The sequence below is a fragment of the Pleurodeles waltl genome, chromosome 1_1 (assembly GCF_031143425.1).
Source record: "Pleurodeles waltl isolate 20211129_DDA chromosome 1_1, aPleWal1.hap1.20221129, whole genome shotgun sequence".
NCBI classification, from domain to species: domain Eukaryota; kingdom Metazoa; phylum Chordata; class Amphibia; order Caudata; family Salamandridae; genus Pleurodeles; species Pleurodeles waltl.
Window position 1 is genome coordinate 30,857,576 of NC_090436.1, and position 144,179 is coordinate 31,001,754.

Consider the following 144,179-nt stretch of genomic DNA (forward strand, 5'->3'; position numbering starts at 1 on the left):
TGAAGACAGACTGCAGGACTTACAAGTAGATGGCAGCAAAGTTGGTAGGGCCAAGCTGCACCTTCACTAATGGACGCAGATCCAGTTTTATGAATGGTTCCTCAATCAAAAGAGGCCCAGGTTCAAGAATGGTTCCTCCATCAAAGGAGGTCCAGGTTCATGAATGGTACCACCATCAAAGGAGGTCCAGGCTCATGAATGGTGCCTTCATCAAAGGAGGTCCGTGTTCAAGAATGGTACCTCCATCAAAAGAGGGTTCCAGGTTCAAGAATGGTACCACGATCAAAGGAGGTTCAGGCTCATGAAAGGTGCCTCCATCAAAGGAGGTCCAGGTTCTTAAATGGTGCCTCCGTCAAAGGAGGTCCAGGTTCATGAATGGTACCACCATCAAAGGAGGTCCAGGTTCATGAATGGTGCCTCCATCAAATGAGGTCCAGGTTCAAGAATGGTACCTCCATCAAGGTAGAGGGTCAGACCGCACCCACACCTCAATCCTCATATTTTCTGACTTGAGCTTCATGCGCAGTAGAGCAGCGGGCACTTGGGTTCCATGAGCTTTGTGGGTATAGTGATGGGACTCTGCTGATGCACCCACATCATCCATGGGGAGTTTTAAAAAGCTGTGCTTGCCACTGCACTGCTTTACACTTCTGGGGTAGAAATGAAGTTAGGTACTCCACTGCTCACAGCTTATTTAGGACAGGGTACCAGCAGTGCCAGCATGAGACATTTTTGTGGTGTCTGAGACTTTCACATTCCCCTGTACCAGTAGGGGAAAGGGATGTGAGACACTCACATATGCTGTCAATTCCCGTGATGTGCCTGGTTTCCACAAATCAAATTTGGCACCAGGGACATTTGCTGGACAAAATGTAAATTGTGTTACCCACTGCACATTTTGTGTAAGTTCAGATTTGTTTATTTATTCTGTGCATGCAGAAAGGGAAACAGTCTCTGTGAGTCCCAAAACTTTGCAGACTTGAACATTTCATTACCTAGTTTGACAAACCTGAATAGTTCATAATCAAATACCTGATATCCAGCCTTTAATCACTCACCTCATTAACTGTCCTACCCACATAGCTAGACATACGTAATATTTGCCCCTCATATCCGTACCACAGTGACTGAAAAATATGACATTACCTTATCTAATTCACCTATAATATTATTCAACTTCACCAATACAGCTCCTCCACTGGTGTATCACCCCATTCCCTAAATTAACTGCTGGAGCATGGACAAAATCAATCTTCCCACCATCTATGCTCAACCCACCAACTCTTTGCCTAACAACTCAACAACTGGCATCCGTTCTTGTAAACTTCATGCTAATGAAACAACTGCAGCTTCCATCAGCCTTAAATTCAGAAAGATGATTGTGAGACAGATCACATTTTATTTAAAAATTAGTGGCATAGAAGTTAGCATATGGTGATGAACAACCTACATTTAAAGGCCTAACAGAGAGAATAACATGAGTTGTAAATTGTGCACATTTGAATTGTGGTGAACCATGTGGCCACCACTTGTATTTAACATGTTTTAACAGGAGAGTTTTGTATTCATATTAAATGAGGTACTAATGTGAATTAATATTAAAAAGTGTTACTGAAAAATGAAGCAAATGTGAATTAAATCATACTTATATTTGAATAAATGGATTCTATTAATACTAGTTACATGTGTGCAGAAAAATAAACGCACGTTTCAATTAGTTCTACCATGTTATAAATAATGATTGCAATTAAATAATTTTCTTTGCATATTTGAATTTAATTGTAAGGTGCGCAATAGGTTTATTAATGTATTAATATGTATGAAGGCTTCTTGGATTGACTAGGCCTTAAAGGTCCATTTTGCAGTAATGGAAAATCCTTTGTTTATTCTGCCCCCTCTGACCTGAATTCTTTTCCTAGGCTTTTAATGTGAATGTTGAATGCTCTATTGTATTGTAGGCAAGAGACATGTTTTATAATAACAATGTTGCTTTATTTGTTCTAGCTGTCGAACAGGGCAGGAAATTTGTAGTTCTCATGTGAAAAATATTGGTTTAGTTTATTGTGTATAGTGGGAAAGTATCTCAAGTAACAGATAACAAAAAAGTGTAGTACTTTGTGAGAAATGTGTGAAATCATCCGTTGACAATGCACTCTTCCTGAGAAGATTCTTAGAAGTTGCCAATTCGATGGTGCCATCTGAGGCAATTGGATGCTGAAATTGACGTCCGAAGTGCACCCACTTGAAGGACCAATTAATGGATTGTGCATCATTTTAATTAGTGAAGAACTTTGGAACTGAAGTCGGTCTTGAGCTAGTTCTTGTCAAAGTCAGTCTGTCCTGAGAGAGTCATCAGTCCGTCTTCTTCCCTGCCTCAATGCTGCACTGCAATGGGTTACAATCCAATAAATATGCCTGATTTTTTGTAGTATATCTCTACAATAGTAATAACAAGTATGAGGTTCTGAGGGGCACAAAGGAAACTTCAGAGCACTTCCAGGACATCTACATTGGCACAACAAGAGTGTCGAAACGTGGAAGGGGATCCATTGTGTACTGTTCAAGGCCAAATTTCAAGCCAGGAGACAAGCGTGAGGATTCATGACATATCTACCAAGCTGTGTGCAATTGTGTCTCTGATGGTGCCAGCCTGCCTGATCTCACCTTAAGTGAGGCGTGTGCTAATCGGATGTACATTTTGTGTGTCACCATGATGTGGAGGTGCACCACTGTATCTCAGCAATCCTATATGTGGCCTGGAGAGCTGTTTATTGCACCCTACTGGCAGGAGCTTGAAAGAAGACACATGAAGGCAATTTGGAAAGCCTCTGCACCAAAGACCAGAGAATGTTTAGTCTCTTCCTTGTATTTTACTGAGTTTTATGTCAAGTTCACAGAAAGCTACACTGGATAGGTTGAACCTCTTAGCATGTCATACACATGCCCATAACTGTAACATCATGCAGACTGAGAAGGGATGTAATCTCTACAAGCTTCTTGTCGGCATGTTGCTGCATGCCATGCCTTGCCTGATGTGGGGCCCCCTTACCTCTGGGGCTGCTCCAGCATTGCTGTGCCTACAGGGACCTGAAGGGGTTTCTCCCAGGTTGAAAGTAGCATGGAGTGATTATCACAATAGGCGAGTTCCAGAACACCACAAGAGACGCAGAATGTCAAAATTGGGCTTCTTCAAGTTAGACCAGGCGCCAAGAGTTCCCAAATGGGTGATCTTGAAATGCTCTGTTAAAGACGGTGGTTAGTTCTTTGGGGATTGTTGCTATATATCAACCCTAGATGTAACAGACGTCCTACCTATGAGGTCAGTTTCTGTTTCAAGCATAGAGAAGGTAATGTTTGGAAAGGCATAATGTGTCATCCCACATCTCATTCTCTGATTTTATTTCATACTCAACACCCGCTTGTTATTCAGGTTTGTCCGTGCCTTTTTTTCTTTGAAAGTTTGTGGTTCTCTTTTGTTAATTATTCTCCTTCAACCTCTCATTGCTCGGTGATTCATTAATCTTGTTACCATTTTTGTCTGAAGCAGTCAGAATTCATCATAGATCTTGGTTCCCTGTTTCTGTGGTTTCTGTTTGGCTGTTTTATCATTCCTGATATTCAAGAGCATTCTGTGTGTGTGTTCTTGGTTATTTCCTCTGCAGCCTATTCATTTGGTATTTTATATGTATTTCTATATAAATTGTAATAGACAAACTTTTTTGTGTCTTAGTCACTGACCTCTTTTTAAATTGTTTTGTTTTGTATATTTGTTTTGTATTTGGATGTATATTCTCTTGCTTTGCTTTGTTAACTATGGGAAGCTTGCATATTGTTTCCTGGAATGTGAAAGGGCTCCGTAACCCTGTAAAAAACATTAATTGCAGGAAACTCACCTTGTAGAAAAAGATATGGATTCTTTAAAAAAGCAATAGGTGGGAAATAAGTTCTGTTCTCCTGCCACTAATCATAAAAACGGACATATAATCCTATTTCACAGACTCTTAGCCCTGGGTGTTAAAGAGAGTATGGCAGATGGCTTCTTTTGACCCTTAAAATAAGTAATGTTTCTATCCCTTTGAGCACCATTTACGGTCCCTCTGGGGTGGATTTGCAGGTTTGGGACCGATTTTCCACTTTGTTACAAACATGTTCACCAGATAACCTAATAGTGCATAGGAATAGTAATCAACTAATCGACCCTTTCCTAAACCGTCGATCCACATGGAGGTATGTCCCCAACAAAATGCAAAAATCATGTTTTTTTGGCTGGAAATTCTTAATTACATTTGTCTACTTTGCTCATACCCTCCCAATTCTATTTTTCTTAATGGCTGTCAATTCTCCTACCTTCATCTACATTGAGGCACTCAAGAGGGATACCCTCTTTCCGCATTACAGTTCATCCTTTATCTAGAACCGTTTTTGGAAAAGATACCCTGATCAAGGAATTTCTTAGGTTTTAAACATAGTCAGTGAGGTGAATTTCATGGCTTTTGCTGATTATGTCCTTTGTTGTGTTTCAGATCCCATGCAATCTATTCCAGAACCGTTCACCTTTTTAAAAGAATATTCGCTGGTATCCAGTTAAACATTGAATATTGATGAATCAGAGGTACTACCCGTGAATGCATACTGTCTCAAAGAAATGTTTACAGATTCATGTTTCGCTTGAAGGTCTACCTCTAGCAAGTGCCTTGGTTTAGATACTCTTCTTTATGTGATAATGTTCAGATCAATCTGTTGAGATCCAAAAAATACTTATACTTTTGAAGCAATGGTCACCACTATTTTTATCCGGGTGAGGTCAATTAGAGACCATTAAGATGATGATGCTACCTATAATTAATTTCTACTTATCCATGCTACCCATGAAGCTCCCTCTGACTTTTTTTTAGTTACCGGTGAAGCTCCCTCAGACTTTTAAAAAAATCTTTTAATAGCCTCTTGAGGAAATTTTTGTTGGAAAAATAAGAAAGCACACATTTTCGTGATTAAACTTTAAGAACCCAAAGCATTTGGAGGAGTAAAAGTTCCCAATTTTAAGAAGTACCAATGCACCTATTCTCTTAAGCAAATATGGACCTCTTTATTAGAAATCTTAGTTCTATCCCCAGTATCTGCCAGCGGCTATATAGTTGTATCAACACTCTATTTCCCTTTCTTCATTTGGTATGAATTTCACAGCTTCCCTATTATTTCTCTTCACCCCTTATTACTTTCTCTGTATCTTTAGCAAAACCCCCATCACACATTCTTGCAGGGTGTTGTTGAGGGGAACCAAGGGTCATATGTATGAACACATTTTCCCATTGACACAGAATGGGAAAAATCCTTTGCTACATCTGGCCCCAAGTCCTTTCTGACTCCAGTGTTCTCCCTTTTTCCACCCTTCAAATTAAATTCGGGTAGAACACACTCTCAGCTCTAAACTATAATTGGCTTAAGGCCTACTTCCTACAATCACCTTCATTCACTCCAACCACAGCACAAGTAATGGATAATAGGGCCAGATGTATCAAACATTTTTGCGATCGCAAATGGCCCACCAGGCTGTTTGCGTTGCCAAAAATACATTTTGGTACATATCAAGTCCACTTTGCGATTCAGTAACTTCTTACCAAATCGCAAATTGGATTTGCGACTACATACCGATTCGGTATTAGGAAGGGGCGTGCCAAGGGCATCCCTTTCTAATACTGAATCGCAGAGGTATGTATAATTGCTTTGTGACCGTGACTGTGGTCGCAAAACAATTGCAGTTACCACCAATTTCAAATTGGTGGTAACCCATTCGCAATGGGAAGGGACCCCCTCCCCTTTGTGAATGCATGCAAAAACATTTTTTAAGAGCAGGCACTGGTCCCACGGACCACTGCCTACCCTTAAAAAATTAAAAGAAAACTTTTCATTTTTCTTTCTTAAACATACCCTATTTTCCTTTAAGGAAAACAGGCCGCATTTAAAATAAAATATTGCTTTATCTAAAAGCAATCACAGACATGGTGGTCTGTTGAGCCCCGCAAGCCACCATCCCTGTGATTGTAGCCATTCGCAATGGGTCACAAATTGTGACCTACCTCATGAATTTTAGGGCCAGATGTAAGTAGTTTCTGAAGTGCGACTTGCAAATTGCGAGTCAGAGAGACTTGCCATTTGCGAGTCGGAATTCAGAATGTAGGATGGTGTCCCTGACACCATCTGTGACTCGCAAGGGGGTCGCAAAGGCCCACCTCATTAATATTAATGAGATGGGTCGCAATTTGCGACCCCCTTGCGAGTTGCAGCACTCACAGGGATGGTGGCCTGCTGGAGACAGCATACCACCATGTCTGTGACTGCTTTTAAATAAAGCCGTTTTTTTTTTTGTAAGGCAGCCCGTTTTCCTTAAAGGAAAACAAGATGCATTACAAAACTACCCCTTCCTAATTGCGACTCGCAGTCCCGTTTTGCGAATCGGTAACCAGGTTACCGAATTGCAAAATGGGAATTGGGCATCGCGATGTGCTTCTTGCACGTCGCAAACAGCAAAATTTGCTGTTTGCGATGTGCAAAAAGTTTTGAACATCTGGCCCTTAATGAGGTAGGTCCATTTGCGAGCCCTTGTGAATCGCTATATGAAACTCCTGGGTTTTCATACATTCCAATAGCGATTACTTAATTACGATTCACAAAAAATCACAATTTGGTAATCGCTATTGGAATTAATGATACATCTGGCCCAAAGTTCTCTCAAATTCAATTTCCCAATTCCTAACAAGCTCTCACATATCCATATAAATATCGACAATGACTTTACTAACTGCTCTGCAAGGCCAACAACGAATATTGAAGCTCAATAGAAAGCCGATCTCCAAATATCAATCACTGCAAGATTTTTGCACAAAATTTGGGCTAAATCCACAGCACCTCTCGTTCTGCAAACACCACAGGCTTCATTTTTCTTTTATAACAGATTATCTTACCCTCCTCTTCCTTATATAAGTACAAATTATCTATGGATAATAAATACTGGTCATGCACAAAAGAGAACAGTGATCTTGTTCATAAGTTTTTTGACTGTCCTCCCATTAGTCGAATTTGGTCACAAGTCTGGGCCACACATGATATTTGTCGACTTCCTCTCCATTCGATAACATGTACATTTTTCTGGGTGGTTTCTGTTATGATGGGCATGTTTGTTGATATGTCAATAGCATTGCTTTACAGGTTGTCTCGTACAGTGGGAAGAACACCCAGGAAGTTGTGCTCATTAAATGGTGGAATATGCTGTGTGAGCACCATAGATCAGACTGTGCTTAAGTTACTTCTTCATAACTACTGATCTAGCAAGATCTGCAATGGATTCTTGCTTTCTTTCTAGACACAAGACCACCTCCTGTGCTGTGGTTCAGAGGTTTGACCCTCCACAACAGACCTTTTTTGGTTTAGCTCGTCAATATGATAGAATTACATCCTCTATTTCCTTTTCCTATAAAAAGGCTACTTCTCCCCTCCCCTCCCTTTCCCTTCCCCCTTTCTCCAAATCATTATAAAATTGTAAAATGCCATGTAATATTACCTTACTGCTCACTAGAATATCCACCTGCATGTTTTATATATTTTGCTATATGCTCTCTTTGTTATTACTTACAAAAGTTTTTAGCTTCCAATGATATTTTACATTTACTATTTTCTAGTGAGCTTTATTTCATTATTTTATTGCGGTTCTAGGTGGCACACTTTTCCTGACGGTTTGCTGATTCAGGAACTTGCATAGAGAAAACAATGGCCAGATCTAAGTAGCACATCGGTCCTTATGCGCCACTTTTCTTGCGCTGCCCCACCTAACGACACCATGGTAGCACCGTACTTATAATACGCTGCAGCGTGGCGGTTGTTTCCACATTTGTGTCAGAATTTATTGCACTATTGTAGTTCTTTGCTGGATTAGCACCATAAATTATGGCGCTTGTGCAACAAAGCACTAGGGAGGCCCATTGGTTATTATGGGCCCATCACTTCAACACCTGCCCTGTGCAGGCGTTAAAAATGATGTAAAAATGATGCAGTAAAATCTTGTAGCTTTCACTGCACCATATTTTGTGACCTCCCAGCACGGGACGCCCCCTTTGCATACATTATACCTGGCCCAGGCATAATGTGTCACAAGGGGTTACAAAGTGGCGCAATGCATGCATTGCGCCTATTTGTAAAAATGGCGAATGGGAATTGCATCCTTTATGCAACATTAGCCCCCAAAAAATGGCGCTAATGTGTCATAAGGGGGCACAAGGGCCTTGCAAATCTGGCCCAATGTATCAGGCACTGAAAATGAACAAACATAGAACATTTTATGTGAAAATCTATATAGTTCTCATATTGTAAACCTACATCACCTCTGCACATGCACCCAGACAGCTTTAGTCTGGGGTTATTCAAAGCCAACAGAGTTGGTTTTAATGTGCTAATTCATTCAGACACAAATATGCACAAATGCTGGTTGCATCTGTCGCTATAATGAATACAGACCTATTGAGTTTGCCAACATTTTATTTCAGATTGTGACTTGGTTTACATATTGAATGATTTATCCACCTTGAAACAAAGTCTCTCTCACTAAAAGCAGCAGTGTAAACATGTGAATCTAATGTTTACCTGAATTATGATGTAGGTAAGAATACAAATGAAGCATAGTACTTGATGGGCGTCATTTTAGGTCACAGCCTACCAGACAGTGAACCTGTCTGGTTTGCTAAAGACATCTTGGAGACATTCAGAAAGCTGACCTGGGAATGCATTCTGCCAGTTTCTTGTCATTGGCTTTATGGTTTGTAAGTCACATTTTATTGCTTTCCATTTGCATGCTTTATTTGTTTTAGGCTGTTCAGCTTCAGTTTGTATCTACCCTTGCCCAAACCTTATTTACAGTATCCTTCTGAGTGCTCCCTTTCTGTAACCAGGCCTGTAAATCTTGTTCTTATCTTGTTGCATTTGCTGAGCATTCAAAGACCCAGGTAAAATAACAGGTGCTATCTTCCGAGTGCGCTTGTTTAGTTTTCCTTCTCTGACTTCAAAGTGAGTGGATTTATGTGAAAATCTTGCTGCATATTTGGGAGAAGAAAGAGTTTTTTTCTAGCACATGATAAAATTTAAATGAACTCTGTAAGTATTTCAGAATATATCAGGGTTTGTAACACAAATGAAGCACATTTTTTGTTATTTCTGAAGTGTGTTGGAAACAAATACTTTAATATGATCAAAATGAATCATTAAACTAGGTGATGCAATATCCACACATTTTCCTTTGTGCACTGTATTAGTAAAACTGTATGTCTGTGCAAACGTAATGGTCATTTCAATTGAAACTGTGTTGTCCATAGTGGCAGTGTGCTACCACATCATGAATACTCCACTCTGTGCCACTCCACTCTACTCTGCACCACTCCACACCACTGCACTCTAATTTACATCACTCCACTTTACACCACTCCACACCACTTCACTCTGCACCACTCCACTTAACATCACTGCACTCTATGCCATTTCACACTACGCCTCTCTAATCTACTCTGTGCCATTCTACTCTATGCCAATGCACACTTTGCAACTCTACTCTACACTACTGCACTCTTCGCCACTGCACTCTACATCACTCCAGTCTAGGCCACACCAATCTACTCTGCACAGGTCCACTCCTCACCACTGTACTCTACATCATTCTGCAACATTGCACTCTACGCCACTGCACTCTATGCCAATACACTCTATGCCAGCCCATTTTACTCTGTAACACTCAACTCTGTACCCCTGCACTCCATGCCAACCTACTGTACGCCACTATTATCTACTTTGTGCCACATCACTCTATGCCACTGCACTCTACACCACTTTATGACATTACACTCTAAGCCACTCTATGCAACTGCACTCTACCATAAACCACTCCACTCAACACCACTTCATTCTATATGGAAACAATCTACTCCATGCCACTGCACTCTACACCACTCAACTGTTAACTACTGCACACACCAATGCACTGTACACAACTGCACTCTATGTCACCACATCTACATCCCTGCACTCTACTCTACGCCATTGCTATCTACGCCACTCTACTCCACTGCACTCTGACACTCTACTCTGCAACACTGCACTCTGCCACTGAACTCTATGCCACTATACTTAGCACTACTCACTCAATGATACTTCACTCTATGCCATTGCACTCTATGGCACTATACTCTAGTCTGCACCACTCTATGCTTCTCTACTCTGCACCACCCTATGCCACTGCACGCTATGCCATTTGACTCTAATCTGCACTCTATGCCACTGCACTCTATGCCACTTTACTCTACTCTGTGGCACTGCCCTTTGCATCCCTGAACTCTATGCCACTCCACTCTGCAGCACTCTACGCTGCTGCACTCTATGCCACTATACTCTATGCCACTATACTATACGCCACCATACTCTGTACCGCTCTACTCTGCACAACTCTACTCTACACCACTACACTATGTGGCACTCCACTCTGCAACACTGCATTATATGACGCTGCATTGTTCATAGCTGAATTCAAAGCCACTGCACTCAATACCACTCTACTATACTCTGCAACACTGTACGCCAATGCACTCTACACCAGTCCACTCTACTTTATGCTACTCCGGTGTATGCCACTCAACGCGACTCCACGCTATGTCATCACAATACACGAAACTCTCTGCCGCTCCACTCTACAACACTCTCCACTCTTCGCCATTCCACTCTACGACACTCCACAGCACTCTCCTCTACGCCCCTAACTTTTACCATGCTGAACAGCAGCCAAGCTGGTGTACAACATGGCTAAAACACATTGGCAAAGCCAATAACTCTTGCATAGGCGAGACCTTTTGGCTTTGCCAAAGCTTGTTTATTTTCAGGAAATGTAAGACCAGAGAGTAAAGCTTTGTGCAATGCACTTTCATTCCATTTGATTTTTTAAGAGGGATCTTCCCTTTTCATTCTTTCACTTCATGGGATAGCTAATGCAATTCACTTATTTTCGAGCCTCGAAACAGCGGGATACTTTCCTGGGTACATCTCCCGACCTAAACATCAGTTTGATCACGAAGAGCTGTTTGCCAAAACGTATCAAATAGCAATCTTTATAATGTGTTATGTTCTAAAAGGCCACTGGGTGGCATCATTGCCCTTTAAAAGATATATAATATTAAAAATCCGGTTTTGTTTGGTCTAGAAGCTCTCTGCATGGATGACAAACGTTAAGGCCCAGATTTACTAAAAATTGGCAGCACTGCACTGCGTCACTTTAGAAACGCTGGAATGCGCCATATTTATTAGAATACGGCGTCCTCTGGTTTCCCCCTACCCTGGCGCTAAATTAAGCTGCCTAACGCCAACGCAGGCATCCTTGCTCCATCGTGCAAGGATGTCTGTGTTGAGGGGTGTGATTGTTTATGTGCAGTAAGGTGTCCCTTCCGGCACGTAAACAATCACTAATGGCGCTTTGGCACTTCTATGTGTGCTGCACAATGCAGCACTCACAGAAGTGCCATTTAGAAATGATTGTTTATGTGCAGGAAGGGACACCTTACCGCATATAAAAAATCATGTCTGGCATTTTGCTTTTCTATGCGTGCCGCACAATGCAGCACACATAGAAGAAGGAAAAAACGAGAAGGAATAAAAGCATTCCTCCTCTATGCGCCTTGCTAATGCCACCCCTGGGTGCCTTAGGTTTACAAAAAGTTGTAAATCTGAGGCAGTGTCAAAATGCAATGGGTGTTGTTGTGGCATGCCCACTGCAACACCCATTGCATGCCCCTTCCACGCAAAGTGCTGTGTGTGAAGGGCCGTATTTACAAGGTGGCGTCAAGCTACAAAAAGTGGCTTAACGAACACCTTGCAAATACGGTGCAGGGCACAGCGCCACCGGAGTGTCACGAAAAGTGACGGTGGTGCTAGGGGCCCTTAAATATGCCCCTAAGTGCTTTTGGCACACGTGACTTTCGTACAGACAATCGGACATACATACATGTAAGTTAGCATCTATAATGCACAGAGATAAAAATAAAGATACTTCTTTTGCAATATTTTAGATCCACTACTTCCGGTTTAGAATATTTAGGGGATTTTACAGTCTTTGCTGTTTGTCTGCCTTTGTTTGAGGTTTAACCTCCAAACTAGCAAGCACTCAGGGGCATATTTATGACTCATGTGGTGCAACGTGGTGCATGTGGGACTCAAGCCCATCCATGGATTTTGATGCATTCCCATATTTACCAAAAGCGATAAACCTGGGAATGCACCAAAATGCTGCGCCTTCCCAGGTGAGGCGTAACAAGGAGAAATATCTTTATTTCACCTTGTTATCTCCTCTGGTGTGTGCTGCCTTCTGCAGCACTGTCTTCCTGCAGATTTCCCCCTACAAAAGAGAGTTCCTCAGGATATACGACAGGTCTTCCTTTTCGCCACATACACAGTTGTCAGTGCCAGCCATGGATGAGTATTGGACATAAAATCTAATCTCAAATTCTTCAAGCATTATCGTCTAGCACAACATCTAGTTTCACACAGTTTTCAACATATTCAAACTCTGGGGTGCAGACAACAGTCTTCCCAGGTAGACAGTACCCTAGGAAATGTGGGTGCCTGCCCAGTAGTAATGTGAGATGTGAACCTCTTTGAAGAGTCAGGGATATACCCTGTTAGTCCTCATAGAGCATCTTCATATGACACTATAGACCAGGGGTCTCCAAACTACGGCCCGCAGGCCACATCCGGCCCTCTACAAGATTTTTTCCAGCCCTGCGTTGTTTTCCAAAGCCTCGGATTCCGATGATCAAAGGGAAATATATATCCTTTGGCCGACTGTAGGTGGCAACAGGGCCTCTTAAATCTTCTCTATGTTAAATTTTGGACTAGCAATGTCGTGCACGGCAGATCTTTGAAAAACGCAAGTTCCTAGTGCAAATAGTCCATGCTGCAGAAAACTCCAATTGCCAGAATTGTGCGAAAGGTGCAGACTCAATTTATTTTTGTTCGACTCTTATTAATGGCTCAAGTTTATTTTGATATTTCTTTGCTTTATTTACTGAAGTTCTTTATTGGAGTGTTTTTTTTATTTATTATTGTGTGCTACAAAATTGGACAAATTCTCACTTCATGTAAATTTGTATATTTTCAGTATTTAAAATTAATTAAAAATGACTAGCCTGCTTTTCTTATTTACAGTTAAGTAACTGATTATTTTGTCAGAGCATCTGCTAATGTATGACATTTTTACTCTTGTACCATTTCTCAGTTTAGGTTCATCATAGTATATTTGTAATTCTCACATTTCTCTTTTGTTTCAAATCACATCATGCTGATTACAAAAAAGACCCAAGTAAACCTTATTAATTCACTTACATTTTATTCATTCATTTATAACACTGATTTTTTCGCCTGCGAATATTTGTACAATATACACCGTGGCCCTCGTATTGACGAGTTTCAAGAACCCTGCATAGATAGTAGTCTCACAATCCCCATGGAGTAGAATTCACACACTACCGGCAGCACTTTCACACCCCTCACAGAATCCTCAAACTTTCTGCAAGCACTCACACCGTTCACAGACTGCCAACCTGTGCCAACATGGCTCTCACAACCCTCACACAGCTGCCGTCCAGTAAAGGCAGCACTCACACCCATCACAGACAAGCATTCACACTACCAGCAGAACCTTCACACCCCTCACAGGCTAGAAGCCTCAAACATTCTGCAAGCACTCACACCGTTCACAGACTGACAATCTGTGCCAACATAGTTCTCACAACCCTCACACAGCTGCAGTCTCAGTAAAGACAGCACTCACACCCATCACAGACAAGCATTCACACTACCAGCAGAACTTTCACACCCCTTACAGAATCCTCAAACTTTCTGCAAGCACTCACACCTTTCACAGACTGCCAACCTGTGCCAACATGGTTCTCACAACCCTCACACAGCTGCAGTCCCAGTAAAGACAGCACTCACACCCATCACAGAGAAGCATTCACACTACCGGCAGCACTTTCACAACCCTCAGAGAATCCTCAAACTTTCTGCAAGCACTCACACCTTTCACAGACTGCCAACCTGTGCCAACATGGTTCTCACAACCCGCACACAGCTGCAGTCCCAGTAAAGACAGCACTCACACCCATCACAGACAAGCATTCACACTACCAGCAGCACTTTCACACCCCTCACAGGCTAGAAGCCTCAAACTTTCTGCAAGCACTCACACCTTTCACAGACTGCCAACCTGTGCCAACATGGTTCTCACAACCCTCACACAGCTGCAGTCTCAGTAAAGACAGCACTCACACCCATCACAGACAAGCATTCACTCTACCGGCAGCACTTTCACACCCCTCACAGGCTAGAAGCCTCAAACTTTCTGCAAGCAGTCACCTTTCACAGACTGCCAACCTGTGCCAACATGGTTCTCACAACCCTCACACAGCTGCAGTCTCAGTAAAGACAGCACTCACCCATCACAGACAAGCATTCACACTACCAGCAGCACTTTCACACCCCTCAGAGAATCCTCAAACTTTCTGCAAGCACCGCCACCTTTCACAGACTGCCAACCTGTGCCAACATGGTTCTCAGAACCCTCACACAGCTGAAGTCCCAGTTAAGACAGCACTCACACCCATCACAAACAAGCATTCAACTACCAGAAGAACTTTCCCACCCCTCACAGGCTAGACGCCTCAAACTTTCTGCAAGCACTCACACCGTTCACAGACTGCCAACCTGTGCCAACATGGTTCTCACAACCCTCACACAGCTGCAGTCCCAGTAAAGACAGCACTCACACCCATCACAGACAAGCATTCACACTACCAGCAGAATCTTCACACCCCTCACAGGCTAGAAGCCTCAAACGTTCTGCAAGCACTCACACCGTTCACAGACTGCCAACCTGTGCCAACATGGTTCTCAGAACCCTCACACGGCTACAGTCCCAGTAAAGACAGAACTCACACCCATCACAGAGAAGCATTCATACTACCAGCTGAACCTTCGGACCACTTACAGGCTAGATGCCTTAAGCTTTCTGCAAGCACTCACACCATTCACAGACTGCCAACCTGTGCCAACATGGTTCTCACAACCCTCACACAGCTGCTGTCCCAGTAAAGACAGCACTCACACCAATCACAGACAAGCATTCACACTACCAGCAGAACTTTCACACCCCTCACAGGCTAGAAGCCTCAAACTTTCTGCAAGCACTCACACCTTTCACAGACTGCCAATCTGTGCCAACATGGTTCTCACAACCCTCACACAACTGCTGTCCCAGTAAAGACAGCACTCACACCCACCACAGAGAAGCATTTGCTCTACTGGCAGAACCTTCACACCCCTCACAGGCTAGAAGCCTCAAACTTTCTGCAAGCACTCACACCGTTCACAGACTGCCAACCTGTGCCAACATGGTTCTCAGAACCCTCACACAGCTGCAGTCCCAGTAAAGACAGCACTCACACCCATCACAGACAAGCATTCACACTACCAGCAGAACTTTCACACCCCTCACAGGCTAGACGCCTCAAACTTTCTGCAAGCACTCACACCGTTCACAGCCTGCCAACCTGTGCCAACATGGTTCTCACAACCCTCACACAGCTGCAGTCCCAGTAAAGACAGCACTCACACCCATCACAGACAAGCATTCACACTACCAGCAGAACCTTCACACCCCTCACAGGCTAGAAGCCTTAAACGTTCTGCAAGCACTCACACCGTTCACAGACTGCCAACCTGTGCCAACATGGTTCTCAGAACCTTCACACGGCTACAGTCCCAGTAAAGACAGAACTCACACCCATCACAGAGAAGCATTCATACTACCAGCAGAACCTTCGCACCACTTACAGGCTAGATGCCGTAAGCTTTCTGCAAGCACTCACACCGTTCACAGACTGCCAACCTGTGCCAACATGGTTCTCACAACCCTCACACAGCTGCTGTCCCAGTAAAGACAGCACTCACACCAATCACAGACAAGCATTCACACTACCAGCAGAACTTTCACACCCCTCACAGGCTAGAAGCCTCAAACTTTCTGCAAGCACTCACACCTTTCACAGACTGCCAATCTGTGCCAACATGGTTCTCACAACCCTCACACAACTGCTGTCCCAGTAAAGACAGCACTCACACCCACCACAGAGAAGCATTTGCACTACCGGCAGAACCTTCACACCCCTCAGAGGCTAGAAGCCTCAAACTTTCTGCAAGCACTCACACCGTTCGCAGACTGCCAATCTGTGCCAACATAGTTCTCACAACCCTCACACAGCTGCAGTCTCAGTAAAGACAGCACTCACACCCATCACAGACAAGTATTCACACTACCGGCAGCACTTTCACACTCTTCACAGGCTAGAAGCCTCAAACTTTCTGCAAGCACTCACACCGTTCACAGACTGCCAACCTGTGCCATCATGGTTCTCACAACCCTCACACAGCTGCAGTCCCAGTAAAGACAGCACTCACACCCATCACAGACAAGCATTCACACTACCAGCAGAACCTTCACACCCCTCACAGGCTAGAAGCCTCAAACTTTCTGCAAGCACTCACACCGTTCACAGACTGCCAACCTGTGCCAACATGGTTCTCAGAACCCTCACACAACTGCCGTCCCAGTAAAGACAGCACTCCCACCCACCACAGAGAAGCATTTGCACTACCAGCAGAACCTTCACACCCCTCACAGGCTAGAAGCCTCAAACTTTCTGCAAGGACTCACACCTTTCACAGACTGCCAATCTGTGCCACCATGGTTCTCACAACCCGCACACAGCTGCAGTCCCAGTAAAGACAGCACTCACACCCATCACAGACAAACATTCACACTACAAGCAGAACTTTCCCACCCCTCACAGGCTAGAAGCCTCAAACTTTCTGCAAGCACTCACACCGTTCACAGGCTGCCAGTCTGTGCCACCATGGTTCTCATAACCCTCACACAGCTGCAGTACCAGTAAAGACAGCACTCACACCCATCACAGACAAACATTCACACTACCAGCAGAACTTTCACACCCCTCACAGGCTAGAAGCCTCAAACTTTCTGCAAGCACTCACACCGTTCACAGACTGCCACTCTGTGCCACCATGGTTCTCATAACCCTCACACAGCTGCAGTCCCAGTAAAGACAGCACTCACACCAATCACAGACAAGCATTCACACTACCGGCAGCACTTTCACACCCCTCACAGGCTAGAAGCCTCAAACTTTCTGCAAGCAGTCACACCTTTCACAGACTGCCAACCTGTGCCAACAGGGTTCTCACAAGCCTGACGCAGCTGCAGTCCCAGTAAAGACAGCACTCACACCCATCACAGACAAGCATTCACACTACCAGCAGAACCTTCACACCCTTCACAGGCTAGACGCCTCAAACTTTCTGCAAGCACTCACACCTTTCACAGACTGCCAATCTGTGCCAACATGGTTCTCAGAACTCTCACACAGCTGCAGTCCCAGTAAAGACAGCACTCACACCCATCACAGACAAGCATTTGCAGTACCAGCAGAACTTTTGCACCACTTACAGGCTAGATGCCATACAATACTGAGAGCACTTTCACATCCCTCACAGGTTAGCAGTCACATCCAATACTGAGAGCACTTTCACACCCCTAACAGGCTAGCAGTCACATACTACTGAGAGCATTCTTACATTTGTCACAGACTTGTAGTCACACTTTACACGAAGCACTCATATGCAATTTATTGACTACCAATCTCACGCTACAGACAGTACTCTCACACCATCACAGGCTAGCCGTCACACACTAGTGGCAGCACTCTAACACCAGTCACACAGTAACAGTCAAACACTGCCAACAGACCCCCCTCGTACTTACAGGGTAGCGATCTCACACTCCTCGAACCAGTCCCTTCGCCCCTAGACTAGGAGATATAACCTAATGACAACACTCTCACGCCTGTAAGAAACACAATCCCACATTACCAGTAGCAGACAAACCCATCACAAACTAGCAGTCACACTTCCATCAACACTCAAAGGCTAGCTGTCTCACCCTACAGACTGCACTCTCAAACCAGACTCTCACAGACTAGCAGTCTCAGACTACAAACAGCATTCTAACACCCATCAAAGGCTGCAGAAAAACAATCCATGGAGAAGTTTTCCTCTTTCTATGAGTGCTGCAGAATGCAGCACACACACGAAGAGTAAAAAACTAGGTGACATAAAGATATTTCTACTTGTTCCCCCTCCCTTGGGAGGCATACAGTTTTGATGCATTCCCAGGTTTACATGTCGTTGTAAATCTGGGAATGTGTCAAACCCTATGGGTGTTGCATGGGAAAACCCACTGCAATGCCCAGGGAATGCCTCCCTGACGCAGTGTAAGGCAATGCAGTGGCTTGGGCTGTGTTGTGTTACACCATATCTACGAGGCCATAAAAAGCCACATAAAGTGGCTTTGCGTGGCCTTATAGATATGGGCTTGCCCTCTGAGCTGCTGGTGAGGCCCCATCAGTGCCAGGGAGGCAAAGTGAGGCACCGGGAGCGCAAGGGGCTCGTAAGTATGTCCCACAGTTACAAGACATGCCTTCTCTGAAACTGCAGAGGCTGAAGGGAGGCCTCAGGACTTATATTGACACAGAAGATCATTTGAAGCATTTTTGATTTTTCCCAATGAAAGGTGATGGCAGATTGGAAGGAATACAGATGATATTACAAGAAGGTGATGGATGGAATGTTGGAATTAATCGCAACCATCTGTAGTTACTCGAGGCTGCATCCCAGTCCATCTTTTTTTGCCTACCGTGCCACTTCAAACAGAGACCAGCCAAATCAGCCCTGGTCTTGCTCCAATAAGAACAGTCAAGGTCAAACTGGGAGGCCAGTAGGGAGTGGACATCGCTCGTGTCTTGTGGCAGTGTGGGGCAAGTGCCACTCTCTCGTTGCTGAAGTTAGGGTGAATATTTTAGCCAAAAGTCCTAAAGTCCCCCCCAACCCCATAATTATGAGTACCGGCCACTGAGCGTAATGAAGTGTGTATTTACTATCATAACTCCACGAGCGCTTTGATAGTAGGGAAGGTTATAAAGTGTACTGAGGCAAACATAACTGCACTCTTATGGACAGATTTAAGGAAAGTGGTGCTGCATCCAGTGGAGCGCCGCTTTCCATGCGCCCCTTAGTGCCCCCCTCCCGCCACCATGTGTGTGCCGTATCTAAGATACGGTGCACCATGGTGCAGGGTAGAGGGCAATAGCATCAATATTTTTGCCGCTATTGATGGACTGTTCAGGGTCAGCGCCAAACGTTTGGTGCTTACCCTGAACAGTACATAGGGGCCCAGTGGTGTGCCCCCTTTTAACGCCCGCTCTGTGGAGGCGTTAAAAGTGCAGAAAAATATCTTGGCCCCATTTTTTCAGCCCCCCCTAACGGAGGAACGCCTCCTGAGCATACATTGAGTATGGCGCAGGCATAATGTGGCACAAAGGGTTACAAAGTGGCGCAATGCGTGCATTGCTCCACTTTGTAAATTTCGGGCAGAGGAAAGGCCGCCTTAGTGCCGCCTTAGCGTCAAAAAGATGACGCTAAGGCGGCACTAACGTGACGCTAGGCCCTCTTAAAGTTAGTTTTAATATACACTCGCTCGAAACTACCTTAATGCACTACGGGGACCAGTCCTCATAGCGCACCGGTCCTCACAAGGATAGTGATTGTATGGGCCCAGCAGTGTGGGTTTGGTAGTTAGGTGGCATGATGATTAATACATTTTACACCACAGATTTGGATAAACATGTTTGAGATATTAAATTAAAGAGAAGATTCTTTTTTACAAAATTTCCAGAATATATTCCTATTCAAATGCTGGTTTCACCTCAATACCAAGGAAATTTCTAAACAATCAAGACTCTCTGGACTGTGGGGTAAATTTGTTGTCACTCCGCCTCCGATTTTCATCATTTTGCCATACAGTGTTTTTTGCAAATCCATCTAGAGTGAATGCTGCAAAGGATGTCATTCCATGTGCCTCCTTTAGACATCTCAGCACAGTGTTCGGTTCTTCCATCTGGGGCCTTCCAGTTGTCAGGTTGATAAGGGGCCCAAAAACTGTGGGAAAAAAAACAAAATAACTGCAGATACTCAGATATTTTTTTTTTTAAAGAGTGCCCTGCTGCAGAGGGAGCACGAGTGGCAGCAAGAAGGAGAGATGAAAAGTGGATGGAAGAAAGGAGGAAACAGACGAAGGAACAGACATACTGAAACATACAGGGCCCGATTTCCCAGCTTGTTCTGCAGCGCAAGCTGCAAATGCTGCGCTGCGTCAGAAGGAGAGAGCAGGACAGCACATATTTACAGAAATACAGCACTCTCTTCCCTTCTCCCTAGCACCAGCGCAGAAAAGTGCGGTTGTGCGCCATGGACACACCTTAGCACGAAAGAGCAAAGGTGTCTGCATGAGTCTAGGAGAGGTTTTGTACTAGAAAGATAGCCTTCCAGTACAAAATACTGTGGGGCTCATTTACTACGTTTTAGTGAAGGGCACCGCCGTAAGGCTTTTTGCTGTGCCACCTTACGTTAAAACAAAAGGGTAGGAATGTGCTGTAGCTATAAGATACAGTGCATTACTGTCCTTGTCCCCTCTGCTGGTGCACAAATTGCTGTCTAGCGCAAACGCAGGCATCTTGCACCAGGGTGCAAGTGTGCCTGCGTTGCCGAGATGATTGTTTATGTGCAGGAAGGGACACTTTCCTGCACATAAACAATCATTCATGGCATTTTCCCCTTTCTTTATGTGCCACTTTAATGCCACCCCTGAGGTGGCGTAGGAAAATGACGGATTCAGAGACTTGTAAATCTGGGAATGCGTTAAATTCCTTCAGATTCCACAGTGTTATGCATGAAAGGGTGTTCATATCTACAAGGCCATGAAAAGCCACGCAAGGTGGCTTTGCATGGCCTTGAAAATAAGGTCCAGCGCACTGCACCACCAGAACGTCAAACAAATGACACTCCGATGGCACAGTGTGCCGCTAGGGCCTCGTAAATAAGGCACTATGCTTAGACTACCTTTAAACATTTTCTTGCTTGTTATGTGTGATGTACAGTGTGTGAGAAAGTAGCCTCTTTCTAGCATGGTTACCCCCACTTTTGGTCTGTTTGTGAGTGTGTGTCAGTGTGTTTTTACTGTGTCACTGGGATCCTGCTAGCCAGGACCACAGTGCTCATAGATAAAAACCTATATGTCAGTATGTTTTGCCTGTCTCACTGGGATCCTGCTAGCCAGGACCCCAGTGCTCATAGTTTATGGCCTAATGTGTATCCCTGTGTAGTGCCTAATTGTGTCACTGAGGCTCTGCTAATCAGAACCTCAGTGCTTATGCTCTCTCTGCTTTTAAATTTGTCACTGTAGGCCAGTGACTTTATTTACCAATTTCAATTGGCATACTGGACCCCCCTTATAAATCCCTAGTATATGGTACCTAGGTACGCAGGGCAGTGGGGTTCCAGGAGATCCATATGGGCTGTAGCATTCCTTTTGCCACCCATAGGGAGCTCAGACTAACCCTTACACAGGACTGCCATTGCAGCCTATATGTCTAACCTTCGATGGCTGAAGGTTAGGTGCAAAGTTACTAAGTGTGAGGGCACCCTTGCACTTGCAAAGGCGCCCCCACATAGTTCAGGGCCATTTTCCCGGGCTTTGTGAGTGCGGGGACGCCATTACACGTGTGCACTACATATAGGTCAATACCTATATGTAGCTTCACAATGGTAACTCTGAATATGGCCATGTAACATGTCTAAGGTCATGGAATTGTCCCCCTATTCCAAATCCGGTATTGGGGAGCCAATTCCATGCATCCTGGGGGCTCCACCATGGTCCCCCCAGTACTGCCAAACCAGCTCTCTGAGGTGTGCACTGCAGCTACAGCTGCTGCCACCTCACAGACAGGGTTCTGCCCTCCTGGGGTCTCGGCAGCCCAGTCCCAGGAAGGCAGAGCAAAGCATTTCCTCTGAAAGCAGGGTGTTACACCCTCTCCCTTTCGAAATAGGTGTTACATGCTGGGGAGGGGTAGCCTCCCCCAGCCTCTGGGAATGCTTTGAAGGGCACAGATGGTGCCCTCCTTGTATAAACCAGTCTACACCGGTTCAGGGACCCCTCCTCCCCTGACCTAGTGGGAAACTGGACAAAGGAAAGGGGAGTGACCACTCCCCTGTCCATCACCACCACAGGGGTGGTGCCCAGATCTCCTCCAGTGTGTCCCAGACTTCAGCCATCTTGCTTTGCACTCTGGAGGGCTCTGAGTGGCCAGTGCCAGCAGGTGACGTCAGAGACCCATCCTGATAGGTCCATACCTGATAAGGTAGCCAATCCCCCTCTCAGGGCTATTTAGGGTCTCTCCTCTGGGTCTCTTCAGATTCTGATTGCAAGTTTCCTTCAGGAATTCTCTGCAAAAACTTCAGACTCTTCTGACCTTGGATCAACCGCAGCCTGCTCCAAGAAACGCTGTAACTGCAACAAACACTTTTCTTAAGCAACCTCAGCTCCAAGTCAGAAACTGCAACAGTTTCCATGGTGTGCACGCTCTGGGGACTCCCTATCTTCATCCAGCACCAGAAGGACTGAATAAATCTCCTGTGGAGTGACAGAGTCACTCCCCAGCTCCATGCAGGCACCTTCAAAGATGACAGCCGGTACCCTGGGACTCCTCTCACAGCGACGAGCGTGCTCCTAAGGACACCAAGGGTATACACCATCGACATAGACTGTCCTAAGGTCCTGCTGAAGCAATTTGGAGGAGGTAAGACCTTGCCTTCCCCGAAAGTGACGGTAGCCCTGCGTACTGCGTCTTCTTCGCCTACTGAGTCCTCTGTGAACTCTTTCCAAAATTCCTTTGTGCACAGCATGGACCAGGTCCCCAGCACTCCATCCTACGATGCTCAACTCGCTGAGTTGTTCTCCGGCGGCGTGGGACCTTCTTTTGTTGTGCTACATCAACCGTGTTTTGCACCTCCTTTGAACCTGGGTCCTGCGGCTCCTGGGGGTGCTGGCTGGCATCCTGAGAGATCTCTAAAGTGCTGAGAGTCCCCTCTTCCTCCTCACAGAGAGTTGAGGCCCCCAGGTTCTTCCTGGGTCCATCCAGCTCCATTTTGATGCAAAACACACTTTTGTCGTGGCTAAGGCTTGTTGGAGCCTTCCAACACGAAATCTCATCTGCAACGATCTTCACGCCGTGAGACAACTTTTTCATCACACAGAAACCCGCTGGCATCTTCCTAGTGTGCATTTCTGCAGTATTCGACTAACCAGGGACTCTTCTTTTGCACCCTCTTCTGGGTTGGCAGGGGCTCATGTCCTTCCTGGAACTTCTTTCGACTTCTGGACTTGGTCCCCTTCCTTTGCAGGTCTTAGGGTCCAATAATCCAGCAGTTGTTCTTTGCAGACTTGGTTGGCTGCTGTAAAATCCCAAAAATGAGGTGTAGTGTGTCCTAAGGAAACTTGCAGTACTTTACTCCTGCTTTTCTGGGCTCTGGGGTGGGGTAATTTACTTACCTTTACTGTATTCTTACTCTCCCAGTGATTCTGCACACACTACACTTGCCTACGGGGGAATTCGTGATTCGCATTCCACTTTCTTAGTATATGGTTTGTGTTGCCCCTAGACTTATTTTCTCCCATTGCATTCTATAGGATTTCCTACTGTTTGCATTGTTCTATGACTATTTACTTGTATCATTTTGGTGTCTAGTGTATATATTGTGTATAATACTTAACTCCAGAAGGAGTATTGTCTCTAAGATATTTTTGGTACGGTGTCACCCAAATAAATACCTTTATTTTCGGTAACACTGAGTATTGTCTTTACTTGTGTATAAGTACTGTGTAACTATAAGTGGTATTGCATGAGATTTGAATGTCTCCTAGTTCAGTCTAAGCTGCTCTGCTATAGCTACCTCTATCAGCCTAAGCTGCTAGAACACTACTACTTCACTAATAAGGGATAACTGGACCTGGTATAAGGTGTAAGTACCCAAGGTACCCACTAGAAACCAGGCCAGCCTCCTACACAGTGCAGCACACATGCCAAGTCGGAAAATTAGGGAGAAAAAATGCATTTCCACTTCATGGCGGCTATCTGAAATGGGTGCTATTTTCTGACGCTCAACGTTGTCTACTTTTTTAAGTTAATATGGCTTAGCGTCAGAACCCTTTGGTTGTTGCATCGTAACTGGGCACTTTGAGCTACTTTTGAGTGAATTTCCAGAGCTAAACAAGTTTACCGCTGGAAAGTAAATTAGGAAAAAAAGATTTAGGCCCTCATTACGACCCTGGCGGATGGGGGAGAAGTGGCGGTAATACCGCCAACAGGCCGGCGGAAAAAAATGGAATTATGACCCATCCGCCACTTCTCCACTCTGACCGCCAGTGTGGTGACGATCGCTTGGCTGGAGACCTCGGTCTCCAGCCCGGCTTCCGTCACCAGACCGCCGGTGGTATCAGGACCCTGCATACCGCCATGGATTTCGGGTGGTTTGGAACCGCCACAAAATCCATGGCGGTAGGCACTATCAGTGGCACCCCCACCCCTGAGTCCTCACGCCACACCTCACCCCCCTTCCACACCCCAAAGGTGTCAGGACCCCCCTCCACACCCTCATCCCCAACATGCACATACACACACCCCTACACGCACACATACACTACAACAACACATACCCGCACACACACAGACATGCACACAGACCGACGCGCACACATTTCCCATACACACAACACACACCCTGCATGCATACACGCACTCACACACCTCCTCTACACACTCAGACGCACACCCCCATGCAAGCACACAACACACAACATCCCCCCTCCCGCCTACCCTAACGGACGATCAACTTACCTTGTCCGTTGATCCTCCGGGAGAGGACGGGATCCATGGGGGCTTCTCCGCCGTCAGCACCCCGTCACCAGAACACCGCCACACCGAATCATGGGACTTGATTCGGTGAGTAGTGTTCTGATGACAGGGTGGTGGATGTTGAGCAGCCTCCACTTTCCCGCCGACCGCCAGTATGGCTGCTGGCGGCCCTCCGTCTGAAAAAGGACAGATGGCTGGCAGCAGTCATAATACGCTGCGCAGAAAACCACCTGCACTGGCGGTCTTCATCACAGCGGTACCTCGGTGGTCTTTAAAACAGACCGCCGAGGTCGTAATGAGGCCCTTAGTGTCATTTTGCCTCACTTTTGTGATTTAAAAAACTGTTAAAACTTAGTGAATAGACCCCACAAACACCTGCCAATATGACATCAGTGCCGTTGCACCTGCGATACAGATACTTCAGGTGACCATTTGCAGTACAGATGGCACACATTGTGTGGTAGAGTGGTGCTGTTTCAGACTATGTTGAGAGAGTAATTTTGCTTCCCCACTTACACTTTGAAGGGCTTGCCTCCAGCACGCACAAAGGAACCTGACAACATAAATTTGTCACCCCATACTTCTTGGACCCTTAACAGGGGAAGGGAAGAACTTTCTAGAACCTGACTTGGGGTTAGTTTAGAAAATCACCCTAAATCAAAGGCTGGTACCAGGTATAAATATTGTCCCCCATAACACCTCTTCAGCTTGAAAGTTAAAAAAGGATTGCCTTGATTCCCCTCAGAGGACTGCCCTGCTGCTAGGGGTCCTGTCTTGTTCCCCAGAAGACTGTCCAGCTGCTTGAGGACTGCCTTGTTACTCGGAGGGCTTCCTTGCTGCTATCAGAGCACTGTCCTACTGCTTGATGACTGCCTTGCTCCCTGAGAAGGAGGACTGGACCTGCTCCCTTCATCACAGGCTAACCTGATTGATTCAAAGGGTCAGTTGGCTGACCCCCATGTTCTGTGCTCCAAGGAATCAAGAAGTTCTAGAGGCCTCCCTGCAACTGTCCAGCTGACCGGTTGCACAGGACCTTCAACTGGGCCTGCTGGCCTCTGCTCGGATGAGTTCCTAATTCCCAAGAGATGCCGCCCAAGGCCTTGGACCCTTGGCTAGAATCAGTGAAGCTCTTCCTGTGAAAAAAGGAGAAATCCTGAAGTTTTGGACTCTTTGTGCCAAGACTCTGCTGCCTGTGACCGCTAATGCAAAGACCTGGCATACCAAATCTTACCATGCTCATTCTGCACTTTGCACTACAGCGACAGCCCGCGGTGACTACATGCAAAGCTCCAACAATAATTATCTGCGGCGCTCAACTGCCTATTCCCGCTACAGGGAAGACAGCCTGCGACACACAGGCTACTTTTCATGCTGCACGATGGTCACAGCAATGCTCTCCCTGCTTTGTGCTTTTAGGCGCTGTACTTCCTTAAAAGCTCTGAAATTTCATATTTCTGGTTATACTGATTGGATTTTTGTTGTCTGGTATCATTTTATTGATTGAAATGTTTTCTATTTTTCAAAATTGGTTTGGGATTTTGCTTGTGTTGTGTTTTCACTTTATTACTGTGTGTGTGCTGCAAACATAGTTTACACAATGCCTCTAAGCTAAGTCTGACTGCTATTTTTTGCAAGCCACCGAGGGTTAAGCACAAGTCAGTTTAGTAACTTTTGTGGTTCACCCTAACAAGGAGGCCTGTATTTATACTTTTTTAGCGCCACATTTGCGTCTTTTTTTTTTAAGCAAAATCGGCGCAAACGTACAAACTACAATTGTATTTTGTATGTTTGCGCCGATTTTGTGTCAAAAATTGACGCAATTGCGGCGCTAAAAATGTATAAATACGGTCCGGAGTGTGTTTGTTGTTTCAGTAGGGCTCTCATTCCTCCCCAACCAATAACCCAATTTCTTACAGGACAAATGAAGGATGAGGAGGGAAAGTTAACAAATAAGAAGTAAGCAAATGAGATGGACAAGAAAATCCTCCAATGGTAAACAATGGGCTGACCCTAAGCCCCTTCACTTATTGGTATTGTACGCATGTCGCACCTCCTTGAAGCTGGATCTGTGCAATATCAACCACTTCAAATAAAGTACATAAAAAGTATATTAATTAAAGCATTAATTAATTGAAGATGAATATGCAAATACATACAGCGGGTCCTTATATTCTGATCCATCGGTGAAATACCAGATGCCCCCTGGCTTGTCATTTGTAAGTCCAATCCAGTAATTGTTGTTTCCTCTTGCGTAAGCCAGAAAAAACTACAAAAAAGGTTCAAGTTTAAATACTGTTTTTATTGGTAAATGTAATTCCTTAAAACAACGGAGTGTGTAATAAACAAAAATGGATTTTACACAAAATTTCTGAAACAGGATTTAAAACACTACATACCAGGAGCGGCTCGAGGGACAGAAAAGGGGTGGCGCGGCCAGTACCGAGGGGCATTTGGGCAGGAAGGAGGGATTGCGACAAACAAAAGTTAAATAATTAAATTAAAAATAACATACCTTTCTGTGCCACGCCACGCCACTCTCACCTGCTCTTCGACAGGACTGCAGGTACAGGCTCCCAGCCTGCCCTGCGTCCAATCCTAACGCTGCTTTCATGCTGCTGGATTGAACAGAGCGCTCAGCTAGGCACTCCGTGGCAGACTGAAAGCCCAATGCGCATTTGTGTTTGGCCAGCCCGAGACCGCCGGACAAACATCCATGCGTACTGACAGCACTCCCCCTCATCCCCGCACAGCCCCAAGGCCCCGCCCCTTTTACTATAAAACGAAAATAAACGTTATTTGTTGTAGTTTTATAGTAAAAGTTGTGCAGCTGCTGCTGCTGGCGGGGGGGGGGTGACACTCCCCAGCCCTAATGGAGGAGCCACCCCTGCTACATACCATTTAAAATCCATTACACATCAGAAGATATCGTTTATTTCTTGTAATACAATTGATAAACTGCAGTGTGCTACTATATACTTGACTTTCCTTGTCCTTTTAATTTTTTAGCATAACATCTAAAAATACTTAGGGCCAGATGGATCAAGACAATTTGCATTCGCAAATGGTACAAATCCTGAGATTCCACTGTTTGCGAATGCAAAACCGCCTTTTACAATGTATGAAAGGCATCACAGTGCAATTTTAGGGAATCGCAATTTTTAGCGATTCCCTAAAATCGCGACTCCGAATAGGGAATCGCAATTTGTGATTCCCTAAATAGGAAATCGCAAATAGGGAATACCTATTTGCGATTACCTATGCACATGTATCATGCATTTCCTAAATGCGAACTGGGCATTTAGGAAATGCAATTACCACAAACTCCAATTTGGTAGTAAACATGTGCAATTTTAAAAAATGCATTGAAAATGTATTTTTTAAAGTGCCATGAGGCGCACACATGCCTGTAGGGCATGTGTGCACTTTACATGTGCACATTTCTTTTGGAGGTGGGGTGCGTGAAAGGGGACCTTAGGCCCCCTGTACCCTGGGATTTGCATTACCTAAATTGCAAATTCCTAAAAGGAATTCACAAATTAGGAAATGCAAAACCATTCGCACCTACGGGCCTTCAGGCCCATAGGGATGCCTGAAGTCCTATTCCCTTATACCGATTCCCTAATAGCGATAGCGAATTTAAAGAAAACACTATTCGCTATTTTCTTTCATACCATTTTGCATTTCTCAAATAGCAATTTCTTAAAAATTCTTTATTTAGTAAATGCTAATCAGTACTTTGATACATCTGGCCCTTAGTCTTATTTATTCCCTAATACATATACAATTGTTTGAACCAACAATTTCTAAATTCAGTAAACAACCTTGTTCACACAGGCACACGTGAAAGGATTTCCAAGTACCCACACATAATAAACAAGCATTGGAAAACCCAATAGGTCTTACTTTATTGTATTAAAGCATAAAGACAACAGGAATTTAAAAATGATGTAGCACAAACAAAGGCTGTTTATCTCTTAAAAAATAAATAATTAAATGTGACAAATAGCGTTTGGATTGGGTGTACTTTTCCAATGTAAAATGGTCCAGCGTGCATTCCAATGTAAGTACCTCCTGGGAAGCAAAATTATACTCCAAGTAGCAAATAGATTGTGAGGAGACAGTTATCTTCCTCTGGATGTACATTTTAAAGAACTGGTCATTTGTGGAGGTTGATGTTCTACACAGATTTCCCCAAGTTTCTCCCAGTATATTACCCAAACATTTCACCAGCTTTGAGCAAGCAATGTGTCTGGGTGAAAAACATCAAACCGGCGGTGTTCCTGCAAGATTTTGGGCCAGATATAAGCTGGCCCTACCGCCACATTTGCGTAATTTGTTTGATGCAAATGTGGCTTTAAGGAGGCCCTTCGCCGCACCATATTTGCAAAGTAGCGCAATGCATGCATTGTGCCACTTAGTAACCCCTTGCAGCACATTATGCCTGCACCAGACATAGGCCCTGATTACGACCCTGGCTGACGGGGGAGAAGTGGTGGTAATACCACCAACAGGCCGACGGAAAAAAATTGAATTATGACCGTGGCGGTAACCGCCATGGTTATCCGCCACTTCTCCACTCTGACCGCCAGGGCGGTGACGACCGCTGGGCTGGAGACTTCGGTCTCCAGCCTGGCGGCTGTCACCAGACCGCCGGCAGTATCAGGACCCTGCATACCGCCATGGATTTCGGGTGGTTTGGAACCGCCACAAAATCCATGGCGGTAGGCATTATCACTGCCAGGGAAATACTTCCCTGGCACTGATAGGGGTCTCCACCACCCCCCTCCCACACCCGAGTCCTCCCCCACACCACTCACCCCCCTGCCACCCCCCAAAGGTGGCAGGACCCCCCCTCCCCACCCCCAACATGCACATATACACACACCCTCACCACCTCCAACATGCACATATACACACCCCCTCCCCATCCCCACCCCCAACATGCACATACACACACCCCTACAGGCACACATACACTACAACAAAACATACCCGCACACACACACAAACAGACATGCACACAGACCGACGCGCACACATTTCCCATACACACAACACACCCCTGCATGCTTACACGCACTCACACACCTCCTCTGCACACTCACACACACACCTGCATGCACGCACACAACACCCCCCCCTCGCTCCCCTAACGGACTATCAACTTACCTTGTCCGTTGATCCTCCGGGAGGGGACGGGATCCATGGGGGCTGCTCCGCCGCCAGCACCCCTTCACTAGAACACTGCCACACCGAATCATGGGACATGATTCGGTGGGCGGTGTTCTGATGACGGGGCGGTGGAGGTGGAGCAGCCTCCACTTTTCCGCCGACCGCCAGTATGGCTGCCAGCAGTCATAGTACGCTGCGCAGAATACAGCCTGCACTGGCGGTCTTCAGCACGGCGGTACCTCTGTGGTCTTTAAAAAAGACCGCCGAGGTCGTAATGAGGCCCATGATGTTTGCACGGGGGGCGTTTTGTCACTAGAAGGCCTGACAAAATATACAAGACTTCACAGCGCCTTTTTTTCTGTAATTTTTGGCACCTGCTCAGAGTAGGCATTAAAATGAGGCTCCCATTTAAATCAATGGGCCTCTTTGCACTTTGAGATACTAGCGTCAACATTTTTTATGCTAGTGTAGCAAAGCACCATAATAGCGCAGAATATTTTGACACTATTGTTCTAACTACCGCCATTGTGCACTGTATGTTAAATATGGCACACACATGGTCTTGTTAGGTGCTGGTATGGGAGCAAAGAAAAAGTGGCGCATCAGAGCTGATGCGCCAGTGTTTCATAAATGTGGGCCTTGGTGTCCTCATGGGGCTGGTAACCCATATTATGGTCTCCTTTGGAATCACCCCAATCTGGATTACCAGCCACACTTTAAATTTAACGATCAGAGAAGGCACATAACTTCTGCCCAAATATACTATTGAGCCAAAGTTGCAAGTGGACTCTGAAGAAAACTACAATGTGTCCTCAAATGACAGCATCTCTCTTCACCCTTGATGGATTTACTAACATTTGACGCAACGCAGGAAGATAAGATGCAGCACTGTGTCAAATGGAGAGAGCAGGAATGTGTCATATTTACTAAGATAAGGTGAATCCTTGCTCTCCCTGCGCCTGCACACTAAGTGGCACGATGGTGCCAGGGTCCATGTGTTACAGGCTGGATTTTGTTTCTGCAGGAAGGGACATTGTTCTGCCCAAAAACAATCCTCAGAGGCATTTTACTCTTTCTATGTGTGCTGCAGAATGCAGCATATGCAGAAAGAGGAAATAAACATATTTCCTCTTGCTACATCTCTGTTAGAATGGCATATAATTCTGACACAATCACAGGTATACTACCCTTAGTAAATCTGGGAATGTGCCAAAGTCCACTGGTGGATGCATGGGAAAGTCTGAACTCCACCCATAGAATGCCTCACTAGGGCAGAGTAATGCAAGGGAGTGCTGCCTTACATTACTGTGGATTTACTAAGGCACACAGAGCTACTCAAGGTGCCTTTGCGTAGCTTAGTAAATACACCCTTGCATTGCCTTTCATTCCCACAAGGGACAGGGAAGGTACCCCTCTAGACTTAATCAGGAGTTCTCAGGCCAGGGTACTATGCTGAAGGAGCCCTTCGGAGCTCCACACCCCACCCCCGCAATGCAGGGGTTGCAGGGCCTATGTTACACCACTGAAGAAACCCCAATCCTGAACTGCAGAAACCTTGTCACTACTGCACCAGTAAACTTCAAACATCTCCATGAATACACCTCCATACTGAACTGCGGCATCCCTACACCTGTAGTGCACCTCAGTACTGAACTGTACCATCCCTACAACTGTAGTGCACCTCAGTATTGAACTGCAGTATCCCAACAACTATAGTGCACCTCCATTCTGAACTGTAGCATCCCTAATACTGTAATGCACCTCAGTACTGAACTGTAGCATCCCTACAACTGTAGTGCACCTCCATACTGAACTGTGGCATCCCTAATACTGTAATGCACCTCAGTACTGAACTGTACCATCCCTACAACTGTAGTGCACCTCAGTATTGAACTGCAGCATCCCTACAACTGTAGCACACCTCAGTACTGAACTGTAGCATCCCTACAACTGTAGTGCACCTCAGTATTGAACTGGAAAATCCCTACACCTGTAGTGCGCCTCGGTATTGAACTGCGGCATCCCTACAACTGTAGTGCACCTCGGTACTGAACTGTGGCATCCCTAATACTGTAGTGCACCTCAGTAGTGAACTATAGCATCCCTACAACTGTAGTGCATCTCGGTACTGAACTGTGGCATCCCTAATACTGTAGTATACCTCAGTACTGAACTGTAGCATCACTAATACTGTAGTGCACCTCAGTACTGAACTGCAGCATCCCTACAAAGTTAGTGCACCTCAGTACTGAGCTGTAGCATCCCTACAAGGTTAGTGCACCTCCATAATAAACTGTAGCATCCCCACAATGGCACCTCACCTCAGTACTGAACTGTTGCATCCCCACAACTGTAGTGCACCTCCATACTGAACAGTAGCATCTCTAATACTGTAATGCACATCAGTACTGAACTGTAGCATCCCTACAACTGTATTGCACCTCGATACTGAACTGTAGCATCCCTAATACTGTAGTGCACCTCAGTAGTGAACTGTAGCATCCCTACAACTGTAGTGAACCTCCATACTGAACTGTAGCATCCCTAATACTGTAGTGCACCTCAGAAGTGAACTGTCACATCCCTACAACTGTAGTGCACCTCCATACTGAGCTGTAGCATCCCTAATACTGCAGTGCACCTCAGTACTGAACCGAAGCATCCCTACAACTGTAGTGCACCTCAGTACAGAACTGTAGAATCCCTATAACTGTAGTGCACCTCAGTACTGAACTGCAGGATACCTACAACTGTAGCACACCGCAGTACTGTACCGTAGCATCCAACCAACTGTAGTGCACCTCCATGCTGAACTGTAGCATCCCTACAACTGTAGTGCACCTCAGTACTGAACTGGAACATCCCTACACCTGTAGTGCACTTCGGTACTGAACTGCGGAATCCCTACAACTGTAGTGCACCTCAGTACTGAACTGTGGCATCCCTAATATTGTAGTGTACCTCAGTACTGAACTGTAGCATCCCTCTAACTGTAGTGCACCTCGGTACTGAACTATGGCATTCCAAATACTGTAGTGTACCTCAGTACTGAACCGTAGCATCCCTACAAAGGTAGTGCACCTCAGTACTGAGCTGTAGCATCCCTACAAGGGTAGTGCACCTCCATACTGATCTGTAGCATCCCCACAACTGCAGCACACCTCAGTACTGAACAGTTGCATCCCTACAACTGTAGTGCGCCTCCATACTAAACTGTACCATACCTAATACTGTAGTGCACCTCAGTACTGAACCATAGCACCCATACAACTGTAGAGCACCTCAGTACTGAACCATAGTGTCCCTACAACTGTAGTGCACCCTGGTACTGAACCATAGCATCACTACAACTGTAGTGCACCTAAGTACTGATCCATCGTGTCCCTACATTTGTAGTGCTCCTCAGTTCAGAACTGTTGCATCCCTACAACTGTAGTGCACCTCAGTACTGAGCTGTAGCATCCCTACAACTGTAGTGTACCTCAGTACGGAACCTTAGTATTCCTACAACTAAAGTGCACCTTGATACTTAACTGTAGCATCCCTACAACTGTAGTGCACCTCAGTATTGAACCATAGCATCCCTACAACTGTAGTGCACCTAAGTACTGAACTGTAGCATCCCTACAATTGTAGTGTACCTCAGTACTGAACTGTGGCATCCCTACAACTGCAGAGCACCTCAGTACTGAACAATAGCACTGCTACGACTGTAGAGTACCTCAGTACTGAACCATAGTGTCCCTACAACTGTAGTGCACCTTGGTACTGAACCATAGCATCACTACAACTGTAGGGCACCTACGTACTGAACCATAGTGTCCCTACAATTGTAGTGCACCTCAGTTCAGAACTGTCGCATCCCTACAACTGTAGTGCACCTCAGTACTGAACTGTAGCATTCCTACAACTGTAGTGCACCTCAGTACGGAACTGCAGCATCCCTACAACTATAGTGCACCTCAGTACTGAACTGCGGCATCCCTACAACTGTAGTGCACTTCAGTATGGAACTGCAGCATCCCTACAACTGTAATGCACCTCAGTACTGAACTGTAGCATCCCTACAACTGTAGCACACCTCAGTACTGAACTGTAGCATCCCTACAACTGTAGCACACCTCAGTTCTGAACTGTAGCATCCCTACAACTGTAGTGCATCTCAGTACGGAACTGCAGCATCCCTACAACTGTAGTGCACCTCAGTACTGAACTGCGGCATCCCTACTACTGTAGCACACCTCAGTTCTGAACTGTAGCATCCCTACATCTGTAGTGCACCTCAGTACTGAACAGTTGCATCCCTACAACTGTAGTGCACCTCAGTACTGAACTGCAGCATCCCTACAACTGTAGTGCGCCTCAGTACTGAACTGTAGCATCCCTACAACTGTAGTGCACCTTAGTACTGAACCGTAGAATCCATACAATTGTAGTGCACCTCAGTACTGAACTGTAGCATCCCTACAACTGTAGTGCACCTCAATACTGAACCGTAGCATCCCTACAATTGTAGTGCACCTCAGTACTGAACTGTAGCATCCCTACAACTGTAATGCACCTCAGTACTGAACTGTAGCATCCCTTAAGGTGTAGTGCACCTTGGTACTGAACTGTTGCATCCCTACAACTGTAGTGCACCTCAGTACTGAACTGTAGCATTCCTTCAGGTGTAGTGCAGCTCAGTACTGAACTGTAGGATCCCTACAACTGTAGTGCACCTCAGTTCAGAACTGCAGCATCTCTACACCTGTAGTCAATCTCAGTACTGAACTGCAGCATCCCTACAATTGTAGTGTATCTCAGTACTGAACTGTAGCATCCCTACAACTGTAGTGCACCTCAGTTCTGAACTGTAGCATCACTACAACTGTAGTGTACCTCAGTACTGAACCATAGCATCCCTACAATTTTAGTGCACCTCAGTATAAAACTGTAGCATCCCTACAATTGTAGTGCACCTCAGTATAGAACTGTAGCATCCCCAGTACTGTAGTGCACCTCAGTACAGAACTGTAGCATCCCTACAACTGTAGTGCACCTCAGTACTGAACTGTAGCATCCCTACAACTGTAGTGCACCTCAGTACTGAACCGTAGCATCCCTACAATTGTAGTGCACCTCAGTACTGAACTGTGGCATCCCTACAACTGTAGTGCACCTCAGTACTGAACTGTAGCATCCATTCAGGTGTAGTGCACCTTGGAACTGAACTGTAGGATCCCTACAACTGTAGTGCACCTCAGTTCACAACTGCAGCATCTCTACACCTGTAGTGAATCTCAGTACTGAACTGCAGCATCCCTACAATTGTATTGCACCTCAGAACGGAACAATAGCATCCCTACAACTGTAGTGTATCTCAGTACTGAACTGTAGCATCACTACAACTGTAGTGCACCTCAGTACAGAACTGGTGCATTCCTACAGCTGTAGTGCACCTCAGTACTGAACTGCAGCATCCCTACAACTGAAGTGTGTCTCAGTACTGAACTGCAGCATCAATACAACTGTATTGCACCTCAGTTCTGCACCATAGCATCCCTACAATTGTAGTGCACCTCAGTACAGAACTGTAGCATCCCTACAACTGTAGTGCACCTCAGTATAGAACTGTAGCATCCCTAATACTGTAGTGCACCTCAGTACTGAACTGTTTCATCCCTACAACTGGGAAGTGGTAGCAGCATCCATTTGCAGACCAGTACTTAATTTTATCTAAAATAAATTTACGGAAAGTCTGGAAAACTTGTTCCCGATCTTCATATTCTTTTTAACTTGTTTTGATACAAGCACTCTTTGGTCTAGGTTTAAGGATGTTCTTGGAAGGAGACCATATGCTCACTTCCTAACGCAATATGTGATTCAAGAGTTGTTTCTTTTAATCCTTGGCTACTGGTTACCCTAAATTTTTTCTTTTTTTTTTTTAGATCATACTTCAAGGGCTCCTAATTTATAGAACCCTCCCCAAACGTAAAATCTAGCCTCCCAGGTGAACCCTTTAAATGGGTCTGCCCAGTTTAATTAGTGTTGAACCTCTCACTGTAGTTGGATTGTTCTGTAGATCATGAAAGATGCCACTTTCTTGGAAGACTCTCGGAGCCTGATTTATACTTCGGAGGACGGGATATCCATCACCAATGTTAATCTAAATCTGTATCAGGCCCTCGGTTTCCTCATGTGTCAAAAATATGTAATGCACTCATACAGAACTTTCAAGGGTCCCAGGTCCATCCAGCATAAGCCCATCTAGCCCAAGTTATTAGCTCTTTGCATTCTGGGACTTGTAGTCATCATTATATGATGGAATAATCAGGGCTACAGGTCCTAGAATGCAAAACGAAACAAAAAAAAAAAACACAAGACTGGATGAGCTACACACGCATCGAATTGGGAAATTTAGGAGCTCCGTGCGCAACATTTTAAAAAAGTGTTTGAAACTTCTTTGCCTTTCATGCCGCCGAAGCCTGTCCTCCCCTAGTGGTCTGGTGAGGTGGTGCCTCAATCACCAGCGGTACGCAGCATCGGAACGCCTCCAAGTATGCCATTTCCCTGGCATGCACTAGGTGGCACTAATACTGGGCAATAAGCCACCTCTTGCGGACAGTCCCTCATGGACAGTAGGCTTTGTTAGTTTTAGAAAGTGATGTTTATTGAGCAGAAAAAGATAAATGGTAAAATCAGTTCACATTTTGATGAAGTAACGATATAAAAAATGCGTTAGGAGTAAATAAATAGCTTATCATAGTAGGTACATCCATATGTGAACATAGGGAGGAAGAGAGAAAAAGGTGGTTTGGGGGAGAGAAAAGCAAAAATGTTTCATGCAGTTAAAGGCAATTTAAACTTTGAACAATCAAAATTTGAACTTTGCAGATTAGAAACAACAAAATAACACATTACCATTGGTAGAGGACTGTCAAGTGGCTCAAGAATTTGAAGAGGTTTAGAGACTCCTTCATTGCAGGGTTGATGTAGGGTATTCATTAAAGCAGAGGACCCTAAGTCCAAGTTTGAGCTGCTCATTTTCAGATTGTTTCACACACAACCTACAGAGCCTTGCCTTCTCTGGTCACCTCCTTGGCTTCACATGAGAATGTCAGGACAAATATCTGCTTTTTGTTTGGAAAAACTCCTCTCCTTGGACATGTGTGATCTTAGTGAAAGTGGGATCCACTGTTCTAACAGGGCGTGCCCTCGGACCAGTCAACCAATCACTGCTTATCCCATTCGCAGATGAATGTGTTTTATTATAGACCGGTCAGGCTTTAGCGCTTGTGATGCCCGGTGCGGAAAATTGGTTTTTGGCACCCTTCTCCCCTCATCACCTCCTTCTCGGATTCCCTCACTACCACCCAGCAAAAGTGCCCCTCATCTCTCCATAGCCCCCCCCCACACACACATTTCATTTGTTTTATAGCACAGGTAAAAGCTGGTTTTACTAATCCACTCAGCTATCCACATAAAGTACACACTTGTTCTTTGCAGCAGGCACATTAACCCTCTGCGCTACTTTATGGCATCAAAACTGCCACCAGACAAAACTCCAGTTTCTCTCTCCGGCAGGAACAGGAATCACAAGAGTTATCTTAACATTTTTATTGCTACCTGAAAGCTGGATGCACAAAGAACTCTGCAGACAGTGCTTTCAAATCATTAGATATTGTTCAACACAGCGCCCCCTTGAGGTCAGTGCCCCACCCCCCAGGTCACCACTGAGTGCGTCCACACAGGTCACACTGCCCTAAAACTGGCCCTGCCTCTAAACGTTCCATGCAATATGCTAATCAATGCAAAAGACCGTGACAGTTGGCCCACTGATTGGAAGTTACACTCATTAATATTAATATCTCTCAGACCTTCACGTACATCTTGTGCACATCACATTGTGGCCTCACCTGTTCTTCCTTGCTTTTAATAGAGAGAAGGTTGGAATTGTTGTCACTGCAGTACTTCTTTGCATCGAACCAATTTTTTGTCTCAGTTGAAAAGTAATAGAGATAGGGTCCATTCAGCCTCCATCCATCTGTAGGTTTGTTGTTGCATCTTCCTAGTGTTCGGGAGCATCAGCAAAAAGAGAATGATAAAATTGTACCACGATTAGCAAAAGATGTCATCGTGCGGTATAAGGAGCACAGTCTGCTCCCACATAGGCGCCCACGCAGAGGCGGCCTTGTTTTTTGTGACTTTTGTGACTTCTGGGCCCCCCCTCCCCTTTCCTGACAGAATTAAATTATTCTGACATAAAAAAACACATGCCTCTCGCGTTGTCACCGATCAACCACATACGTTATCCAGCCAACTCCGTTACAAAGTCCAGGACAACGGTGACATCTAAAGTAACTATAACTTGTGCCCTTGCCGTGCACAGTTTTCTTGTCAATAACTTTATTGCAAATGTTGCAGTGATGATATCAAAGATGCCATAGAAGATCTCATCAGTGATATAATATGTGGGGCAACTAGCTGTGCATGGGGAAGCATAAGTTATAGCTACCTTAGGGTGCGATTTATAGTTACTTGAAATAACTCTGACTATAACTGCTGAATTTCTATGGTTTTATACGAGTAAATTCAGAACCTAACAATAACGTCCCTGAAACCTTTGTTTTTTTCAGTATATTTATATGGTTTTTTAACATAAAATAATTTGAATTACTATACGATAATCCAACCCTGCGCCATGCACGGCCTTTGGCAGTGCGCAGCGGGGGTTGACCAAACGGCCTGTCTCTGTCAGTGGATCTGTGAGTGGGTGCCTGAATGTCTGAGTGGGACTGAAAATGGGCGTGTGAGTCTATGAGAGGGTCTGAGTGGGTGCAAGAGTCTGAGTGGCTGTGTGAGTGGGCACACAAGTGTCTGAGTGCATGAATGGGTGAATGGAGTGATGGGGTGAATTAGTCTGTGAATGGTTTTTGTACATTTTTGTTTTGAATATCCTCAAATATCGAATACTCGAGAATATCCTCCAATATTCAAGAATATTGGAGGATATTACACATGACGAAGAAAAATCTTTTTAAACCCATAATTTGACTCTAAAAGTCCCCTCTGGCACACCTGTGTGTTCAGGGTACCTCCACTCTGACCCCTTTTACCACTTATCATTTCTATTTTCAGCCCCAGCGACCCTCTACGATAATATAAAATGGTGGCCGCAGCTTTCTAGTCAGGTTGAGGCCAGCCCATTACAGCGCTCCTTTTCCCGTGTGCATTCGCGTCAAATCTTAAATATTCGTAATTTTAAAAAAAGGGGAGGAGGTCCACCAAAGTCTCTTTAGGCCCTTATGTTTATTAAAGTGGAGGGGTAGGTTTGCTAGGCCCTGGGGACCTCATAGTGAAAGCTGTTTTTTTTTTTTTAATGGGGAGGGGGCCCCTCCCACAGCCTATCCCCCAGGACCTTATTTTTATTAACGGGCAGGGGGCACATGTCCCTCCATCCCGAGCCTTGCTAGGCCCTGGGACCCCATTGTGAGGGCTGCTTTAAAAGGGAGTGGGCTGGTTCCCTGCATGCAGCAGGGGCCGGCCTTGCTCCTGCATGCAGGAAGCAGCTACTTATGCTCCTCCGTGCGTGCGGGAGCAATATTTGGATCTGTTTACCTTCCTGCACCCGCTGGGAGCTGAATTGGCATGGCGGGAGATTTAAACCGGCTCCCTCCATTCGGGAGTAAGGGCCATATGTAGCAAAGGGTTTTTCCCATTCTGTGTCAATGGGAAAATGTGTTCGTACATATGGCCCTAAATACAGGTTTCCCTGCCCGCACTTGGAGAGGCAGGAAAACTGCTATATCCCAGGGGTGGACTCCCAGGAACATAGCTAGTGAGCTGGCCCCAGGGACGCTACCCCTAACCTAGAAGGCTCTGGGAAGGGGGTTTGCGCCACCTTGTAAACCCTTTGCGCCACATCATGCATAATATATGCGTGATGTATGCAAAAGGGGTGTTCCCTCATTAGAGGGTTGCTACAAGTGGCACAATGAAATCTACAAGATTAAATTGCGCTATTTCTAGCGTTATTTTTAACGCCTGCTTGAAGAAGCGTTAAAACAAGCCTCCCATTCATTTCAATGGGCCTCCTTATTACACTAATCCAGTATAGCATTACAATAGAATCAAAAAATTATGCTATTGTCCCTAACATGCGCCATGTTGCGCCGTATTGTTAATACAGCGCTACCATGGTGGTGTTAGGGGACGCAAGGGGGCCGCAAGAAAAGTGCCACATCACTAGTGATGCACCACTTTCTTGTAAATATGGCCCATGGTGTGGCCCCTCCCTTTTTATTGATGATGGGATGGGGTCCCCAAAGCCTTTTAAAGGCTCGGGAGTGGGGCAGTGTGGCCCATACCCTTAAAGTAGACCTTGGGCCCAAGGAGAGGGGTCCCGGTGACCAAATATGGCCTCAGGAGAGGGGAAAGGAGGATAGGGTACCCAGTACCGAAAGTGGCTGGGGTAGGGGAGCTGCACAACCCCTCCCCTTATAATATAACTTGGGCTCTGTGGGATGGGGTCTCCAGGGGCTGAAAATAGCCTAAGCAATACTCTGGGCCCCAGAGGATGGGGTACTCAAAGCTGTAAACGGCCTGGGGAGAAATAGACAGATAGACAGATAGACAGATAGATAGATAGATAGATAGATAGATAGATAGATAGATAGATAGATAGATAGACAGATAGATAGATAGATAGATAGATAGACAGACAGATAGATAGATAGATAGACAGATAGATAGATAGATAGATAGATAGATAGATAGATAGATAGATAGATAGATAGATAGATAGATAGATAGATAGATAGATAGATAGATAGATAGATAGATAGATAGATAGATAGATAGATAGATAGAGTCACTCTGGTCAGATTCAGACAGTCGATGTAGCATAAGTAGGGACTGTCAGCTATTTATGTTGCGATACTTACCAGCGTCGCCTGAGATTTCGTACGTTCTGCGTAAGCGCTCTTCTCTTGCTTGTAACATCTGAAAAGAAGATTTGATTGCCGCTAGACTTTGCATGATTTGGAAACCTAAAAGAACACAAATTAATAATTATTCATAATTATGTATCTTCAGCGAGTATTTTGCCAAGTTATAGTCTCACAAATATCATAAAACACAAATTTAACGTAAAAAATATTGTGGGACAGATTACACAAAGTAAGAATATAATTTGTTTTCAGTCCTTTGTTTATAGCATTTAAAACATAATCTAACATATATCATTGTTTTTATTTAGTTGAGATTTATTAAATTTTGTAAGTTGTTAGGATTATGTATATTTATTTTGTGGTTTTTCACATGTTGTGCTCATGAGGGAATAGAGTGAGATGTGTCTTTTAAACATTTAGCTTTTTTGTATAATTTAGTATTTGTTGTAGTTTGTTAATCAGATAATTTAAATGCATTTTAGCTGTTTAACACATAGGGGGTCATTACGACCTGACCGCTGGGCGGCCGCCAATGCGGCCACACTCCAGCCACGGCCATCAGGAGATCCCCGCTGTGCCTGCGGGCGGAAACCAGGTGGGGATCTCGGCTGCAACACAGGAGCTGACTCCAAATGGAGCCAGCGGTGTTGCGGCCGTGCGACGGGTGCAGTTGCACCCGTCATGCTTTTCACTGTCTGCATAGCAGACAGTGAAAAGCTGCACGGGGCCGTGGCGGGGCAGTGGCGTGGGCAGTGCAGGGGCCCCCAGGGGCCTTCGATTCCCCTTTCCGCCAGCCTTTTCATGGCGCTTTGCACCTGGCGGTCTGCAGGCTGGTGGGAGGGGGACTCGTAATCCCCTAGGCAGCGCTGCAAGCAGTGCTGCCCTGGAGGATTACTCCCGCCGGGACTAAAGTGGCGGGAAACTGCTGGTCCCGGGGGTGCTACCGCGGCACTTCCGCCACAGTCGTAATACCAGGGATTTCACCGCCAGCCTGCTGGTGGTGAAATCCACTAAAACAACCCTGGTGGTCCAAGACCGCCAGGGCAGTATTGAGGGCCATAATGTTTTATTAGTAAAATAATTAAATAATTGATTGTGTTAGTTATTTAATTTTGGAATAAATTGGATGCAAATTAATAGTGCTATATTTAAAGCTTTCTGTATAATAATTAATTTTATATTTTTTTATTATGTGTTTTGTTAATTTTTCTTTCATTAATGTAATATGTTTTTTGGGACTGTTGACATCTAGGGCACTTTAGTGGGAAGTAATTTTTTACATTTTAATTGATTTAATTTTATAATATTTTTGTTTACAAATTTATATGTGAATTCCTTGTCTCTTATTTTTGATGGTATATAAATTATATCATGTCCAACTACGTATATATTTATAGGAATGTATGTTGTATACTTTATGTTCATTTATTTTATTTATATATATTTAATTTCTTTTGTATTAATTTAAGATGGGGAATATGAAATGCCTCTTTTGTTTTGCTGTTTTGCTACCCATGTTATTGTTCTCTCTCTCTACTATGCTGCCTGTTTTGTTTTGCTGTTCCGCTGCCCATAATATTGCTTCTGGCTATTCTGCTGCCTGTTTTCTGCTGTCTATTTTACTGTTTTGCTGCCCATTTTTCTCTTGCTCTCAATTCCTCATTGCAGTGTTTTTCAGTAGAATTTTATCATTCATTGTTTTTCCCCCTTGATGCACCTTGCGATGGTCTTTTTCTGCTGTTTCCTCCCCGCTTCCTGTCTGTCTCGCCCACTACCACCCAGTGTCCCTCCCTCCTCCGTCCTCCCAGGATCTACTTAATAGTGGACACGTGCAAGGGGCGTGCTGCCGGCGGGCCAAAGGCAAACCCGTCTTCACCTGTCTGTGCTGGAATTGCACCCAGAACCAGGAATCCTGGTTCTCCCGCCACACACAGATACACAACTGCTGAGCTCGGAGCCCTGGATACCAGACTCCGCAACAACAACTGCTGCTCCCCTTCACGATGAACAGTAGGACCTTCTTGCCGGCGCTGTCTCTTCTCCTGCACTACCAAAGCACCTGCACACATGACAACCACCAACACACGAACCACACCTACCATGGTCGCTTCACTGTCACCTGCTCAACGCACGTTCACTATGCAAACACGACACTGAGATTTGGGACACCATCCTCACCCTCGATGTCGTCATCCTCACTGAAACCTGAATGAGGCCTGCAGCCACTCCCAACATCGCCTCAGCAACATCAACTGCCTAAAAAATAGTACACGATGACCGCATCAACAAACACGGAGGTGAAATCTCCATTATCCACAAAGAAACTATCCAATGCACTACCGCCACAGACAACATCATCCCGATCATGGAAAACCTCAACTTTCAGTTCCGAACTGAAGCCAAAACCACCATAAGAGGCACAGTCGCTGTAGGAGGCTGGCCTGGTTTGCAGTGGGTACCTATGATACTTACATTGTATACCAGATCCAGTTATCCCTTATTAGTGAAATGTAGGCAGTGTCTAGAAGCCAGGCTCTCTAGGGGTGGCTGAGCAGCCATGGCTTATCTACAAAACATGCAAACCTCATGAAATACCACTGTAGCCACACAGTACTCACACACATGAAAGAAAACACTCAGGGGGTCATTACGACCTCAGCGGTCTTTTCGCAAGACCGCTGAGGTGCCGCCGTGCTGAAGACCGCCAGTGGTGGCAGTCTTCCGCGCCACGTATTATGACCCCTGGCAGCCCGCCGTCCTTTTTCATACGGAAAGCCGCCAGCAGACATACTGGCAGACGGCGGGAAAGTGGAGGTTGCTCCACCGCCACATCAACAGAACACCGCCCACTGAATCACGTCCCATGATTCGGTGTGGCGGTGTTCTGGTGACGGTGTTCTGGTGACGGAGCTGCCCCCATGGATCCCGTCCCCTCCCGGAGGATCAACGGACAAGGTAAGTAGATCGTCCGTTAGGGAAGGGGGTGAGGGGGTGTTGTGTGTTGTGTGCGTGCATGGGGGTGTGCGTGTTAGAGTGTAGAGGGGGTGAGTGAGTGAGTGTATGCGTGCAGGGGGGTGTTGTGTGTATGGGAAATGTGTGCGGGTCAGACAGTGTGCATGTCTGTTTGTAGGTGTGTGGGTATGTGTTGTCGGGGTGTATGTGTGTGTGTAGGGGTGTGTATATGTGCATGTTGGGGGTGTGTGCATGTAGGGGTGTTTATATGTGCATGTTCAGGGTCGGGGTGGGGAGGGGGGTTGTACCACCTTTGGGGGGTGGCAGGGGCTTGGGGGGAGTGGGGGGAGGATTCGTGGGGGGTAGCGGGGTGGGGGAGACCCCTATCAGTGCCAGGATAGTGCCTACTGCCACGGATCCCATGGTGGTTCCCAACCACCCGAGATCCATGGCGGTATGCAGGGTCCTGATACCGTTGGCGGTCAAGTGACGACCGCCGGGCTGGAGACCGCAATCTCCAGCCCAGCGGTCTTCACCGCCATGGCGGTCGGAATGGTGAAGTGGAGGATGACTGCGGCGGTAACCGCCACGGTCATAATTCTATTTTTTTTGTCGCCGGCCTGTTTGCGGTCTTACCGCCGCTTTACCACCGACCGCCAGGGTCGTAATGACCCCCTCAGTGCCACAAAAATAAAGCTACTTTATTTTGGTGACACAAATACCAAAAATACATGGAGACTATACTCCCTTAGGAGGTAAGTAATAAACAAATTATATGCACTATGCAGAAATAAGCATACAAACAGTTAAAAACAGTGCAATTAGTGACAGTCACAATAGTTAGAATTGGGACTTGAGGGAACATAAACCATACACTAAGAAAGTGGAATGCAAATGTTGGTTTCCCACCTAGGCAAGTGTAGTGTGTAGAGGAGCGCTGGGAGTACTAGAAAACCCCAAAGGTAAGTAATAAAACCCACCCCAGAGCCCAGGAGAGCAGGAGTAAAACACTGTAACTTTCCTAGAACACATACAGAAACGGAAAATAAAATTATGCAAGAACCAGAAGAGACTGCAAGACACGAATAGTGGATTCCTAGACCTAAGGACCTGTGGAAGAAGGGGACCAAGTCAAGAAGCACAGAAGAGTCCAGGGAGAACAGGAGCCCCAGATGAAGGTGCAAAAGAGGAACCACTGGTGAAGACGAACAGTCAGTATTGCACCCAAGAAGACAGAGTCGGGTTCCTGGTTGGTGCAAGTGATGTCCCATGCTTGATGGAGGATTGTAGTCTGGTTTGCGCCACTGGTGTCCACCAACAAGCCTTGGCACACGCAAAGCTCGTGGTTAGCGGAAAATGGTGCTACCCGGGATCAGGAGGGACCTGGTGGACTCTACCCAGGAGAGGGAGTCAGAGGTGGCTCTCGGCAACTCAGAGAGCCCAGAGAAGACCAGCCAGCATGCACAGGAGCCCCACAGCTGTGGGACGCCGCCGGAGAACCACTCAGGAAGATGTCAATCGCATTATAGAGTGCTGTGGGCCGGAGCTGCACGATACACAAAGAACTTCATGAAAGGATGCCAACAATCCTTGGCAAGTGCAAAACACACAGTGCACAGGGGTACTGTCTAGCGTGGGGAGGCAAGCTCTTACCTCCACCAAAGTTGGACAGTAGGACATCAGGACCATTGGGACCACTTCAGTCCACCACCCGTGATGCAGGATCCATGCAGCTCAGCAGGAGAGGGGATCCACGCAGCCGTTCGTTGTTGTAGTAGGTGCTTGCTGAAGCAGGGGAGTGACTCCTTCACCCCAAGGGAGATTCCTTTGCTCTTCTGGTGCAGGCTGAAGACAAACTGTCCTCAGAGGATGCACGACCGGGAAACAGTTGCTGTTGCTGGCAGGAGCTGAAGATACAATGTTGCAGAAGGCATCTTGCTTCTTTGTTGCAGTTTGTAAAGTTTCTGGAGGGTCCAGATGCAGTTTATTAGATGAGAAGTTGAAGTGGAGGATGCAGAGTATTACTGGTGGAGTCTTGCAAATCCGAATCTGAAGAACCACTCAAAGGAGAAACCCTAAATAGCCCTGAAAGGGGGATTGGTCACCTAACCAGGTAAGCACCAATCAGGGGAGGGCTCTTACGTCACCTGCTGGCACTGGCCACTCAGATGCTCCCAGAGTTCCCTGTCAACTTAGAATCCAACATGGCAAAACCCAGGGACCCTATGGAGGAGCTCTGAGCACCACCCCTGGGGTGGTGATGGACAGGGGAGTGGTCACTTTCCTTTCCTTTGTCCAGTTTCATGCCAGAGCAGGGACTGGGGGTCCCTGAACTGATGTAGACAGGATTATGCAAGGAGGGCACTATCTGTGCCCATCAAAGCATTTTCAGTGGCTTGGAGAGGCTACCCCTCCCAAGCCTGTAACACCTATTTCCAAAGGGAGAGGGTGTAACACCCCTCTCCCAAAGGAAAACCTTTGTTATGCCTTCCTGGGCTCGAGCTCTTCAAGCAACAGGAGGGCAGAAACCTGTCAGTGATGTGGCAGCAGGTGGGGCTGCCTGGAAAACCTCTGAAGGGTGTAATGGCAATACTGGTGGTCCTCTAAGGAGCCCCCAGAGTGCACGGGATCACACAACCAATGCATGCAAAAGCGTTGGGGTATGATTCCAACATGTTTGATACCAAACATGCCTATGTTCGGAGTTACCCTTATGTAGCTGGATATAAGTAGTGACCTATCTCCATACATGTGTAAAATGGCATCCCCGCCCTCACGAAGTCCGGGCAAATGGTCCTGGAGGTCGTGGGGGTACCTCTCCTAGTACAGGGGTACCCTCACACAGAGGTACTCTGCACCCTGCCCTCTGGGCTGGAGGGCCTGCTATAGGAGTGACTTATAAGTGACCTGGTGCAGTGTAAATGGCAGTGAAAGGGTGCATGCACCTTTTCACACAGGCTGCAATGGCAGTCCTTCAGAAGCCTTTGCATGGGCTCTCTATGGGTGGCAAAATATATGCTTCAGCCAATAGGGATTCGAGCCGGCCAAACATACATGTGCAGTAGGATTTCTCCAGCCCAACAACACAGTTGGCGGGCTGGAGATGGTAGACACAGGCCTGTGCCTGCAGTGCAGGAGAGGAGCAGCGCAGCAGCAGCAGAGAAGCAGGTAAGTGATTGTTTTGATTTTTTTTGTATTAATTTGCCTCCCCCTCTGTGCCCACCGCAGCCCCCTGCATAACCCCACCCCAACAAAGCCTGAATTCATCACCCTACTCGCCTTCGACTCCAAACACTACTTCTTCCTTGGAAACCTCAACTTTCACCTTGAAGACCTCAATGACGTCAACAACACCAACCTCATCAAAAGCATTAACAACATCGGACTCACCCAACTAGTCACTGACCCCACACACTACGCAGAACACACCCTCGACCCCATCTTTGCGGCCAGCGACTGACTCAAGTACAGCCATTATCACTGAGCTCACCTGGACAGACCACGTCATCATCCACTTCTCCACTACAGGATGCCCGGATACAACCACCAAGCCCCCTCCAAGATTTAATGCTGCTACTGGAACAAAGTATCAGAAAGCCAGTTGCCCACACCCTCAATACATCCAACTCTGACACTTCAACCAGCCTAGATCAGGCCATCAAGAACTTCTCAGCCTTCATCAGTGATTGCTCCGACAGAGCCACCTCGATCACACACACCAAACTGATCCCCAAAGCAGGTCGGCTGGTACTCCACAGGACTGAGAGCCAAGAAAACACAAATGTAAGCGATTGGAAAACAAATGGAGCTCCAGCAAAGAACATACTTCTGAACCGCCTTCAGTGCATCCCTCAAGCAATACCACTGCTCCTGAAGGAGACATAAAAAGTGCTATAGCCAACCGCATCAAAGCCAGTGCTAACCACAGCAAAGAATTTTTCAACATCTTCCCCAACCCTGTGGCCTCTGACAAGATCATCACACCTCTCAAGAACTCACCATAAAGAACCAGATCAACACAGTCTCTTCCACCTGCTTCTTCACTCTTCACATGCTTCACAATATCTTCAAATGGATCCCCGTCAACATTAGACTAAAGACCTGGCTGTTCAACTGATCCCCCCGGAAGCCACATAACTCGCAGCACCTGCGTACCTTCACAGGTGATTAACTGCGCTTTACAAATCCAAATTGAATTGAAATTGAATTGAATTGAATCTCAGCCTTCTAAAATATCACATTTACCTTTCTCTTGCCTGTGCAGGAGTGGGAATAGTAGTTCTGATCAACCCAAAATCCAAGACTTCCCCTACTGTTTCTTATATTGAAGTGGAAAATTGTAAGTGTAGCCTCCTTCAAGTCCAATACTTTCCCTACTGTTGCTCAGGTCTGAGTGGGAATAGTAAGTCTGACCTCTCCAGAGTTGAACACTTTCCCTATTGTTGTTTAACCCCTTCACTGCCAGGCCTTTTCCCCCTCCTGGGCGAGCCTTTTTTTGGCTATTTGGGGCAGTTCGCACTTAGGACCTCATATCTTTTTGTTCACAAAAGCTACCCACGCCAAATTTGCGTCCTTTTTTTCCAGCATCCTAGGGATTCTAGAGGTACCCAGACTTTGTGGGTTCCCTGACGGAGACCAAGAAATTAGCCAAAATACAGTGAATTTTTTATTTTTTTTTAAATGGGGAAAAAGGGCGGTAGAAGGCAGCTCGTGTTATTTTTCCCTGAAAATGGCACCAACAAAGGGTTTGTGGTGGCAAGATCACCATCTTCCCAGCTTTCAGGAACAGGCAGACTTGAATTGGAAATCCCAACTTTTCAATAAAATTTTGACATTTTACTGGGACATACCCCATTTATACTATTTTTTGTGCTTTCAGCCTACTTCCAGTTAGTGACCAAAATTGGTGAGAAACCGATGCTGGATCCCAGAAGACTAAACATTTCTGAAATTCTGAATTCAGCAAGGGGTCATTTGTGTAGATCCTACAAGTGTTTCCTACAGAAAATAACAGCTGAAGTGAAAAAAATATTGAAATTGAGGTAAAAAAACAGCAATTTTTCTCCACGTTTTACTCTGTAACTTTTTCCTGCGATGCCAGATTGTTTAAAGCAATATACCGTTACGTCAGCTGGACTCTTCTGGTTGCGGGGATATATAGGGCTTGTAGGTTCAACAAGAACTCTAGGTACCCAGAGCCAATAAATGAGCTGCACCTTGCAAATGGGTTTTTATTCTATACCGAGTATACAGCAATTCATTTGCTGAAATATAAAAAGTGAAAAATAGGTATCAAGAAAACCTTTGTATTTCCAAAATGGCCACAAAATAAGGAGTTGAGAAGCAGTGGTTATTTGCACATCTCTGAATTCCGGGGTGCCCATACTAGCATGTGAATTACAGGGCATTTCTAACATAGATGTCTTTTTTTACACACTGCCTTACATTTGGAAGGAAAAAATGTAGAGAAAGACAAGGGGCAATAACACTTGTTTTGCTATTCTGTGTTCCCCCAAGTCTCCCGATAAAAATGGTACCTCACTTGTGTGGGGAGGCCTAGCGCCCACAAAAGGAAATGGCTCAAAACACAATGTGGACACATCACATTTTTCACAGAAAACAGAGGTATTTTTTGCAAAGTGCCTACCTGTGGATTTGTCCTCTAGCTCAGTCGGCACCTGGGGAAACCTAGCAAACCAGTGCATTTTTTAAAACTAGACACCTAGGGGAATCCAAGATGTGGTGACTTGTGAGGATGTGACCAGGTTCTGTTACCCAGAATCCTTTGCAAACCTCAAAATTTGACCAAAAAAACACTTTTTCCTCTCATTTCGGTGACAGAAAGTTCTGGAATCTGAGAGGAGCCACAAATTTCCTTCCACCCAGTGTTCCACCAAGTCTCCCGATAAAAATGGTACCTCACTTGTGTGGGTAGGCCTACCGCCTACGAAAGGAAATGGCCCAAAACACAACGTGGACACATCACATTTTTTCACAGAAAACAGAGATGTTTTTTACAAAGTGCCTACCTGTGGATTTTGACCTCTAGCTCAGCCGGCCCCAGGGGAGGGCAGAAATGACCTAAAATAAATGTGCCCCCCAACCCCCCCGGGGAGCGACCCTTGCCTATGGGGTCGCTCCCCCGTGTGACATTGGCGCAAAAAAAAAAGATCCCCGGTGCCTAGTGGTTTCTGCCCCCCATGGGGACAGATTGACCTAAAATCAGCCGATTTGAACCCAAGGGGGGCAGAAATGGTCTAAATACAATTTGCCCCCCAGGGGAGCGACCCATCTCTAAAAAAAAAAAAAAAAAAAACACACAAAAAAAATTGCCATGGCGCCTAGAGGTTTCTGCCCCCCCACGGGTAGATCGGCCTAATAACAATAGGCCGATCTGCCCCCAGGGGGGGCAGAAATGGCCTAAAATAAATTTGCCCCCTAACCCCCTGGGGAGTGACCCTTGCGTGACGGCGCAAAAAAAAGATCCCTGGTGCCTAGTGGTTTCTGCCCTCCTTGGGGGCAGATTGACCTAAAATCGTCTGATCTGCCCCCAAAGCGGGCAGAAATGGCCTAAATACAATTTGCCCCTACAGAGGAGCGACTCTTGCCTAAGGGGTCACTCGCCATCTGTAAAACTACAACAAAATATCACTGGTGCCTAGTGGTTTCTGGCCTAAAATAAATTTGCCCCCCAGGGGAACGACCCTTGCGTGAAATTCACGAGAAAAAAAACCTCCCTGGTGTCTAGTGGTTTCTGTCTCCCTTGGGGGCAGATTGGCCTCATAAAAATAGGCCGAAATGGCCTAAATATAATTTGCCGCCTATGGGAGCGACCCTTTCCTAAGGGGTCGCTCCCCACCTCTAAAATCAAAAAGAAAACAAAAACAAAACAAACAAAAAAAATGTATCCCTAGTGCCTAGAGGTTTCTGCCCCCCCGGGGGCAGAAAAGGCCTTAAAAAAAATGCCCCGTGGGAGCGACCCTTGCCCAAGGGGTCGCTCCCCTCATGCCAGTTTCATTTAAAAAAATAAATCCCTGGTGTCTAGTGGGCGTTTCAAATGCCAGATTGCTTTACAATCCGGCTTTTGAAACGCAGAGAGAGACTTCAAAGGGAAGGAAATTACTTTCCTTCCCTTTGAAGCCTCTCTGGCCTCCCCCACGTGATCGGAAGAGAAATGATCGGGCTGGAAGCTGAGCCTCCAGTGCGATGGGAGGAGGCCTCCTTCCATCCCTGCCTTGGGGGGGGGTGGAGGAGAAAACCCCACAGAGGGAGCGCTAGCGCTCCCTCTGGGCTCTGTGCACAGGATGTAATGGTTACGTCCTGGGCACACGAGCACTGTGCCTCAGGACGTTACCATTACATCCTGGGCACAGAAGGGGCTATGTTGCTGTGGAACTTATACATGTAACCCGTTCAAAGTCCAACATTTTCCCTACTGTTGCTTATGTTGGAGTGTGAATAGGAAATTTGACCCTTCCAATGTCCGATACTTTCCCTATTGTTCCTCAAGTTCAAGTGGAAATAGTACATTTGACCCCTCAAGAGGTAGGCATTTGCTTTACTGTTGCTTAAGTCTGTTTCTTTCCCTGATGTTGATCAGGTTGGAGTTGGAGTCAGAGTATTAAATTTGACCAATCCAAATCCCATTTATTAATTCGATTTTTTTGGGTTTTAATACATTATTTTCTTTAATTTTAAAAGGCAATTTAAGTTTTTAATTATTTTTGTGGCAATATTTTTTTATTAATGTATTATTTATTTTAATTTTACTATTGTTTTTTAAAAAAAAGAATGCATTGTGTTTGTAATTATAATTATTTTTATTCGTTTTTTTATGTATGATTAAATAATAATACATTTTTTTATATATTTAGCATTTTTTAAAAATTTTAAAGTACATTTATTTTATGTTTGTAAGTTATTCTTTATTTAAATTGTTTTTATGTTATGAGCACACATAGGCCCTCAATATGATCACTGCGGTTCAGACTGCCATGCCGGCAGCAGCGGTAAATAACGCCAACGGCATGGCGGTCTAACCGCCATAATATGAACACAGGGAGGGCCCTCCGCCACCACCAGGCTACCGCCGACAGGCAGCCTGACGATGGCAGATATCATTATCCGACAGGGCAGCGCTGCAAGGAGCGATACCCTCTGGATAATGAACCCTGTTTCCTACAAGCAGTGATCTGTGTGACGGGTGCTGCTGCACCCGTGGCACTGAGGCATTGACGACGGCTCCATGTGGAAACACTGTTTCCGCCCGCCGGCCCAGCAGAATGTTTGTAATTCGGCCGGTGGCGTCTCAAGGGGGCTGGCGGTCTATGAAAAGACCGCCAGCATGAACACAGTGGGGTTTCCCGCCGTGTTCATAATGAGCCCCATAATTATTGTAATATTATTTTTGAAGATAATAGATGCTTTAAAGTTGACATAGTATTTAATGGATAAAATTCAATACACTTACCTCTTTTTGACAATATAGTGGTCATCTATGTTTTTGTTGTCGATATTTTTGATTATGCATATCAAGTATGTATAGTCTCAATTTGTTTCCTCAATATTTTCTGATGATATTACATCTATTTTAGCAGGTGAGTTTTCATTATACAACTGGCACATCCAGGATTTTCTTTGCACCCAAAATGCAGGCTTGAGCTAAAAGCTCGGTCTGCTGTTCCATTGTTATGTACGTTGCTAGAATCTAGTTTTGAAAAACAGGAGTGCTCATGTATTTATTTATTTAGTTAGTTAATTAGTGATGGATCTGACATAATTGGCACGGTTTTCCCCCAACTTTTTGCCTTTCATCTGCTGACTTTGGGCCAGATGTATCATCATCCCGGTTTGCATTTCCTAAATAGCGATTTAAAAAAAAACGCTATTTAAGAAGTGCAAAATGGGATGAATGAATGAAATTGCAATTCGGTAATAGTGATTTCTTAAAAGTCACAATCGCTATTACTGAATCACAATTAGGGAATGGGACTCCATTCATCCCTAGGTGCGAATGGTTTTGCATTACCTAATTTGTGAATTCCTTTTAGGAATTCACAAATTAGGTAATGCAAACCCCAGGGTGCTGGGGGCCCAAGGCTCCCTTTGATGCACCCCAAAAAAATATTTGTGGACATGTAAAGTGCACATAAGCCCACGGGGCATGTGTGTGCTACATGTCGTTTTTAAAAATGCATTTCTAATGCATTTTTAAAAATTGCAGATGGTTACCACCAAATTGGATTTGGCGATAATTGCATTTCCCAAATGCCCAATTAGCATTTAGGAAATGCTTGATACATGTGTTTTGGAAATCACAAATAGGAATTCCCTATTTGCGATTTCCTATTTAGACAATCCCAATTTGCGATTCCCTAAATGGAGTCGCAATTTCAAGGAATCGCTATTTTAGCGATTCCTTGAAATTGCACTGAGAATGCCTTTCATAAATCTTGAAAGGCATTTTTGCATTCGCAAACAGTCGAATTTTGCAAATCGCACCGTTTGCGAATGCAAAAAGCTTTGATACTTCTGGCCCTTCGTTTTTTCTGGCTTTAGGGCTTTAGGACGCTAGGACTCTGCACACTGTACCACTGCTAGCCAGTGCTTGAGTGCTTGTGCTCTCTCCTTCAAACATGGGAACATTGGTTACGCCCAATTGGCACATTTAATTGACTTGTAAGTCCCTAGTACAGTGGTACTACATCTACCCAGCACCTGTCAATTAAAAGCTACTAGTGGGCCTGCAGCACTTATTGTGCCAACTATTTAGGTAGCCTTCTAAACATGTCTCAGGCCTGGCAGTGCAGCCTGTGTGTGCAGTTTAAACTGCCATTCACAATTCTGAAAATGCCATTTTTAGAAAGTTGGCATTCCCATGTCCTAGCCATGTGGTGCCTGCAGCCTGTATCCTGGGTCACATGACAAGGTGTAGCTTGCAGCTGGACTTTGTGTATTGCTCCTAATCAGTGAGACAAAGGGGGAATAGATACTGGCAGGATGGACCATTTCTAACTTGATTGGGAGGAGCTGGCACCTACCACACTTGCACATCACAAAGACCCTGCCTGAGCGCACTCACAAAAGGGTTTGACACTAGTCTTTTGTATCCCCAGACAAGCTGGGGCCAGGGCAGAGAGGCAGAAAAATGCAAACACCTACTAAGCTAGAAACCTCCAGAACCTTCTCCTACTTCATAGCTGACACCACATATAAATATCGGACCATCAGATCTAACTCCACAGTGCACCTCTGGACCTGTGGAAGACTCAGAAGGACTGCTGTGCTGCTCTGCTGAAAAAGGACTGCTATTCTGATGCCCGCTGCCAGCTGCCCGCTGCCTAAGTGGAAAGTACTAGACCTGCATCTTGAACCCAGGAGCACCAGAATGAATCCAACGGGTAGCTGGCTGGCCTCCTCATCAAAGCCTCAGGGACAGAAAAGGCTCCAACCACCTTGAACCTAGCACCTGGCCTGTGCCTGCTGTGACTTGCCCCCAAGTGGTGCCACACCTGTCCTAGACCCTTGGAAGTGAGCCTGAATATGCTCTGCCAGAGCAAATGCGGTTATCTGAGCAGAACTGATGCAGTGCGATGCATCGCAGCTGCATAGGAACTGACGTTGCGTTGCACATCCTCAAAGCAGGACCTTGCATCACAACCCGCAGCTTCCTCTGATATTTCCAGTTCTACTGACTGGATTTTTTTCATTTGTCTCAAATAATTTCCAATCATTTATTAAAATATGCTTTCTAAATTGGTGTGAGTTGTTCTTGTGTTGTGTTTTCACTTTATTACTGTTTGAGGTACTGTCTGGAGTACAACTATAAGCAATCAAGACTGCTTGTAGAAAGTAGCTATGGCATGGAAGGGTTGGGTAAGAAGAGTCATGGCAGTGGTGTGTAAGTCCAGAGAAAGGGATGGGCTCCCAAGAAGGTCTGGACAGAATGCTGGACGGTTTCTATTGAAGACTACCCCGTAAACAACTGGGACATCTCACATATTTGGGAAATGTTTGCTTTCTTAGAAATCTTGGTAAAGGGGAACATTGGCCATTCTTACGATAGTACCTCAAACAGTGATTCCCCCATGCCAACTCAGGTCCTAATATACTGTCACCTCAGGGTACCGTACTTCAACTGATGCCTTGCGATTCTGAAGTCTTGTCCATGGCTATGATGAGAGTGAGAATTACCATGATGGCAAAACTTTGATAACTGCAACCCAACTTCCATTCTTGGTATTGTTAAATGAGGCTTTGCAATAGCCAAAGCTGCAGTTCACGGGAACAGCATAACAGTTTAATAATGCTAGCACGCTCATAGTTCTAACTGTAGCATCCAGGTGCCACACTAATTAATGAGTATTATGCAGGTATGTTCTTTCATTCCTTCATATCTTTGCCCTTCAACTGACTAAATATCTGACCTCAGAATCCCTCAGACATAAAGAAACATTCTATTCCCAATGTCCGTGCTCTAATCATTAATGGGTATATATTACAATATCACATTGCCCCCCCTTTTTAAAATAAAAAAATAACAAAACAGAAAAAAACACCCCCCCAAAAAACATTACTTAAAGCTAAATATAACTAATAACTTACTCATTTTCCTATTAACAATGTTCAATCATGCTTTGAGATGTTCTCATTACTCTTGTTGTCTTTATGAGATAATTTCCAGTCAAATCAGGAAAACCTCCTTGATAACATTCAAGCCCTCATTACAACCCTGGCGGTCGGTGTAGAAGTGGTGGAAATACCGCCAACAGGCCAGCAGAAAAAAAATGGGATTACAAGCATGGCGGTTACCGCCATGCAAAACCACCACTTCTATACTGCGACGCCAGGGTGGGAACGACTGCTGGGCTGGAGACTTCAGTCATGATGGCAGCAGTCATGATACGATATGCGGGTGACCGGCACCACTGGCGGTCTTCAGCCCGGAGTAACCTCGGCGGTATTTTAAAAAGACCGCTGAGGTTAAAATGAGGGCCTCAGTGTCTTAAATGAACCTCCTTCTTCAACGTTATGGCCCTCATTACGACCCTGGGGGTCTTAAGACAGCCAGGGTCGTGGTAGCAGTCGGACCGCCGCCGATGTGACAGTTCAACAGCCACATTATGACCGCAGCGGTAGCGTCGCGGTCGGACCACCAGCACCGACACTTTACCGCCACAGGACGGACTGGTGGTGCTGGCAGTCCTAATCCACCAGGGCAGAGCTGCAAGCAGCTCTGCCTTGGGGATTATGACTCTTCTCTCCGCCCGCAGTTTCATGGCGGTAGCACCGCCATGAAAAGCCTGGTGGAGACAGGGTGTAGGGGGCCTCAGAGGGGCCCCTGCACAGCCCATGCATTTGGCAGGGCCCCCCCGGCCATCACGATGTTCACTGTCTGCTTTGCAGACACAGAACATCACGTTGGGTGCTGGTGCACCCTACGCACTACAGCATTGCTGCCGTCTCTATTATGAGCTGGCGACATTGCTGTAGGCCATTTCCCGCTGGGCCAGCAGGAAACTCATATTGGTGGCCCACGGGAAGGTGCCTGCACTGGCGGCAACCTGCCCACCAGGACTTCGGTGGACGGGCTTTTCTGTCCGCCAAAGTCATAATGACTCCCTCTGTCTCCTCCTTCTTTCATCTTTAGATTTGGCAAGATTAACAGTACTATCTTTAAACTCCAGGTGTTTGAAACTTTTAAAATGAAAAGGATTTATGGTCACAGACCTTGCTTCATTCCGTGTAGTAACCATAAAACCTTTTTCTGTGGTTATAATTGAAGGTTCTGAACCAAAAGAATTATTTGGCTTTCTTGTCTGTTGCTGTCTGACTAAAATTAAATCACCAAGTTCATACTCATGTGATCTAGCCTGTCTTTGTCTGTCAACATAAAGCTTCATCTTCTCCTTTGCAGCTTATCTTGCTTGACAACCTCATCATGACATCCTGGAGCTCTAGGTGCCAGTCCTGGAAAACAACTTTGTCTTGTTTTGATCAAACATAACTCCTGATGGATTTTTACTCTTGAACTGCAAGGAATAATTCTATAATTTCTCAAAACTTGACACAGTGCTTGATTCAACATTACTTGTATTAATTCATCTCTTTGCACTGGTTTTAGCATACTCATACATGTTTCTACAACCCCATTTGCTTTAGGCTAATATGGAGTTATCTTCTTGTGAGTAACTCATCAATTTTCTAATTAATTCTCCATTACATGAAGGGCCATTATCAATTTTTAAAATGTCTGGATTTCTCCAGGTAGAAAATACATCATCCAAAATCTGGAGTATGGCAGAGGCAGATGGTGACATTACTTGTGTAACTATGGCAACCATAAGGTACTAATCTCTACCAAGAAATACGTTTTGTCCTGAATCCAAAGGTCCAATAAAAGCTGCTGCCAGTGTTCAAACTGCCTCAGGCAATACAGACATTTTGAGTTCTTCTGAAAATGTTTTCTTTGCCCTGCAGTGCCATAAAGCACATGCTTGCACAACTTCCTCCCCTCAAATGTCCATATTTGGAAACCACTCTTTCTCATGCAGAAATTGTTTTGTTGCAGTTCCACTTCTACAACTCATGGGCAATGCCAAGCACAGGTCTCTGCAACACTTGAGAAATTACTATTTTTGTTCTTTGTAATGAAATGCCACATGGCGCTGCTTTAAATTCTTCATTTACAGTCTTAAAAGGAATCATGCCATTTTTAGTTACACCTAAAGGAAAAACATATTGCATCAGTCACATGTCTTCTATTCATTTGACATATTCTTTTTACTTCCTTTTTTGATGATTTTCTGAAGGTTCTATTATTTCCTTTTCTGAAATTCATTCTGGAACTGCCGTCTCGATTACAAAACATGTGTACTTCTCTGCAATAGACTTCTGATTATAACTTCCAGCAACTGGATGTCTGGATAAATAATCTGCAGGATTGACCTCCTTCCCCAGATTATGTATTACTTTGAATTTCCCACCTTTCTATACCTGGGGGCATCTTAGCCTTTGGATTGCCATATGTTTACAATGATGCTTTATGATCTGGAATCATGATAAATGGTTTGTCATACAGAAAATGACGGCAGTGTTCACGTGCCCAAACTACAGCCAAACTCTCCCTCTCTGTTTGAGAGCACTCCGTTTCAATGTCCGATAAGCTTTGAGTGCCTATGAAACAACATATCTTTCTGTTTCTTTTCCAGGCTTATGCTGCACAAATATCCCTCCCAATCCTACTGGCCCTTAATCTATTATTAATTCTGCACATAGAGTTGGGTCAAAATAAGCCAAATGCATGGCAGAAAATATATAAATTTTCATTTTTGTAAAAGATTCTTCACATTCTTTATCCCAAAGAAAAGTTCTTCCTTTCTTTGCAAATTCATGTAAAGTTGCACTTGTACTGAGGCTCTTTTCGATCTAAGCTGGTTCTCCATTATAGCTTTGTTTTATACTTTACATTTTACACATTTTAGCTAACATTGCTTTTAGCAGCGACATTTACACACTTAGGCTTCAATGCTTTTATACTAAGAATACATTGTACATGCTGCTTGTCTTTAGGTAGCCTTTCTCTGCATATATTCAGTACATTCCCTACAGGGCTAGGAACACAAGTACAAGATATTGCAGTTCTTGCACTGCCCATTCTGAGACATCTTCTAACACCTAGACATATCATTGCATCAGAGCTGTGCCTCTAACCCAGTGTTGCTTTGATTATATAAACGATGCACTGACCCAGAAGGGTAGCGTGGGAGGCTCCGACTGTGACCGTCCAAATGCTGTGTTTGACATGCAGCTCTGCTGAGGCTGATCTTCCAGTTTGCAGAAAGGATTGCCATTCACACTACAGGCTTATTCCTAATTAAGTTCTTCAGGTATGGGAGAAAGGCTTTCCTCTTAGAATGAGCAAAGGCAGAGGGTACACCCACTATGCTCTCAGTATAGGCTTGGGGTTATGTAGGAATGTCGAGAAATCATTTATAGAATTATTTATTCTCTTTACCATGCTCGTAATGCTGATAATCTTGCTTTGTTTCATCCGCCTAATTATCGCAGCTCCTTGTCTCTATGCAAGACTACGATTGTTTCAATAAATGTATTGAAAACTTATCTTGTATCGCTCTGGTGTTTTTGCCTGGGCATGCATGTGTAATACAACAAAAGGATAAGATCTGTTTCTACAATTCCCTTGGCGATCAGACTGTCATGTTTAAGTTGCCAGAATCACCTTCCACCCTGCCAAGGTCAGGGGTTTGGGTGAGGCACTGTGAGTTAGCAAGGAATTGGGCAGATAGCTTCTGATGGTGAGGAAGGGCTCAGTCCCCACGTTTTAAAGTTCTGTCGTCCTAATACGGAGTCCTATTATCTTAGTAGGAACCATATAATATGGCGCCACCAATATTCTTAGGTCAGGCACTTATTTAACAGGTCTCTTGAGTAGTTTCTCTTGTGTGCCCAAGGTCCCCTATTCACCTTGTATGGAGACGCCCATGATGTTAGGGCTAAATCCTCCTCAGAGACTCAAAAAGAAAAACTATAAAGTATAAAGTGCTTTGGAGAAAGGTGGAACAAAAAGATAGTCGGCCATAGGGTCATGTAATTTATACATTGAGTCACCAACATGTTTAAAATAAAATATAAATACACTTAGGGAATTCACTGGCTGATGAAGTAGTCAAAACTGCAGTTAAGGCTGCCACAGTAGCTGTAATTACTCATTCTCATAGGAGGGTAGATGAAGAAATAACGGCTGCTGCTAATGCTTCGGGCAATGGTACCCCTTTGCCAAATGCATATCTATCAAAATATTCCTTCCACTTAAGTGCCCAAAACATTCCTTTTGCAACAATTCCAGGGGTGGGTGATCGTTTGATACCCAATTAGGACTGCAGGCTATAATTAATTAAAACTGCCCATGAAGGTGTAGCATCTGCCCATGCTTTTGTGGCGGCCACAGCCTCCCTGTTATGAAAATGCTATTGGTGGCATGGTCTATGCAATCAGACAAAACAATATGCCCTTAGTTGTGGCAAATGCCAGCAAATTAAAACTCCACCAATGCACACCCTTCACAGACATCCCTCTTAGTCTCAAACAAACCACTCCAATGCGTGTATCTAGACCATTGTGGACTTTTACATTTGGATGGTGTATTCAAATATGTTCAATTTGCTGTAGGTTCATGCTCCAGATTCCTCTGGCTGTGGCCACAGTGATCAGCTGATGCTCCCAGTGTTATCAAAGATTTGCAAGTCTTTATCGCGACAGATGCAGTAGCTGCAGTCCACTCAGACCAGGGTCCTGCTTTTGCCTCTAATACTTAGAGGGACTCCATGGGAAACCTTGGTGTAGTTCTGCATTATTCCGGTCCACATCATCATGTGGAAAATTCGATTGTGGAGAGGAAAAACCAAGACTTAAAGCAATCCTTGACAGCTAGCGTATTAGGTTCAGGTCGTAGTTGGATACCTCACCTGTAAGGAGTCCAGAGGGCATTAAATAATCTGCCTAGATAATCTTTGGGCAGCCAGACCCCATATGAAGTACTGTTCAGCATTCTGATGTATGTCCCAGATCTTGATGGTCCTGGTGCAGTAGCAGCAGATACACCGGCTGACATAAGTGAACGTTTAGCTGTCTTACAGGAATTCCAAGACTTACAGGATGAGCACTCAAACAAATATTCTGCCACTGAAGTAGGGAAGGAGCAACCAGCACCTTCTGGCTGGATTCCAAAGGTTGAGAATTTGGTTCCAGATAAGATTGAGGTGAAGAAGGAATTTGGCCAATCATCCGTGTACTGGTGTTAGTCCTTGGCGTTCAAGGTACGAGAACTGTGATTTGGCCACCGCTTGCTGGTTGTAAAGACAAATGTTTTGTCTCCATTGATAAAGTAAAAATGCATCATGTGGCCGATCCTTTACATTAGGCCACAAGGACTCCTGGGTAGTTCCCTAACCCCTCTCACTACCCTACAGGAATTAACTCCTCAAGTATTGAATAACACTTTTGTAGACTCCTGTTATAGTAACAAGACTGCTCTATAAGGGGCGCCAGCACCACCGCTTCTGAGTGGCTGAGTCAGTCCGACACTATCTAGGCAGCTGTCGGCCAACCATTTTGGCTAGCTAGCAGAACCTCACCAAAACCTGGAAGAAAAGGTGATTTGTGGCAGCCTGAACATGACATTTGGCGACTTCTCTGGGAAAGTTGTGGTCGACAAGTCCTGCCCCTTTCTCTCATTAGCAAAAGGTCTCAGACACACACAGGCAAAGGAAGAGATGCAGGATGGTTTTCAATACATTTATTGAAAAGACTGCAATCTATGATAAAATATATCTGCTGCAATGTTTTGGGCAATAAAGCATAACAAAATTAGAATGGTGGTGACTAGCGAGAAGAAAATAAACAGTCCAACATGTTGGAATAATATGCATAAGTGAATCCTACCTCGTCTCTAACTCCTAAGCGAGAGCATAGCAGTGGTAGCCCAGTCTGCAAATATTTAGTGCATGAGAGGAGCACCCACCCCCATTACCTGAAGGAAAGGGATCTGCCCGCCGTCTCCAGGGTTGGCTATAGAGACAGGGTCAAGGTCAGCAATGAAATGGCAAACGGCATGGATGGTTTCCTGGCTGGAATGACCTCCTTGTTGTCCCTAGGCCTACTCAGTGTTTTTATAAGAAAACATATTTTTGTTCTGTGAAAAAAGGCCTGCCGTGGGTAGGTGCCTAAGTGTTGGGCTGATTACAAACTCTTGTGGCAACAGTTGCCACAGTTGCTGGCTGGATTGTCATGTACTTTGACACGTCAACCTTGGACAAGGGTACATGGTGAAATATTGTGCACAGAATAATAATAACGGTGCCTTTGTAGGATCACAGAGTTACAGATGATTAGAAAATAAAACATTCCTGCTAAAAATAGGCTAACTAAAAATGAATAAAACACAATAAACACAGGTGTAGGTAAAAGGGCATAGGCCACAGGCCTAGGCTAAGCTCAAATATGTGCGCCCAAGCAGAGCATAAAATAAACCCAACACCAACATTGTTGCCCAAGGGCAGGGAAGGGAGAATTAACTTTTGTTGATTCCAGTTACCACTTCAAATGTAAGAAACACATCAGACGTAAGCCTACAGTTTTCTACTACTACTCAAAGCAAGTTGGCTATGATGAACTATCTTTGGAGGTGTCTACCAGTTCTATTTCACCTGGTGTCGACATTGATGACTTCTATACTGATTCTTCTTATACTTCACTTCATGGTGTATGTGGTTTTCCTTATTGTTTGAGATACACTTATCTGATCCTTCCACAGCCCTACTTGTGGATTACACTTATTACTTTCTCTACTCTTGTGGATTGGGTTGGTGACAGTTTTCTTCTTGCTCATAAATAGCCATCATCTCCCAGGATGTGCTACTGTAGAAATGGTAGCTGAGGTTTTGAAGCACCATTCGTCTTCTCACAAAGTGCAAAGAGGCCTGTAGCTTGTGATCATTTCTGCCATTCCAGTTCCTGATTAAGTTGTTTAGGATATGCTCCCCTATGATATTTTTGGTCTTTCCAGGACTATACAAATTCAACATTTTTTAAGTTGCTATGGATGATGTGATAAACCTAGGTGTTATTTCTGATAAATGGGACATTACAGTAGTTTCTTCAATGTTGTCTGAGCTTGAATGTCATACTCTATTTGAAAGTGAGGATATATACATGAATTCAGTAAATAATGGTGAAATGTTTTGTTATCAACACTATGCACACCATTACCTACATATGGCTAGCACTCCATGTATAGTTTTCAATTATATGCAATGGGAAAACTGCCCGACTCCACCAGTAGGAAGTCCTGACACATATTCAGGCCAATTCACATATTTTTCTAGGCATAATACTTCAGTTCCTGCTTCTTATTCCTTTAAATTAACACCTTCAAAAGCAAGGAAAAATATGATGACCCACATAAAATTAATTTACTCAAATTCATTCATTTTCCAGCTAGCAATTGAAGGCTATGAATATTGGAAAGAAACATTTGAGTTTAAAATCAGTCTGGTGAACAAAATAATGGCGAGTGCAGGGAATAGATACCTTGTTTAAAGTGTGTCTAATTTCAAAACAGATGATTTTTCTGAATGACAGTACAGCAGACCACTTGCATGGGTATACACTTTCAGGCCCTTATAGGAGGTTATTGTGGCCAGTGGACACAAATGATTGTCAGGCTCTTTTTTTTAAACTCTTCACAGGGTTTTGAAGGAAGCAGACCTGACCCTCGTTATATGCAGTCCCAACACTAAGGGGTGGTCACCACTTATAGAGTGGGGAATTATGTCAGCGATGGTTGCAACATTCCACTTTACCTGCAGTAAACAAACACCTCTCTCTCCTCTCCGATGACATGGATTTGCAAGATTTCTTGTTAGGCCCTAGGTTACCACATTTTAAAAGGTTCCTTTATGACCTTTACAATAAAATTTGGAAGCTTTCTAAAATGTAAGCTGATGCTCCTTTTGGGCAAATAGATGCCTTAAACGAGCAGCAGCAATTGATACAAGGCTGTTGTTGTTTCTGTGTTTCAAATAGTGACTTCATGTAATGGTCTGCTATTTCCTCCCGCACATGACATTAGGGTAGCTAGTCTGTGGTCTTCAACTCTGACTTTTAATGTTAATTTCAAAAAGCGGAGCAGGCTAACAACAGTATTGTTTCAGAACAAACGTGGCACTTACATCCGCCCATGAAACATTAAAACTGCAAGTTGCAAGGTTGTCCTAGAATCGCTGTTAAACACCAGTTTTCCCTAAAATTTAAGTGAGTCACATCTTTAATGCTTCTAACACTATGGGCATGGTACACTTTTTTAAGGTGGTTGGGTCTAGCTTTGTCAGCACTTTCCAGACTGTTTTCGGACTGATAGAGGCCCTAATTAAGAGAATGGCGGTAAATGGCACCTACCACCGCAGTGACGGCTGCCAAAAGACTGTCACAGTGGCTAACATCCATCTGCCAAATTATGACCCCAGCCGGATTTCAGCCACAAGAAGGGTGGAAATCCGGCTGGCAGATGGTGTTAAGGTGGCACTACCACCAGCAGTACCAAGCCAGTAGACAGCCGCCAGACTATTATGACATATAATACGGCCTGGCGGTCCCCTGTCCCATTCCCTGCCGGAAGACCCCCTGGATGCAGGTAAGTTGGGGTCCGACAGGGAGGGGGGTGTTGTGTGTGTGTGTGGATGTGTGCATGAATATGTGTGTGTGAGTGAATGCAAGTGTGTGTGTGATGGTGTTTGCGTGGGTGTATGCATGTGTGAGAATGCATGTATGAATGGAAATGTGAATGCGTGTCTGAATGACAGTATGAATGTGTGTACGGATGTGTGTGTGTGTGAATGAATGGATGCATGCATGTATGAATGTGTGTATGTCTGTGTGAGTGAGTGTGTGAATGCGTTGTGTGTGCCTGCGAGTATGCATGTATGGGAGGATTAGAAGGGGGGAGCATGGAAGGAGGGTGGGTGTATGTTGTCTGGGGAGTGTTGGGGGGTGGGCCTGCTACCAGTGACAGAGAAGGAATTCCCTGTCACCGGTAGGGCCTACCGCCATGGTTTTCGTGGCATAATGAACACCACGAAATCCATGGCGGTAGGCAGGGTTAAAATGCTGCCGGAGGTACAGTAGCGGCTTTAGCCAACCCGCCAATGTCATAATGTGGCGGTATGTACCGCCATCCTGTTGCCGGTACTACTGCCACATTTACACCGACCGCTGGGGTCATAATGATCCCCATAATCTTTTATACATCTTTTATACACTCTTTATTTTCAAGTGTATTTGGAGTCATACCACTTTAGTTATTCCTGATTGGTGGTATTTCGGTTCTATTTTTGCTGCTCTTCAATTGAGATACCCGCGAGGCTAATTAGTGATTGAACACTCATTATGCTCTCAGTATAGGCTTGGGGCTATGTAGGAATATCTAGAAATCATTTCACATGGTTGAATTATTTATTCTCTTTACCATGTTCGTAATGCTGATAACATTGCTGTGTTTCATCAGCCTAATTATCGCAGCTAATTTTCTCTATGCAAGACTATGATTGTTTCAATAAATGTATTGAAATCCTATCTTGTATCTCTCTTGTGTTTTTGCCTGGGCATACATGAGTAATGCAACAAAAGGGTAAGATCTGTTTCCACAATCCCCTTGAGAATTGGGTGGTAATGGTATTTTTAGGGTTTATGGTAGATAAGAGTTTAGGGTGAATAAGGGTATTTGGGTGGTAAGGTTATTTTTAGGGCTTGGGGTGGGTAGGGTATTTGGGTTGTAAGAGTATTTTTAGGGTTTAGGGTGAGTAAGGGTATTTTTAGGGGTGCAAGAGAGTATTGGGTGGTAAAGGTATTTTGAAGGTTAAGGAGTAGGTAAGGTATTTTTGGTGGCAAAAGTACTTTTAGGGTTTAGGGTGGATGAGGGTATTTGGGTGGTAAGGTTTTTTTTAGGATGGGTAAGGGTATTTGGGTGGTAAGGGTATTTTTATGGTTTAGGGGAGGGTAAGGGTATTGGGTGGCTAAGGAACTTTTAGGTTTAGGGGTAGGTGAGTTAGAGTTTAGGGGTCGATACGAGAATTTCTATCTATCTATCTATCCATCCATCCATAGATATTCCCTTATTGACCCCTAACGAAAACTAGAGTTTTCACTTACCTGATGTATACTTACTATTTTGATGTAAAGGTTAGCCTGGTAAAGGCATATGAGTGGTAAAAGAATTTTGTGGTAAAGGCAAAGCATAGTATAGGGAGTGTGTGGTGAAGGATGTTTGGTAAAGGCATTTGTTGTATTGTCATACATCTGACCAAAACAGAGTCATAATTTCAGACCGACTGCAATGGAGCGCAGGCCAGATACATGGAACAGGTTAGGCCCACTGAGAAATGTGCCTTATGTCCTTGATGTGGGGTGTTGCACCATGCAGTGGTGGCCCAAGGTGTGATGCAAGGTCCTGTGTCAGGTTGCCTAATGTGGCATCGGTTCGGATGAGTGATTAGGAGTCCTGCGTCGTGTTGTATCATGGTTCGTAAATTCTGATGGAGAGCTACTAGGGCTGCAAGGTTATTCTTTGGGTTGCGTTGCAATTTGCTGGGTCTGATGGAGACTAAAGCTTGGCTGCCACAGAACCTTTAGTGTCACTTTCAAAGCTCCAGGGCTGGGGAGGCACCACTTGGAGGGTCAGAAGTCACAGCAGGCAGAGTCCAGGTGCAGGTATTAAGATGGTTGAAGTCTTTCATGCCCCCGAGGCTCTAATCAGGCAACCACCCAACTAGCACTTGGAGTCACTCTCTCGTGGTCCTGGGTTCAAGGTGCAGGTCCGGACCTTCCTACTCAGCAGCAGGGCAGTGGAGGAGAAGGGCAGTACAGCAGCAGGTCCAGATGTGATCGGAACAGTAGCTCTGAAAGTTCTCTTTTTATCCCTGGTGCCTTCTTTGAAGTGGGAAACATTTTTAGAAATGCCCCTTTCATGTTACCTGGAATTTTGTGCCTCCCTGCCCTGGCTCCTGACTGGATACAATGGACTAGTGTGAGGTTTGTTGTGTTAGAGCAGGTCTCAGCCTACTGATCTGTAAGTGGGGTTGTGCTCAGCTCCATGCCCCTACCCATCCTGACTGAGCTGGCCCATCCAGAAACACCTAATCTCTCTATTGTGTGGCGGTCTGGGAGGAATACTGCGAATCACACCTAGTCAAGTGGCAAAGGAATAAGCCGCAGGCACCAAATGGTTAGAACAAGAAAATGACAACTTTCTAATAGCTGTGTTTTCAGAATTTTGACTTAAATCCAACTTTACCATTAAAGAGAATTTTAAATTACAGTTCCCCAAATACCATACATGACTCTTCTACCTCTTCCCACTCAAACGTTAGCACTTATTAAAAGTAATACGTTAACCAATGTTACCTTTAGGGAATGGAAGAACTCACAGTAGTGAAAAACGAGATTGTGAGTTTTTCACTATCAGGACATGTAAAACCTAAAAGTACATGCCCAAATTTTAAACGCCATAGCACCCCATCCTATGGGCTCCCTAGGGCTTACCTCAGGGGTGACTTATATGTAAACATAAAGGGAGTTTTAGGGTTGCCAAGACGAATTGGCAGTTTAAAACTGCAAACAAGTTGCAATGTCAAACTTAGGACGTTTTAAGGGAGTAGTTAAGTGGATGGCACACAAGTTGTTTAATGCATATTGAAGGTTGAACAGCATGCGTATATTCTTATGCAAGGAAGGAAAGATCAGCTGTTGGCAGGGAAGTGAGAAGACCTTGGACATTATCATTGGAGCAGAGTAGGAGGAAAAGAAGAGGACTTCCATCTTGGAAGAACTGAGCATAAGGGACCGGAGGGCATCCAGAGCTGAACTGGAGTGAAACAGTCAGAGATAGGTGATTGGAGGAAGGTAATGAAGGTGGGGAAGAGAAGAAGATTGGCCTCCTGTTTGTAGAAAAATGGTAGGAGATAATGAAAGAGGAAATGATGTCACAAAGGTAAGTGCTCTAGGGAGAGAGAACAGGAGAGGATCAAGACCTCATCCTTGAGGGGCACCCACAGGAAGTGGTGTCATTGGGGAACTGATGGATTCCCAATATGAATGAGAGGTCAGGCAGGTAGGAGGGAAGTCCATGAAAAGCTGTATCATTGATACAGAGCAACTGAGTACCGTGGAGTGCTTTGAAAATTATTTATTTAGACATTCAAGTCCATTAAAGTGCCACAGCATAAAAAGGTAGAGTGTGCAAATATGAGGGAAAGTTAAAATAAATGGACAAATAAACGGTGTCATATTATACAACACAGTCAATTCATTAAAAAGTTAAAACAAATAAAACTCACAAGGTGCAATTCTAAGAGCATCCGTCTAGTGGCTGGACATTTAACAGTAAGTTTGCTTTGAGTGCTAGAATCAAATTAGGCCTTGCTGCACATACGCATGACAAATTCCGTTAGTTATGATCTGTGGCTTAAATATCGCGACATAAGCGATGTGATAACACTTCTGGCAGTGCAGCAGTTTCCGACTAAAATCTTCTGAGGCTGAACATAATACCATTTCATTACTATTGATTTATTTACAGATTAAAAAGCAAATTGTTCTGAAACCAGTAGTGCAGAATTATAAAGTGTTGGGCACTAGTGAGTTTGAAAGTGCTAGATATGCACTAAAAATACACTGAGGAATATACCACAAACAGAATCTAAACTATGAATTCCTGAATTAACAGTATACGTGACGTCCATCATTAGGTAATCAGGAACCAATGGTAGACTCAAATTGACCCATATAGGAATGACAAACTTTATCTAACAGTCTGCCCATTTTATTCACACAATAGTCAAAGTTTTACCAATGACTGAGCAAAAACAAAAAGTATGATCTATGTAGTTAATATTTCCGCAACACACAGCGTCGCTAAACTGCATCGTTATAGATGCTAGCCCACTCAGAGAACATAAAGGGCAAAGATCATACAATGAACACACTCCAACATTATATCCCTATGTCGCTGAGGGGTCTGGGAGTGTAGCTAAGTTCCTTAATGTTTTAGCCACTCTGCCCAAAAGTTTTATAAGGCTAGCTAATACTTGCGGGTGAGCTTCATTCAAAAGATTTAGAAGCCATCTGTATTGTCCATGTCCCTTGATTGATCATGAAATGTCAGATAAACCTTCTGCATTCATAAATTAACACAGGGCATATGCAAAGCAAGAGTATCTCCTGGAACATGCAACAAATAACAGCACATGTTGATGGTGGATCGACACCCCCAAGGAGGCAAAAGGTCTAGTGATGAGTAGGAGCCCATACGAAGATGACAGAACTTAACTTTGTAGTACATCGATTCAGTAATGTATGTTTGGACCCCTCTCCGGGCATAGCTCCCAATGATGAGGTCAGCATGCTTTCTTCTCATAAAGGTCCAACTATCAGTTACAATGGATCCTTTTCATGGCTGCTTTGCACTGCTGGTGAGGGAGGATTAGGTGTTCATGCTGCCAGTCGGGACATTGATGTGGAGCCGCCGTCAATGCCTCTGTGCGGCGGGTGCAGTTGCGAAAATCGGGCAGTGACCTGCGCGACAGGGCACTGCCCCGGCGCCCCTGCACTGCCCATGCAAATTGGCTGGAGGAAATGGAAACATTATCCGAAGCGTAGTGCAGCTACCGTGTCGGATAGTGTTTCAACTCACCGCCAGGCTGCTTGATGGCGGAAGCCTGGCGGTGAGTGAGGGCTGCCGATGGCGGCCTTCGACATGTTTTATATGTGGCGGGTTGGCCCGCCATGCCGTCTGGCGTATTCCGCCGGCAATGCCGGCATGGGGTCCAGCCCGCCAAGTTCAAAATGAGGTCCTTAGATTCCAGAGAGCTGCTGCTCCTTTTACCTCCAAGACTTTGGTGAGGACATTCGTCCAGAAGCTTCAGGGGACACAGCTGTTTGTGGGTAGGACTTCCAGCAGTATTAGCTTCTTCAGAGAACATTTTGTGGCGGCTTGTGCTAAGTGGATTTATCTCAAGGAGCTAGCTTTCTGGATAAAGTGTTGGCCGCTCATCTTAAATTCAGTGCCTAATATGTGCTGATGAGGTATTTTGTGGAAGCTTGAACAGTGACCTGGAGATAAGCGTTGTTCAAAAAAGAGGCCAGTTTCCCTGGAAATGCTTCTGTGCCGTAAGCTAATGTGCGGATAAGTTTAGCTGTTACTATCTTCAACAATGGTTCCAGAGTAGGCTGTTTTGTACTTTTTAATGTGGCTTAAAAGACAAATTGTAATGAGGCAGATTTAGGCTTTAATGAGTTTAGGATTGTGTTAGATGCCCCCTGTCATCCAGCCAATTTACTAGATAGCTATATTTGTTTGATGTAATTATGTGGAGTGGTTGACAGTGTCAAAGGCAGCAGTACTCACTTTATGGACGATCAAAGACTGAAAGGTCACACCCAGCTGTAGTCCTTAGTGGATGAGGTCAAGCAGAAATCATAGCGGTGGAAGTATCAGTGTACTGAGCAGGCTATTATGAATGCCATAGCACTCTATGACTGTCCATGCCAGGATACTGTGACCTGCACTATATGACAGTTCGGGTGTGCATTCCGGGATACTGTGACTTGCACTATATGACAGTTCGGGTGTGCATTCCAGGATACTGTGGCCTGCACTATATGACAGTACGGGTGTGCATTCCAGGATACTGTGACCTGCACTATATGACATTACGGGTGTGCATTCCAGGATACTGTGACCTGCACTATATGACAGTTCGGGTGTGCATTCCGGGATACTGTGACTTGCACTATATGACAGTTCGGGTGTGCATTCCAGGATACTGTGGCCTGCACTATATGACAGTACGGGTGTGCATTCCAGGATACTGTGACCTGCACTATATGACATTACGGGTGTGCATTCCAGGATACTGTGACCTGCACTATATGACAGTACGAGTGTGCCTTCCGGGATACTGTGACCTGCACTATATGACAGTACGGGGGTGCATTCCAGGATACTATGACCTGCACTATATGACAGTACGGGTGTGCCTTCCAGGATACTGTGACCTGCACTATATGACAGTTCGGTGTGCATTCCAGGATACTGTGACCTGCACTATATGACAGTTCGGTGTGCCTTCTGGGATACTGTGACATGCACTATATGACAGCACGGGTGTGCATTCCAGGATACTGTGACCTGCACTATATGACAGTACGGGTGTGCATTCCGGGGTACTATGACCTGCACTATATGACAGTTCGGGTGTGCATTCCGGGTTACTGTGACCTGCACTATATGACAGTTCGGTGTGCCTTCCGTGATACTGTGACCTGCACTATATGACAGTTAGGGTGTGCATTCCGGGACACTGTGACCTCCACTATATGACAGTTCGAGTGTGCATTCCGGGATACTGTGACTTGCACTACATGACAGTTCGGGTGTGCATTCCAGGATACTGTGACCTGCACTATATGACAGTTCGGGTGTGCCTTCCGGGATACTATGACCTGCACTATATGACAGTACGGGTGTGCCTTCCGGGATACTGTGATCTGCACTACATGACAGTTCGGGTGTGCATTCCTGGATACTGTGACCTGCACTATATGACAGTACGGGTGTGCCTTCCGGGATACTCTGACCTGCACTATATGACAGTACGGGTGTACATTCCAGGATACTGTGACCTGCACTATATGACAGTTTGGGTGTGTATTCCAGGATACTGTTACCTGCACTACATGACAGTTCGGGTGTGCATTCCGGGATACTGTGACCTGCACTATATGACAGTACGGGTGTGCCTTCTGGGATACTGGGACCTGGACTATATGACAGTTCCGGTGTGCCTTCGGGGATACTGTGACCTGCACTATATGACAGTTCCGGTGTGCATTCCAGGATACTGTGACCTGCACTATATGACAGTATGGGTGTGCCTTCCGGGATACTGTGACCTGAACTATATAACATGACAGGTATGCATTACAGGATACTGTGACCTGCACTATATGACAGTTCAGGTGTGCATTCCAGGATACTGTGACCTGATTTATATGACAGTTTGGGTGTGTATTCCAGGATACTGTTACCTGCACTATATGACAGTTTGGGTGTGCATTCCGGGATACTGTGACCTGCACTGTATGGCAGTACGGGTGTGCCTTCTGGGATACTGTGACCTGGACTATATGACAGTTCCAGTGTGCCTTCGGGATACTGTGACCTGCACTATATGACAGTTCGGGTGTGCATTCCAGGATACTGCGGCCTGCACTATAGGACAGTATGGGTGTGGCTTCCGGGATACTGTGACCTGGACTATATAACATGACAGGTATGCATTACAGGATACTGTGACCTGCACTATATGACAGTTCAGGTGTGCATTCCAGGATACTGTGACCTGCACTATATGACAGTTTGGGTGTGTATTCCAGGATACTGTGACCTGCACTATATGACAGTTTGGGTGTGTATTCCAGGATACTCTTACCTGCACTATATGACAGTACGGGTGTGCCTTCCGGGATACTGTGACCTGCACTATATGACAGTACGGGTGTGCATTCCAGTATATTGTGACCTGCACTATATAACATCACAGGTATGCATTACAGGATACTGTGACCTGCACCATATGACAGTTTGGGTGTACATTCCAGGGTGGTGTGGCCTGCACTATATGAATACATGAGTGTGCATTCTAAAGTGATGTGACCTATGTTATAGGATTGTATGAGGGTGCATTTAGAGTACTGTGACCTACATATAGTGACAGTAAAAGCATGCATTATAAGGTACCGTGACCTACATTAAATGCTTTTATGAATGTGCGGCTAGGGTAATGTGACCTGTAGTATATGATTTTAAAAGTGTACATTTTAGAGTACTGTGACGTACACTTTATGACAGTACAACTGTGCATTTTGGGGTACTGTTACCTCTATAATAAGTTTGTATGAATGTGCATTTTAGAGTAACGTGACTTACATTATATCACAGCATTCTAGGGTACTGTGATGTATAGGATATGGTTTTATGGGTGTGCATATTAGAGTACTGTGACAGTAAGTGTGCATTAAAGGGTACTGTAAGCTCAATTAAATGTTTGAGCTTGCATTCTAGATTTCTCTGACCTACATTACATGAGAGTATGATTGTGTTTTGTTGAGTACTGAGACCCACATTCCATGAGAGAATCATTGTGCATTCTAGAGTACTGAGACCTATATTCAATGAGAGTATGACTGCATTCTAGAGTGCTGAGACCCACTTTCCGTGAGACTATGACTGTGCATTCTAGAGTACTGAGACCAACATTCCATGAGAGTATGACTGCATTCCTCAGTACTAAGATCTACATTCCATGAGAGTATGATTGTGCATTATAGAGTACTGAGACCTACATTCCATGAGAGTATGACTGAATTTTGTAGTACTGAGACCCACATTCCATAAGAGTATGACTGCATTCTAGAGTAAGGCGCCCTACATTCCATGACAGCATGACTCTGCATTCTAGAGTACTGAGACCTACATTCCATAAGAGTGTGACTCTGCATTCTAGAGTACTGAGACCTACATTCCATGAGAGTATGACTGTGCATTCTAGGGTTTTGAGACCTACAATCCATGACAGCATGACTCTCCATTCTAGAGTAAGGTGCCCTACATTAGGTAACTGCATGACTGTGCATTCTAGAGCACCGAGACCCACATTCCATAAGAGTATGACTTGGCATTCTAGAGTACTGAGACCTACATTCCATGAGAGTATGACTGTGCATTCTAGAGTACTGAGACCTACATTCCATGAGAGTGTGACTCTGCATTCTAGAGTACTGAGACCTACATTCCATGAGAGTATGACTGTGCATTCTAGAGTATTGAGACCTACAATCCATGACAGCATGACTCTCCATTCTAGAGTAAGGTGCCCTACATTAGGTAACTGCATGACTGTGCATTCTAGAGCACTGAGACCCACATTCCATAAGAGTATGACTTGGCATTCTTGTGTACTGAGACCTACATTCCATGAGATTATGACTGTGCATTCTAGAGTGCTAAGACCTACATTCCATGAGAGTATGACTATACATTCTAGATTACTGAGACCTACATTCCATGTGAAAATATCTGTACATTGTAGAGTACTGAGATCTACATTCCATGAGAGTATGACTGCATTTTGTAGTACTGAGACACACATTCCATAGGAGTATGATTGTACATTCTAGAGTAAGGTGCCCTACATTCCATGACAGCATGACTCTGCATTCTAGAGTACTGAGACCTACATTCCATGACAGCATGACTCTGCATTCTAGAGTAATGTGCCCTACATTGGATAACTGCATGACTGTGCAGTCAGGGGTGTTGCTACATATAGTTTACACTCTTTAAGCTCTACTTCGAAGGTACTGTGGATCTTTGAGTCACCATTGCTCTGCCAGGTATGCATTAAGTGGCTTTCTCTTTTATCCTTCACCTTTCATTGGTCATGGCCAGGGCTGGTTCTGTCACAAGAGTGTGGAGATGGGCACATGGAATAAATGATAAGCAATAAGCAAACACCCAAGGCCTACATTCATGGCCCTAGGAAGATATCATTGTAAGACACTGTGAATGTAGCTGGCATATTTGCCATGGCAAAAGCTGCTTCCCCGCTCCTGTGCACACTAAGCTTCACCTACACATTTATCTTAGGTCATGGTCAAGAGCTCTAAGCAATGAGAGTTTAGTGAACTAAGAAGTGCTTAATCTGCAAAGTTGTTGCTGCAAATGTGACGCTAATGGGCCGCTACCATAGCACCATATTTAGAAGGTGGTGTAAACTAGGTTTGCGCCACCTTGTAAAACCTTTGTGCCACATCATGCATAATAGATGCATGATGTATTCAAAGGGGGAGTTCACTCGTTAGAGGGTCGCTAAAAATGGCGCAATAGAATATACACGATTCCATTGTGCCATTTCTAACCTCATATTTAACGCCGGCTTAGAGCAGGCATTAAAATGAGGCTCCCATTGATTTCAATGACTTCTTAACACTATACTGGATAAGCGTATTTTTTTTTACGCTAATCTAGTATAGCGTTACAATATCGTAGAAAAAATGACATTATTGCCCCTAGCATGCGCCATGGTGCTCCGCATTGTAAATATGGCGCTACCATTGTGGCGTTAAGGGACGCCAGGGGCCGCAAGAAATGTGGCGCATATGTAGTGATGCGCCACTTTCTTGTAAATATGGCCCTAAGTGCCAGGGCTCTTGTCAGGAGGCCTCTGCGTCTTGCACCACACATTGCCCCAGCCAGTCTGCCAGTGTGAGTAACAACACAACTCCTAACCATCACACTCCTCCAGGTGTGACAGTTCGCACTATTCCCGGCCCCCAAAGTTATATAAATGGCTTGGGCAGCGGGTAAGAGTCATGTTTAATGTATACTTCTTTAATAGCTAACTGTATTTATGGTGATATATAAATTAGCCAGACAGCGCCACCTTGTGGCAGACTGTCACAAGCGCCGGTGTTGGCAAGTAAGTGCCAGTGCCGAACACCGCAAACCACTGTCTCAAATTAAGCACTAGTTTCTTCGAGATTTTCAGACCAATTCATTACTTTTACAATTGATATGTGATTTTTTTATTGAATTCCAGGAGGTCAGTCTTGCCACAGAATGGAACGCCATGTCAAGTTTCATTCTGTAACATAATAATGATAAAACGATGTCATTTCCTGTCCCCTTTCACCCTGTCCTGCTGTTAACTCCCTCACCGGATGTAACCGCATTTATGTTTCATGGTTGTACCTCACAATTGTCAAGTTTACATTTCGCTCTGCGCGTTTCCTTCCCTCTCTTGCCTGGATCGCTTTATGTTGCTTTTCAGTAAGCATAATTTATACATTTGTAAGAACTCACTCTCACACTCGCAAATTCCATATATGAATTCTTTCATTTGACTGACACCATCAGAGTTACTATTACCAGACTCACCCATGCAACCAGCATGATAGGGTTAACATTACTTGACAACCTTGATGCAGGGTCTTAATTCTTCAGACATTCTGTGCTGTTTAGACACATCTGCCACTCTGTCTGGCGTATCTGCCCCCATGGTGACGTCACCGTGACGTCGGCAGGCACCCATGGAGGGAAGGGTGAGTACTGCTGCAGTGAATGCCAGCACTAATTTTCTATAGTGAGGATGAAGGTGAGATGAATGTCCTACATAGAACTAGCATTTCAAGGCCACATAAATCACTTATGCAGTGTCAAAGTCAATAGGTCTGAGCTCGAAGTGCTAAGACATGCAAACAACATTTGTGCATGACTGTATACAAGCATCAGCAAACAGAATGCAGATGTACTGGCTTTGCCAATGTTTTTTCCCCACACCTGCCACCTTTACAGTGTAGCTCAAGCATTCTGCTGTTGGCATAGCGCAAGCAAAAATTGTTAGCAACTTTTACTCACCGGAGTAGTCCAAATCTGATGCATTCACTGGGTTGTCTGCCTTGAAAGAGGCGGCCATCTTCTTGGCTTCATTGTCAATGTCTTTCAGATAAATCACCTTCAGAAAATCTAAGGGAGGATGGGTGACAGATAAGATTTTTTGAAATGCAAATGCCTCTGATAATTTAAAACACCCTTGAATATTCACTACCCATCTTTCCCTAATCACATCTCTCAAAGCAAAGGATGACTTTGACACAGAAAGGGCACTCCTTTGAAATATAAAAAAAGGTCCTAACTATTCAGTGACGACCGACATGCTAATATATATGCACATTTATTTTAGGTCATGGTCAATAAGATCTAGGCAACGAGAGATTTAGTGAAATAAGAGGTGCGTATTGCTGGGGACTGCAGGGGAGCTCCCCGGCCCCCAAGTCCCCCACTGCCCCAGCTGGCTTCCCCAATGCAACAGGAGCTGGCAATGTTCCTGCTCACAGGACGCAGCTACTAATGCTTCTCCCTCCGGGAGGGAGCAATATTTTTATCTGTTTTCCTGCCCACACCAGTGCAGGCAAGGAAACAGATCGAAAATCCACTCCCAGATTCAAAAGTGCTCCAGCCAGGTGGGAGCAAACAAAGGTTTCCCTGCCCGCACCAGTGCTGGCAGAGAAACCGCTATGTCCCAGGGGTGGGCTCCCTGGGACATACCTAGAGAGACAGTCATGGGGAATGGGGTCCCTGGGGCCAATTAAATCTTGGAAGGGGGGCTGTGGGGACTCCATCCCCCTGGGCCTACATTATTAAAGGTGGGTGCTCGGTGTCCCAGTCACCCAGGGCACCCACATACACTTGCTAGGGGCTGCAGAGGAGCACCCAGACCTCCGCAACAACAGCTGGCTCCACGCATGCAGTGGGAGCCGGTACTGCTTCCGCCTGCAGGGAGCAGCTACTAATGCTGCTACGTCCTGGCAAGAGCAATATTTTGATCTGTTTCCCTGCCCACATCACATGTGGGCAGGGAAACAGATCAAAAGTCTAATCCCAGCTGGCAGGAGCATTTTTAAAGGGCCTGCCCCCTGGGAGAAGACTTTGTGTTTGCTCTCCTTGGTGGGGGATTCAAAAGTGCTCCCGTCAAGTGGGAGCAAACACAGGAAACATCTATGTCCCATCGGTGGGCTCACCGGGACATGGGTAGTGAGCCGGCCCTGGGTAATGGGATACCAGGGCCATTATAATCTCAGGAAGGAGGGCTGCACGGCCTCCACCCTTTTAACTGTAAATAGCGGCCCTGACAGATGGGGTCTCCAGGGTCTTTTAAAGGCTCGGGGAGGATGACGCACAGCCCCCTCCCTTTTTTTGAGCATTTGGCCTCAGGTTTTGGCTCCCCTCCCATTTATTAGAGAAATCAGCCCTGGAGATGGGGTCCCCAGTGCCTCATCTACTATGCAAATTTAGGCCCCAGGGGCTTTTAATGGCTCAACAATGGGGGCCATACGGGCACTCCTCCCATTATTGAATACGGCCGGGGGGGGGGGGTCGTCTCCTCAGAGACTATTAATAATGAAGAGGTCCCTGGCCGCCATTTTTTTAGTTTAGTGGGATTGCTGCAATTTTTTCCATTTGTTTTTGTTTTTTTGCCACAGGAGGGTCTCTCTTGATACTAGATGAGCGGGGCATGCCTACCCTGTCCCCTTATATCTTTTATTTTTTTTACAACCTCAGGACAGGGGACTAATGGCCTGATTTAGAGTTTGGCGGAGGGGGTACCCCGTAACAAACGTGATGGATATCCCATCTGCTGTATCACAATTTCATTATAACCTATGGAGTTACCAATCTGCCAAACTCTTAATCAGCCTCTAAGTCCCCGAGCCCTGTAATTACTGCCAGCAACATTTTTCTGATGTTGCAGACAGCCAATCAGAGCATTTGGTCTTGCAGGAGTCTGACTCCCACAGGAGCGACCTGGCCTAACAGAGAAAAGGTTCCCTGGGCCAATCAGAACGCTCCATTTTAAAAATGGCGCACCCACAAGAGTTTCTCAAGCTTCTCACAGACCCAACCATCCAGATATCTATATTTTTTTTAACATTAATTTCTCAAAAACTACTGAACGGATTTACACCAAATCACAAAAAGCACAATCTGTAGACCAAGAACGAACGTCCTGGCAAATGTGGTGTTATATCGTTCAGCAGTTGTTGCTGTAGCCTTGTCTAAAGAAGTCTATAGAAAATACATGGGGATTTTGCATTGTGGGAGCCCCCCTTTTTTTCTTGGTCCCCACTTGATCGATCACCCGGAAACTTTCCATGCACAAACTAGTCACCAAGTAGCTCCTTTTTGGAAAGTTTCAAAGAGATTTGTCAAATGGTGCCAAATTATTAGCAAAAGAAAAAATGCTTTTCCTAAGGAACAACTGATATATAGCTATACCTGTATATTTATTAATGTTAAAATATGTAATTTTTTAAAATAATATATTTATTAACATTTTCACAACACTGCACAAGTACATAATAAAACAATATTTTATTATTTTCCATCATGTCTCCACAGGGAGTGGCATCACAAGTCATTTAATGCATGTTTACAAGATACAGCATCATTACCCATAGGGCCCCCTTTCATCCCAACAGTCTCAACAAGTAACAGTCCAGAGGAAGCTACAAGGATGACCATTCAAATGTGCAGTGAATAAAAGGTAGTGCAGAGGCAGTAGGGTCATTAACACAACTAACAATGCAAACAGTGGGTTCTGAGTGAGGTAGCCTCCAACATCCCAATCAGGAGGGCTCATAGGAGGGACAGAGGCAGTTGAGGGGCCCCTCTACATCCAAGCAACCCATCCTGAAAAGCAGGGAACAGCAATACACAGCATGCCAATGCATCACACCTTAGATTTGAATCTCCAGAACCAACAATCAATGACCCGGACACTATCACCCTCCCATGGATCTAACCACTTCCACATGCGCACTTCCAGCCAGCCTCTCCACTCTCATTCCTGGATCCAGATCCTTCTGATGATGAAGAATTATCTTTCCCAGGGTTTTAGAATGCATCCAACACTTCTGGCCATTGGGGTTATTGGTTGTCTTTGCATTCCGTGCACCTCCTCACTGCGGAGGGCCTAATCCTCCACCCAAGCCCACCCCTGCCATTTGCCTCCCATCTTGCTATCACCGGTCCAGCCACAGACCTCCATGTCATGGAAGTCTGCCTCTTGGCTAACATAAAGGCAAAATCAAGGAAGTGGTTCCCCATTTTCTTGGGGGCTGAGTGGGAGAATAAACAGACAATCTTCCAAAGTACACAGCACAGCCCAATTTAACATAGCGTTCAACCTCCATACTACTGTACTGCAAAACCCCTGTACATGAGCACAGGACCAGGTCATGTGGCAGAAATCTGCCTTCACCAGTGCAGATGAAGCACAGCGTTTGGGCTCTCCACCATATATTGGCATCAGTTTCCTAGGGTGAGATAGGTCTGGTTGAAATAGTTAAATTTGATGATTTAAAACTGGGTATTCCGGGACACTTTCCGTGGAGAGGCCAATATCACCACACATTCCAGGCCTACAACTACTCTGCCCAACACACCCTCCCATCTTTGCCTGAGGGCTCTCAGATTTGTCCGCACTATCCCATTGAGGGCACCATAGAACCATTTAACCAGATGTCTACTCTCCCCAGGGGCAGCAGGAAGCGCCTGGGGTTCATCTATCCCAGGTTCTCAGAGAGCCATGAAAGACCGGGTGAGTGCCCCATAAGTGAGGAACTGTCCAGGGAGCAAGCCCTGTGTTTCTACAAGGACATCCAGGGGCATCAGAGAGGAGGGCTTGCAACAGTCACCGACTGACACCAACCCCACCTCCGTCCACGCTGACAGTTGTGCCACCGAGAAGGTGGGAGGGTTCCCAAGGGAGGCCCACCAGATGGAGTGAGGGGGCATACAAAGAGAATCTTCCAAAGCACACCAACGTCTCCTCGCCCAGGCACTCGCCTCAGCACTCGAGTCAAAAGTGCTCCCTGATTCCCAGGTGTCCCAGAACTGTCATATTCATGCCATTCGTCCCACACAGCCCCAGGCAGTAAGACTGGTGCATAATAGACGGAACCGTGCCACCCATGAGGTGCCCATCTGCATTCCGGTCATGACTGCATCCATACAGGCCCAGATGAGTGTGATGAATGCCTTTTCCAGGTCTGTAGCCATCAGGCATGCCCTGGTATCTCCATTGTGCCGGGGTGCAAATAATAAAGACTACAAGCGGCATAGGTTAAGGGAGATGTTGTGGTATGGGATAAACCCACACTGGTCGGAATGAACCAACGTTTGCATATGTGGAAGGAGGAGCATGACCAATATTTTGACTAAGATCTTAAAGTCCATGTTCAGCATGGACAACAGGTGATACGCTGAGGGGGGCACCCCTTGTGTGGTTGTCTTTTGGAGAGGAATAACTATTGCATCCCAGGTGGTGGCCGGCAGCTCTTTCTTTTCCAGTCCCCTATTACACATGGCAGCCTAGCACTGGACCAGCAACCCAACAAACAGGGAATACAATTCTGCCAGCAGGCCATCGGAGCCTGGAGTGGTTCCCTGTGCTATGTCCCAGATGGCCCGTTGATTTCTTGAGGTGTAATGGGACCTACCAGGCCTTCCCCGGCAATCAGGTTTAGGGTCCTTAGTGCCAGGGGAGCCAAAAAGGCTTCCACATGTTCTCTTGGTTCTTCAGGTGGTCTCCCTTTCATCTCCATCTGGGAATACACCCATCGCCCATCCAGCTAGTTCATGCAAGTTATCACCCCCCCTCTCAGTGTGTACCAACCGGGAAAGAATTGTACCTGCCCCGCCCTCCCCGTGTCATCTTTATAGTTATGGCATCCAAGCTTCTCTAGAATGACATTGTACTGTTCCCTGCCTTCTGCCAGTCGCATTCTCGACTTTTTATAGACCCCAGTTCAGAGTCAAGTTCCCTCTGGATGCCCACTGACAGACCCACGCAGTGCCCATGAACCACCACCTTAAAGGCCTCCCATTTGACGAGGCAATCGGAGTTCTTACCCAGATTCTGTGTAAAATGGTCTGAGATGGCCTCCTGGAAGCTCGCTTGGTGTTGTCTTCCAAGGCGCTGGGGCAAAGGAGCCATACCGGGACCACTGGCCTAGTTCTGCTCAACCAGGTTCCAGTGAGTAGTGGGTTGTGACCTGAGATAGTACAGCCAAGTATTCGGGGTGATGAACAAATTGACAACGGAGTGCAGAGCACAGGACCTTATCCAGGCGGACATGGAAAGCATACAGGCTAGAGTAGAGGTTTTCACACTGGGGGGTGGGCCCCCCAGGGGGGCCTCAAGTGATCCTAGGGGGCACCACGCTCTGAGCAGAAGCAGCAATATTCTGATAAGAGTGATTTGATTTATAAGTAAAATTAAGTGGCAGAAAACCGCCCTGTAATGGGCCATCACTAACAACTTTTGTAATTTATGTCCTAGTTGGGAGTACGCGTGGAAGAGACTCCAAATATTCTTCAAAACCCCCACCCCCATTTCAAATAATGAGATTGTAGATACTTTTACAAAGCATTAAGGCCTGCCTGACCAAATGGTAACAGAACTTAACTGCAATGTTTAAATACGTCTCTACATATATTGAAACACTGCCAATTTAATAGAATAATTGTGAAAAATTCTGAGGAGGGGCCCAATTACATTTTTTCCCGGGGGGCTGACATTAAAAGGTTTGAAGACCACTGGTATAGAGTAATAGTAATAACTTTTCTCCACACCATGTTGTTTCCTCCAGATACCTACGCCCAGTGTCAAGACCCCTTTGCAATCCTATAAACCGGGGCCCCTGGGCTCCGGGGTAGAGCAATCAAGGTTGGTGTCCACCACACAATTAGGGGCATATTTATACTCTATTTGCGCCGAATGTGCGTCAAAAATGTTGACGCACATTCAGTGCAAACTGTGCACCATATTTAAACTTTGACGCCCGAGCACGCGGACGTCAAAATTCCTCCGTGTGCGTCATTTTTTGGATGCTGGAAACTGACTTGCGTTAATGACATGCAACGTACGCGTTCCCACCCAGAAAATGACTTTAAGGCCTGTGCACCTTATTTTGAAGCACAGGAGGGGGCGGGCCTTAAAAAACAGCGCACAGCCTAATGTGAACTGTTTTTTAACGCCTCACTGAGGGCAGGCATTAAGGGAGCTGTGGGCTCACTTCCATGGTCTCTGACCATGGAAGGAGTCCAGAGGTGCCCTTCCCTGCCCCCAGGGACACCCTCGCCACTCTCGCCCACCCCTGGAGGACACCCATGGATGGGTGGACCCATCCCAGGTAAGTTCAGTTAAGCTGAGGTAAGTATTTTTTTATTGTTTAAAAGTGGCATGGGGACCTTATTTAGGCCCCCCTACATGCCACTGTGCCCAATGACAGAAGTCCCCTGGGCATGGCCATTGGGCAAGGGGGCATGACTCCTGTCTTTGCTAAGACAGGAGTCATTTCATTGGGGGTTGTGTGTCAAAGAATGGCGCAAGTCCGGTTTGAGGCATGATTTTTGCCTCAAACCTGACTTGCACCATATTTTGATGCACAACCCCCATTTTCCCCTACGCCGGCGCTGCCTGGTTTGAGTCATTTTATTTACTCTGACCAGTCCGCAGCACCGGCTAACATCATTCCTTAAATAAGGCGCCCGCATGGCGCGTAGGAATGGCGTTAGCCGGCGGTAAAAACATTTACGCAAACCAGCGCCGGCACTGGTGTGCATCAAAAAGTATAAATATGCGCCTTAATGTCCCCTTCAATGGCCATGTCTCTTCCAGGGAGACCCCAACTGTGCCGATAGGTGGGTTTGAAACACCAGTTGGTCCTGATTAGGAGCATACAGACATCAGAGCATCAGGGGTTTATCATCCATCCACCAATCCACTAAAACATATCTATCTTCTTTATCTACTCTGACTCGTGTGACCTCTAAAGGGATGCCTGCCGGGACCCAGATCAAGGCACCCTGAGAATACACGGAATACCCCGGAGCATACACCTAACCTCCCCAACGCCTCTGGAGGTGCTGCACTTCCACAGCAGTAAGAACTGTCTCCTGTATAAAGGCTATATGGACTGACCTGTGCTTGAGGAACATGTATATTCCAAGCCTTCGGAATCAGTGTTATCACCGTCCTGCCTATTCATCTTACCAATTTGCCAGTTCATATTCAAAGCAGGTTCTGATGTCTGCAGAGCCACAAGTGGCATAGTCTGTTTGTCCACCGACATGTCGTCTGAGATAAGGTCTACATAGTGTTATCAGAGTGAGTCCCTGCATCTGAGTCCAAACTGTGCTTGTGCGCGAGGCCCGCTGCTGTCGGCAGGGCCGCCGCCCTGTCCCTTCCCATCTGGGCCCTCGTCAGACCCTGTACACAGCTTGCGTTAGACTGATCCCGACATCTCCTATGCATGTGCGGGACAGGTTGTCGCTCCTGTGCATTGCTGGTCATGCCCTCCACCCAGTACTGGTCCATTCAGTCCTAGGCATCAGCGAGATTCAGGAAAATGTGTGTTGTGCTGTCCACCAATAACTACAACTTAGCAGGAAACAGGAGGGAATATTGGAGGCCGACTTCCTGCAGTTCTCGCTTAACCTCCAGAAAGGACGCTCTTTTTGCCTGCACTGCTGCAGTGAAATCAGGGAGCAAGGGCACTGCTGCAGTGTCCACTCAAAACAGTCCACTCGTGTGGGCTTTCTGAACCCGGATTTCCCAGTAATGCAGCAGCCTAGCCACCACCGGTCATGGTGGGTGACCCAGAGCCAGATGCCCCGCAGGTATTCGGTGTGCACAGTTGAGGGTGAAGAAGGGAATAAGTACTACAGGCACCACCTAAGTTTTCATCCAGTTTTCCAGGTACACAATCATGTTGCTACCCTCCGCTCTCTCGGGCAGCCCCATTATCCGCACGTAGATTGTGACCTTCAGCGTCCTCTGCCCTACTTACCAGAATTTTCATACGTTTGGTGAGGTCTGTCATCCACTGCTGCAAGATCATTTGTGGTGCCCGCCTGAGCTCCTCAACTGCAACTTCTGTCTCCTTGACCTTAGTTGCAAGTTCACAATGGTTGGCCTTCAGAAGGTTCAGTTAGTTTCATTTGTAGTGTTTGTCACTTGCATTCCCGTAATAGTGCCAGTATCTCTCACCCTGGGTATGCCCATTGTGGCACTTTTCATGTGAAGTCTGGGATGTCAGTCACATCACATGGTCCCTCTCAAGCAGTCAAGAGCTTAATTCCAGGGTCAACGAATGTCACTCACCACAGGCCCCCTTCATCCACACCTCTGCAGCAACATTACCCCAAAAATTTACAGCCACAGTCCGATCAGTGTAGTCACCCGGGGGCACACTCCTCTCTTGAACAGCATTGTGCCCTATGCTATGCTCAAGGGGAAGTCTGATGACACATCAGTGGGTCTCCAGTTCTCAGGAAGGTAGGGCCAAGCCAGGACACCCAAGTCCATCAAGGGGTGACAGGTCCCAGTCGCCTGCCCAGGCTACAGTCCACTCAGTCACAGGTCCAGGTACCCCAGAGCCAAGCCAGATGCACTAGGGGCTAAGGACCCTTACCAGGCCTACCCCATCACATGTGGTTAGGTGAGATCCTGGAAGACCTCAGGCCAAACCATATCCAGGGTAAAACTTCAAGGCCTCCCCAGGGACCCCTCCAGCCTCTGATTAATCAGTCCAGCTCCTAATCTTAAGAGTTTCAAGGCCTCACCATCCATCCCCGGGTGCCAAGCAGCACCCAAGTGCCCAGTAGCAAGAGGAGTGGTAGCCCCCCCAGCTCAAAGGTTTGGGCCCAGTTAGTAAGAATGTCCCTACCTGTCTGGCCCCTTACTCGTCAATCACCCTCTCCGCTGCAGGGTGGCCCCACCACTGGTCCACAGGGAAGGGGCCCTCCGTCACCACCAGCCCCATACACCTAGGCCTGCAATGATCACATTGGAGGGGCAGGAAGGAGGGCCTAGAGCACACCTCCACACAGGGCAGGTATATTCAATGGGGGACCCCTCCATAAATCACTGAGGTGCCGCCCAGTGCACACGGGCCCCTGCTAAGGTTCAGCTTCCTCTGCCCGAAAAGGGGGGGGGGGTCCTGCCTATAGGTGCCTCCAGCCCAGGGCTTTCCCTCTACTTTGCCATAAAGACATCTATGTTATGATGACGGAGATCTCCAACTACCTGATTGAGATCTTGATGGTATTACCTCCAATCCATGCCAGAGGAAGACCCAAGTACTCCATCAAGTAAACAGTGTTCTGACTGCTGTAGTGAGATGTACTGCGGCTGAGCTGAAGACCGCCATGACAGAGCGTTCTTCTTAGCCATTAGGTTGGCGGGTTCCTGCTGACCATTTTTAGATGTTACAGCTCTGCAGGCGGTGTACAGTCGGTGGATTGCTTATGGAGGAAGCCTGTCGCTGGACACAATGGACATCATACAATGGCAGTGGCTATGGAATTGAAGTAAGTCTCTCACACACACACACACACACACATGCACACACAAACACACACTGTACCTTAGCCACACGTGTCCACCTGCACAATACACAACACAGCATTGTATATACACACCATTATCCATTGCCATTCCAACACCACACAACACGTGCTTACCTAAAACACACATTGCTATTCATCCATGAAACAACACACACACAGCAGGACACTGCACCCACACATGACACAACCACAACAACGAACACAACTACACACTCATCTACACAAACACACTCAGACCAAAACACAACCATACACATCACAACAACATACACCACACAACAACACTCACCTGAATGTTAAATACAGCAACACAACACACAACCAAGCATACACAAAAACTTCAGACCCATAAGCAAGCGGCATGCATTCTGACACATCCACATCACCCACTCCAGCTCCCTCCACCTCAGCGAGCCAATTGCATTGCTCACACCCATACACGATTGTGTCACACGTGGATGGGGACGCACTGGTACAAGACACATATTGCACACATACACAAATGTCATTTTTGTGTCAGTATTGATTGCCAAGTGAATGCTGCCACCCCAATGATGTTACAATCACACTTGTTGACTGTGTCCATGTGTGCATACTGCAAGGTGACCCGTACCTGTCATGTTGTGCTTCCAGTTGTGTATGCACAGCGCCTGGATACCCTCACGGGTGATAAGTAGCGCTCCACAAATACTGACTGATTGGTGTATGTGATATTGATACTTTAAACAACTACCAGAAGGTTGGTTGATAGTTTAGAGAGGTAATTATTTGAGCGGTTGAATTAGAGGTTGTTACAACAGACTAAGCAGGGCTGGATCAAATTAAGTTGACCGGGATTTCCTGAGGTAGGTTGTGTAAACGATGGCATTTGATAGAAGGCTAGTTTACCATCAGCATCAATTTCAGAGTTGAAACAGTTAAAGAAGAGGTCACTGCCAAATAAGACACCCATGTGCACATTTCTGAACAGTGGCCGGTCAGTGCCAGGTAACCAGGCGACGTATATGGGGACTAGGGTTGACTGTTCCCATGAGCAGAATTTATTTTTTTCACATAGAGAGCCTCGTTTTCTGCAAGCATACATGCACCATGGCAGAGGCAAGGTAGGTTCCAGACCTCTTATCAAGCTTTAGGCAGAATTGGACATCTTCTAAATGCATGGGGTAACTGATCATAAGTGGTGCTGCATAGCTATTAGTAAGCACTGTTGATAAGGGTGAGTCATATGATGCTCCATAAGTTGTACAAGAAGTTCTTCAGAGGAAGGAGGCATACAAGGCTCTACACAACCAGGCACCTGCGTACATCAACCAATGCCTCACCTTCCACGATCCCTCAAGGCAGCTACGCTCTGCATCTCTCTCGCTCACCTACACACCCCGCATCCACCGCAGCAAAAGTGGAGGACACTCCTTCTTCTGCCTGGAGACCAAGACCTGGAACAACCTTCCCCTGCAACTACAGACCTCCTCCTCTCTACTGGAGTTCCAAAGGGCACTCAAAACCAGGCTATTCGACAGGAGTGTCCAGACCCAGTGCCCGGATACCCCACCGGGTGATTAGCCGCACTTCACAAAGCCACTGATTGATCGACTGAAATTAACTCAATGGGTACGATAATGGACCTGAGAATGGAGAGGGGTTCAAAGATTGTTACATATGCCCACCTTCTAGTTATGTTACAGAGCATTTTCATTTTGTATTCGGTATTAATAATAGCTTGCATTCAAAATGTTTTTAAGATGCTTTGGGGACAGTCAATAGTGCAATAGTATACATTATCTTTAAGTAAGACAGGATTTTTTATAGTTATTATTGGCTCTTGAATCTCACTTCTGTAATTCTCAATGTGATAAATTCCCTCATGATGCTTCTTCTTTACATGACCAGCTTCACTGTGGTTTGTGGTCAAGTCAAAGTACTGGGTTTCAAAATAAAGGGCTGCACAATCTCGATGAGGCACAGGGCCACAAAGGTGGATTGGCATTTCTTTTGTGCAATGGTCGCGACTCACAAATTGGACCTCCAGCGACAAGGGCAGCAAATTCAATGCATTCGTGAGCCATTGTGGGTATTGTGACGGGGGTAGGATGATGCAACTACATCACCTATAAGAGCGGTCTTAACCATGTGGGCATGTCAATACACTGAACTACATTTGTACCCCATGGATGCTACAAATGCATTGATGTACCCCAATGGCGTAAGGAAGCTTGAGACCCCCCCCTTGCAAAGTACCTGGAGGGGCCCCCTCCCTACTAGACCCAGTCAGGGGCTTGCCACCCGTGCACAGTGTTCTGTCCTGAGGGGGGTCCCTAGAACTCGAGGCCCACCGCACCGCGGGGCTGCAGGGGCCTTTGTTATGCCACTGATGTACCCCTCTTCCAATAGCTTACCGAGGCAGTTGGGCACAGGGGACATTAAAGTCCTATGACATGCTTTTTCACATTCCTCTGCCCCTGCCCATTCTCACGGTGGTGTGGTGTAGTGGAATGAAGTGTGTAAACCATGCACGCCCCACAGCTTTCTGGCAATAACCCTGGCCCTGTACCAAAGGCATGTCTTTTCACTGTGGTTCGTTTCCAGAGTGCTGCAGTGCACACTTTCACAGTGAGTGCTCTGGGTGGAGTGAAAGAGTTAACTCAAAGGATACCCATCACTTTTGTAAGAGGAGGATTTCCACACTCTGTTGAGTGTTGCTACAAACTATGATGGTTGTTGCTTTCAGCTTTCCCTGCTCTTGTGCTGCCTACTGGTCTGGGTTACTTGTTCCTGTACCCCAGGGTACCCCGGGGTTGCTTGTTTCCTTGTGTGTGAAGGTAGCAATGGTATGTCCTTCTTTTTTTCTGTGGTGCACATGGACCATCTGATGTGTGTTTGTCTTGTGTGGTATTTTGTTGTTCCTTTGCATGAAGAGGGGGAGCGTCGGATCCTTTACTTGGTGTACGTTTGAACATTTCTCAGCTGGGACCCTTTATCTTCTATTACCTGCTGGCCTTGGTCATTCAGAGGCTGTGGAACTACTGTTCAATGCACCAGGACTGCACCCCACATATAAATGGAAGAATTTGTGCCTAAACTTTAAACCCTGCAACTCATAAACAGAAACCTCATCAAATCACTCATCCTCACATAGGCATCCCAAATAGAATGGCTCGGCCCTTACTATGCCAACTACAATCAAATTATTTCCATTTTGCCTAGGAAAGACAAAAAACTAAATATCAAGTTTGCCTTCTCATCTGAGATCGACCACAGCCAAATTGGATTAAAAAAAGCCAGAATCGGTGGCCGTGGCTTCAGCCATCTTACTCCTAAAATCTGGAACTCATTTCCTGTGGAACTTCAGCGACCCCCCCATTGAGCTGTTTTTTTCAGGAAAAAGCTGAAAACCTGGCGCTTTGGTGCAACTCTTTTTCGTGTTCAGCCTCCTAGCGCTGGGACACTTCGCATGAAGTAGCCAGGCGCTTTAGAAATGCCATTATTATTGATGTTTGTTAATAATCTAAAGGAAACAGTGAATCATTGCCCAACAAATATCACTTATTTTGCTAAATCTGAACATTTCCATGGACAGCTCCTGTTACCCTTCCAAGGTGCCCTCCTGCCAACCCTAAAACCCTGCCACACCACTAGACACCCCAAACTGCACTGGAGCAAGAGCTGACCTAGAGGGGTGCATCTAAGGAGACTGTGAGCTTCCAGTGAACAAAGGATTAGAACCAAATGCACCCAGGGCTCACCCAAGTGCAGAGATTGTGTAACAGGAGATAGTGGTCGACCTGTCCAGGGATGCTCAGGGTCCTCATCAGAACTAGTGAGCATGACTCACATTCACAAAGGATAGACAGAGCATCCAGCACAGTGGTTAATTTGTCCAACAATAAGTGCCGGGGCCCTCATCAGGAGGACTCGGCAGCTGGCACCATCCATTGCCCGTGCCAACACTGCCATGACAGCACCAACACAACTACTAACCATACACTCCTACAAGTGTGACAATTCATACTATCCAAGGCCTCCAGGGCTAGGGTGGCACATACTGGTGATTGCTAATGTACATAAATGAGTAAACAGCTCTTGTTGTCCTCATACTCAAATTTGGAAGACAGCGCCATCATGTGGCAGACTGTCACAAGCGCTGATGCTAACAACTAGGTGATGGTGCCGAGCACCGGAAACAAGGCACAAATTAAGCACTGATTCAACATCTGGAGAGGAGATATATCTCTACCCCATGTAGCTCTTCAAGGTGTCTGGCCGGATCTCAGAACATCCTATGTCCAAAGAACCTTATGAAGCTGGCTAGAAATACGAGGTCAATTATTTTGCCAAGGAATTAACTGCTCTATGCTCTTGGTATATAATTGCTCTACTTAAAAAGAAAAAACTTGAAAATTGGCAATATGTGCCCACTTACACATCACTATCATCACAACGAGGGAGGCGGCCATCAGGAAACTCAGGACGAATGAAACAATGACAAGTCTTCTCGTGACCTTTAAACCATGGTTTGAACGTCCCAGCTGCAGGTTCTTGTGACCTTTTCCTAGGGAGAGAATATTTTCCAAGTAAATATATTTTATTCTAACACAATGTTCAGTGAGCTCTGCACCAGAGCCTGGTAATTTAACAGGCAGATACACTAGATCAGAGAGTGGCTACAGAGATGACTTGCACCAACTAGTGATGCAAAGCAGCCCAAAGGGGACTGCCCATCAAATTCTTAGTGGTTATGCAGGGGCGGTTCCTCCCTTAGGGCGGAGGAGCGTCAGCCCCCTCCCCCGCCAGGAGCAGGAGCTGCAAAACCTTCGAAAATAAAAACATAATAAACCCCGTTTATTATGGTCTTATTTTTAAAGGGGGCGGGCCATGGGGGTGACCTGAGTGAGGGGAGTGCACAGAGCACTCCCCTCAAGGCGCATGTATGTTTGGACGGCCCAACACACATGCGCACAAAGGCTCTCTCCATCTCGGCACTGTGTTGCCGAGTTGGAAAGAGGCAGCCCAGGCTCCCAGTCTGTGTTAGAGCGCCCAGCAGGGGCCCTCCAGCTAACCATAACTCTGCTCCGAGCAGCGTCATGATTGGCCGCAGAGCAGGCTGGGAGCCTGCAGTGCAGCGGAAGAGCGTCGGAGTGCCGTGCGACGCCCAGGTACGTTTTTTTAAAAAAATGTTATTTTTTATTTTTATTCTATGCCCCACCCGCCACTTTTGAAGTTGCTAACCGCGACTGTGATTATGACCCAGATGTGTGGGGATTTGGCGCACAGCCGTGCAGTGAGTCTCTTTGCTACGCTCGCCTGCGTCAAAGTGAAAGGGCAGGAATAGGAAAGAAAAAATTAAATAAACAAATAGTGAAAGAATGAATGTAAGAAGGAAAAAAGTAGGACACACAATTGGGGTTGCAAAGCTAGAGCGCCCTCATGAGCTTGTATCTAGAGGTCACGTGAGCTGCCGGTGTGATGTGAAAAAACAAGCATACGTCGGCTACAAAAAGGCCGCTTCAAGAGGAATTTACAACAGCATTGGCAGGAGACAGGAAGTGATAAAGCCAGGATGGGCCCTGTGTCCTCATCTGGTAGAGAGCACCCTGCTACAAACTAAGGCAACACTAAAGTAACAACAAGCACTGGCAATGCCAATATGTCTGGTGTTACCCGCCACTCTTCTGGAAATCTATTTTTTGCGTTCTCGTGGTTTTTGCAAAACTTTACTGTTTGGGAATGTGCCAGGCCCTGATCAATCTAAAATAATAATTGGCTACGGGCAAAACAGGTTTTTGGTCTACGAATAAACAGACATTACCCTAGTAAAGAGAAGGAAAGAGAGAAAGAATGCAAGAATGAATGAAAGAAAGATGGGCAGAGAAAGAAATACAAATAAAGATGAAAAAGAAAGAAAGACAAAAGAGAAGGAAAGAAAGAAGGAAAAAGAAAGAAAGAAAGAAAGAAAGAAAGAAAGAAAGAAAGAAAGAAAGAACAAAAGAAAGAAAGAAAAGAAAGAACAAATGAAAGAAAGAAAGAAAACAAAGAGAAGAAAAGAGGGAAATAAGGTAAGAAAGAGAAGGAAGGAGAAAGAGAAGGAAAGAAAGAGGGAAAAAGAAAGAAGGAAAGAAAAAAAAGAAAGAAAGAAAGAAAGAAAGAAAACAAAGAGAAGAAAAGAGGGAAATAAGGGAAGAAAGAAGGAAGGAGAAAGAAAAGGAAAGGAAAGAAGGAATGAAAGAAGGCAAGTGCAATAAAGAAGGGAAGGGAACAAAAGAAAAAGAGAAGGAAAGACATACAGAAGGGAAGAAGAAACAAAAAGAAAGAAAGGAAGAAAAAGAAAGAATAAAAGAAAGAGAGAAAGAAGGAGAGAAGGAAAGAGGGAAATAAGGCAAGAAGGAAAAAAATAGGAAGGAAATATATAAGGAAAGAGAAGATAGGTAAAAAATTAAGAAAGAAAGAAGAAAGAAAGAAGGGGAGAAAGAACAAAGTAAAAAAAAGATAACTTAATACAAACAATTTCAAATGAATGCAATCTGGTATGCTGTGAAATAGCAACCATCAGAAAAGCAAAACACTCCAAAAGCAACTTCCAACAGCACTGGAAGGGGATGGGATCTGATAAAGATGGAGCGAGCATCAGAAGCGTGCTGCGGTCCCATCAGGCAAAAGACACGAAGGCAACGCTGAAGTAATTATAAAGTAAAAACAACACCCCCGGCACTGAAGGGAACTAGCTTGTGTGCAGATGTGCTGCTCCTGATAGAGAAAAATGCAAAACTCTAAGTGAAGTTAACCAGTGGCTTGGGTCAGCGGACCCTCTGCCCCGGTTATACGCTGTTGTGGGCGGAGACAAACTGTGAATGACACAAAAACAGACCAATAGATGAAAGCCCTTTTATGGAAGTAGATTCTACATATAATTTGAGTAAAATCGAAAGGTCTTGGATAATGCCAGATCCAAAAACAGTCACAATAGTGGTTGTGTGGCCAAGACCTAAAAACAGACAGTTTAGTGGTTGCGTGGCCAAGACCTAAAAACAGTCACAATAGTGGTTGTGTGGCCAAGACCTAAAAACAGACAGAATAGTGGTTGCATGTTGGGAAGGCAACCTGGAGAATGAATCTTGGGCCAGATGGTTCTGGATATAACTCATGATGGGGTGAGGATGGAGGAAAGATGCTGAATGGTGCATGTCGTGGCACGGGGTTGAAGGAAGGGGGAGTGCAGTGATGTGCTGAAAGAAGAAGAAAAGTCCACTATTATAATTGATGTTCAACTAAATGCTGGAGTTATGTGGTACTTGTGTTAACCTGTCTGTGTAGCTGCAACTGCGGGAAGAACAATAGCTATCCTCTTTCTCTTCTCTCTCCTCCTTCTTTTCTCTCCCTCCTCTTTCTCTTCTCTTCTCTCGCTCCTCTTTCTCTTCTCTCTCTCCTCTTTCTTTTCTCTCTCCTCTTTCTTTTCTTTCTCTTCTCTCTCTCCTCTTTCTTTTCTCTTTCCTCTTTCTTTTCTTGCTCTCCTCTTTCTCTTCTCTCTCTCCTCTTTCTTTTCTTTTCTTTTCTTTTCTTTTCTTTTCTTTCTCCTCTCTTTCTTTTCCCTCTCTCTTTCTCTGTCTCCTCTTTCTTTTCTCTCTCTCCTTCTCTGTCTCCTCTTTCTTTTCTCTTGCCTATTTATTTTCTTTCTCTTCTATCTTTCCTCTTTTTTCTCTCTCCTCTTTCTTTTCTCTCATCTTTCTTTTCTTTCTCTCCTCTTTCTCTTCTCTCTCTCCTCTTTCTTTTTCTCTCTCCTCTCTTTCTTTTCTCTCTCTTTTACCTCTTCTCTATCTCCTCTTTCTTTTCTCTCGCCTCTTTCTTTTCTCTATTTCTTCTTTCTCTTCTATCTCTCATCGTTTTTCTCTCTCCTCTCTATCTTTTCTCTCTCCTCCTTCTTCTCTCTCTCCTCTCTTGTATCGTTCCCCTCTCTCTTTTCTCTCATCTTTCTTTTCTCTCTCTCCTTTCTTTTCTCTCCCTTCTTTCTTTTATCTCCCCTATTACTTTTCTCTCTCTCTCCTCTCTTTTCTCTCTCTCCTTTCTTTTCTATCTCCCCTATTACTTTCCCTCTCCTGTTTCTTGTCTCTCTATCCTCTTTCTTTTTTCTCTCCTTTCTTTCTGCTCTCTCCTCCTTTTCTCTCTCCCCTTTCTTTTTTCTCTCTCCTCTTTTGTTTTCTCTCTCCTCTTTCTTTTCTCTTTCCTTTCATTTCTCTCTTCTCTATACTCTGTTACCTCTTACTTTTCTCTCTCCTCTTTCTTTTCTCTCGCTCTTTCTTCTCTTTCTATTTCTTCTCTCTCCTCTTTCTTTTCACTCTCTCCTCTTTCTTTTTTCACTCCTCTGTTTCTTTCTTTTATCACTCCTCTCTTTCTTTTCTCTCTCTCCTCTTACTTTCCTCTCCTGTTTCTTTTCTCTCTCTTTCTTCCCTCCCTCCTTTTTCTTTTCTCTCACCTCTCTTTCTTGTCTCTCTCCTTTCTTTTCCTCTCCTCTCGTTCTTTTCTCTCATCTTTCTTTTCACTTTGTCCTCTTTCTTTTCTGACTCTTCTTTCTTTTCTCACTCCTCTCCTTCTTTTCTCTCTCTTCTCTTACTTTTCTCTCTCCTATTTCCTTTCTCTCTCCTCTCTTTTCTCTCTCCTCTTTATTTTCTCTCTCGCCTCTTACTTTGCTCGCTACTCTTTCTTTTTCTCTCTCCTCTTTCATTTCTCTTGATTATTCTCTGTCTCCTTTATTTCTTTTCTCTTTCATCTTTCTTTTTTCCTCTCCTCTCTTTCTATCTCTCCTTTCGTTTCTCTTTTCTTTTTTCTCTCCTCTCTTTCTTTTCTCTCTCTCCTCTTTCTTTTCTCCCCCTACTCTTTCTTTTCTCTTTTCTTTCCTCTCTTTCTTTTCTCTATCTCCTCTTTCTTTTCTCTCTCCTCGTTCTTTCCTCTGTCTTTTCTTACTCCTCTCTTTTTGTACTCCCTCCTCTCCTTCGTTTCTCTCTCCTCTCTCTTTTTTCTCCTCTCTTTCTTCTCTCTGTCATCTTTCTTTTATCTCTCCTCTTTCTCATCTAGCTCCTCTCTTTTTTTTCTCTCTCCTCTCTTCCCTTGCCCCAGCTCAATGCCCTTAGCCACATGCAACTGGAGAGAGTGATAGATGCAGCAGCATGGGCCTTAAAACCGGCCTGCAATGATTCAGTGGTGTAATAAAGGACCCCACCCCCCATTGTGTGGGGGCCCCAGCATCTAGAGGGCCCCTTAGTACAGTACTCTGGCCTCAGAGCTCCTGTGTAAGTCCGGAAAGGGGGCTCTTCATGTACTGTGCAGGGGGGCCCTCGGGTTTCGTTACGCCACCGGTCCCCCTGGCAAAAAGCCCGATAGGATAAATGGCCAATCTTGTCTTGTCAATAAGGCATTTCTCCTACCCTCCACCCCCACTCCCATCAACACAAAAGAGTTTCTTGAAGCACAGATCAGCTGGTATCTGTTTAGGTATGAAGATATCTCAAAGCATGCCAGAGTGGCCTTGTTGGCCTTTCTTGGAACAAATCCAATTCTAGGCTCAGATTTAAACTTGGAGCCTCGTTTACAAGAATATGATGCATTGTCATCGACATCCCCTCACTATGCCATGGATGCGCTCTATTTACAATACAGAGCTCCATGTTGCACATTTTCATAGATGCGTCAGAATTTCTGTCGCTAAATTGACGCATTGCTGCAGTAGTGTTATTAAACTGACGCAACTCCAGCAATTCAAGGAGTCTCCCACAGAAAAAAGCCCAGTGTCAATTTCAGGCAGTAACATTTTTATGCAGTGAAGTCGTAGAATGACACAGTGAAAAGTTGTAAATTTAACTGTGTCAGTTCTATGTGGCTTTTCCATAGGGAACGTCTACCCTGCATACATTATACCTGGCGCAGGTAAAATGTGACGCAGAGCTTTACACATAGAAAGAGCAAAAGGCCATGAATGATTGTTTATGTGCAGGAAGGTGTCTCTTCCTGCACATAAACGATCATTTGAATGTGCACAATCATGTGCATTCTGCAGCACACATAGAAGTGCCAAATCACCATTGTAGATTGTTTAAGTGCAGGAAGGGACGCATTCCTGCACTTAACAATCAATCCCCTCAATGCAGGCATCCTTGCACGATGGTGCAAGGTGCCTGCGTTGGTGCCTAAATTTAGCGCCGGCACAGGGTGAAACACAGGGATGTGCCGTATTTTAGTAAATAAAGCGCATCTCTCTGTTTCTAAAGTAACGCAGCGCTACAAATTTTGGCACTGCACCACTTTTCTGTAAATCTGGCCCGTAATTTAACAGCTGGGAGGAAAGCATGATGTTATAAAATTTCCTATTTTGTTTTCATAATATACTGGTAGATCACACACTAATGATCACACACACACTAGTGAGATTTTTAAGCATCACTTGGACCAGGAGGACTCTACTCATTCACCCAACTGATCGCCTCATAAACTCTGAAATTAGTTAACTCCACTGCCATTGCCTTCCCTCACCTGGTGGGTCCAAAGCCGAGGGCTGGTTGTCGTACAGAGGCTTGTTCTTCATCCTTCCTTCCAGTGGAGGTTCAGGCTTCTTGTGCCAGGCTTAGTCAACTAGCAGAGTTGCCCACACACTTTGCCACCCGTACAACGGAACCGGATGTTGTCATGTCCTGTTTGCTGCAAACTTTCAGCTCCTCTCCTTCCCACTTCTCCTTGCAAGGTGGAAAGATTTCGTAAACTCCTTCGAAGAACTGCTCGGAATGACTGTGTTGTGGTGTCTGAATGTGGAACAGGGCAAGGTGGCACGCCGTGGTGGCGCAACCAGGACAGGCTCTGCATGACTCATAAATGTAGAGACAGATCTGCACCCACAAGAACAAGAGCCTGGCACCTGGCCTCAATGTTTAGAAACAATCGCTTCACCATCATATACAACAAATTATCCCCAGTCTCACAAGAACCCTGCAACACCCCTCAGTGAAGCATCTAGGAAACCCCTTAATCCTGCAAAATGAGACAACGGACAACAATTCTGGCAAGAATTGTTCATCGAAGCAGTTTCATTGAAATTTTAACCACAGCCATGTATCGAGTTTTAGAGTATTGCATACATTGTATAATCTTTCGTTTAGATAATTTGGCATCAATATCATCTTTTTTATTGATTCTTCCTCTTTTTTTGCATTTTAATCGTTCCCTCCATCCCTTTAATCATTATTTAAATTACCTTTTCACGCTCAGTCGTAACATCATTGTAGGAGGCTGGCCTGGCTTGTAGTGGGTACCAGAGGTACTTACACCTTGTGCCAGGTCCAGTTATCCCTTATTAGTGTAGAAGAGGTGTTTCTAGCAGCTTAGGCTGATAGAAGGTAGCTATGGCAAAGCAGCTTAGGCTGAACTAGGAGACATGCAAAGCTCCTACTATACCACTTATATCATATGCACAATATCATAAGAATCACAATACACAGAGTTACTAAAAAATAAAGGTACTTTATTTTTATGACAATATGCCAAAAGTATCTCAGTGAGTACCCTCATGTAGAAGGTAAGTAATATACACAAGATATATGTACACAAACCAAAAACAGGTAAGTAAGAGTAAGACAAGTAATGCAAACAGTGTAGAAGTACAATAGGATTCAATAGGCAAACATAGTTCTAGGGGCAACACAAACCATATTCTCCAAAAGTGGAATGTGAATCACGAATGGACCCCAGACCTATGGGAGCTTGTAGAGGGTCGCTGGGACTGTAAGAAAACAGTTAGGATGTCCAAAATACCCCACCCAAGACCCTGAAAAGTAGGAGTAAAGTACACCTACTATCCCAAAAGAGCACAATAGTCGTGATAGGAGGATTCTGCAAGAACATCAAACACCAGCAGTGCACTGAAAATGGATTCCTGGACCTGATGACCTGCAAAGCAAGGGGACCAAGTCCAATAGTCGCGACAGTGTCCAGGGGAGGGCAGGAGCCCAGAAAACCCCGGATGAAGGTGCAAGGAAGCTGCCTCCAGATGAAAGAAGCATGGAATTCTGCAAGAACGAAGAGGACTAGGAACTTCTCCTTTGGATGGAAGATGCCCTACGTCACAATGAAGGTTGTAGAAGTGTTCCCATGCAGAAATACCACAAACAAGCCTTGCTAGCTGCAAGGGTCGCGGTACAGGTTTTTGGGTGCTGCTGAGGACCAGGAAGGACCAGGATGTCGCCACTTGGAGGAGGAGACAGAGAGGGTGCTCAGCAACTCAGAGAGCCCCCACAGAAGCAGGCAGCACCCGCAGAAGTACCGGAGCAGGCACTTAGAAGATTTGTGAACCGGAGTCCACGCAGAGTTACAAAAGTGGGTCTCACGACGTCAGAGGCCAACTCAGTGAGTTGAGCACTGCAGGACGGAGTGCTGGGGACCCAGGCTAGGTTGCACGAAGTGTACACAGAAGCCGGAGCAGCTGCAAATCACGCAGTACACAGTTTTGCAGTCTAGCGTGGGGAGGCAAGGTTTTACCTCCACCAAACTTGGACTGAAGAGTCACTGGACTGCGAGAGTCACTTGGATAGAGTTCCTGTGTTCCAGGGACCACCCTCGTCAGGATGAAAGGGGACCCAGAGGACCGGTGATGCAGTCTTTTGGTGCCTGCGTTAGCAGGAGGAAGATTCCGTCGACCCACAGGAGATTTCTTCTGAGCTTCTGATGCAGGGTGAAGGCAGGCGACCCCCAGAGCATTCTCCACCAGGAAACGGTTGAGAAACCCGGCAGGATGAGGCGCTACAATGTTGCTGGTAGTCGTCTTGCTACTTTGTTGCGGTTTTGCAGGCATCCTGGAGCAGTCAGCAGTTGATCCTGGGTAGAAGTCGAAGAGGGAGATGTAGAGGAACTCTGGTGAGCTCTTGCATTAGTTATCTGAAGAATTCCCCAAAGCAGAGACCCTAAATAGACAGAAAAGGAGGTTTGGCTACCAAGAAAGAAGGATTGGCTACCAAGAAAGGTAAGAGCCTATCAGAGGGGGTCTATGCTGTCACCTGCTGGCACTGGCCACTCAGAGCAGTCCAGCGTGCCCCCAACACCTCTGTTTCCAAGATGGCAGAGGTCTGGGACACACTGGAGGAGCTCTGGGCACCTCCCCTGGGAGGTACTGGTCAGGAGAGTGGTCACTCCCCTTTCCTTTGTCCAGTTTCGTGCCAGAGCAGGGCTGGGGGATCCCTGAACTGGTGAAGACTGGCTTATGCAGAGATGGGCACCATCTGTGCCCATCAAAGCATTTCCAGAGGCTGGGGGAGGCTACTCCTCCCCAGCCCTTCACACCTATTTCCAAAGGGAGAGGGTGTGACACCCTCTCTCAGATGAAATCCTTTGTTCTGCCTTCCTGGGCCAGGGCTGCCTGGACCCCAGGGGGGCAGAAACCTGTCTGAGGGGTTGACAGCAGCAGCAGCTGCAGTGGAAACCCTGGAAAGGCAGTTTGGCAGTACCCAGGTTCTGTGCTAGAGACCCGGGGAATCATGGAATTGTGCCCCCAATACCAGAATGGTATTGGGGTGACAATTCCATGATCTTAGACATGTTACATGGCCATGTTCGGAGTTACCATTGTGACGCTATACATAGGTGTGACCTATGTGTAGTGCACATGTGTAATGGTGTCCCCGCACTCACAAAGTCTGGGGAATTTGACCTGAACAATGTGGGGGCACCTTGGCTAGTGCCAGGGTGCCCACACACTAAGTAACTTGGCACCTAACCTTCACCAGGTGAGGGTTAGACATATAGGTAACTTATAAGTTACTTATGTGCAGTGAAAAATGGCTGTGAAATAATGTGGACATTATTTCACTCAGGCTGCAGTGGCAGTCCTGTGTAAGAATTGTCTGAGCTCCCTATGGGTGGCAAAAGAAATGCTGCAGCCCATAGGGATCTAATGGAACCCCAATATCCTGGGTACCTAAGTACCATATACAAGGGAATTATATGGGTGTACCAGTGTGCCAATGAGAATTGGTAAATTTAGTCACTAGCCTGCAGTGACAAATTTGGAAAGCAGAGAGAGCATAAACACTGAGGTTCTGGTTAACAGAACCACACAGGGAACACATACAGGGCACATACTATGAGCACTGGGGCCCTGTCTGGCAGGGTCCCAGTGACAAAAGGACTAAAACAACATACATACAGTGAAATATGGGGGTAACATGACAGGCAAGATGGTACTTTCCTACAATCATCTTCTGTGACTTCGGTTAAATCTATACACTCAATCAATTAATAAGTTGCTTCTTATAGAGAGCAAGCTTGACACCCCAGTGGACTCCAGGCACTGTAGTGGAGCTGCGAGTCACGTCTTGCTGGCTGTGGTGGCCGAAAAGCCAGGTCTTGAGTTGTTTTCTAAGAACAGTAAGAGAGGTAGGGTTGCGAAGGTGGAGAGGAAGGCTGTTCCAGGTCTAGGTGGCGAGGTAGGAGAAGGATCGCCCACAGGAACATTAGCGGCAGATGCGAGGGACGAGTGCCTGGGTGAGGGTGGATGAGCGGAGCTCTCTCATCAGTCAGTGGAAGAAGAGGTGGCAGTTGAGGTAAGCGGGTCCGGTGGAGTGGAGGGACTTGTATGCGTGGGTGAAGAAATTGAAGAGGCAGCGTTTCTGTACTGGAAGTCACTGGAAAGCACTGAGGTGGCGGGCGATAATGGTTCTTCTGGTGAGGTCGAGGAAAAGTTTTGCAGAGGCGTTCTAGATGGGAAAGTAGTTCTTGAACTTGTTGATGTTGGCTATAGGTTTCTTCAGAAGGGACTTCACCTACGTCTTTCCAGGAGTGGTGGTTGTAGAGATGGTGTTGAGGATTTATGTGAGGGGTTCTCCAACCTTTTCCCAGGTTGTACAAGTGATGGCGACAGGGGTCCATGGGGGATCCAGAGTATATGGAGGACATGATGGAGACTGTGTCTTTGGTGGAGATCTGTTTCCATTCAGTGATGCGGTGAGGAGGGTTGGGCTGGTGGTTGAAGTTGCGGTAGATGTTGATTATCTTCCAGTGGAAATAGTGCTGCACAGGGTTTGGGAAGGGTGGATTGTGTTTTCAATGGCAGTAGGGCAGGAGAACTCTTTGACAACTCTGGAGAGTTCTTTGCTGCGGTTTGTGCTGGTTTCAATGCAGGTGGCCAGTGAGGCTTTCCTGGACTCCCTGAGTTTGTGGTGGTAGTTCCTGAGGAATGACTTGAAGTCGTCAAAGTTCTCAGGATTTTGTTGGTGTGCCAGTGTCTTTCCAGCTTCCTGCAGTTGTGTTTGAGGGTCTGGAGTTCGGGAGGTGATCCAGGGGGCGTATTTGTTGGATTTGTTGTTTGAAGAATTCTTGAGTGGGGGGACAGAGTTTACCAGTGGTCGTGAGTCAGGTGGAGAGGATTTGGATGCAGCGCTCGAGGGTGTTGGCGAGGCTGGGTCTGGATTCCTTGAGGGCGGTGATCCATGTTTTTTTTTCAACTTTGGCCCAGCTGCGGTGGGGGATCGAGGGGGATCGGGTTGCTGCATTTGGAAGGAGGGGAATCTGGTTGCAGCGTTTGGCAGTCGGTCGATGGTGAAAAGTATGATGTTGTGGTGTGTCTATGTTAACTCGATGGTGTGGAAGAACTTGATTCTGTTGCTCGAGGAGAAGATGGGGTCGAGGGTGTGCCCTGTGCTGTGAGTAGGTGAGGTGACCAGCTGGGAGAGGCTGATGATGCTCATATTTTTTATGAGTACTGTAGAGTTGGTATCATCCAGGTCTTCTAGGTGGAAGTTGAGGTCACCCAGGAATAGGTAGTGGTTGGAGTCTATCACCAAGCGAGTGATGAAGTTGGAGATGTGGTTGCAGAAGTTGGTGCAAGGGCCTGGGGGTATTAGGGCTGCTTACTTTGGGAGAATTCCAATGCAACCTACCATGGATTTGGTCAACACCCATATGACAGTCTCCAGCCACCAAGGATCATTCAGAAATGTGTTTCAAGTTGGGTAATTTGCAGGATTAAATGATCCCTATATTAAGAATATGATATACTTTGCTGGCAAATTGTGCAGGGACATCAGATGTCTCTCTACCATTTACTATCACCCCACCCATTAATTGGAGAAACTTGAGCATGTATGCGTTAGCCATTATGATTCCCACAGGGATTTTAGACACAACTACAGCCCGAACCGCTGGATGAAATTACACCAAATTTGCCAGGAAGGTAGCTCTTGGTTCTGAAAGAGTGCATTTTGTTATTTGGTGTAAATCTGTTCAGTAGTTTCTGAGATATTGAAAGAAAAATAAATATAGATATCTGTATTCGCAAATAATAACAAGCTTGTGCCAACACTTCAACCACGGTAGTGACACCATGACCCTTAGCTCTGGTGCTGGGGTCCCAAAGGGAGCCCATTAGGGCAAAAAAGCACTTTAAAAAAAAAAATCTGGAAATTTGCGACAGGGTTGTGAATCTGCAGAAAAAAAAAACAAGCGTGGTCTCCCGCACTTGTTTTACTAAAGCCTGGGTGGGCCAGGTCCAGGGGGCATATAGAGAATAAAGGAGGGGGTTGCACGGGCCCCCATCCTGGGCCTATTTATGCCCCAGGGACTGCCAACTCCACGGGGCACATGTTGAAATAACAGCCCTATGGCATACATGATGAAATTAACACAGGCCCAAATGCCCCCACTTGCAGCCCCGGGAACGATCACCTTCCCCGGGCACATGATGAAATAAATGCAGGGGCCCACACGCCCCCACTTCCTGGGGCATATGATGCAATAAAAATAGAGGGCCTGCATGGCCCCTACACAGCCCCAGGGATCGCCACCTCCCTGGGGCAAACGGAGAAATAAAGGTGGGAGGCCCGTGGCCCTCCACTGCAGCCCAGGGAACTGCCACCTTCCTGGGCCTGAAAAAAGATAACAAAGGGGATCCTTTGCAGATCCCCCAGGGACCGCCACCTCCCCTTGGGTACATGATGTAAAAAATGCAGGGTGGACAGTGTCGCCCCCCTGCAGCCCCAGGAACTGCCACCTCCCAGGGGCACATGACGAAATAAATGGAGGGGTCCACATGGCCCTCCCGCAGCCTTGGGGGCCACCACCTCAGCAGGACACATGATGAAATAAGCACGGGGCTCACAGGGCCCCTTTGCAGCCCTGGGGATGGCAGCTCCCTGGGGAAGATGAACAAATAAACCAGGGGGCCTGCGCCGCCCACCACGGCAGCTCCAAGGACTGCCATCTCCCTGGGGCAAATGATGAAATAAACACTGGGGGCATGTGCAGCCTCCCCCCCCCCCCCCCACCGAGGCCTCAGGGACTGCCACCTCCCAGGGACAGAAAAAAGATTATAAATGGGGTTGTGTTGCAGGCCCTGGAGACCACCACCTCCCTGGGGCTAAATGCAAACATGGAGCCAATAATGGCCTTGGGGACCACCACCAACCCCCAGGGCTGGCTCCTGCTATGTCCTGGGATGCCCACCCCTGGGACATAGCTGTTTGCTCTGAGTTGGCGGGAGCTTTGGCAGCTCCTGCCAAGTCAGAGCAAACACTCCACTCCCAGCAAGTGTCAATCAGCTCTCGCTTGTGGGAGGGGCAGAGGTTTCCTCTGTTTCCCTGCTCACAGAGATGCGGACAAGGAAACAGAGGAAATGATTGCTTTTGCAGACAGGGAGCTGCATCTTTAGCCTTGACTACCTGATCTCTCTTTCCATGTGTTGTTAACTACTCTACTCACCTAACCTCATCCAATCTTTGTTGTAAAACGGAACTGACCATAAACAACCTTACCGCCCTAGCTTGATGACACTGAGCAGCACCCACCCTCCCTGTGTCAGTAATAGCTACTGCTGCTCTTGCACTACACTCTGTAAGTACTAGTCAATCAATCAATCAATCAAAGAGATTTATATAGCGTGCTACTCACCCATGAGGGTCTCAAGGCGCTGGGTAAGCTAGTAGCCACAAGTGGGGTCAGTCAACAAAAAGAACAATCCCTCCTTCCCAAGGGCTTCTTTTCTTACATAAGTAGACAAAACAATGTCTGCTACCCCTTGTATAATTGGTCAATCTCTTAATGCAGAGTTTTCCAAAGGTCCTTCTTAATAGCGGTGGTGAACCAACATCGCTAACATGTACGACATCACAGGGACTGCACAGGATATTGTCAATTACCCTGGGGAGGTGAACTATTGCATCACAGCCACCAACTAGACTGAAAGAAAACAGAATGAGTGGAAAATCCAATACTGGGACCACTAAAAAGAATAAGCAACATAATGTTGAGTTACTTACTAAATTACGCATTATTTGTGAACGCCCTAAGTCTCAGGAGGACAAGTCAGGAGGACTCAGTAGAAGATAACTTCAGTAGAATACAAATGCATGGACGTAGATTGTGTAAATGTGCACACTACCTATCCCTGGACACACATTGCTGTCATTAAAACTTTGCACTATTATGTCCCTTATGCCTGTGTAGGAGGGTAGGGTGTGGGTCAATGTCGATTTTGCTGCTACCACCTCCTGTAACAGTTAACATCGCTTTACCCACTAGCACCCCACCAAGTCTGAGATCTGTTGCTGGTAGAGCTTATCACACAACCTGAGGGAAGAGGGTTTTTTATGAATGGCTGCATTGGTAAGTGTTAGAAACTGGGTTTTTGATTGGCAGAGGCATGCACCCGGTCCAAGCAGGAACCACAGCCCTAGTCAGGGTAAGTCAGATACACAGCAAAAACAAACAACAAGTGATGGACGGAATGCTGAACATTGTCAAACATTCACCCCCAGTCATAGATCTGGGTTTAATCCATCGTTCTTTTGCTCACCATGCCACCCCAGTTTGGACCCAACCATATGCAAATCAGTCTTGACCCTGTTCCTCATGGGAACAGTCCAGACCGAACTGCCAAGCCAGGTCCTCACTGGACCGGAAACAAGCATCCTGGGACCGGTTTCGGGGTTTCACCCCTCATCAGCCAGGCTAGCTTGAATCCAGTGGCATGGGAAGCACGGGACCCACGTCTGGGCATACCCTTCCCACTTAGGGTGACAAAGCAAAAACAACAAGTGATGGACGGAATGCTGAACATTGTCAAACATTCACCCCCAGTACAGTGATCTGGGTTTAATCCATTGTTCTTTTGCTCACCATGCCACCCCAGTTTGGACCCAGCCATATGCAAATCAGTCTTGACCCTGTTCCTCATGGGAACAGTCCAGACCGAACTGCCAAGCCAGGTCCTCACTGGACCGGAAACAAGCATCCTGGGACCGGTTTCGGGGTTTCACCCCTCATCAGCCAGGCTAGCTTGAATCCAGTGGCATGGGAAGCACGGGACCCACGTCTGGGCATATCCTTCCCACTTAGGGCGACAAAGCAAAAACAACAAGTGATGGACGGAATGCTGAACATTGTCAAACACTCACCCCCAGTCATAGATCTGGGTTTAATCCATCATTTTTTAGTCAGATACACACCCTGCATTATCCTGTGCCTCTGGTAGCTTGGCACAGAGCAGTCAGGCTTAATTTAGAGGCAATGTGAAAACTATTGGTGCAACCCTTCAAACAGTAAAACAGTGAACACCACACAAAAGATAACACACCTGTTAGAAATAAAGATCTTAATTTAATGAACACAGCAAGACTAAAATGACAAAAATCCAATAAGTAGAATTTTAGATATGATTTTTTAAAGAATAAATGACAAAATAGCACTTAGAGGCAATAAGCACTTATGTGGGTTATCTGTTCGCACTGGACCGCGACATAGTCAAGAGTTCAGGCAGACAACGATGGAGCACGGGCCGGATACAAGGACCCAATGAGGCCCGCAGAAAAGTACCTTTTCTGCACCCCGCATCTTTGTTGTGTCAACAAAGATGCGGGGTGCAGCCGAGTGATGCGTCGGTGTTCCCTATAAAGTTGGGGAGATGCATCAATTTTGCTCACGCAGCAGAGGATGCACCAGTTCAGCTGGAGCAAACACCTTAGGCTCACTTACTTGGGTCCAGAACTGGGGTGGCACCACTTGGTAGGGCAGACTCACAGTTTGCAGAGTCCAGGTGTAGGAGCAGGATCGATTGAAGTCTTTTATGTCCCTGAGACTATAATCAGGAGGCAAGCCAACAAGCCCTCGGAGTCACCATGGGTTCTTGGTTGGAGAGATTCAGGTCCAGTCCTTCTCACTCCCAGGCAAGAGCGCAGCAGGCAGCAGGTCAGCAGTCCAGCAGAGTGGCAATCTTTGCAGCAGCACACCACTCTTACTGGCAGAATATCCACAGGTCCAGAGGTGTACTGAAGTGGTGGTGTCAGGGGTCCAGTAATTAGACTTTGGTGCCTTGGTTCTGGGAAGTGGGAGACGCTTCTGGAGGCAGGCCCTTGAAAGGCTTAGCAAGGGGTTTTAAATGCCAAGTCGACATGACTATGTAAACTGCATACACAGGTCCTGCAGTGTATGCAGTTTACATGTTTAAAGTGGGTGGCACAATCGGTGCTGTAGGGCCACTAGTTGCATTTAATTTCCAGACTCTGGGCAGATGTAGTGCACTTTACTAGAGACTTATAAGTAAATTAAATATGCCAATTGTAGATACGCCAATATTACCATGTTTACGGGAGTGAGCACATGCACTTTAGCACTGGTTAGCAGTGATAAAGTGCCCAGAGCACTAGTGCCAACAAACTCTATTTCAGCAAAAAGGGAAGGATAGACAAATACAACATTCATCAAGTCAAAGAGACCATTGCATCTGTTGTGGAAGGAAAAGGACATTTCAGCTACCAAAAGCAAAACAGTCCATTAGCCCCCATACTTCCAAATTATCTAATCCATTTCTGGTACCCATGGCTTGAAAATAAAATGCGAAACAGAGAGAACCCACGCAGTTCTAAAAATAGTTGTAGCTAGTTATGAAAAGAAAAACGATACGGTATGCAAATGGATGGTGCATCGGCTTCTTCTGGCATTGTCCGTCTCGGTTGCAGGGCTGAGGTGAAAGCTGGAGCATTATGGAGCAACCTTCTTATAGACAAGGTGGCCCGTGGGGTGCAAATAAATGTCAATATTGGAGTCAAGGTAAGCATGATGGTGCCTGCGGAGCAAGAGGGCATAGGCTGGTAGAATCAGCGGTGTGTACCACGAAGTGGGAAGAACCGATCTCGTACCATGAATCACAGATAACTAGCTTCGTGTTCCCAACTCATTACTCTAACAATAACAACGTTTTGCAGTAAAGCAGACCGCAAGACGGTCACGTAATTAGGCCCATATTTATACTTTTTTAGCGCCGCATTTGCGCCTCTTTTTGACGCAAAAGTGGCGCAAACTTACAAAATACAATTGTATTTTGTACGTTTGCAGTGCTTGTGCGTCAAAAAATGACACACATGCACCGCTAAATAAGTATAAATATGGGCCTTGGGGTTTCCCATTTGAGCCACTACCCCGGATTTTCCTAACAAACACACCTCTCTAGTCCTCAGGGTTAGAACCCTTGAGTCCTTTAGTTCAGTGGTTCCCAACCTTTTTGTTTTCTCTGGACCCCCACTTTAACATTAATGGAACCCAGGGACCCCCACTGAATCATCATTGGAATCTGGGGACCCACGCCTGAGTCATTACTGGAAGCCAGGGACCTAATTTGTCAATATTTGTTAATACTTTTTAATTTTCTAGGCTCTCGCGGACCCCCTGAGATGGCTTTGCGGACCCCCAGGGGTTCCCGGACCACAGGTTGGGAACCACTGCTTTTGTTTACCATTGAAGCCGATTCTAGGCAATAGTCTTCTGGTCGCTGTTAAAGGTGTTTTGAATTTATTTCATCTTAAGGAGACAGGCCTGTAGTATCGATAAGGGAATGAGAAGAATTCTGGGATTAGTAGTTTCAGTTCAGTCTTCTTGGTGAATAAACTGACTGTCACAAGAAGAACCCAGAGATGATGGACTTAAGTTAACAAAAGGAAAATGAAAGTATATAGCCCGTGCCATGGCCTTGTGCCAGCTCCGCCCACTCCAGCAGCTGCAGTGAAGGACTGTAGGGCCCAGGGTCCTGGTACAGCCCTCGGTGCCCTCACCATGGGCAGAGCCGGCTTTCGCTTTCTCTTAAATTGTGAGGTTGTGACGTCACTACCGCCTCTAAAAAGTGGGATATTCCATTGCTGCAAGGGAGTCTAGAACTCACTTTTAATAAGTAGTGAACAGTAGTTTAAGGAGATATTTAATAAGTGTCTATGTTTTGTATACGAAGACTATTCAGCGGTAACTCTCCATCTTTTAAACGGAACCCCGGATTGCTGTTAGGAGCCGGTCGTGCTGTCGCTTTGAGTTCTGGGTAGGACTCGGGCCTCAGATGCCACCGAAGGGAAGCAGCCTGGGTTTCTGGCGGTGAGCAGCTCTGCCAAGGACAACAGGCGCCCGGCCAAGAATTGCAAAAGTGGGTCGGAGTTTCATCAGATGCGGCCGCGGCTCGGCCCTTCACTTATCTGCTGACGAGGGTTTCTTTTCAGAGGCGGCTGGGGGGGGGGCAGCAGCCACTTCCTAATTGTAAGCACGTGAAGAGATGCAGGCTGAGGTGTGCACGGTGCCGCTCAGGCAGCCCTAAGGGGGCGGAAGGGAGCCTGGCTAGATATTAGAGAAACAGACGCACTCCGAAATATGACCCTTTCCTTCCAGATTAGAGGCAGGGGTGTACGTCAGGGTTTTTTGGGGGTGGTACACCTCCAAACACATGTATTTTCTGATAAGCAGTTGCTCACAGGTGCTTTCCGTCGGGTATTGTGAGATGTCAGTCTGATTTCTGCAGGAATTATTACACCCACAGACAAAAAAACACACTCTCCCTCTCTGCTGTAAGTCCTCACAAATATTAGTTATTTGACAAAATATTGGCCCGAATTTAAAAAAAGTAATACTTCATCCAATGCAGGGACATTTTGCTGGCGCCCCTTAGTGCCCCCTCCCACCACCATGGCACCAGGGTAGGGGCAATGGAGTAAAAATGGAGGCTATTCTACTGTGCAGAATTAGAGTACATAGGGGCCCATTGAAAACAATGGTTTGCCCCCTTTTAACGCCTGCTCTGTGCAGGCGTTAAAAATAGCCGCTAGAAATGGTGCGGTGGAATCTCTTAGATTTCACTGCGCCATTTTACTGCTCCCCCTAATGGAGGAACGCCCCCTTGCATACATTGGGGGTCATTCTGACCCTGGCGGTCTTTGACCGCCAGGGCGGAGGACCGCGGGAGCACCGCCGACAGGCCGGCGGTGCTCCAATGGGGATTCCGACCGCGGCGGTAAAGCCGCGGTCGGACCGGCACCACTGGCGGGGTCCCGCCAGTGTACCGCGGCCCCATTGAATCCTCCGCGGCGGCGCAGCTTGCTGCACCGCCGCGGGGATTCCGACCCCCCCTACCGCCATCCAGATCCCGGCGGTCGGACCGCCGAGATCCGGATGGCGGTAGGGGGGGTCGCGGGGCCCCTGGGGGCCCCTGCAGTGCCCATGCCACTGGCATGGGCATTGCAGGGGCCCCCGTAAGAGGGCCCCTACATGTATTTCACTGTCTGCTGTGCAGACAGTGAAATACGCGACGGGTGCAACTGCACCCGTCGCACAGCTTCCACTCCGCCGGCTCGATTCCGAGCCGGCTTCATCGTGGAAGCCTCTTTCCCGCTGGGCTGGCTGGCGGTCTGAAGGCGACCGCCCGCCAGCCCAGCGGGAAAGTCAGAATTACCGCCGCGGTCTTTCGACCGCGGAACGGTAACCTGACGGCGGGACTTTGGCGGGCGGCCTCCGCCGCCCGCCAAGGTCAGAATGAGGGCCATTATGTCTGACTCAGGCATAATGTGGCACAAGGGTTTACAAAGTGGTGCAATGCATGCATTGAGCAACTTTGTAAATATGGTGCGTTGAATTTGGCTCTGGGCCAAATTAGCGTAATAAAAAATGACGCTAATATGGCGCAACAAGGGGTCAGGCCCTCTTAAATCAGGGCCCTCTTAGTATTCCTACCAATCTGCATTCCTCTCCCTTCCCATTGCCTCTCATGCACCCTGCTTGCGGCATAATTTATTTAATACCTTATACACCAGCCTGATTGTCAGAAAAGCTGACGCTCGCCCGCCCCCTAATCTAACTGACCAATCTACGCCCCTGATTAGAGGGTTTGTGTACAGAAATGTTGCACTGGTGCACAAAATATAGGAAACATCCCTTTGCATCTTTTTGTTCCTTCCCTAATGGCGAAAGCTGCAGGAACAGTGCAAGGAATTCAGTCGGATAAAGCAAAGTGTCACGTTTTACAGGTTTGCGCCTGCCACCCCTGGGAACAGTTGGAAGAGTCCCATACTGGAAGCAGGCGTTGATATCCCTCTATAGAAGGAATTACATGGGCAAGTTAAAATATAGAGAACATGCAGCACATAATATATGTTCAAGCGACTTAGGGGGTTATTCCAACTTTGGGGGAGGTGTTAATCCGTCCCAAAAGTGACGGAAAAGTGACGGATTTACCACCAGCCGTATTACGAGTCCATTATATCCTATGGAACTCGTAATACGGCTGGTGGTATATCCGTCACTTTACCGTCACTTTTGGGACGGATTAACACTCCTCCAAAGTTGGAATAACCCCCTTAGTATCAAGGTAGGATATTTATGTCCATATTTTGATTATAGATCTTTCCTACCTCTGCGTCCTGATGAAGACCCGCTTGGGAGCACGGAATTCGCCCTTGTGTTGCTAAGGGGTCGCAACGTCGACGATATTGTAGTAGCCTGGATTGGTTTATCGGGTCAAATTGAGGACAGTAGAGATTATGGGAATATGACCCAGATGAAATTATATTGATTTATTTGTACAAATGGTCAACCAACAGGCCCTGTAAATGTAAGTTTTTTGTCGATATAACGTGGATTGGTTGTGTATTCTATATTTTCTAGTCACAAGTACTTTTCTTTTGCACAATTTCCTGTCCTCTTTACTCTCTTGATATGGTAGGATTTTTGGAATCATATAATGAATAATTAAAAGTAAAACTAAAAAAATTATATTGTGTTTTTTTTATTACTTTTTGTAATGGTATGCTGCATGTTTAGAATAAAATTTTGTGTATGGATCATTAAGTGAATTACAAGATGTTATAAATAATCTCCGGATGGACCATTGTAGTTCTGCATTATGATCAACCCAGGTCCTTCATGTTACTATTGTGTTACCCTGTGTGTATTATAATATCCCTGGGAATGGGGAAGATTTTACAGCTCCCAACTGAGATTGTCTAACTTGCTGCTCACTGCTACTGATGCCTTAAGGCAGCCGCCTTACTTCACCTTAAGCTTGAATGGAAGCAGCTGATGTTGCTCCAGTCTATATTATATAAACAAGCATTTTTGCATCAGGGAAGAGCTACAGAAAACTGATTGTGAAATGATTGCAAAAAAGTAAAATATTTGCTTATAAATAACTTAGCAGGTCTAATACAGATTTCAAAAAAGGAAAGGCCTTCTCTAGGCATGACCTTTGCTTACAGAAATGAAGCATAGTGATTTTTCTGCAATAAAATATGTTAAAAAAATTCCAAACTTTTTAAAAATTTAATCTAATAAAAGATACTTAAAGGTAATTTATGAGCCCAGTCTTGCATGGACAAAGCCCATTATTAATTCAGGTGTTAGCCAACATTTTTTGATTTTAGTAAAATGATAAATTCAACATATTTATTCATAGAGGCTTTCAGCTATTCCTTATTTTTCATTGGCCTCCGGAAGTGTCATTAAAAAAACAAGTCCGCCCACTATGGGGGAGTGGTTCAGCCCACTACAGCCTTTGACTAACTTCACTGTGAGTGACAACATTCTATCCTTTCACAAGAACCACATCCACACACAAAGTAGTTCCCTTAAGTGCCCCTTAATGTGTGCTCTGTTTAATCCAAACCTTTTAATATATATTGGCGGGGGCCTGACAGCTCATCCAACATTAACATTTTACAAACCACAGGACAAAAAAAAAGCACTGACAAAGCTAAAAGGCTGGCATTTAACACCAATGATGTCAATGCTGCTTGTACAGGCCTACACTGAGATTCATGAAAGACACCCAATAGGTTCTTGTTTTTTAGAGTAAAAATACCACTACTAAATTATTTGCACTAGCTTTAAACTACAATTTATTAGGTCTGGCTACAGAAATCTTTAAATTAATACACATAGGGGCTTTGAGTCTGTGTGTTCACTTTGGATCAGCCTCCTTGAACCACCACCTCAAAAAATGTTATTCACATTTTGGATCAGGCCAGAAGAGTTTTTCGCACTATTGGATATTAGGCGTGTTAGTCCAAGCAGTGATTCCATTGCAATCAATGAGGCACATTGCTTTCATAAACACCATCTGGGGCCCTATTCCATACAGGGCCCTCTTTCTCTGTTTGCGCCATGGTGCACCTTCAAACGAGGGGCAATGCCCTCGGGGCGGCACACTGAAGTGTAATACGAAGCAGCCTTTTCACAGCCGCTCAGTATTTCACCGTGCAGGCGGCAGCCCACCTGCACTTTTGGAGAGAGAGATCCCCTTAAAGGTGGGTGTGGTGAGTCACTGCATGCTCTTGCAGGGGGACATCTATGGGGCCCACAGAATCCCCATGACTCCCTCCAGAGTGCTGCATTCAAGGGGCGCACTGACAGTGACCCATCTCTTTATGGCCCAGAGTCATCGCGCCTCCTGACAGCTTCTTTGCCTTTGCAGCCGCGTACATAATACAGCGTGGGCGCGGAGGTGAAGAGATTCCCTTGTTTGCATGCGATAAAGCAGCCTTGTGCATGCTAACCAAATGCTTATCTAACAAAACAGGTGTCTAAATCCAGCAGGTGCTATCTTTCAAGAAAATATATTTTGTGCGGAAGGGAGAAAAGTAGTGCTTAAGTTGTGCTTGTGGTTTCTGGTGCTGAGCTCCGGCACTTATTTTTGAGGGCCGGTGCTTATTCTTCGTCCCCAATCATTTGCTGCAAGCAAATGACACATATGGGAAAGACGGGGGAAGAGAAAAACAAAAAAGCATCACAATGGGAAAAAAGACAAAAGCTGCAAGAGTGAGCTGAAGGGGCAGGGAGGGGCTGTAAATGGTAAAAGAGGCCCGAGAAGGCTTCAGGATTACGCTGCCTCAGTATTCCGTGTTCCCACAATTAATTGAAGTAGCCGCTTGTTTAAGAGGAGAGCTTTGAGCACCGGCACCTTGTTATTTACAAATTAAGCATTGGAGAAAAGACAGAAGGTAGAAGGAAGAGAAAGATGGAAACACAGGGACAAAGAGAGAAAAATAACCTATATGAGTCAGCTAAAGAGGTACAGTGTGTAAGGTGGTGGAGACATGAAGTGAAATCAAAACTAGAAAGTCTTGGTATCCCGCAACACCAGCTTTTGACATTGCTGGCAGTAGGCTCCGACATTTGCCTTTGCATATATTTAATTCTCTAGTTTTACATAGGCTCACAGTCATGCTATTCAGTAGCTCCAACTTGGGAATTCTTGGAAAGCAACATATAAAACTCAAACAGAAGGAGAGTAGAAAGTGTAACTATATTTGATAGGACCTTTCTGACTGGTGTATTCTAGCACAAGAAGAAATCCCAAAATCGAGGATGCTAAATACATAGAGCAGGCTGTTGCAGAAGGCAACTGGCCCACAGGAAATCAGGCCTGCCAGAGTAAAGATGCCCTCGCCTGCCCTGCAGTGAAATTACAAACTCTGGTACAGAGAAGGCTCCATTTTCTTCTCAGACGTACGGTTGAGCTTGAATCTGTGCGGCCATCTTTGACACAAACCCATTTGTTTGTGCCGCGCAGGAGGACATCTTGAAATTAAAAACAACAATTTAAAAATGTATTCCCGTTTAAAGAGAAACAGATACAACAAAATGGTAGAGGGTAGAGAACAAGGTCATAAAGAAGAGAGGGGTGGGGGACCAATGGACAAAGCATATTTTATTTAAAAAAGCAAGCAGGTTGTGGAGGGGTCGAGAAGCAATGGACGAGCTAAGGTGGGAAGGGGAAGCAACACGGAACGCAAGGGGGTGCAGCAAAACCAGGGCGAAAGCAGCACACAGGACCGAGAACAAGGAAACGTGCTCTCACAAGAAGTGAGTTTGTCTCGGCCACTGCAAATCACTCGTGGTCACATTCCAGTCCATCGTTTTTCGCCCACCACGTCACTCTAGAAAAAGGGCCTAATTTAGAGTTTGGCGGAGGGGATTACTCTGTCACAAAGGGGACGATATCCCGTCCGCTGTATTACAATTCCATTATAGTCTATCAAACTTGTAATACAACCCAAAGACCCACATTATGCAAATCAATACCGACCCTGCGCCTTATGGGAACAGCCTGTCTCAAACTGCCAGGCGAGGCCAACCCCATGGAACATTTACAGATTAAGAAAAAAGTACTTTCCTGCCTGCAGACAACATCAGCAGTGGAAGGATACAAGTGAACCAATCAAAGCACTGTGAGACTGACATGGTCATGACAAACACTAGAACAGCCATTGACTCAGGAGGCGACAACACAGCCATCCAGTCATAAACAAGGGACTTGCAGAAAGACCAATAAATTTGTCTGTAGGAGAAACCTAAATATAGCTTCCCAATAAAGGTTTTATATGTGAGGTGTGATCGGATGAAGGGGAGGAGAAGTAGATAAGAAAAGATGGTGAATGCAGTATTGAACTAAGCTATGTCTCACACATTAGATCTTCCTAGTAGCTTTTTTAATGCTATGTTGTGTGCTTTCTTTATTAAAAAATGTTTAGTGACTCTTCAAAAATGCATTAAACCATAAACATACTGAAAGCTTTCCAGATAAAGAAGCAAACCTTAGATACAGAAAATGGAGAACCAGAAGAAACCACAAAATATTAAAATCGCAAATCACATGGCAGTCAACATAAGAGCTAATGATGCATATTATTCCACATGACAGAGTTGCACATATCAAAATAGGGGCAACTGACAAACATTGTCACAAAGATCAGATCTCCAAAGAAATGGGCAATCTGGGATGCAATACGAGCCATACGAGCAGAGATGTAGCTTCAGAAGGAGTGTTTTGAGTGTGACACCCACAAATAAATGCATTTTTGACTTGGTAGTTATGTCTGGTGGCCCTGAGGCTGGTCTGCCACCTTTGGTTTTATCGCAGTGAGCCAAGAATAAAAAACAAAGTAGGGACCTCTGATGTTAACAAGAGATTGAGAAAGATAGAAATACCCATCTGGTGGCTGAATTTCAAAATGTGAAACCAAGCAACCTACAATCAATACCGTCTTCCGTGCTTGTCCAAATTGTGTGATCCTAGGCAAAGATCTTATTTCACAGATCATCCTTTTTTAATATGACGTAAGACCGCATTTTTAAATACTTGAGTTCAGGATTTGCACTGTTCATACACACCCTATATTGGATTTATTGGACTGCAATGTTGCGCCCTCTATATTAGGAATGTAGGACACAATTAAGGTGTACATGACTTCTGACTTGCCTTCTAGTTAACTGATAGAATTGTCATTGGGGGACAAATTCTTCTAAAAACTGTCACTTTAAATAAATGCAGTTTATGCAGTGATATGATCTGATGTACTAAGGCGAAACATTTACGCTCGTGCTCGGATTTTAGAGCCAAGCCAAACTCATAGCTCGGTTCTGGCTTTGCCCACCCAATTAATTTGCCTGAACGGCTTTCTCTACTCAGGCTTAGTACATTGGGTCATCAGTCACTTGATTACATTATTTGTAGAAGGCAAGAATTAGAAACATGGAGACCTGAACACATGTACTGATTTGATAACTCTACAATCAAGGCTTATTACAGCATAGACGAAGAAGAGTACATGTGAAAATACATTCATAGTCATGAGTTCCTAGGGAGAGCTACCAGGCCTAGGAAGGATGGGCAAGGGCGTAGCCTCAGCTGGGGTGTTTGGGGTGTGACACTTCTCTAATGCATTCTTGGTTTCGTAGTTGGGTCTCGGGGTCCTGCTTTGGGTCTGCTATGTCTGGGACAGTTTACTTTTGTTGTTCTCTCATTAAGGAGTTTTGATTTGGTCATTTTGTGCATTGGGATCTTAAACATGTATACTGACAAACAAAAAAGTATGGATAGAAATGCCACGTTTGCCAATTCACAAACATTAGCAGTAGTAGGCTTAGAAAGCTGCACCTGCCTAAAGTTGACTTACTACTGGCAATCAATCACCCAAAGGGAGATTAAATGAACTCTTGCAAATAGTTCAACCAGTGGCCATCACTCAGGTAGCACTGCAACCCATCATTTTCACCCACTGAGCCAGTGCAGACAGAGGCCCACCTAATGTGAATCAGCACCGAGCATGTGCCTCAAGGAAAGAGAACATCATTAACCTTGGTCCTCTCACCCTATCACCCTGCACCCCACTGCTTTTTTAGTTGGGAAATTGAGATTAACACCACCCAAATCTCCCTGACTAAGCTATTTCCATCGATATGAGGGGCATTATACCACCATTCACTGAAGTGCTCTGTAGGAACTCACCCAGGGCATGCCCTCTTGCACTACTCAGTAGCATGCATTCTACTGGACTCTAATTTGTAAGCTGTGCTGTGTCATAGGCACAATACTACAGATGTTGCTCCTTACTACCTAGGCTTACATACCTTAACCAGTCTTCTCAGTCAGGAGGGACTCCCCAATAGAACAGAAAAGCCATTGGCCCTACCCATCCAGTTAAAGGGATTATTATTCCACTAGTAATCATTGGTTCTTCACTGCACTAGGCTATTAATCCCCTGGCCAGTTTAACTGAGAGACCTACACTACCCTGACATGGTCCACACACATCCTAGGTGTGACAACAGCTTCTTTATGATAGTCCCAGGTGATAAAAATGAGGAAGGGGGCTTTAACAGGTTTATCTCCTCAGGTTGACTGACCCTTCAAAACCACAGCTCTCCAGCTTCTTCTCTTTCCCACATTCTTCTATCTCCATTACTTCATATTGAGGTTCTTGAGGATGCCCTGATAGTTTAGTGCCTAGTTCTCGTTAGAGGAAGGTTCCCTTCAGTGATCTTAGCAACACCATGGCTCATGGTATGTACATCTTGATCATGTTTATTCTATGAGCCTCTTTGCATCACAAACCATGGCCTTCCCATTTGGTTGACGGTCATTATGGGACCCAAGCCAGTTAGGATCAATATCTCATGTATGCAGCCAGCTTTCCGTATTTCTTGTGATTGCAGCAGACTCACTTTTGTGTGCCTGGATCGTGGTTAGGAGCTACGGTTGCCCCCTTTCTTGGAACAAATACTGCCCATTTGGTTTTGTTTGCTTTCCTATTCTGGAGTGGCTAGGAGCTGACAGGTGAAAAAAGTTTGTGTAACTTTCTCAGGATTCTTTTCTAATATGCTATTTATTCCTCCGTTTGCTTTAATAATCATTCTGAAATGATTTAGCCAGCTCTCAATTAATTTCTATATGATTTAGGTATGTGTTTACTGCTTTAGGTTTATGTTTCACAAGTGTGAAAGTACCAGATTCAAATGGTATTGGCAATCTTTTTTCACCATCCTGGGATTAAAAGTACAGGACAGACCAGTGAAAAAACATCCCCGGTGGCAACCCTATTCGGGGCGCATAAGATGCGAAGTGTGGAATCGTGTGCGTAAGGAAGTAGAGTGAGAATTTGTGATGGTTTGACTCTGATTACAGTTGGTGGGAGACTGGTTGTGTCCAATCCATGTATGGCAAGGGCTCTGTTTCCTCTCACCTTATTACTTCTAATCTGCTTGCCTGTTCACCGTGCGTTATACCTGTCTTCTTTGCAACACACACCATCAGAAATAGAGTCACACTACCGGATACTGCCAATGAGGAGAGCCAGAAACAGAGTATCCAACCCAGGGGCACCTGAACAGGCCCACTAACCAGTGCATCTGTGTCTCTTGCACAGGACCTCCATCTTCTCCTCTGTTAACGACACAGAACTGAATATAAACCAGTGCCTGAGACAGTCACCCAGCTGGTCCCTTTTTGGGCCGCAACATGTCGGTGACCATGTTACTCAGGTAAGGGACTGAACTAGGGGATTAAACATACCAGTGCTAATCGGCCCAAGATGTGGTGGGGAAACATGGCCCTAAAGCTGTAGTGTATACGTCCTGCTGCACACCCCCCACAGCCTCCCCCGTAAACAAATGCTTCTTATAGGCACATCTACACAGCTCATGTTTATAATGTGAAAAGTTGAACAAGGGGAACGTCTCCTGTGGTGTCCAAGCCTCATACTTGTGGCCTACCTTTTCCCTGTACAGCACAGCATGCATTGACAATGCTATTGGGTTTGCCTTATTTATGAGTAAATTGCTTATACTTTGATTGCCAGGTCAGTGAGTTGTGGTGTTGTGAAGATGAGTTGCAGGATCATTTAAGGAATGAGTTGCTGGGTGAGTGAGGAACTCAGTGCTTTGATGAATAGGCGAGGGAGGGCACAAGTAGGTGAATTACTACATGGCAAGTTGAATTGAATGCATGAATAAGTGCACAGAGGGATGAATTGGGGAAAGTTAATGATTTTAATCTATGAATGAGTGAATGAAAGATTGATTGAAGCTTTCTATCCCTTTCTGTCTCAACACTGTCCTTCGGTGACAGATGGTAAGAGAGCTAAAAATAAAGTCTGGAAGCCAACTTTAGTGCTGACACAGCCCACAAACTATCACATACCACACAAATGGAGGAAACCTAAGCTTACATGGCAATAATGAGCCATCAGAACATCCAGTTGAACACAGAGCTTTGAACAGCTCCAGCATTTGGTGCCCAGCACTGCCAATTGCCCCAGCAGGATGTAACCACTCATCCACAAGCCTGTGTATGCAATGCAGGAACCTCCAACCCAAACAGATGTCCAGCCAAAGGACAGCAATGCTCAAGATGTGGGAAATGTAATTATTTGGGGACACTGTGTCGAGCTGCTCACCCTAATCTGATTGGACCCTGCTGACCTTCCAGAAGGATCTGGACCATGACAACTGGGGATGCTGATTGGACCTGCCTGCAGCCCCCCCCTGCACAAGAATGAGGAGCAGCACAAAATAGTTCAGATATTGCTCCTTGACTGGATAACAAAGCCAAGGGTTCTCTCCTCAAGTGCTGAATGAGAGTACAAGGACTAGGCATCAGAGCCCTTGTTATGGGTGTTCCAGGCTTCTCATCCCAACTTCTTAATGAGAGTACAAAACCAAAGCATCACAGCTCTCATTGCTACTGGCCAAGGTGAATGGGACAGCAAAGTCTAGGTGTAAGAAAGTGATTTATTAATTGAGGTGGATGGGACTCAGCTATGGCACTGAGCATATAGGCTTACGTTAGGAAAATGTGTAAAGTATTTAGCAGTAACAAAACAGTTAAAAAGTCAAAACACCATGCAGTACAAATCCTGCAACCACGTTAGAAAAATAGAGTAAAATGACATAAAAACGAGAAAAAATTATTTGGACCCAGAAATATGAAATTGTACAGATTTAATCCCAAAAGAACCTTAAAAAGGTAAAGCGACAATCAGTAGTCACTGTTCATGCTTGATCTGGTTCTAGGTGTTATCTCAGGCTAATGGTGATGAAGAGTGGGTCAGATAGACCAAGAGGGATCGTCCCAGTCAAACATTTTACCTTCTGACTTGATGTCTTAAATGGAAATCGGAATTTTCCAACTGGGCAAGGTTGCAGGATGTATCCAAGAAAGTCCTCCGGCCGCCAGATAGTCACTGAGTGAGGTCCCACAGCAGGGCAGGATTGCTGGACACTGTGGCCCTCATTTCAACTTTAGTGATCTTTTGCGAAGACCGCCATCAAAGCGGGAACCAAAAGAGCACCAGTGTTGGCAGTCCGAAGACCGCCGTATTAGGTGTCACCCACTGATTTCCGCCCATAAACAGGCAGAAATCTGACACTGTTGGCCTGACCGACAGCAAGTGAAAGGCAGTTCCAACGCCAGCACCGCCATACCAGAAGGACTCCACCCACCTTATTACAAGCAGAAATATGGCATGGCGGTTCTTGCATGGCGGTACGGCATTGGATGTGGAACCGCCGACATCCAGCCCCTCCCGGATGACCACCTCGACGTGGGCTACTGTGTGGCAAAGACAGGTAGGTGGACCGACCAGAGGGGGTGTGTGTGTAAGGTAGGTGCATGTGTGTGTGTATGTGTCGGAGCATGTTGTTTGCGTGTCGGAATGGGTGTGCATGTTTGTGACTGTATGCATGCGTGGTGGTGGGGGTGTGAATGAATGCAGAGGGTAGGGGTATGTGTGAATGTATGCAGAGGGTGGGTGTGTGTGTATGAATGAGAAGGTTGGGGGCGTGTGTGCAGGAATGCAGAGGGGGCGGTATGTGTGCGAGAGAGTGGGGGTACATATCTGTTTATGTTCGGTTGGGCGGGGGTGTGTGTTTGTCTGCATGCGGTTGGGTGAGGGTGTCTGTATATTTGCGTGCAATTGGGTGGGGATGCCTGTATGTTTGCGTGCGGTTGGGTGTGGGTGTTTGGATGTATGCGTGCAGTTGGGTGGGGGTTTGTGAGGAAGTGTGTGGACATGTGGAGGTGTGTGTCTGCAAGTATGTACGCGTGTGGGGATGCATGTGCCGACAACAGGAACGGGGATTCCTGTCACCTGTTTTCGTGATGGGGCGACTGCTGCGAAAAGCCTGGCAGTTTGCTGCCTCATAATACGGCTGGCGGTATTAGGCATGCTGACCGCCCGGAGTTGCTCACCGCCAGCCATGCCAGTCCGAACACACTGATGGGACTGGCAGCGTTGTGGCGGTTTGGCTTCAGCCAAACCATCAAACTCGTAATGCAGCAGTCTTTACTACTGGGTCCATGGCGGTAAGACTGCCACCGCAAGTGTGGCAGTCTTAAGACCCCCACACTCGTAATGAGGGCCTGTGAGTTTCCCCAGGATGCTGGACAGGTGGGGCAGGTTTTCATGCAGGAGGCTGGCTTTGCTGCTACTGCTAGTCCAGTTTGGCTGCTGCTATGTCCACCCCATGGATGCCTGCTGGCTACTGCGTACAGGGACAGCAGCTTTTTGAAGCTCCCATGGTGGACTACAGTGGCAGGCATATTCATGGCTGGGGTATATCTTATGCTTTGGCCAGGGAAGAGTAACTGCAACTGCATTGTATGTAGAAAGGCATTGATTGTGATTATGCACCCAGTGCAGCACCACTTTCCTTGCACCCCTTAGCACACCATTACCGCCCCCATATTTAAAATACGGAGCACCATGGAGCAGGGTAGGGGGCAATAGCGTCTGAATTTTTTACGCTATTGATGTACTGTTCAGGGTTAGCACCAAAATGTTGGTGGTAACCCTGAACAGTACTTAGGGGCCCATTATAAATGATGGAGTGCCCCTTGATCTGAGCAGGTGTTAAAAATGCCAAAAAAATGACGCAAAGAAATCTTTAGATTTATTTGCACCATTTTTTGGCTCCCCCTAATGGGAGAATGCCCCCCATTGCTTACATTTCGCCTGGCGCAGGCATAATGAGATGCAAGGGGTTGCAAAGTGACGCAATGCATGCGTTGTGCCACTTTGTACACCTGGTGCAGAGTTTTTGCCATAATATCGCTACATTAGCGGAAAGCAGTGATGGTGATGTGGTGATATCATGGTGCAAAGGGCTCCTAAGTCTCCCCCTCAGTTTCTACATGAGAGCAAGTAGCAGGTGTAGCCCTAATCTGTCTTTCTGGTCCCGGAACAACCCCCTGCCGGTGCAGAGGTAAAGAAGAGGTCTGTTAGTCTGCTGAGCGTCCTCTGTGCGGAACCAAAAGGTTTTGGCAGAAACTGCGACGACATGCAGCATAAGAAGGCAAACTGGCTGGAATGTCCCCCCTGAGATGGTTTTAAGAACTGTCCTGACGTGACAACTCATATTTTTATGTGTAGGGTAGACAGTGTTTCTTTTAGACCAGCAATACCCGGTAAATATTGTGTACAGCCTTGGGCTGAGAACAGGATGAAAAATGTCATCAAAGAAATCAATAACAGTTTCTGCAAGGAAGGACAACTGATAAAATGAATACAGAACCTCTCCACTAAAATGAAGCTTTGCTAAAATAATAAAAGGAATAAATGTAAAATTTAACTAGGTAAAAGGGCACAGGCCTCATACCCAGAACTAAATAGTGTGCCAGTTTAAAATGCTGAAATAACCTTACAACTGCTAGCTTTCAGTGAAAATACAACTGATGCAAACCGGTAACAGTAGTTACAGAGTCACAGCAAACAATGATTTAATGTTTTCAGTGTATTACACATGCAGCACACCACCTTCTGGAAACAATACTAATTGCATCCTTACGTTTTTTTTAATCTGCCCTATATGTAATGCATGTGCTAAGACCTGACAGGGGCTCTTCTGGATAAGTGCTGCCACCACTCCCTGTTGGCACTATTCTTGCTTCACCTCAGAAGCCAGGAAGGGAACTGCAACATCTTGAATAAACCCAACACTTTAGAGCCTTGTTTTTGTGGCTCTTCTAAAAAGCAAATAAGTACTTGTTGAAGAGGTAAGCGAGGGCTGAGGGGATCAACCCCTTAATGCCATAAGCGATCAAAGGGTGAATGGTCAGGGCCGCACTGGGAACCCAAAGCAGTCATGGCAAATTTTGTCAGACCAGCCCCCATAGGGTGCATAGCGAGTGACCCTGACCACTACAATGGGGTTTGGGGTCCCCCACCCCCAATAAAATTTGGGAAAAAATTGCAAAAACTATACATTCTAAAACACATTTTTCATTATATATTGAATTCTTTTGTTTTTTTATAAACAGCTTTTTATTGTTTTAACAGAGCAAATGCAGGAAACTTGACACAGAATATACATTGAAATCCAATTCCATAGCGGCATTGACCGTCGACATTAAGACACTGTAACAGCTTTGCAGGTGCTGACCCTGGGACAAGAAACACCCCCCACAGCCTAACCCAGTGTTCCCAGCCACCGTCCACATACCCCTCCATGTTTTCGAGGGCAGCCCCTCGCTTCGTACACCAGCTTTTCTTGCCCTGCACACCAGTGCACTCCCTTTCTCCATTCTTGGAATGACGGACCCACAGAGGAGTTCCAGGCTGCTGTGATATCTCTCTTTGCTACCAGCAAGGCCGTACCCGCAAGAGCACACTTCACTCGCGTACCTCCCATTTCTTCCATCAACCCCAGCAAGACTAGCTTTGCGGACATCTGCACCTCCATCCCAAGCACTCGGCCTAGCTCATGGACTACACTGCCCCAATATACCTGAAACACTGGACAGGACCAAACCATATGGAAGAAGTCCGCCCGCTCCCCGGCACATCTTGGACATTGAGCTGTGGAGCGCCCATCCGCCCGCACAGCCTGAGTGGCGTCAAATATGCTCTTTGTAAATAGTAGAATTGCACTGTGCGAAGACTTGCTGATATCACCAGCACCCTAGGTGCCATCAGGGCCTCCATCCATTCCACCTCATCCAGAGCCCCACCTCCCATGTGGTTCTCGGTGAGCTCAGGTCGCCCGGAGTGTTGTCGCCCGGAGTGTTGTTAACTAAGCGCCCCCCCCTTTTCCAGCCTCCCAGGGAAATGCCCGATGCCAGGTACAGCTAGTCTGGCCTTGTGCATGATGCCACTTCTGTTACTACTTCCATTGTGTTGGATGGATGTACATGTGCAGGGGTCCTGTCTTCCTGATTGGAAACACTGAGGGCCTCATTTACAAGGAAATGACGCAGAGTGACACTGCAACCCAGCTTGCTCTGCCACGCTGCGTCATTTTGAAAGTGCAGGGATGCATCTTATTTACAGAAATACGATGCATCCCTATACTTTCCTCGGCGCACAAACTGTAGCCTAGTGCCAACGCAGGCACCCTTGCACCATGGTGCAAGGGTGCCTGCGTTGCTAGGATGATTGTTTATGTGCCGGAAGGGACAGCTTCCTGCACATAAACAATCATTAATGGTGTTTTCCTCTTTCTATGTGTGCTGCAGAATGTTATTTATATTTTTAAGGTTATTTCTTCCCATTGCGTCACCTGAGGTGACGTAAGAATCCGACACATTCCCAGCCTTGTAAATCTGGGAATGCATCAGATTCTGTCAGAGTCCATGGGTGTTGCATGGGAACACACACAACAACACCCATAGAACGCTCCTTTCATGCAGAGTTATGCGTGAAAGGGGGCATATTTACAAGGCCATGAAAAGTCACGCAAGGTGGCTTTGCACGGCCTTGCAAGTATGGGTCGGCACACTGCGCTACCCGACCATTAAAAAAAATGACGCACTGGTGGCACATGTGCCGCTAGGGTTTGTAAATGAGGCCCTGAGGTCTCTAATTCTGTGCTTGGCTCTAAACCCAATGATCACCCAGTGGTTGCTTGTGACGTCACTTTGCATTGACATCATCAGTAGTCTTTAGTTTGCAGGGGTAGGTGGAAGCGATTAGAAGTATGTGGATACCTTCTTCCGCTATTTTGGTATTGGTGGATTCGACTTCCAATACCAGGAGTTTGCAGGAGCCATACCTGCTAAGTTTCTCAGGTCCATGTGTGATGTGCTGCACCAGTCTGGGATTTTTCATTTGAATTCTGGTACTTGTAGCCCAGGGTTATAATAGAAGAAACAAGACTACAAGTCCCAGAATTCAAAGAAAAAACCTGGGGTGGAGCAGCACGTCAAGCATTGACCTGGGAAGCTTGCCAGGGCTGAGGACCCTGACCCCCTCAATCAGGACAGTAATTTTCTATTATTTTTACTTTCTGTTTCACTGATGCCAGGCTTACCCTGTGCAAAATGTCAGACTAAAACACATCACAGACAAGACCACCCTGAAGCAAGCACTGCATGTATCGACTCTATTGGCGAACATGGCTGGATACCCACTGCCCTTCTTATTAAAAATAAATGTATTTTGTTCCTTAGAAATGTTCCCAGATCACTCCATGTCGCTGGAGATATAATTTTCCAGTGCTGGCTCTCGTTTTAGAAATCCATGTTTTTTCACCGGCGCTTGTCCACTAATTCCGTTTGAAAGCTACCAAGACTAAAACTACCAGAATGCACCTTGTTACTAACGAGGGAAAAAGCACAGCCCAGGACTGAACAATGATGTCCTTGGTGACATTGAGGTATCTGAAAGTCTTATTTATTAACTCTTTTATTTGTCTGCCAGAAATGTTAACTAGTGCTAAGCCAAATGCCATCATACACCGGAGGGGTTTACAGTACGCGGTTTTTTATAAGGTTACCAGATGACGTCATGTCACCAAGGACGCCATGCTCCAGTCCTATGTGCTCTACTGCATTCTGGGAATTGTAGTTCTTATGAACCTTGGTTTCGCAAATTCAACTAAGGTACGAGAAAACGCCAGAAATGGAGCACTGGGCCAATGCTGACATGGAGGCGCCTGCACACCCGGACTGGCCATCCCGGGCATCAGGCATCCCCCGGAGGGCCTGAGTCTGGGGTTTGTGTTGACTGGAGAGACGAGGACTCAGGCTCTAGCTGTGGGGATGCTGTAATATTTATTGCTGTATGGGGGTCAGTCAGAGGGTGGTGCATCCGTGCAGGGCCGTGGCCATGGGGAAGGGGGGTGGTTTGAGGGCCTGGCTAGCCCATAATACTCTTTGGCACCCCCAAATGACCGAGGCAGCTGGCACAGTATAGAGATGGGCAGTTCAAAAGTTGAATGAACTATAAAATTGCCTTTATATTCTTGTGTTTTTCTTGTTGCATTTGCCGAATGTTCCAATGTCAGGCCATGTCTTCTGATAAACTGCTGCTTTTATCATGTTCCTTGACTGCAAAGGGACAGTATTTTGCAAAGGGAACTATGTGACAATCTCTCTTTGGTACAGACAGTGCTACTGGAATCATGCGACAGAGAAGGCCTAACTTATGCAGCACTGTGGATTAAATTATGTGGCAAACAAACACAAATTGTGCATCTTAGAGAGGGACATTTTGTGATAGTAGCACTTAATTAGTTTCCAGTTTTTGTATGTTATAACTGTCTGGGCAACGGTTTCACTTTATTAGCACAGGTTCTGCATGCACATACGGCTGTCAATAACTGAAAGGTTGCCAGTCAACCTTTGCGAAGGACCTTCCAGTGCGAAGCAACATGTGTTGCAGCATTTTTGGTAAATTTTCAAAATATGTTTTTTGTAAAAATCTGCAGAATTTGCAGCAGATGATGGATTATCTGGCAAATTCCTAATTATGCGGAAAACAGCGCAGCCACCAGATTGCATAGTTCCAATGGCGTTGCTTACAGGGAGTGCAAAAAAATACTGTAGGATTTCAAGTAGTTTCTAATTCACAAAAATGTAAACACCTGCAAATTACCTGTACAATTATTTCAACATTCACCATGGGTTATGAAAGCACAAATGAAGCACATTTTGTTTTATCATTCTGATGGAAACAAAGATCAAAACAAATCTTGGTGATGTGCAGATAATAAATATTGCATTGTATTTTATTGTATTGCACATTTGTGTAGTGCTTACTATCCGTATGTGTGGCACTGATGCACTTACCTAAGATATGCATATATATATATATATAGTGGTGTGTGGTTCAAAGGGTTATCTCTTTGTTTGTGATTCTGTGTGTGAGGTGTTTCCTTGCTGTGTGTGATGACCACCAAGGTGTGGTTATCGTGTTATGAGATGCACCGTGTACAGGTGTGGTGGATTATAAGGTGTGAGAGGCACAGACGCGCAGTTTATGGTTTTTCAGTGCACTGGCAGCTGTGAGCCGCTCTGCAGGTCCCTTTATGGTAATGCTTGTGATTATCGTCTGCTTAGCTGGTTACCGCACTGGGTTGTCCAGTCAGAATGTTTGGGGCAGATTTACTAACATTTCACACAATAAAACGCAGAAAGGCCACTTGCTGTCCTGCGTTTAGTGAAAGGCAGACAGCAGAAATGCATCATATTTACAAAGATAGGGCACATTTCTGCTGCCTCCTAGTGCTGGCACACTGTGTGCTGCCCAGTGCCAAAGCCAGCAGGCCTGCGTTACAGGCAGTATTTTCTTTGGGTAGGAATGGACATCTTCCTGCACAGAAACTATCTTTAGAGGTATATTCCTCTTTCTGTGTGTGCTGCTGAATGCTGCAGACATAGAATAAGGCAGCAACAAGGAGAAATAAATTATGTTTTCCCATTGCCCATCACTGGGGAAGGCCTATCGTTTTGATGCATTCCCAGGTAGAAAAGCTGTAGTAAATCCGGGAATGTGTCAAAATCCATGGGTGGATGCATGTGAACACCCACGCTCCGCCCATGGAGCACCTAGGTAACGCAAGGCATATGCGCTGTCTTCCATTATATTGTATTTACTAAACTATGCAAGGCCATACAAAGTGACTTTGCATGGCTTAATAAACACAGAAAATGATTTTACGCCAGGCTGTGCCACGAAAGTAATGCACGCCCACTCAGCATCTCATTAACTCTGCTCCCTAGTGTATAGTTCTGGACCAGAGCCGGCATTGCTGGCGCAATAGAAAAGTGTAGAGATCTGCCGGGATGTGCATTGTTATTATTATCTCATATCTGAAAGCCACTGTGAGATGAAAGATGCGGTCAGCGTATAGATATTTCGGACCTGCAGTCAGGGACTAGATAAAGTCCTCCAATTGACCCACAGTATCCGTCAGATATCTTCAATTATTCCACACCTGTTCTTTAGTGATGGCCGGTTTATTTGCTGCGTAGTACTGGTGATGGACAACTCTCATAGCATATATCCCTTAATTGAATGTGAGTGATGTAAATTGCTGTTGGGTGCCGACCATTGAGTGTTATGGTATTAGAGTTAATGTGGGCTAGAAATGTTATGTATAATGTACATAACTTTATAATAACCTGGTGAAGCACAGGTCAGCTCTCCTTAAATTACCTGATAATCTCAAAAGTGTGTTGGTACTTGATTTGTTTCTAATCTGTGGATTGTAAACTAAAGTATGAACTTGAGGGTGCAACTGTCTTTCTAAGTTCTGCTGCCAGGTTGTGCGGTGGTGTAGTTGTCTTCGAAGCAGCCATGTTTTTCATCCGCGTTTTGAAGTGTATATTCACCTGGGTGCTTCGAACATTGGTTGATTGTGTGCTCCAGAGCTTGGCGACATCTACTGCAAAAGCAGTGCCTCCTACATTCTTGTTATTGTACGATGACGTGATGATAAGTAGTGCAAGCCTGGAACGCATTTTCCTAATTTGTTTGTTTTGCTTGTTTTTAGCTTGTAGGTATAGCAGTGCTTTTCATTGGAGGCTCTGTGAAAAATGCAGAGAACCTTTAACATTGCCCCTCTTGCTAGAGGTAGCCAGTGGAATGATTACAAGACTCCTTTATTGTGTTATCTTCTGTGAAAGCTGAGAAGAAAACTTGCAGCACCATTGTGGACAAGTTGTGTTTTGTGTATGATGAATGCTGGTGCACCAAGGTATAGGCTGTTGGCAAAGTCAAGCTTGCAGAAACACTGTTTCGGCCCCCCGGCCCTGCAGTGAAGTCCTATTAAGGCTGGAGGGGTTCAGGCTGCACAGGCAGTCTGAAGGCAGGAAGACTTTGGCGGGCAGCCTCTGACGCCCGCCAAACTCCTAATGAGGACCTTAGTCTACAAACATCAAAACCGATGGCAGACATACACCAAACGTTTTGTATACTAAAGGAGCCACCATGACAGCAGTCGCTTTAAATGTGCAGAGATGTCTTTTGCTCCAGCGGACCCCTCTATATTTGGTGGGCCGAGTACCCTCAGGATGGCAGAGGTAACATCCTTTGCCGTCCAGGTGAACACTACTCTATCCGCCAAACTCTAAATAGGCTCCTTAGTCTTTTTCAAGGAGCTCAAAATCCTCCATTGTGGATGCCCTGAAGCCCCTTTGACATGTGACTCCTTCGCAATGAGGTCATTTTCTAAGTTCCAACTTTACAGACTTTCTGAAGCAGCTGTCTTGGTATCTGCTACGTCTCCCAGGACATCAGGGACAGCAGTTAGGAGCCAGGATTTGGTCCGGCAGAGGCCACCAGCAGGGCCCAGTTCAGGTCCAATAGCTACTGTTCAGCTGGGCACTTCAGGATAAATGCCTCTAGCAGCTTATTGTCTCCTTATTGCTACACACGAGGCCAGCAACCTGACCTTTGGAGTCCACTTCATAGTCCTGGGTACACATGAGATCAGGTGCAGCCATTGAGGTCTACACACAGGTCTCAAATTGCAGGTCCAATTCTCTTTAGTTCTTCTGTAGCTCCAGAAATTGTGCTAATGACCTGTAGATGAGATTCCCTTTCACAGGATCTACTCTCCATAAGATGAAGGTGACTCCCTAACCCATGAGGAAAACGTTCTCAAGAGCAAACCTTCCAACTGTTTCATCACATCCTGTTTGCCTTACTGCAAACTATCCCACAGTACACAATTCTGAGGCAAATTCAATATGGTGGAGTCTTTCTGCCCCTGGAGGGAGCTTGAGTGCCAGCCAGGCGTATATTTAGGGAAATGAGAAACCCCCTCCTTATCAATTACACCAAACTGGGATCAGCTGTCCGTCCCATTCGTGGGGTGCCAAGTTGGTTACAGAAAGGCTTCTCTTCCCCAGGTCTCCAATTATACTTACTTATGAATGGGCATGCCTTTCCTGGATCTTATGTGGCGCACACCTCATACCTAGATCTTCTTGCCAAAAGGCCTAAATAATTAATCCTGCTCTGGGAGCAGTTTTCACACATCAGTACGGGGAAGCACTGGCAGGGCCATCTGTCAGCATGCTAACACAAATCAGTCTACTGAAGATTTAGGCACACTAGTGTAATTTTCCAAATTGTTTATTAAAATGCCGATGTTTATTTATAATAAACATTAGAAATAGTGTTTGAATTCTTCTTGTGAATTGTCTCAAACCAGAATTAGCAGAGCTATGATTTTATTCTAAACTTTAGTTTTTCTCATAGGACAGCTACAGCCCTTTAAAGTGAAAATAGCATTTGGGGGTGGGTCCCTGTAGGTAAATGTCAATATTGGTGCACTTTAGGCACCTTAACTTATGCGTTGCGAAGGTTGACTTATAGGTGACTGATTTAATATTTACAAGTGGGTTTTTATCCTGTCATAAAGGGTTAATTTGACAGGTTCACCTAGAGGTTTAAAGGCTGTATGAGTCAAACTACACATGATGCCATTTTTGTTTTGTCAGCCTACAGGATGGCACAACGTGTTTACTGCACCATATACTGTCGCCTTACTGGAAGTTTGTGCTAGTTAGGAGTTAGCCAATTTTACCATGCTTCAGGAGTGGTTGCTGATTGAACTCTGCACACTTGGGACTGGACACCTTTGCCCCAGTGTGCAGAGTTCAAAAGCCAGCAGCATCAGTCCACAAAAATGTGAGTGGACCAGGCAAAAAGAGGGACGGTTTCACACTAAGCATCAGAGTTTTCTTTTCCATTGGTCAACGGTTCTCACCACAACCCTGAATGAGAATGCAAAGCTTAGTCCTCACACCTCTTACTGCCATTGGTTAAAAGATCCCACTGAAGTGCTAAATGAGAATGTAGAGGCTAGGGATCAGAGCTCTCTCACTGCTATTGTTCAAGGATTCCTTCACTAAGTTCTGAACAATACACACACTAGGCCAGTGCTGGCTGGGGAATTTATAAAGTGGTGGGTCTATCAAACAAAAGATCATTTTGCTGCAATGCACTTACATCTAAACAATTGTTTTTATAAAACTGCAATCAGGACACATACAAGCAAAAACTCACGTGCACGCTCACATGCACACACCCTGGTGGACAGGCATGTCCTCACTCATACACACAATGTGAAAACTTACCTGGGGTAGTCCTCAGCGCACAGTTTCCTATGCACTTTGATTCCCAAATTTAAGGTCAAACAAACAAGTCGCCAGAGTGAGGCTCACCCCCTTATGACCAATCAGAAGCTCAGATAGGATGGAAGGCTGTCCTTTTTCCTTTATCATGGCTTCTGATAGGGCATAAGAGCGCATGACTGACAGGCCCCACATCATCATCTGATATGCTGCACAGCTTGACGCTGGCACAGCATGTCAGAAATGTATTGCGTTTGTGAAAGGATGGCCTCTAAAAGCCTATGACTGACACATGCACAATACAGCACAGGGGAGCCCTCATCTGGTGGGAGGTGATATTACAGCTTTTATATGCAAACAAATGATTGGTAAGATTGTTTCATTACATGTAAAAGCTGTAATATTCCAAGAAGTAACAAGTGGTGAGACGTGATTGTGGGGGGTTGGCCACCCTTCTTGCCCCTTTGGAGAAACCGCTCTTGCCCTAGGAATCCCAGTCCCCGTTGATCTTGGCCAACGGCCATCACAGCTTTTATTGCCCTTGGTAAGGGTTCTCACTGAAGTGCTGAATGGGATTGTAAAGGCTGGGCATCACAGCTCTCTTTGCCAATGGTGAAGGGTCTCACTCTATGCTGAATAGGAATACTGACTATGGACATCAGAGGTCTCATTGCCAGGGGTCAGGGTTCCTTGCTCAAGCACTAATTGAGAATATAAAGCCGAGGCATCAAAGGTCTCATTGCCAGGGGTCAGGGTTCCTTGCTCAAGCACTAATTGAGAATATAAAGCCGAGGCATCAAAGGTCTCATTGCCAGGGGTCAGGGTTCCTTGCTCAAGCACTAATTGAGAATATAAAGCCGAGGCATCAAAGGTCTCATTGCCAGGGGTCAGGGTTCCTTGCTCAAGCACTAATTGAGAATATAAAGCCGAGGCATCAAAGGTCTCATTGCCAGGGGTCAGGGTTCCTTGCTCAAGCACTAATTGAGAATATAAAGCCGAGGCATCAGAGGTCTCATTGCTATTGGTCAATGTCATGGGCAAACATCTCCAACAATCAGCACCACCTCCCAGGGTGTTAAAAACACACTCTAAAATCTACACATATGGAAGCACAAACGCATTAACATTGGTGCAAAGTTTGCATTCAACATGAACTGCAATTAGAAAATGCCTCATTGTGTCTGAATGCCACTGGCAAGGATAGACTGATACTGTCATAGCACTGTGGAGGCGCGACAAGTGCAAGATGTACCGATGCACTCTTGCAAGCAGGATGAAATACAAGATGAACTCTAGTCCCTTTATTCAGAATAAATATGTGAAGCTATGAGAACAGATGGATGCATAGTGTGTGCATACACAGCCAGGGCGCATGCCAAATGGTAAACATTCCTATAAGGACCACGACATTGTGAGCCAACCACCAAGACCACGTTACAAGGCCTAATGGGGATCAGACTTGAACTGTGATGGAAGGTAGAGTGGTGCCAAGAGGTGAGGCAATATTTACACCAACCACATTAATCGTAAGGACAATAAATCATATTCATTTAGGGCATTAGGGAACAGTAAAACGAAGGCATGGATGCTTACAAAGGTCTGGTTCTTCAACCTACACAGTCTAGAAGAAGAGGAGGTGTCTGAATGCAGCTTATGTCATGCATCAAGAAATGCTTACCTCTAGCACCAATATTTACACAAGATGCAAGTCAGGTCCCCTGGTCACAAGTATGTGGACGAACCCAGAAAACCATCAGCTTTTACTCCTTGTCTGTACCTGCAGTGAATATTTATGTTGGAATTTGTGTTGACATACTCGTCTGAATGGGACTGTATGTCAGAAGACTGAGAGCAAAAATAAATAGGGGTGAGGTTGAGGGGATTTCCCGCCAAAAAGAAAATAATGAAATGAAATATTACCTTTAGGTTTGAGGTGGGTACTAGTAAAAGATAGGAGTAGGTTTGGCCCCCATCAAAAAAAAAGAAAAAAGAAAATTAAATATAATATTATATTATAGAAATATGCACTGAAAAACAAAGATTACATTGATGTTGTAGTTAGGTATGGTTATGATATCTTACTTAACATTAGAAAAGCCTTAGAACTTCACTTTTTGAGTGAATTTCTATGTTTTGTCTAAGTCTATTATCTGACTCCAATGTCCTTGTGTTTTTTCAGTGAATTTCTATGTTTTTTTTTTTATTGTAAAGTAATTTTAATTGCTATACCTTAATCCAACTACCTCCTATATCGATTCTAAACCCTGAAAACACCTCACCTCCCAAAAACCTATACACACCCTAACCCATACAAAATTCCCTTGCCACCCAAAAACCCATATCATTCCTAAACCTTATGCAGACCCTTGCCACTCAAACCCCATACCCACCCTAAGCCCTAAATATCCCCTTGCTACCCAAAAAACATACACCCACTCTAAACCCTAAAATTACCCTTGCTTACCAAAAACCCATACCCACCCTAAACCCTAAAAAAGCCCTTGCCACCCAAAAAACCCATACCCACCCTAAAACCTAAATGTGTCTAAACCACTTAAAACACATACCCACTCTAAACCCTAAAATTGCCCTGGCTAACCAAAACCCAATACCCTCCCTAAAGCCTAAGGGACATAAACATACTTTTTGATGCAAAACTGCACTAATGCAGTTTTGCATCAAAATGTTTAGCACCGGTTTGCGCCATTCCTGAGTGCCAGCCGGGCACCATATTGATGGAATGGGGCAAGCCGGTGCAAAGGGTGGGCTAGCGTAAAAAAAAATGACCTTAGCCGGGTGGGGGTGCCAGTATGGGAGAAGCGTTTTTTGCACTAAAAAATGACATTAGGCTGGTTAGAGGCAAAGAAATGCCATCCATTCCACATGACTTCTGTCTTAGAAAAGACAGGAGTCATGCCCACCAGCACAGGGGAGCCGTGTCCCCTGGGAATGGCCATTGCACCCTGTGCCATGCAGGGGGGCCCAAGTTTGGCCCCAGGTGGCACTGTAATTGAAAAATATATATACTTACCTCTACTTACCCTACTTACCTGGGATGGGGTCCCTCATCCTCCGGTGTCCCTCTGGTGTGGGTGGGGGTGTTCCTGGGGCTTGTGAAGGGCACCTATGGATCCATTTCATGGTGTTTAACCAAGGAAATGGTTCCACAGGTCCCCTAACGCCTGGTGTGACCCAGGCGTTAAATAATGGCGCAAAGCAAGCTTTGCACCATTATTTAGCCCCTCCTGTGCGTCATTTTAGCATGGGGGATAAATATGGGGCATGCTTCACTGGAGTCCCCAGGTGGGCCAGGTTCCAGGGACATTCAGTTTTTCAATGTATAGCCCATGGGAACCACCTCCCCTAGGGCACTTATTCAAAATAATGTGTGGGGGCCGCCCAGCTCCCCGCCGTCCTGGAGACCTCCACCACCCTGGGGCACAAAATAACATTAAATGTGGGGCCGCTTCACCCCCCCCCCCCGCAGCCCAAGAGACCGCCATCTCCACGGGGCACTTATTGGAAGCAATGTGGGGGGGCTGCCCAGCTCTCTATTCCCCGGGGACTGCCACCTCCCCGAGGCACTTACTGTAAATAATAAGGGGGTCACCCAGCCCCCGGCAGCCCCAGGGACCACCACCTCCCCGGGGCATTTATTTGAAACAAACATGCCACCCTGCAGCCCTGGGAACCGCCACCTCCCCAGGGCACAAAATAACATTAAATGAGGGCCCCCGCAGCCCCAGGCTGCTTTTGCAATTCCCTCTCTGTGACAGCAATGCTGGCTCCCACAGAAGGTGGGGAGCCAGCTGGGACCGCGGGGGCCTTCAGGCTTCCCCTGCGGCCCCCAACATTGTGCATGGGAGCCCTGGGGTGCACCCAGGTCACAATGGCAAGCCCCAAGGGATTGGCTCCTCATGGCTGAGATCAGCTCTGGGGACGGGGGGCCACGTGCAAACCCTCCCCCCCAAAAAATAATATTTAGTCCAGGCCCCAGGAGATGGGGTCTCTGGGGCCGTGATTGGCCCTGGGGAGGGGGGCACACAGCCTCCCTCCCCCCCAAAAAATTAATAATTATGATGATCCCAGGGGGATGTGGTCCCCAGGGCAAAAAATGTTTGGGAAGGGGGGGCGGGGGTGCAGACCTGCTGCCAATTACTGTTGTGCATGGCCAAAAGCCAGGCACAGCACGGGGTTGGATGGTTATAGGGGTTGGCAGCAGGGCCTGGCAGTGGTTAAATTAACATATAGTATTAAAAAACCTACAAATTTACTGGAAAAAAACAAAGGTTACAGGAACGTTATAGTTAGGAAATAAAATTATTTAAAAACAGAAATTCACTTAAAAAACAGAGGTCACAGGTGAATTTCTCTGGTTAGGTACGTTTAAGATGTGAGCCTAACTATACCAGCCCTGTGTATATATATACATATATATATCTGTATATATATATATATATACATATATAGTGAATATATATATATATATATCGATAAACACATATATATATATACATATATATATATGTGTGTATATATATATACATATATATACATATATAGTGAATATATATATATATATATATATATATATATATATATATATATATATATATATATATATATATATATATATATATATATATATATAAATATAATGCCTTCCCCACAAGTGCTCTCCAAGAGCTTGGATAGAGCTTGCCTCCTCTTTCGAAGTCTCAGGGCCACAAAGACTTCACCCAAGAGAAGAACATCCCTGTGCGTTGGAAAACCGACACAACACCTGCAGAAATCGACACAGCACCTGCCTCGCTGCTCAAAAATCACTGCACCGCCTACTGGATCTACGCAGCGCCTGCCCCTTCTACCAGCGCAGCAAGGATTTTCAACACATTGTCCTTGGGCATCAAAATATCCCTGCATTGCAGTGAGGAACCAAGGTTGAAATCGATGCATCAACTTGCAGCGTGGAAAGAAACAACATCATCTGTGCTGTGCCAGAAAATCTGATGCAGTGCCTTATTTTTCAACACATCTCCTCTGCGGCCCCCATGTATAGTTATTTTGGACGCATCCCAGGTACTGTGTGTTAAAAGTATGAGACTCATTTAAACCTTTAAAAAGTGTTATCTTGACTTGTGCATATTGGATTTGTGTTGTTTTGGTATTATTTTTTTCAGACAAATATTATCTGTTTTCCTAATCTGCTGTGGAGTACGTTTTCACTGTGTTACTGTATGATTTATTGCACAAATACTTTACACATTGCCTTCTAAGTTAGGCCTGCCTGCTCTGTGCCAAGCTACCAGAGGGTGGGCACAGGATAATTTGGATTGGGTGTGACTTACCCTGACTAGGATACTGGTCCCTACTTGGAGAAGGGTGTATACCTCAGCCAACTAGAGACCCCATTTCTAACAGATGGCATTTCAAATGTCATCAGTGATGTTATCTATGATGTCATTAAATATGTCATGCCAGAAGTGATGTAATACATGAGGTTCTAAGCAGTGCACAGTGAGGGAGTGAGTTATTGGTACTTGAAATATTTATAACTGGTGAATTTCAATGATTTTTCAGTTTAAAATGTTATGCTTGATCTGACATTTTCACCTAACTATAACATCAATTTAATCTTTGGTTTTATCAGAGAATTACTGAGGTTTTTTAATGCAAAGTAATATATTATTACCATGCCTAATTATAGTGTCACTATTATAGTGTCACTTTAACTTTTGTTTTTTTAGTGAATTTCTAAAGTTTTTGAATGAGAAGTAATGTTTTATTACTATAGATAATTATGCCAACCCCAGCCGGATGAAGTCTTTGGCCATGCACAGCATGTGGTTAGCCACAGGGCCTAATAACCCCAAAAGCGACCCCCCCCCGTGAACAGTATTTGGCTATGCATGATGTGGGGTTGGTGGTAGAGCCTGGCGTGTGGCCAGATCCCACGCCTACCCACCCTTCATGGGTGGCCACCCCCACCCCTCATGGTCTTTGACTGTACGCAATGCGGCAAGCTGCAATACCAGCCACCAGTAAGGGGCCAACCCACCACTGACACTCACACACCTTCCTTTTGCCTAAAACAGTTTTCAGATCCAGCAGGACTCTACCGGGAGCCAGCACTGTCCCTGAGCTCCCAACCAGACTTTCCCAGGAGCAGGGTTAGTCCCACTGGCTGTGCAAGACTCCTGTGGGATTATGGAAACCCAGTTTTATTTAAGCCCCAGTGGGCAAGTTCCCCAAGGTCCATGGTGTTAGGGTACCCCTAACCTGCCCCATATACCTTACTTTTTAAAAACATTTAAGACACAGGAAGGAAGTCTATGTGCCTTATAAAGGCAGCTGCAAGATTTCTCCTGATATCACGACAAAGCAATCGGAGCTCATGCTCCCGTGGGACTAGCAGGAGCCTCTCGCTCCCACGATAGTGAAACGGCCTATGAGAGAAGAGGCTTCTCGGCAATCAGATTGCTCTATTATTTAAAGTTGTGTGCTTGCGGGACTCGCACATGAGTCCTGTGAACCCAACCGTCCAGAGTCCATATATACATGAATTTTGAACCTTAGTTTCTCAAAAAATACTGAGTGGGTTTACACCAAATCACACACATCATGCTTTTTGGGTAAAGATCTAGCTTTCTGGCAATTCTGTTCAGCAGTTTAGACTGTGCTGCTATTCAGAAATCCCTAAAGAAATTGCAAAGCAAAATTGCTTTTTAGGGGCCTGCTTTTTTTCTCTGCCTCCGCTGAAATGATTACATAGAAGCTTTCAAGGAAGGAGCTGGGGTGGATGAACTTTTTTGGGAAAGATTTAGGAAGATTTGTCAAACAGAGCCAAAGTTATTAGCAAACCACAAATTGCTGTTCGTACGGTAACTAGGTCCGAACTATAACTACACAGTGGAAACTTTTCAGGGGTTTTACTTGCCCTAAATATACTTACATGCGTGATAAAATCATTTGTGGTGTTGGAGTGTAAATCAGTCATCCATTTGCCTGCCCTATGCGTGCCAAGGGCTCAGACTGTGGGTGGTGTAGTCCCTGTATGGACTTTGGTGCTCCCCGACGGGACCCAGTCACTCTTTGTTAGATCGTACACATTAGAACAAACTGTGACATTCTTCAAAAGAATGACAGACAAGGGCTAAAGTTTAAAAGTGAACTTAAAAATTATAAAGCAGAGATACATAAGCAAGACCATCAATGTGTTAATACAATAGTACATAGGTCATAAGTGTAAAGAATTCAGGGGGTCATTCCGACCCTGGCGGTCCATGACCGCCAGGGCCGGGGACCGCAGAAGCACCGCCAACAGGCTGGCGGTGCTTCCTGGGCCATTCTGACCGCGGTGGTAAAGCCGCGGTCAGAAAAGGGCAACCGGCGGTTTCCCGCCGGTTTACCCCTGGCCCAGGGAATCCTCCATGGCGGCGCTGCTTGCAGCGCCACCATGGGGATTCCGACCCCCTTCCCGCCATCCTGTTCCTGGCGATTTTTACCGCCAGGAACAGGATGGCGGGAACGGGTGTCGTGGGGCCCCTGGGGGCCCCTGCACTGCCCATGCCATGGGCAGTGCAGGGGCCCCCTAACAGGGCCCCATAAAGATTTTCAGTGTCTGCTTTGCAGACACTGAAAATCGCGACTGGTGCCACTGCACCCGTCGCACCCCTACAACTCCGCCGGCTCCATTCGGAGCTGGCTTCATTGTTGAAGGGGGTTTCCCGCTGGGCTGGCGGGCGGCCTTCTGGCGGTCGCCCGCTGGCCCAGCGGGAAAGCCAGAATGGCCGCCGCGGTCTTTTGACCACAGTGCAGTTATTCGTCGGTTCCCTCCAGGCGGGCGGCTCCCGCCGCCCGCCGGGATCAGGATGACCCCCTCAGTCAAATTCAATAGAAAATCTGGGTTAGAATCGCCTTCGAATGTGGGAATTAAAATGGGTCTGTCTAACATTGAAAACGCAGGTCCTTTTGTAGGAAATTAGGCAAAGGATTTCATACATTCACTACACAAGACTGTGGTTCAAGGAGGTGTGCCAGTGGGGAACGAGCAAGAAGAAACATTTCACTACCAAATATATCTGAAGATTCTCTCATAATGCAAACACATTGGATCCAGAAGTTCTCAGAGTCTCCTCGGGTAATACGAGTTGACACACGGCACACAAGACAGTCTGGGACAGCCCTGTTGTCCTTGGTGAGGTATATTGTGTTCAGTGTGGCTGGGAAAGCTGCAATCTTTCAATGCAAAATGCACAGTTCTTTATCGCACTGAAAACATCACTGATGATAGCTGTGAGAAAGTAGCCTCTTTCTAGCCTTGTTACCCCCACTTTTGGCCTGTTTGTGAGTATATGTCAGGGTGTTTTCACTGTCTCACTGGGATCCTGCTAGCCAGGGCCCAGTGCTCATAGTGAAAACCCTATGTTTTCAGTATGTTTGTTATGTGTCACTGGGACCCTGCTAGTCAGGACCCCAGTGCTCATAAGTTGTGGCCTATAGATATGTGTTCCCTGTGTGGTGCCTAACTGTCTCACTGAGGCTCTGCTAACCAGAACCTCAGTGGTTATGCTCTCTCATTTCTTTCAAATTGTCACTAACAGGCTAGTGACCAATTTTACCAATTTATATTGGCTTACTGGAACACCCTTATAATTCCCTAGTATATGGTACTGAGGTACCCAGGGTATTGGGGTTCCAGGAGATCCCTATGGGCTGCAGCATTTCTTTTGCCACCCATAGGGAGCTCTGACAATTCTTACACAGGCCTGCCACTGCAGCCTGAGTGGAATAACGTCCACATTATTTCACAGCCATTTTACACTGCACTTAAGTAACTTATAAGTCACCTATATGTCTAACCTTTACCTGGTAAAGGTTAGGTGCAAAGTTACTTAGTGTGAGGGCACCCTGGCACTAGCCAAGGTGCCCCCACATTGTTCAGGGCCAATTCCCCGGACTTTGTGAGTGCGGGGACACCATTACACGCGTGCACTACATATAGGTCACTACCTATATGTAGCTTCACAATGGTAACTCCGAATATGGCCATGTAACATGTCTATGATCATGGAATTGCCCCCTCTATGCCATCCTGGCATAGTTGGCACAATCACGTGATCCCAGTGGTCTGTAGCACAGACCCTGGTACTGCCAAACTGCCTTTTCAGGGGTTTCACTGCAGCTGCTGCTGCTGCCAACCCCTCAGACACGTTTCTGCCCTCCTGGGGTCCAGCCAGGCTTGTCCCAGGATGGCAGAACAAAGGACTTCCTCTGAGAGAGGGTGTTACACCCTCTCCCTTTGGAAAATGTTGTGAAGGCAGGGGAGGAGTAGCCTCCCCCAGCCTCTGGAAATGCTTTCACGGGCACATTTGGTGCCCATTTCTGCATAAGCCAGTCTACACCGGTTCAGGGACCCCTTAGCCCTGCTCTGGCGTGAAACTGGACAAAGAAAAGGGGAGTGACCACTCCCCTCACCTGCACCTCCCCTGGGAGGTGTCCAGAGCTCCTCCAGTGTGCTCCAGACCTCTGCCATGTTGGAAACAGAGGTGCTGCTGGCACACTGGACTGCTCTGAGTGGCCAGTGCCACCAGGTGACGTCAGAGACTCCTTCTGATAGGCTCCTTCAGGTGTTGCCAGCCTATCCTCTCTCCTAGGTAGCCAAACCCTCTTTTCTGGCTATTTAGGGTCTCTGTCTCTGGGGAATCTTTAGATAACGAATGCAAGAGCTCATCCGAGTTCCTCTGCATCTCTCTCTTCACCTTCTGCCAAGGAATCGACTGCTGACCGCGCTGGAAGCCTGCAAAACTGCAACAAAGTAGCAAAGACGACTACTGCAACTCTGTAACGCTGATCCTGCCGCCTTCTCGACTGCTTTCCTGGTGGTGCATGCTGTGGGGGTAGTCTGCCTCCTCTCTGCACTAGAAGCTCCGAAGAAATCTCCCGTGGGTTGACGGAATCGTCCCCCTGCAACCGCAGGCACCAAAGAACTGCATCACCGGTACCCTGGGTCTCCTCTCAGCACGACGAGCGAGGTCCCTTGAATCCAGCAACTCTGTCCAAGTGACTCCCACAGTCCAGTGACTCTTCAGTCCAAGTTTGGTGGAGGTAAGTCCTTGCCTCCCCACGCCAGACTGCATTGCTGGGAACCGCGACTTTTGCAGCTACTCCGGCCTCCGTGCACTTCCGGCGGAAATCCTTTGTGCACAGTCCAGCCTGGGTCCACGGCACTCCAACCTGCATTGCACATCCTCCTAAGTTGTCCTCCGGCGACGTGGGACTCCTTTGTGCGACTTCGGGTGAGCACCGTTTCTCTCCACTTCATAGTGCCTGTTCCGGCACTTCTGCGGGTGCTGCCTGCTTCTGAGAGGGCTCCTTGTCTTGCTCGACGCCCCCTCTGTCCTCAGACGCAATTGGTGACATCCTGGTCCCTCCTGGGCCACAGCAGCATCCAAAAACCCTAACCGCACGATTTGCAGCTAGCAAGGCTTGTTGGCGGTCTTTCTTCAGAAAAACATTTCTGCACAACTTTCCACGGCGTGGTGGATCTGTCCTCCAAAGCGGAAGTTCCTAGCCCTTGTCGTTCCTGCAGAATCTCCAGCTTCTACTGTCCAGTAGCAGCTTCTTTGCACCCACAGCTGGCATTTCCTAGGCATCTGCCCATCTCCGACTTGCTTGTGACTTTTGGACTTGGTCCCCTTGTTCCACAGGTACCCTCGACTGGAAATCCATCGTTGTTGCATTGCTGATTTGTGTCTTTCCTGCAGAATTCCCCTATCACGACTTCTATGTCCTTTGGGGAACTTTAGTGCACTTTGCACTCACTTTTCAGGGTCTTGGGGTGGGCTATTTTTCTAACCCTTACTATTTTCTAATAGTCCCAGCGGCCCTCTACAAGGTCACATAGGTTTGGGGTCCATTCGTGGTTCGCATTCCACTTTTGGAGTATATGGTTTGTGTTGCCCCTATCCCTATGTGTCTCCATTGCATCCTATTGTAACTATACATTGTTTGCACTGTTTTCTAATACTATTACTGCATATTTTGGTATTGTGTACATATATCTTGTGTATATTTGCTATCCTCATACTGAGGGTACTCACTGAGATACTTTTGGCATATTGTCATAAAAATAAAGTACCTTTATTTTTAGTATATCTGTGTATTGTGTTTTCTTATGATATTGTGCATATGACACTAGTGGTACTGTAGGAGCTTCACTAGTCTCCTAGTCCAGCCTAAGCTGCTCTGCTAAGCTACCATTATCTATCAGCCTAAGCTGCTAGACACCCTATACACTAATAAGGGATAACTGGGCCTGGTGCAAGGTGCAAGTACCCCTTGGTACTCACTACAAGCCAGTCCAGCCTCCTACAATAGCGATCACGTGGTGTAGTATCTCCATCCATGACCCACCAGGTAATCTCAGTTGCCTCCTGCTGCTGACACACACTCCGCAAACTCCGGAAGATCTTCAGATGGATCCCAGCAGACTGTCGCAGGACAGTCGCCCACGTCTTAGTCACAAGCAAGCTCGACTACGGCAACGCCCTCTACGCCGGCACCTCAACTAGGAACATCAAAAAACTTCAACTCATCCAGAACGCCACCGCCAGACTCATTCTGGACCTCCCTCGCCGAGAACACATCTCCCAGCACCTGAGGACCCTCCACTGGCTACCGGTCGAGAAGCGAATCAATTTCAAGGTTCTCACCCACACGTACAAGGCCATACACAATGCAGGACCAGTCTACCTGAATCACCGCGTCTCCTACCACATCCCCGCCAGATCCCTCCGCTCAGCCGAGATGGCCCTGGCCACCGCCCCTCAGATCCGCAAAACCACCGCCGGAAGACGATCTTTTACCTACACTGCAGCAAAGGGTGGAACAACCTCCCCCTGCACCTCAGACAAAGCACGTCGCTCACCATCTTCAGGAAGAACCTCAAGATGTGGCTCTTCGGATGAGGCCCCTCCCCCTATCCCACCCCCCCAGCGCCTTGAGACCTTCACGGGTGAGTAGCCGCGCTTTACAAAAACTGATTGATTGATTGATAGTATGACAGCATTTCAAGATGGAAGAAAGCATGAAAACTGAGTTATGTTTACACAGGCTTGATTTCTAATACATTAAACACTGCAATTCAAGAAAAAAACAGGTTCCACCGTGGTAAAGGCATGCATAGAAAAGGCATGTGTGGGAGAGGCATGCGTTGTAATGACATAAACCCCCAGACTCCATACTCTTTCCTCCCCTTTTGAAATGTGCTGTTATCAGACTCGCAGCTCCATCCAACCCTGATTCGACCACATCAGAACAGAGACCCCATATTGCATTTTCTAATTCCTGTTGAAGCAGTGTTGTCAAATCCCAGTTGGCTCAGCATCGCCTGGCTACTGGGAGGCTTTCATTTCTAGGGTAGAAAGAAGGCAGAGATACATACCTTAGGAAATACTTTTGTCTACTCAGCACAAAACGTTAAAGAGTAGAAACATACTTAGAGTTTGATGGAGTGTATAGCCGGAATAGGACATCTTTTGGGCCGTTTTCTTGCATCTGCCAATCTCTATATAAACCTCTTAGAGTTACACTTATGGGTGTTGTTTGGCCTGGAAATCCATGCCATAGTTAGAAGTACAAACTTTCAACTCTGCCTGCAAAGAAGCGAGATCAGCTTCCTTCGTGCCAACCTAACAAGGTCAGTGGTCCCACCCAGGATGCATCACTGCAAAGTCCCCTGCGCCGATCTACCTAAGACATGGATACAAGAGGCGCAGAGGATAAACCATCAGTCAGCAGGGGAGCGCCGGGATCTCAACACAATGCATATACCATATACTTCCATCGTTTGAGCAACTCCCAGTTCACCGATGGATTCAGTCAACCTGACCATCCGCTAGTTGCCCCTAAGTCGCCCAAGATCGGGGTACACTAGTCGACTGTACCAACGGGAGCCCCGGAAGGAGGTAGCTTAGAAGACGAAGCCTCAAAATGCTGAAATCCCACTTGCAGGCTAGGAGGTTTTGGGTGGTCACCAAAGTAATGCAAGTTCATGAAAGGCCTCATATGATTTTCAAAGTCGCTTTTAAGCACAAAAGTCAGTACGCAACCCCCCTCCCCTCTCCACAGTTCTGACTCACCTCACCAGGGTGAAACCATTTGCATTCCACGCCAGGGGCCCTCAGTGCAACCGTGCAGGGTCCTGAGGCAACAACGCCATGGTGGAGACCTCACCAGAAGGAGCCCCATGTCAGCAGCGTCATCCACCGCCCAGCGCTGAGAAGTGGTCGGGAGGTGACAGGCATAGGGCGCTATACAAAAGCCACTTCGTAATAAATTAAGATTAGGAATCTCATTTGTTGATTAGTTGTTGGGAGAACTGTTTGACAAGGAGGCAACGAAATGTAAGCGGATGTTTTTTTCACGACAAATATTACGTTACAAATTCATGTTTTTATTTAAAAAGTGTTAAACTATCACAGATAGCTGTGAGTGCATGCAACTTTTTTTGCAGTTTTATATAGCGCGAATTCGGCCCTTTTGGGGGCATTAGTGCGATTTACACGAGCACAGCTTGTAAATATACAAAACAACGATTTGCAGGCACCGGGAGCGGGTGAGAAAAACAGTGCTATTCTGTGTTGGTATATGAGGCCGAATTGATG

General features: G+C 45.8%; 1 protein-coding gene across 2 annotated transcripts; it reads right to left on the reverse strand.

Annotated features, from left to right (window-relative positions):
• Positions 1–13,385: 13,385 nt before the first annotated feature.
• LOC138259072 (CD209 antigen-like protein C) lies at positions 13,386–96,274 on the reverse strand. Of its 2 annotated transcripts, XM_069206571.1 has the most exons (7): positions 96,135–96,274; positions 90,040–90,168; positions 76,062–76,169; positions 41,054–41,158; positions 38,027–38,178; positions 27,113–27,222; positions 13,386–20,145 (listed from the first exon to the last, which is right to left on the reverse strand). In XM_069206571.1, exons 1-7 carry the CDS (start codon positions 96,184–96,186, stop codon positions 19,995–19,997), a joined length of 807 nt encoding a protein of 268 aa, XP_069062672.1. In that variant the 5' UTR covers positions 96,187–96,274; the 3' UTR covers positions 13,386–19,994. The 2 variants fall into 2 exon arrangements, with proteins under 2 accessions (XP_069062672.1, XP_069062754.1); XM_069206653.1 differs by lacking the exon at positions 90,040–90,168 and having other exon boundaries at positions 19,848–20,145; positions 96,135–96,232.
• Between the last annotated feature and the right edge of the window lie 47,905 nt (positions 96,275–144,179).

Bases quoted from the DNA above. Each gene is read 5' to 3' on its own strand.
- LOC138259072 (XM_069206571.1), bottom strand. From the start codon at position 96,186: ATGAAGAACAAGCCTCTGTACGACAACCAGCCCTCGGCTTTGGACCCA. The intron at 76,170-90,039 runs GTAAGTGGGCAC...ATCCTCCCTTAG, and splicing joins CGTTGTGATGATAGTGATGT to ATTTTCTGAAGGTGATTTAT. The intron at 27,223-38,026 runs GTGAGGCCACAA...CCTTTTTTGTAG, and splicing joins TTAAAAGCAAGGAAGAACAG to TTTTTTCTGGCTTACGCAAG.